This window comes from Micromys minutus (assembly GCF_963924665.1).
Source record: "Micromys minutus genome assembly, chromosome: 17".
NCBI lineage: Eukaryota > Metazoa > Chordata > Mammalia > Rodentia > Muridae > Micromys > Micromys minutus.
Window position 1 is genome coordinate 40720283 of NC_137952.1, and position 144179 is coordinate 40864461.

A 144179-nucleotide genomic window follows, 5' to 3' on the forward strand; every position below is an offset into this window, starting at 1 on the left:
ACCATCTGTTTACTCCCCAAGCCTAACACCCGTTTCCTAAAACACTTCCACCAAAAAAAAATCACTCTGCAGCATGGTATGGTCTGAGACCATAAACAGACATTTGGTGAAATGGAAATTCAAGAAAACATCTTCCTTCTCTCTTAAAAAAAAAAAAAAACCTCCATTGATGTCTGCTTTTCCTGAGTTCCTTTTAATAATTGTTAAGATAAGTCAGGTATCTTATAATAACCATGTAGTTATAAATGAAAAGATAAAGGCCACCACCCCCTTTGTGTTTTATGAGAATGAGGTCACATGTCATTTTGAAGTTCTTCCTCAACTCTGTATCTACTTTTATCTTTCTTATTATATGAAATGCACAAAGTCTTGATTTCCAAGCAATTGTGATCAAGTGTTTCTTACAATAAGTTCTGTATTGGTGAGCAGTTAAACAGTTGCACCTGTAGAAGAGCTCCCTGGATTCACAAATCACACACACACACACACACACACACACCAGCTAATTTTAATATGCCTTAACTAGCTCAATAGTTGGACACTTCTAAACCTCCCCACAAATAACACTTTCCCTTCTAGTATTCCGGAATTAATATCTTTTAAAATCTATATTTCATGTCTGCTACTCAAAACACAATTGGAGGCATTGACCCTAGGACCATTTTCCCAGATTCACACATGTTAATGAGCCTTTAAGTCAGCTCTCTTTTCATCTCTGTCATGGTGATTCTCCTGTTCTCTCCTCCCTGAATCCTTTGCCTGTGCAAACTAAACATCTCACCTCCAGCTCTCCGCCCAGTCATTGGCTGCATTGGCTTTATTAGCAATTGAAGCCAGCCGAAGGCAGGAACCTTCAACCAATCCCCACCATAAGATCATATATAATTGGCATTGCCCATTATATATGTACCACAAATCTACAGGTCATCTGGACAACTGCGCTCATCTGAGCCAAGCTCCTGTTGGGGGTCTGTAAGCATCTGAAAGCCTGGGCTAAAAGCTAATGGAGCAAGGTCCTGACCACCAGTGCTGTCTGTACTGTCTCTCCATCTTCTTCCTATCTCATACAGTCTTGTGCCTGTGGAACAACAGAGATGTTTTAGATAAAGCCTTTCTGCCATCCTTGCCCCATTGTGGGGAAGCGAAAACAAGTCACCAGAGTAGAAGCCAGGCAGAGGGTCAGCATTGCTTCCACACTACGTCATATGGCAGTCCTTTAGCATGAGAGCTTGAAAGCTAAGACTGTGCGGTTATTTGTAAGCCCCATATAGGTGGACTTTCCTACAGTTATTTTTAGGTAAATGTTTGCCGTGCTTAATTTACAGTACTACTGAAAGAGCCCTTTATTTCTGAATCCACTCAACATTAAATGGGAAGGCTTCAGAGATACAGGGAACCAAATGCTTCACCGCAAACTGAATTACTTCTGTTATGATTATGTATTTGGATACACACTCACAGGAGCAAGGTTCTCACCCCTCTGCAGGAACCGTGCAAGGAGACAAGGAAGATAAACAACACAGAGAAGAGCCTCTATTTCTACTTGGTTTGAAAATTGAATAAACACAGTCCTTATCCTTGCTCCCGATCCTAACTGCCTGTTGCCACAGGCAACATGCTGTGCTTCAATGACCAGCTTGGGATCATACTTGCTAGGGCCCAGAAACACAGCCTCCCACCTGACCTGAGCTGCATACTTGTCACTTGTCATTCAGAGGGATTTTTAAGCGAATCACTCTGGTTTTCCTCCTCAGAATGAAAGGGAAAGAGCTTTCCTTCTGAGAAAAGTGGTGATGGGATTTCTTTCAATGAAACATGTTGACCTTGAATAAGTTGGAGGTAGACATCATGTGTCAGATTGTTCTTGAGCATACAATCAAACTACAGCCTACCACTTTCCTTTTACATACATGACAGAGCTGGGTTTTTTGGGGTTTTGCTTTTTTCACTGGAATGTGAATGGAAATGCCTTCACATGGCTTAATGTAGAATTCATCAAACTAATGTCTACAATACATTCTGGACAAATAAAGTTTTATTCAAACACAGCAACCCACTCACACATGTTTTATCTATGAAGTACAGTGCAGGCTAGCTCCAGAGTGAAGTCAATTTAACAGGTGATAAGTGGGCACCCTAGTCTAAACTAGGTATTATCCTTTACACTAAGATATAAGTTGACCTATGGTTTGAGATGTGTTAAAAAGGAATATTTGTTCAGTTCTCTACCTTATCAACCATCTGGAAGAGAACAAATAGTAAAGTTATGATTACAAAGGCTCAAAATTTGTATTGTTAAATGACTGCATAAAATAGGCTCTGCTGTTCCATTTCCCAGTCTCTTGAGACATGTTCTATGGATGAACATTATCACTGTATTGTTCTAAAACACTGAGAGGTGGGGACTGGTCATGTGGCCGCTAACACCAAGAGGCAAAGCAGACTACTTTATATCAATACGACATTCCAAAATTGTGTTAAGTGTAGCACAGAAAACTCAAGGTATGTAAGACTTACAGGAAAAGTTGGAAATGGCAGGAGTGAGGGCTGAGAATACACAGATGGTTCCGAGCCAGCCTTGAAGTCCTCCTCTTGTGATATAAATTGAGGGAGATTGACATTTCAAGCCCGGAAGAGTCACTCCCTGCTATTTGTCACTGCCCTGGCCATTTGTATTATTATTAAAGGCTGCCCTGCTTTTGCTGAACTTTGAACAACCAAGAAAATCTTAGTTACTCTACCTTAGGGGCAGCTTTATCTTATATCATTTCAAAAGGGAATCTAGACAAAGAAATCCAAAACATATTCATCTTCTCTTCACACATCCACTGTCCTCAGATTACAGGAAAGAGTTATGCAAAGACCATGAGAGTGAAATCTTCCAAGAGATACTGAAAGCCTAGTCTCTTCCTTAGACATAGGGGACAAGAGACCTGTGTGTATTCAGGGTCTTCTACCCTCCTGCCCTGTTGCCTCCCCTTGACTGTGAGGCACTTCCCACCAGAGCTCTTCAGAACCGTTCAAGAGCCATCCTTGTTTGTCTTCTCTGCATCAACTGCAAGTAATGAATGCCTAAGTTAAATTGCAGCCCAAGTTCTACTTTACACATCTGTCTCTCCTACCAGGTTCCAGGATGGGACCATTCACTGGCATGCTATCTAGAATACGGAATGTGTTCACTACATATTTTTTAAATTAATATTAAAAAATTGTATTTAAAGGGAATATATCCTAAAAGCTGGTGAGGAGTTACAATCGCTTAAGAAGCATGTAAAAATAATGATTCTTTAGAAAGATGATCACAAACTTGAATCTTTTGCCCATGATGGTTGGAAACTGAATTCTATGTTCCAGAATACATAGGGAACTTTCCAATCCCAGCAACCAATGCAATGGTCCTCTCCTCTGGCAGACCCACCAGGGACTCTGGAACACTACAACCAGCCCAGGAGCACAAGCTGCCTTTTTCGAGTGTCTTGCATATGGCAAGAGTGATGTAGATTTGGGGGCTGAAATAATGACTCAGAATCACCACTGTAGGAGGTTTTTGTCCTAAGAAGTTAAGCAAAAGTACTGCTTTACAAAATAAAAAAGTATATTAATAAGTATAGAAATGAAATATTAATATAAGAAAACTGTGAAGTATTAAAGAGATCATATTTTATTATAATTTATCTCTTTAGTGTATTGGTGAATATGTTTTACTGTGTGTGTGTGTGTGTGTGTGTGTGTGTGTGTGTGTGTGTGTGTGTATGTGTGTGTGTAGACACACACACATGTTTGAGCTCATATCCAAGCCAAGGACAACTTGTAGAAATCAGTCTTCTTCTTTGGCCATATAACATCCAGAGATTGGACTCAGTTCAGCAGGCTTGGGAGCAAGCATCTTTATCCATGGAGCCACTCAGCCAGACCGCCCAGAGGATAAATGTCAAATGCTGCAGCCGGAGAAGGTTATATTGAGAAAGCAGCACTGTATAAAGATCAGGATGAAAGGGTTAGGAAACAGTGGGTAAGGAGATCCTTGGGGGGGGGGGGCTTTTCTTTCAGGTGTAGATACAAGCAGGAGACCAAACAGTCAAGCATCATCAGTAAGTGACATAAACAATAGCTAGAAATGGACATGTCTTTCCTGTAGGGTCTTTCCCACCAGTGTAAGTTTCCTTCTAATGAGATGGAAGCCTGTAGCTAGCATGTTGGAATTAAAACAAACCGAGGACACGATTGGAGCAGAGAAATGTTAGGAGAAAAAAAACAACCTCTTGTTTTAGTGCATGCTTGAGATGATGTCACATAAGGCCAGAGTTAGCCAAAGAATGCAGTGATGAGTGTTTAGATCCCAGTGGCATTTTAAAGTCCGCACCAACCGGCTTGGTTTCTAGATCATGGAAGAGAGAACTCAGAGTTCCAAAGGTTGGGGCTGAACAACCAGAACAGGGAAATGCAATTTGTTGAGATGTATGACAGGAAAGTGAACAGAATGGGGTCAGATGACAACTTCATTTGGGATTTGATTAGGGCGTGGGTAAAGAGCTCTTAATATTTCTTTCACTGTCTTTCTCTGGCGTTGGCTTCCAGTGTCCTATCTTGAGTTTCTGTCTTCTGAAGAAAGGGCTAAGAACTGCACTTTTGAAATTGTTCTGTGAAACCATGAGGCACTGTGGAGGGAGTGTTGTCAGCATTTACATGTGGAAACCCCAGCATGATGCCATCAGCTCCAAGGAGAGCTTTCCCTCTGGCTTTTGGGAACTTGGGAAAGGAAACAAGATTTCACAGCACCCTCGGGGTTCTTGGCCAGAGCAGCACAGGGTAGATTCTTTGCCGGCTAGTCTAGTGCCCTTGCTGGAAACCTTCACAGTCTAAGCTCTTGCAAATGGAACCACCCATCATTAAATCATAACCTAAGGGGACATGGAGTAACAACGGACCGCTCATGCCTATTTCTCTTTGCCCAGAAAGCAAATGCATTAAGAGCAGCCACAGAAACTATGATTTCAACCGAGAGGATCTGAAACCTGTGGATTTCCTCTTTAAGGAAACCAGAGTCCATCCTCCCAACCCATCTCCCATATACAGCTCATCTCCAAACCGCTAGCTCCGTCCTCACCACTCCCTGCCATCAAATCCTGGTAGGAACAGCTGTCACCACAAAAGTCATACTGGGCCAGGACAGCCAGCTGGCTTGGTAATTCACAAACAAACTAACCTTGAATTTTATTTTGAGCAGTAGGGCTAGCTAGCCCCTTGTGTTCTTCAGAACCGTCTCTGTTTTTATTCGTTAATAAACACCAGTGCCGACTCAAATGTCATTTGGGGCTGTATTGTGGGGTTTCCAGGCTACTACTGCATGTTGCCTTCTTTACTGCAGGTCTTTACGTTAGCATACAAAACAACGGGCTTGTTTATGGCATTTTTCTTGGGTATTTTCTTTATTTCCATTTCAAATGTTATCCCCTTTCCCAGTTCCCCTCTGGATACTCCCTATACACCCCCCTTCCCCCTGCTTCTATGATGGTGCTCCCTACCCACACACCCAGTCCTCCTGCCTCCCCACCCTGACATTCCCCTACACTGGGACATCAAGCTTTCACAGGACCAAGGGCCTCTGTTCCCTTTGATGTCCTACAAGTCCATCCTCAGCTACATATGGGACTGGAGCCTTGGGTCCCTCCATGTGTGCTCTTTGGTTGGTGGTTTAGTCCCTGGGAGCTGTGTGGGTTCTGGTTGTTGATAATGTTCTTCCTATGGGGTTGCAGACCCCTTCAGCTCCCTCAGTCCTTTCCCTAACTCCTCCAATGGGGACCCAGTGGACTGTGAGCACCCACCTTTGTATTTGTCAGGCTCTGGCAGAGTCTCTCAGGATGTTCGTCGCATTTTAATACTCACTTTGTTCTTACTTGTGTCCACCTGCACCCCACCCCCACTCCCTGCCCCCATCAGCATAGTCTTCTGAATTCTCCTGTCATAACGAAAAGCCCTTAAATCTTGACAGTGGGGAGACTTAAGCAACCTAAGTCAAGCCTGGATTCTGATGCTCAGAGAAAGAGACTTCCAAACTGTTGTTCTAGTAACAATTTAGTGATCATTTTTCACAGTGTAGACAGAAGTCATAGAACTGGCTGATGACGTAACCCGTAAGATGTAAGACATCAACAAGTGGATGTGTTGCTGCACAGCACCACCTACTGACCAGATATGGAATAGACATGAGTAAGGGAACCTGAGAGAACTCCAGGAGCACTGAGAAATGGGAGGTGGGGGGAAAGAGGGAGATAAGGAGGAATGAATGGAGTTAGACAACTGCTCGTAAAATTCTATATTCTACTGACACAGAATATGAGCTCAGAGCATCTAATAACATTCACAAAGGGGGCAAAGAATGGGCAGATGTCCTTAGAGGGGAACCCACTTTCACATTGTCCACGTTTAACACTAACGACTCTTCTGTACTAGTCAAGAATAGATAGATAGGTATCAGAACAAGGAGGCCAGAAACCCATCATTGCACATCCACTTCACTAGGACAATGTTTCAAAGGCATTTAGACAGAGAAATGTTGGTATTCAAAACACTGCATTTGACAATTAGACAAAATATGTATAATTTAACATCATACTTTAACATCATTTAAAAATACCTTGTTTACAAGTTAAATTCATAGCTTATATCTAAATAAAAAATGTAACTACGAGACTTCTCAAAGAAAAGAGAAAGAGACAAATTCCTTGTGGTCTTTGGCTAGGGCTAAGAAGTCTTCTGTGTAACAGCAAAAGTGCAGTAATTAAAGAGAAAATTGATGGGCAGATAGTATCAACAAAAACATTCAACCAGCCAGTTTTTAATATGGTACAAACATTTTTTTTTTTTTTTCTGCCACATTATAATGGCTAAAATATGTCCTATGCAGTAGAACGGATTTACATCCCCCATCAACCTCATGTGCCCATTCAACACGGATGTTCTTTTCCTCGGGGAATGTTTTCTGGACTGAGTAAAGAGAACCAGTCGAGTGCAGCTGTTACCCGGGTTGCTGCCTTTTCAGACAGCAGTTTACATTCTCACCTGCCTGTGGGATGAAACCTGGCTCTTTAGTCTCAACCTCAAGGAAAAGAGTTCAGATGTCGCCACCTACAGGCAGAACAGGAATTGTTTTGGAGTTACCGCACCAGGAGCGAGGAGGGTCAACTGAGGGCAGAAGGAGGGGAAAATCACTCAAGCCTTTCCTGTGCTGAAGGCATGTGCTACACTCGAATGTGCCGCATCCCTTTTGCTGTTGCTGTTTTTATTGTGGATCCGCTGCTGTGTTTCTTGGACTGCAAATTTTTCACTGATTAATAATTTATTTCCTGTGTGTCTCTTATGTGATAAAATAAGTTAATCCATACTGATGTACAGACCAGAAAGACCAAGGACTCACCTAGAAGAGAAAGGTCGCCAAGGAGAGGATGTACTAACTGTCATGCTGTCCAGTAGACTGACAATCCTGCCTCTGCTTCCCTGGGACAAATTCCTGGGAATCACCGGTTGTGGTAGTTCTGGGGAGAGAAGCTCCTCACTCTTGCTTATGATAGAAACACTTCAGCTACTAAGCCATCTCTCTAGGTCTGTTATAGGGAGTTTCAGTGTCTGAGAATGCAGAGGTTAGTGCTTTCTAGCCCTATAGAGCCTTGCTATTCCAACTTCGCTACTCTAGGTTTAGGAAATAGAAACACCCTGTGAAGATGTTTATAGATTTAAATGATATTTGAGTTTTCCATAAAATTAATCCAGATAGCACCAAGCACAGACCACCAAGAAAGTCTTTGAATTCTTCCATCCTGAAATGGTGTCACTGGTGTCTTCCTAGTTACAGCATCAAAGTGGCCAACAAGTCAGCTCTGTGAAAATGTTCTCAAATGGGCAAAAACACCAAATAGGTTAGGTCTCATTCATCTTCTCTGGCTCAGAAGTTCTATGCACTTTGAGATAGGATCAGACGGCCATGACGTTAGAAAGATGTCATTTTACAGTCATGTACTTCCTAGAAATGTTCTCAGTGAAGTACCTGGAGCATCTGCCCTGTTATTTCTTTGCCTAGAACTTTACTGTTCATAGAAAGGGCCGATGGCTATGACCCAGAATCTTCATCTGGATCATGGACTTCAGTAATTGCTCTCATCAATTGTATAAGCAAAAAAAATGTAGAGAAAATACTTAGTCACTAGCTTAAATTCCTAGGTAAATAAATGTATCCTTGGTCCTCAAACAGATGATGAAATGAGGCTAAAATTTTACACAGCAAACTGTATTTTTGAGCTGTTACATTTTAAAGGTAGAATTTTTACAATTTTGTTTTAGAAGATAAGGCTTGGCTAAGTAGCTAAGTGCTTAATTACATCATCTGCAAATTGGAGATAGAAAGAGAGAACCTGGGTCTGGAGTGTGTGTGTGTGTGTGTGTGTGTGTGTGTGTGTGTGTGTGTTGAGAAGACAAGCTATGGAAGATGGTTTTCTCCTGATACCACTGGGGCTCCAGGGATGAGACTCCAGCCACCACACTTGTTAGCACGCTTTTCTACCCACTGAGCCAACCTCTGGCCCTCAAACTCATGAAGCTTTGCAGTTGTTACCGTTCCTTTCCTTTGTTTGTGCCTGAATTCTTCTTCACTCTTGCATCAAAAACCTTGGCTCCAATATCTCACTCACTGGTGTTCCTTTTCTCTGCAAACTATAGTTTGTATCTCTTCTGCTCTGCTTGCTCTTTTGCATTTGTAGACTTTCTTAAGAGCATTTGCTAGTAACACCATGGCACAGTTAATACTAGACTGTCTTGAAATACCCTCTGTTGATGATATTAGTTCAAAGCTGTCCAATTTAGCCTCAAACAGATTCTTGGGTCAAGGGCTAGAAACAGCCCCACACTGTTTGCAAAACATTACAAGAATGGTCTCTAGCTCACATGAGAATATTGTTCTCCTCTGATGCCCCTTAAGCTGGCCTCCATAGTCTACATTGTTCTCACTTGTCTCTCAAGATCCTACCAGGAAGGCTTTTAAACCTCACTTAGAATGTTCACCCACTTTCCTAACCCAAAACCCCAAACAGCGGAATGGTTAGGCCTGTCACAGCAAAGTCTCATTCCTGGCATGGTCTCAGTTACTTGTCTATTGCTATGAAAAGACACCAGGACTACGACAACTTATAAAGGAAATCATTTAGTTGGAGACTTGTTACAGTTTGAGAGGGTTAATCCATGACTATTATGCCAGGGAGCATGATGCTGGAGACATAGCTAACAGCATATATCCTGTTCTGTAAGTTGGAAGGAGAAAAAGAGCTACTGGACCTGGTGGGGGCCTCATTAAAATTTCAAGTCCCACCTCCACCTCCTAATCCTTCCCAAAACAGTTTCACACAGCAGGGAGCAAATTCAAATATATGAGCCCCTGAAGGCAATTTTCACTAAAGTTACTGTCTCCCCCAAGACATTAAGCAACACCTTTGCCCCTCTTACCTCTAATTGTGACAAACTCTCAGGGAGAACCCTACCCTAGGGGATCTTTACAGCTGTTCCTCAATACCACCTCCCTTGAAAGTGTCTCTTGAAAATGGTTCCTTATTACATTACATGGGCTCCTTCTTCATAAGGTTCAAGCGCTTCTGGGTACCCTATAATGGACACCTGCCTTGCTATGCCGATCAGACAATAGCACTGAAACCAATGTTCAAAAAAAAAATGGCAGTCACATCCTACCTACCCCAGTTGCACTGTGGCAAACTATGTTAACCTTGTCAGCAACATAAGAGGCCATAGAAATGTTGACTGTTCTAATACTTTTCCCATCTTGATGTGTTTCCTTTTCTTGTGTCCTACAGCCTCGGGTTAAGCAGGAGGTGACATCACAACACAAGGGAAAGAGAAGCAAAGGTGACAGCAATGGCCAAATGAAACAGCCAAGGAGAGACGGAGACAAGTGTGCAAGTGAGCACATGTGGTTAGTTCTGCAGCAGGGGGATGAGGAGCCAGGCTCCTAAAATAAAAACTCCACAACATTTTAAGAAAATAATTTGCTGAACCATGATAATTAGTAGACCTACTTCATTGGCTTCATACATGTTAAAACATTTTTTTTCCAAAACTGTCACTCTGTAAAATATTACTCTAGACAGGAACCGCCCCTTTAAAAGATATTTTAAAAGATCTCCTTTGCTTATTCACTCTTTCTTTGAACCATTAAAGTTATTATATAGCAAGAAGCAATTTGCAATAATTTACACGCCCCCCCCCAAAAAAATAATAAGGTAGCTATGTACCCTGTATGTTTGATTTAAGGAAAAGGGTTTCCCTTCCAGGACCTCACAAATACACAAGGTACAATTTCTGCAGAGTGCTAATGACCAGGCTACAGCTCTCCCAAACTGGGCCCCTGCACAGAATGACTTCATTCAGGGCTACTGCTCGCGCATGGAAAGTGTTGGTTAAAAATCCCACAGAATTCAGACGACCTTTTCCTAACTCACCCCCACCCCTGCCCCGCTGCCCCTTATTTGTCTTTCTGGTCTAAGCCAGGCGTAACATAAATATTCATCAGCTGATGTTGGTAGTGAAGTTATGAATGAAACCAGGCGGCTTAGTTCTGACCCCAGCTAGAATATGGCAGCTTCTCCACGCAGCTCCCAGCAAAAGGACATTTACTAAACTCTCTCCTTCGTACTGGAAGGCTTTTTCAGACTCAGCCCCTTTTTAAAGCTCTAAAAAAAAAAAAAAAAAAAAAAACCACTGTCTGCTTAATATTTACTCTGGGTTTACAGCAGTAGAAGAAAGACATCACCACTCAGCCAAGCCTGAAACTTTCACATGCCCTGTCAAGCAGCGGGAGCACATGCCAGTAGCTCAGCACGTCAGTGGGTCTAGGATGGATACTACTGTGGCAGGGTCTTCCCATTGCACTGTGTCAAGGTCTTTTTTATATCAAATTCCAGACAGATACCTGGGGCACTTCTTGTTCAAAGACCAGAGAAAATAGCCACAGCTTTGATCTCTGTCTACTGCTTGGCTAATTATCCAGACAGGTGTTCAAAAAGGATGTTGAAAGTTCCTGAATAATAGCACATCAAACAGGTCCTCTGTGCTGAGACAAAATGGGGGGGAGGGCACGGGGAACTCTGAAGCCTGACAGGCCTATGGTAGAATTAGTCTTTCTTTAATGCCTATTTCCCACAAATTACTGCTTTTTAATATGGACTACTAATTTTTCAGCTCCAAGGAATTTTGGTAGAAAGCTGAGTGTGGAACCAAGAGGCTATGGTGATGTTAGGAACCAGCCATCCAGTTGTGAGTAAACCAGAAGCCAACATGGTTCTATGGCCATGGATAAGTCTGTCAACACACAATATCCAGTTTTCAACTGTGCTTTGCTACAACTCAACGTTTGCTCTTTCCTTGTCTCTGGGGAAACTATACCTGTATTAAATATATTCTCTGATAAATCTGGAACTTGAGGGGAGTTGACAGGAAGTGTCACTACAAGTGGAACACATAGCAAGGCTTCCTGGGACTATTTGGTGCTGCGCTCTATGAGCTTTAAACCATGCATACATATCTGTGTTTCTCAGTGTCAAGGCCCTGTGTTTTTTCTAGGTTCTGCTGCTTGCCATATCTGACAGTGGAAATAATGTGTAGACCACAGAACCAAAGTGATGGAGAACAGGGTCTCAGGTGTTCAAATGAGGACCAGATCCGAAGCTGGCAAGAGACCTGACTGGAACAGCCACTCATAGCCAAGATTCCTGTCTCTGTCTCCATCCTGGAGTCTGTCCTTGCCAAGACCAGAACAGGAGCCAGAGGCAAGTATTCAACTGTATTCTCCATGGCTCCAGCCCTTACCAGAGCAAGGCTGATGGAGAGCCATTGGAGGGAGTCACAGGCAATGACCTGCAGAAAAACTACCCAGGAGACGGCAATGATGGATTGTCGTGCATACCCAGAGACAGCTGCGAAGGCCAGCTGAGTTAGCAAAGGCAAAAAAAAAAAAAAAAAAAAAAAAAAAGAAAAAACTCTTCCTCTCCCTCTATTCCTTGGCCAACACTGAACAACCTAAGAGTAACCCAGAACAGAATTAGTGCTTGATGTGCCTATGAAAGTCTCTTTTTATAGTCCCATATAAAATCACAATGTCAAAAAAAATAATATTCCATTTAAATACTCTTTGCTTTCTTGGTGTCGAGGAAGTGGCTTGGTAGACAGTGAGCTACAAAATCTGCTGACAGATGACTCCACTTCTCTGCCTTCTGTGTAATCAGCAAACTCAATGGAGAGGACTTCAGATCAGCTGAGGCCCACCATAATCACAGTCCACAGCACCAAGGGTGCCATAGGATTTGAAGGCTCCATTGTGCAACTATTTCCAGATCCTCTGTGAGTTCCCTTCACCGTTTTCCTTCCCTCATGTACCTTCCTTGCTTCCTACAGTGCCTTCGGCTGCACTTGTGGAAGCTACAATTGTTCCCTTTTTAAAGTTGGTCACTTTTTAAGTAATACTTACTAGAAATGTACACCTTTACTTAGACTGATTAAGAGAGTCATTATGGAGATTTGAATAAATAGATTTTTCTTTTCATGTATTATAACTCAATCTTGTTTTTATTGTCTTAAAGCTTTTTTTCTGCTACTGTCAGTTGACTGACCCTGGTTAAGTTTCTTAAGCTGCAGTTGTATGGGGTTCTCATAGTGCCCACAGAACCCCAACTTTTCCCTCTCTTGTGTCTATATCCAAAACTTTCATAAGAAATATCTGGGCTAGGGAAAGTAATTAACTTCTAAAATCAACTCAGTAGCAAATGGGTCTCATCAAACACAGGACTCTGTTAAGTTTGTGTGTTAGGATTTACGTACGCCAAGAAGAAAGCAAACAGGACGGTAAATTTGACAGAAAGCAAATTTGCTTTGCCACATTCCCATCATTTCATGGTCTCAGATTGGCGATCTCCTTCTGGGTCACTGGTGGGACACTAAGTGAATGAAGAGAAAGATGATGTGGTGAGACCTCAGGTTAGCTCCTGCACATTGTAATTTCACAGTTGTCACGGGATGATGCATCCACAAGGCACCACAAGATGACCATCAAACAGTAAATGCATCCTCCTTTGGTATCTCTCCATAGGGAATTAATTCTAGACTCTCCACAGGAACTCAATTGCATAGGTGTTGGGTTCCCTTTGATAAAATGGCATAGGGTTTGCACATAAACTATACTTATATATATATCTAATATATCTAAACCCATCTTTATTACTAACAGCATTATAGAATATGAAGGCTTTACAGTCATGATACTGTAGTGTTTAAGGATGAAAGCAAAAAAAAAAAAAATGTGCACACATTCAATGTAGGCACAGGTTTGTTGGGCCTATGGGTGTTTAAATCCATGGGTATGGAGCCCACCAAGCAGATAGTTAATTGTATGTTTCCAAAATTTCTTTTTCAAGATGGAAATATGGCCAGAAAACTAGATTTGGTTTGTAAAATGGTACAAAGAGAGAGTTGCCAGGCTTACCACACACATATACCAGTGCAGAGTGCCAAGTTAAACTTGAATTTCACATAACAAGTGATATTTTGAAGGCATGTCCAAAACATTGTGTGGGATATATTTTCATTACAAATTTCATCGTTCCTATAGAGTATCTACTGTTTTGTTGTGAGTAAAGTGGTCATACACTGGGAACAGCATTAACTCTGCTTTTCCCTATTCACAATACTGAGGGTCCAGAGGGTCCCATATTAATTAGTAGCTCTTCTTTCTGACCACATATGTCAGGTCAAGAAACAAGTAAGTGGTACATATGTATTCTATTTCCTCATTATCTTGAGTGGAAGATGGAAAAAAAATAAGTTTGAAATTTTCTTCGAAACAAACACAGGAGACATGAACCTGGGGGAATAGCAGACAGCTAGTTGAACGTCCCACTAGAGGAGGATGTTGGGTCTATGACTCAAAAGCACCAAGGCAATATTCAAGAGGAACAGGACTGGAAAGTCCAAAATATTACTGCAGCTCTCAAACCATGTTATCTCAAACCCTGCAGCATCAAGCCATTGCTGCGACTGGGGGATTTGCCTATTTTTGTGGCTTTACTAAGGTACTCACCCTTTCTCTTGAATTAATTCAAATTGTGTCTTATTGTCAACAAACACTGTGGTTATAAAATCTCACCTGGGCACTGAAGAGATATTGATTATGCATCTTGTTGTAAGATGACTCCTTCATCACATACATTTGCCCTATTTATCTAGCTAAAGAATTCTTTCTCTGATACATCACTAACATGCTTCAAGGACAAGAAAATTCTGTTACTTAGTTGAATTTCTGCTGCTTATCAAATTCAGTTCAATGTCTAATGAAGAATCAAAGGACTTTTAAATGTCAGAATCTATATTTAAGAATCCCATACTCCTTAATATTATCATATTATCATTTCTATTTCTTACTATAAAGCAAATCATTTCACAATGACACTTTGTGATCATAAAGGCTCATTTTTACTTTCAGAATAATGTACAAAATCAGTATTCCTTCTTCATATGTTCTGGTTTTAAAGTTCTTAAGTTAATGACAATGGAAACTTAAACATCAAATAGTTGAACAGTAAAACAGTAAGACGCAATGCAAAGACTAGTTCATCCTAATGGTGGGACTCTAACAAGAATCCCAAAGCCCAGTGACAGCTCCTGGTCCACTAGTCGTTATTGCATGACCCAGGTGAGACTTCAGAGAGAGATCTTGAGCATGGAAGCAAGCTCTGAAAAATTAAAGAACATGTACACAACACTGCCCCTCCTAGGCTTCCTGGCATCCTCCCAGTGAAACTGTTAGAATGTTCTTATTAACTGAATATTGTTTTAGTAACTGTCACTGTGAGATATCCAATGACCGAGATAATTATTCATTGCACCATACTGGTTCCATGTAGTAACCTGGGCCTGAATATGAACATTTATAAGATTCTAATATCTGTAATTTTGCTTCCCAACTCATAGACCAGGGGGCACTCAACTATGATGAATATAGAACAGGAAACCAGACTGATTCTTACACTGGGGAAAAGTGCTAGAGATCACTGGCCTGTGTTTGATTTGTGATCATAGTCAAACACTTCAAGGGTCACAAGAACATGAGATGTATTGAAATTGAAAAGTAAAGAAAATGTTCTTTGAAATCAAATTAATAAAATTAAATTCTTGAATGATGTGAGTCTTGCTCCCTTCTCATTGTAGCTGGTACGTTTACTGTTTTCCTTCCATTAGACAAGTTAAAAAATCACAGGAAGACATCAAGAAGTTATATGTTTTGGGAAATTAATAGAGGTTGTACATTCAAAACATGTGCCGTTTCCTTCCCTTACCCGAAAGCAGCAGAGAAGAGAATGCAATAATTTCTTGGGAGAGATTAACGACGGACATTCTAAAAGCAAACAACTTCAGTTTATAAAAGGAACTAATTGGATTCTCCCTCACATAATAAGTGGAACTCCAATATCCAGAGCCCCTACATTTTACACTGATGCCAGTGAGTCAGGAAAGACAAGATATAAATCAGAAGGTGTAAGTAAGGTGACTGAGAGTCCCTGGATGTCAGTTCCAAAAATTTTAACTGTGTGCGATACTCAGGGTGTTGTCAAATTTCCCACAGTCTCTTACTATAGTAACTGACTTTCAATATGAAAAAAGGGTTGTTTTACACATAAGACACTGCTGAGCTGATACAGGACGATTCTGAATTGACTTCACTATTTATTCAGCTACAACAAATGATCAGAAATAGGTGTTATCCAATACACACACACACACACACACACACACACACTCAAACACACACACACACACACACACACACACACACACTCAAACACACACACACACACACACACACACACACACTCAAACACACACACACACACACACACACACACACATATATCATACATAAGATCTCATACAGGTCTCACAAGGCTCTGGTGCAAAGAAATAATGAAATCGAACAGCTATTGATAGGAAGTGTACTAGAGGCTTCAGAATTCCATAAAAGAAATAAAAAAAGAAAAAAGAAATGCTATGTTAACAGCAAAGGTTTAAAGAAAAAATTCTCTATAACTTAGCAACAAGCCAAAGAAATTGTGAGGCAGTGTCCTACTTGCTCGTTGTATAACCAAGCTTCATTGCCTACAGGAAGTAACCCTACGGGCACCCAAAGAAATAAAATTTGGCAGATGTATGTCTTCCATTTTTCAGAGTTTGGGAAACTGAACTATGTGCACCATACTATAGACACATCTTCAGGATTTCAATGGGAAACTAACTGCCTTAGCATCAGAAAACGCTGGTTTTGTAACGACATATTTGTTAGAAGTTATGGGCATTATGGAAATATCCAAACAAATTAAAACTGACAATGGTCCAGCATATATCTCTAATAAGATGAAGTATTTTCTTTGAATATTATGATATAAAACATGTTACAGGCATATCTCAGAATTCTACATGACAAACAGTTGTGGAGAGGTCTAATCAAACTCTAAAGGAGATGCTTAACAGGCAAAAAGAGCAACAAAGCCCCCCAAAGATAGATTATATAGTGCTTTATTAACCCTAAATTTTTTAAATGTTAATGAACAAAATAGCACAGCTACTGAAAAACATTTGATTCTAGGAAAAAAAAAAAAACTGAACAAAACTACCCTGTTTAAGGATGTTCTGACATCAGAATGGAAAATGGGGAATGTATTATGCTGGGGGGAGGAGTTAGGGCTATGTTTCCACAGGAAAAGAAAAGCTGAGTTCTTTCCAAGCTGATAAAGATCAGACATGACCAAGGGAAGCCTCCTGAAGACCTTGGTGAGAGGGAAGAAAAGGGAGACTGACACAATCAACAAATAGATGATGTATATGTGGTGATGTTTATGTCTCTGTATATGGAGGCAGTTCTGGAACAGGCTGAGACAAAAATGTCTAGACACAGCCAGTAACATTTATTGGGCACACATTTCTCGTCACTTGTTATTACATGACATTACTTTAAGATGGCATTATAGAAAATTATATTACAGTTTGATTATGTGATACATCTACAGAGAGGTAGCCATCTTTCTTTACTGATCTTCATTAACCAATCTGTGCATTCTGTATAGTCTATGTGTGAATGTCTTTACAGAACTCCATGATGTTTGTAAGCTTTGTGTGCTGCAGGATGAAAGAAGAGAAAGTCAGCCCTGAAAAGATCCACACTTTGGGATGCTGAGATTCTGGGACCTTCCATTCCAGCTCCGTGTTTGATTCTACCTCAACTATATCAAAGCTGCTTCTTTTAAAGACTTGCTTCCAGAACATTTCTAGAACAACTAGCTTCCCTATCCAGTCTTTCAGACTGTCACAGGCAAGATGTCAGTTAAGCAGTAAACTTTCGAAGCGCACTGGAAGGCAAATGATAGCAGCTAGCTCTCCTTTTACAAAACAAATTAATTTTCTATTTTCCCTTTGGGTGCCCTGAAGGGAATTCTTCGACCCAATTTAGCTGGAAGCAGACAAAAGAAAATCATCATCCCAGTTCCTTATGTTTGGGTGGGTGGATGGTTCTGGGTAATTTATGAATTATAGATTTGTTGTCGTTTAAGAGATACTTTACAAATGTAATTTTGGACAGGGAGAGAACTGGGGAGTTTAAACTTGGGGATTGCTGTCTTTTCTTTCTTCTTCTCTATTCCTTCTTCTTAGGTAAAAGGGAAGGGGTGAAAAAGAAAGGGGGGATATAGTAATATTATAGAAGTTAAAAAAATAGACAAATAAGGTTAGCAAATTTACTCTTAAAATATTACATAGCTATATCTTACATTGATATTAATCTTTTTAATTGATACTAAGTTGAAGTTATTCTCTTTACATTGGTAAAGAACTTGTTTGATACAAATTTAAGGTCTTATTGCTATAATTTCTTATTGATTTAAAACTGAGACTAATATTGTTACTTTCATATAGTCATTGTACCTATACATTTGGGAATATAAGGCTTAGACCCAGTCCTATAACTGCTATTATACACTGTTTTTAGTTTTAGTTGACTAAACAATACCTGTTTAGGACCAGATAGCAAACTCATAGTTCTGAGTGAATTAAAAGGGTGTTTTAAGATATTTTATTAGAAATGGCCAAGAGTAATCAAGGCTTAACAGTTCAGAAATGCTTTCTTCAAAGGCAGCAGAAGTCCCTAGAATATGACATTTACGAACATTTCTTTATAAAAGTTCATTTAACTAGAGACCTGTCTGCTCCTGACAGCACCCCTTCTTGGACTCTAAGAAGAAATTGAGCGTCGATGGAGTTGCTCCAATTGTGAAGAGCCAGCCACTAGACAAAAATTGCCTCAATTCATCTACAGATAAATACTGTTCAGAAAGGGACACATTATGCAGAATAAGTGACTGATAATTTTTGCCAAGCCAGAATTATCAGCCCTTCAAAACTCTGCATTACAAAGGTCTGTCAGATATGATCCTGGACCAGAAGGACTAGTACTCCAACATCTTGAGGAATGAGAGACTGTCCAGGTAATCAGCAGTCTCTATAAATTGGCTAAGTTTTGGAAGCTGTGTTTTGTGTTTCTCATATATCAGGTAATAGTCATTCTTAGGTTTCCGACGTCATTGAAGAAAGTCAGTCTCATAGCCCACCCAGCTGTTTAGCATTGAGAAAGATATTATAGATCCAAAAGGGTGGTTTTCAGATGACATACAATCTAAATTATAGTCTTTTAGGATAGGCGACAGAGTGCTTTATTTCATGGACAAAATTGTTGGATTGGGTGTTAAGTGTATCTTATATTTCGTAGTAGAATGAGAACAGTTGTACTCATTTTATGTTTGAGGGAAAAGAGTTTTTTAACTGGAAATAAAGGGGGAAATATTGTGGATTGTCCTGGAGCTGTTTGTATTTTGATGTTAATTCCACTTCCCCAAGAAAGGCAGCCTAGACACAAGTACTGAGGTGACTTCATCAGAACCTTCTTCCAATTTTAATTTGTAAAATAAAGACAAGAGCCAGTGATTGGGCAAGGGAAGGGAAGGTGAAGCTGGAGAGTTGGAGAGAGGATGGAGCGGGGACCTCCAGAGGAGGAGGTGTTGGAAGGAAAATGGAGTTGAAGCATGCCTGGAGAAACCACAAGTTATAAGGCATTTCTTAGCAGGGGAGCAGAGTAGTGTAGTGGTAGATCTGCCCAATCTAGGTATTCATATTAACTGAGTTGTATTTTCCTAGAGTTGGAGAGCTTACTACAACAAAGTACTTCCAAATTAGATATATTAACAGAGTGTTTAGTAGAGGAACAAGATTCTCATTTCTGAGCTCCTGGTGTGGCTGCTTGAAAGCAGAGGCAGTTGAAACACCCAAGCCCCATGCCCTTTAACAGCTGTCTTCCTGAGAAGAGCCACAAATGCTGGGACAAGCCTGGCTTCTCGGGGCCTCTCTTTCCCTGTTTCTCTGTTTACACATGCATCATTTTCTCCATCATTTGCCTGCCTGGTACAGGATGGACAAGGGATGGCCAAAGATCTGAAGGCCAATCAAATAATCCTGAAAAAATTGTTAACAGACCTAGACTAAAATCAGCCAAGAAACATTTATCTAAAATCAGGTTTTAGGGGAAGTCTGTGGGTTTCATTTAAACTGTGTTTACTTGACAACAAAGCCTGTGGTACATTTAGTGGAGAGTGGACAACTAACTTGTTTTTGCAGTTGTGTGGACAAATCCACCAGCTGATCCAATGGCTGCCTTTCAAAGCTTATAATTCTGGCTTTTGTGTACTCTATCCTGATCTAATTGTGACTATTTAAAAGTTGTATGAAATAAATCATTTCATTCCTTTTCCTTGATATATTGGGGCTTTACTTATGGCTGAGTCTTGAGTATTATTGCACTGTGGTTATTACTGTTGTTGTGGGTACGTATTTGGGAATGTTGAAAGCAGTGAATTTTAACCGTGTTCAGTCAAATGACTGAGAGCTTTTTTCAAAAACGGTTTTTCTTGCTTCCTTACTGCTTTAAAAAAAAAAAAAAAAAGTACTTTTTGAAACAGGGGTATTCAAACCATGACACAGATTATATTTACACTTCAAATTTTTCAAAAGACTATTGCATGCTACTCTTTGAGGTTTAAACTACATTGGATGCATTATGGCCTGGATCTTGATCTTCCACAAAGTCATATATGGTAAAAGTCAAGTTATTTTGTGGCACCATCAGTAAATGTAGCATTTAAAAAATGGATCTACCTTGGGGACTTCCAGAGACTAAACCACCAACTAAGTATGGAATTGATCTAGCCCACACACGTATGCTGCAGATGTGCAGCTTACTCCTCATAAAGATCCCCAACAACTGCAGGGGGCTGTCCCTGAATTCATTGCCGGCCTGTGGATCCCATTCCCCTAACTTGTCTATCTTCTCTGGCCTCAGTGAGAGAGGACGTACCTAGTCCTGCAGTAACTGGTGTGCAGGGAAGGGAAACGGGATAATAGCCGGGAGAGGTTCCGTTTTCTCAAAAGAGAAGGGGAAGGGGGAAACATGGAAGGAAGGAGTTGTGAGGGTGGGACTGTGAGGAGTGGTGTTGTGGTAAATATTTATTAGTGGTTTTGTTGTTATCGAGCCGCTCCAGTGCAGAGCTGGGCACCTGGACACGATCACAGGACCCGCAAGCCACCCACTCCACTTAGTTCACTTCCCAGGCAGTTTACTCCACCCACCCCTCTCAGCCATTGTGTACATTCACTGTCCTCCACAGCCCGGTAAGATCATGACTCACAACCATTAACTCATCAAACTGGTTTATGTGTTAAGTTCTTAATCCACCAACGCTCTATATAATAAGTTTACAACCAACAAAGATACAAACTGCCCATCCAGTAAAGATAAATTAGAGCCATAGAAACCCTTAGAAATAATTATAACAATCTCATCAAGCTAGAAATGCACCAAGAGAAACATGCATGTCGGCTTCCATCTTGCCTCCATCAATCTCCTCCACCTCTCCCTCTCTTCTGCCTCTCCAGCCTCTTTCCCTGCCTACCTCTCCACTGTCCAATCATATATTGCCTTAACATAAACCTACAGAGGGGGGCTGATATTGGAATGTACAGTTAATTAATTAATTAGGTAAGGTTGTGAAATCATGAAAGGGGTTGCTGATAATCTACCCTCTTCATTTTGTTTCTCCCAGGACATGCTGCCTGCCCACAGTGCAGAACAATAGGACCAGATAACTGTACAGTGCAGTCTCTGAAACCAAGAGACAATGTGTCTTCCCTTCTCATAAGCTGGTTATTTCAGTATCTTATTGTACCAAAAAACAACTAAACTAACTACACCATAGAGTTAGAATATAAACTGATGTTGGAATAGAAGTTAAATCTTGACTTGAGGAGAGCTATGGTCTATTAATAGGATTTAATCTTTGGTTGAGTTGACATACTCTCTGTTGGGCATTCTTTCTTCTGTCTGACCTACAGTGTCATTCTTAGGCTCCCAAGGTCTGTCACTACAGCACATGCCACATGTTCTTCTTGCTCCTTCTTTGATAACAGCTTACACACACATTGTTTCGTACAGTTTGTCATCATGTCCTGTGTCTCAGTGATTTTACCAGTCACTTAGACAATGAGATCTATCATCCAGGATTGTTTTCTTAAAATGATGCATCCTTTCAATATCTGGACTAAAGATTTTAGACAAAATTCTTGCTTTTTCTTCAATGAATTACATCTAAAAATTTTAATAAGAAAACCAAATCAAGGAAACAAACCAAAAAAAAGATACTTTAGATAAACTGTCCTTCCAAATAATTTTAAAGTATAATTGCATGTATTATTCCAATTGATACCCTTGATGAACAAATAACTTATAAATCATATTTTATTTACTCTTGTAGTTTATATACCTGTGATACGGGAAATAGCTGCTGTGATAAGTCCAAAAGCTACGTTGAAATTATCCTGTGTAATTGCCTGAGGTAGTCATGTAGCAGAATGGATCCATTTTCATTAAACTTAAAAACTGTTTAATTACTTTTCTTCTGTTTCTAACATGGATTTCAGCTTCTAGTTCTCTGCCCTTTATTGATGACCCACTAGCTACATATGCCTACCTAAATTTAAATGAGCTAAAAGCAAACAAAATGAAGTATATAATCATTAATACTTTCCAAGTGTTCAATAAATGCATCTGTTATTCTACCGGGAAGAATAGATATAAAATATTTTCATCACCAAAAACATCTATAGGGCAGCCTGTGATTGGTTTGTTTAGCAAAAGTTTCTAGAAATGTTTGTCATCATGGAACAAGTGCCCAACAGTTTGCAAATAATATTTTTATTGCTGTCGCTATAATGGGTCATAATGTACATTAATAATTAAAATTAGACTTATCCATGTTTCTTCTCATATTTGAACTAAAATTAAAATGGGATAGGCTAAGTTTTGTTATAAACTTAGATTTTGCGACATTTTCAGCATGAAGTCGTAGCTGGAATTTTGAAACCCAAAGCTATAGAAATGGTCTTCTACCTATGAGGCTTTTGAGGTGAGAAGACATTAAGAAGACATTAAGAACACCAGTCTACGTTTCTCTTGATGGAATTAGTCTTTGGAAGAAAAATCTAAATTGTTTGCAAAAAAAAAAAAAATGTGACCCCAGAATCTTACCACTCAAGTGCAGGAGTGTCAAGAAGAATTTTAAACTTGCAGAAGCCCAGAGAATATAGCCATTCTTCTAGTTAACAGTTGTCAGTTGATCCTGGACCTAGGGAAGATGGAAAGTGGCTGGTGCATGCCAGCATTACCAATACAAAGCTATGTGTCCATGCTATAAAAGCATAAAAATTTGCTCACAAAATTGGGAGAAAGGGGAAAAGTGCGTGTGAGATTCTCATTATTTCTTCACAGCAGTAACTCAACCAATGCTGTCTAAAATGTAGTTTTATTTTAGTGTGGTGCCATAAACCAAAGATGACCACTAGCTCCTCAGTTTTCATAATTTAAAGATATCCAGCTCATGTATGTTATCTCCTTTCAAAGAAAAATATTTTCACCTTGAGTCCTTTGTATTTCGTGTCCTCTTCTACTAAACTCAAACTAAAATTAACATTTTACTTTAATATTTGACATGACACCCTGTTGTGGTAAAGACAGCTCTATTTATTTCTACCCATACAGCTGTTATTTTTTAAATATACATAGCAAAATCTGAGATAATACCTCTAACAAAAGTAGGTGATCTTTGTGTATTAAAACAGTTATTTTTATTCTTTACTGTTGCATTGTTTGAATTTTTAAATCATTGTTTTTACCACGAAGTCATCTTCTTCTAAGTAAAGATAAAATGTACATTAGGTCTTTGAAATACTAATAGAGGGTTCCCTGGCACATTGGCCTTGGTCTCCAAGCAGTGAAGGAGATAAGCAAACATAGCATATGATGTAGAGGCCCTTCCTGTATAGGATCCCATTAAGGAGATACCACTGTTAGGAAGAAATACAGACTCCACTTCAAAGTATAACCAATCGGCCCCGGTGATAAATGACAAAACTAAGTAAACCAAGTAGAAAGCTGGGCCACATATAGCCTTTTCCCCAGCCATGTTAAATCAAAGGAAAAGCTGAAATCAGGCATGCTGTTTACAGAGGCTCCACCCCTCATCCCAGCATCTGGGATTCCCCAATTCCTGACTTCTAGAAGGGTCTGGGAAATTTTCAGTTGAACGTTGTCATTATCTAGGTTCAGAAAAGTATCCTTAGAGAAGCGAACAGGAAATTATTTGTTTGAAAAAAAGCATCCTTTTCTTTTCCCTTGGCTGTCTGTGGAGAATCAGACTGAGGAGAGAGGAGCCCTATTGCACAAGTTAGATTTGGAAAGGATGGGAAATTGTATCTTTTAAAAGAGATAAAAGTTTTCCTTCCTACAAACATATAATGATAGGCTGCTGTTACTCGGGTTAACCTATCAGCTAGAATAGTCACCCTGAAGTCTTTCTATAATTACCAAATGACAGTGCAAGCTATAAAAGAGTACAAGGTCAGAGTGTACCCTCCATCTCTATGTAATAGGAAACCTTCATATTCTCATACACAGACTTTGTTTTGTTGCTATGCAACTTACATGCAACACAGTACATGTAAATAAATTATGGATTTTTTTCAGAGAAAGAAAAAAGCCTTTCTTCTTCTCTAAGAACAAGCCACAACTTCCCTTCACGCTATCCCAGTGCACCACAGCCTTTGCAAGCTGTTTCACAAACACCAAGGTTTGGGCCAGATAAACAATCAAATGAATAGCACAGCGAGGGGACAGATGCAGTTTGCAAACCGCACGCTAAGGAGCATCTGTCCCTCTACAGTCAGCCCTACAGGCCTGAGAACTGGGTACCCAAGCCTGGTAGTGAGGAGGAAGTTTATTTCACACCCACACTCTTCCAGAGAGCAGAACATAAGCAAGCTTTAGCAAAGGAGATTCTGGAGATTTCTATTGGAAGTCATCCCAAACTATCCAGGCTCCAGGCATAATTCTGTATCAGGTGGAAGAAGAATTTCAGCCCTGAGAGGAACAATCAGCTATGAGAAGGAGATGTTACAGAGAAGGAGGACTTAGTGATCTTGAACGAGATGGTAGGCTCTATCTACATAGAAAACGACCATCTCTATGTTCAAACTAAATACCCCTTGCTGGAAAAAATATAAACTAATAATGCAAGTTCATTAATGCAAAGGAGAAGCTACTTCCGGGAGTGAAAGAGCAAAAGAGCATGTAAATAACCCAAACACCTACCAATGGAAGAAGAGATCCCTTATACTGTGGCAAAGTCTTACAGTCAATCAGTACATACTACAAATCAATAAATAAAAGTACTGCTGGTAGACTCAGCATGAATGAGTTCCCTATGGAGTGAGCAGAACACCTCAAATCCCCAGGTGTATGCTATACATACAGGTAGCATCACCTAATCTTCAGCTGCTTATACCAGCAGTCCTTGGCCACAAACACCAATGATTTTTACTTCTGAAAGGAAGGGTACTGGGAGGAAGATGAAAACGTTCTACATCAGGATCTACAGGTGACTCTGCGGTTGTATAAAACGTATCCCCACACACATTTGGTTTTTACAGCTTTACACACTCCATGTAGGCATTTGATGCCTCAGTAAAACAGAAGATAAAGGAGGAAGAACCAACTGATAAAGAATGCCTGGAGGAATATGGCCGGTCCCTACAGCTTATACTCAGTGACCTCATGGAACATGAGCACAACAGTCTGCTTTAACACTGTCGAGTTGTTCCGATAGAGGTTGAGGTTTGTAGAACACTGCCCTACTGCACTGGTCTAGGGGAAACAACAGACAGGGAGGCAGCCTAAGGGAACCATCTTTTCTCCCCAAAACCTCAGAGAACAGATGGAGATTAAACAGTATGAATACACGTGTATATACATGTGCCAAAACCTCCAGGGTACAGCATGATTGTGTATGATGTTTGTGTGTTGTATACTTACTTAATAATAAAATTGCTTTTAAAAAATCAGAAACAGAAAAGACAATCAAAATGTAATTGCAGAGCTCCTGGGAAGGGGTGTATAATCTACACATGCCATTCTCTCGCCCCAATCATCCCTGTATCCTGTTTGTTCCCTGATCTGATTCCCCTTTTTAAAAAGAGGGAACAACTATATCTTTTTGGTTTGGGAAAAGTTGGCCAACATGGGGTTTCAGTTATACTCTAAAAACATAAAAGTAAATCTGCATACCATAGTTCTGAGCTTACAAAAATGTATGTGAAATATACACATCTACAGCTATTCACACTGGAATTTGAATAAACCCTCCTTGTGGAGCTTCCCTTCCTGAACTACTATCAACATCCTAGGATGGCATCATCCAACAGCAGAGCCATGATGAATACTATTCACTAATATCAATGGTATTTACTAATCCGTTCGGAATACTTCTTCACTGATTAACTAGCAATGGCATCATGATATGAAATGAATATGCCATTTCCTCCTCACAGGAAAAGATGGAAAGATGAAAGCTAAGTACACCCCCCCCCTATTTTTATCAGAGTAAATGGTTGTGTGTTTTAATCCAACACACTAATTTCAGAAGGGAAATGTCTGTTTACATTGTTATCATTTAGCAATGATCTGAGATTCGGAAGCTGGTGGAGGAGATCACAAGACAATAAATACAGCAATGGAGCAATATAACAACCATCCCTTAGGGTGGCTTAATTCAGCACTCCATGATGTTTGGAAAAAAGTGATTTTGGAAGCCAAGTGTAGCTCCTATTAGGAAAAGCTTTCTTTGGATTGAAACTAACAGCCAGGGTTGTTAACCCCTCAGAGTCCAGAGCTCCACATCCAGAAAGGTTCTCATTGTGTTCAGGGTTTAATGTTCTTTGGCTGCTACTTTTAAAACACTAACAATTTTACCTTTAAAACTGTGTCTCTTTTTCTTGTTTTTATTAATTTATTTAGTTATTCCCTTTACATCCCAATATCAACCTCCCTCTCCTTCAGTCCCCCTCACACAGATCCTCCCCATGTTCCACCCCCACTTCCCCTCTGAGGAGGGGGAGCCCCCATGGCTATCACCCCACCCTGGCACATTAAATCACTGCAGGACTAAGTGCAACCAAGTTAGGGTAAGCCATCACTCCAGTTGTTGGGGGATCTGCACATCTGCTCCATCTGTGCAGGGGACCTCTACGGCAGCATAGGTTCAGCTCTTTGATTGGTGGTTCAGTCTCTGCAAGCCGACAAGGCATTCAGTGAGACAAGTGGAGCATGTAGTGAGTCAAACATGACACACTGTCCCTCCTGATACCCTTCCATGCCTCAGGAATAGGCTCTTGGCTGCTGGCTCAGCCACTCTGCAATTTCCGGGCATAGATACTGTTAAATCCTCAAAGTGAGGAACCCCACGCTCCGTCTTAGGAAAGGCAACACCACAAATCACTTACGAGAAGCGCTCTTGATGCGAACTGCAAGAGGATTTCTATTCCAAGCGCGCTGGGGCCCACGGTCGTACACCATGCAGGGGTAGCAGACTGTGGACCCCGAGTGCAGGATCAGGACAGCTTTTATAGAGTTGACAGGGCCCACGAATCACAAACCAATCATTTTAAATTATCTAAGCCTGCGCTTTCTAGGCCAATCATTGTAAACCTTCTAAGCCCACGCTCTGGGGACCAATCATGTTAAACTATCTAAGCCTGTGCTCCTGGGACCAATCGTGTTAAACTATCTAAGCCCAAGCTCCATGGGCCAATCAGTTCCCTATAGTCTCGGAGGTCTGTATTTGCGTGGTCTCCTGGGTGGGGGGTGACAATGGCACTCAGGATAAGTCATCAGGACAGGGTTTCTATGGTGCAAGCAGTTTGCAGAAGCCAGATAAGCAGTTAAGTCAGCTTATCTCCTGTTAACTTACTAAGCCCTGCTCTAGTATCCAAGGGCCTGTCACACAGTTTCATACAGAAAGCAGGCTCCGGAACAGCAAGGAGTGTGACCTTATATCTACTTACTGGCAGAGAGCAGGGTCTGGAATTTGAGTTATTTAGGGGTTCTTAGGCACAGGGGTTAAGGCTCCTTTAGAGTAAGGTAGCTTGGGGTCCTTGGAGGGGTTAGGCTATATTTTTATCCTTTCAATACAAGAAGAGAAGAGCAAGTTACAGAGAAAAACCACAGTCACTTTATAGAGTCTCCAACGAGTAGAGCCCATGCCCAAGGAAGAATGGTACAGAATAGATGGAATAAAGAAAATAAAGAGAAAACACGAACAGTTAAGATTACTGTGATTTTAAAAAAGGCCTTTCCCCCCTTCCTTTTGAACAAGAATTTCAAAGCTTTATTCACCATAGACCCCACAAAATATATACATGACACTGAATGTGACTATAAATGAAACGTGAGCAAGTCAAAAAAGATTCAATGGGAATGAGGAAGTCAACACTGACTTTCAGATGGGAATGAGGAGACAGAGTTCAAAAATAAAAATAACTCTGCATGGTCCCAGGTAGACTAGACACATCCCTTTCAAATGTGGTGACTACCACAAAACTTTCAGACATATTCAGGCATGTGATATATAGCTAGAAATCTACCTTCAAAGAAATCGGGTGTTAAAAAATGGAAAGTCTCTAGGAAAATCACAAATTACCACCACCCATTTTCATTCTACCGGGTGCTATTTTCTCAACACGGCAAACCCCAACCTCCTGTTTCTCTGGGCATTTCCAGCATTTCAAAGCCCAGCACATGCTGTAAGAGCCACTGTCTTAAGGAAATATAAACAGAAGACAGGTTAATAAACAGTGAGGTCAGTATCTTTCACTTCAGCATGCTACTTCCAATCTCACCAGAGGATATCTTTTGTTCGCCAGCACTTTAGCCTGCCAGGGAATGACGTTGCCCAAACACATTTTCAATGTTTTCTTTTTAACAGTTAATATATTTCCAGGATGCGAGTCCATTTCTTTCTAGAAGGTTCCTAGGACACCCATTGAAAAGTCAAAAGCAATGAAGGAGAAGGGGTGGCTATTTTCTTGGAAAAGAACGACACCCTTTGTATTGAAGTGGGCAGTTACAGTCTGTGGTCACCCTCTGCACAGTGTCTCTTTGTCAAGTAATCCATGTTGGAAAAAAATAATACAGATGGGAAAATATTGTGCACTGTCAGATCTTGGAAACAGCCAAAGGATTTTTCCTCACCAATGTCTTGTCAATGACTTTCACATTCTGGCACCCTGAAAAAAATAATGCGTACATTTAATATGAGATGAATGCAATAATAATCAGGCAGGTAATCGTTTTCCCAAGGAATGTAAAACTTGACAAATGTAAGGTTTATGATTCAAGGTAGGCTTGCCAAATCTTATGTGGCATGAGACCATTTTTATTACCTAAACAGTCCTTAATACAAAATGACTGGCACATATTTTTATTAACACAAAGAGTGTATTCTTTCTGCCACATTTAATAGACAGCCAGAGGCTGAAAGCTCTCGTTTAGGAGATGTCTGCAGCAAATTAAAATGTGTAGTGAGGATTCACAGAATAGCATTCTTCTCCTGAAAGTTCTGACAGGCTGGGGCTCCACAGTAGCAGGGAGACAATCCATCTAGGGAGTTGTAGCTATCAGGGTGATTTGGACTTTGTGGATCATAGAAAACGAATCTCAATTTGCCTTCAATTGGGGAAGCCAGTGATTCGCTCAGAGATTCCCCTCCCCCCAGCATAAGGTCCATTTTTGAGTCAAACTCTAAGAAATCCTCAGTAAACAGAGCACTTACTAATTCTTTTAACAAACATTTACAGTTTGTGTGCCAGGCACCATTTAAACACCGCAAGCCCTACAGTGAGATAAAAGACAGAGAGATCCCTGCCCATGCATTTTATATTTAGAGAGAAAACACAAAATACATAATGTGTGTTGTCTTAAAAATAACTTAAGTAACAGATAACTTATGAAAAGTGATGGATTCTAAAGGAAAGGACTCCAAGAACGCGGACAGAAAGCTGGACTATGGGGAAGGATGAGCAACCACGATGGTCCTTTTGTGAATGCAAAATTTACATGAAAGGTTGGAGGGGTGGAGGAACCTCTTTAGGCAGACATCTGGGGAGCATCAGGGATGAGGGAAGGCCCAGTCAGTACACAGGCTATGATGCAGGAGCTTGTCTGATAGTCAAGGAACTTTAAAGATGCAAAGGAAGCCTCAGTGCTGCAGCAGGGAAGGCAACAATAACAGCCTTGACCGGAAGGGTGATAAGAAATCTTGTGAACTACTCTCAGGACTTTAGCATCTATGCTAAGAAAACCAAGAGTCACTGGTGGGTACTGATCACATGAATAACATGAGCTGAACTGATGTTTTAAATAGTCACCCGCCTTCTGTGATCAAAGGAGACTGAGGGAGGGCAAGTTGACCGAGTTAGAGAGGCAGACCTCCAATGCCCACTGCAAAAGGAATAGACTGATGGTACAGCCAAGTGGTGGTGGAGGATGGCGAAGGGGGTCACACTCAATTGCGTTGTAATGAGCAACCCCTCTGGATGGTAAGATGTGAAAGACAAGACAAGTCAATCAAACTTTTGGCATGAGTGAACTGGGAATGAAAGGCTACAGGTAGAAGACGTGTAATAAGAAAATTGGAGACTTGGTCTTAAAAGGGCTGAGTCTGACTTCACACTTAGTTATATGGCAGAACTGACTGGCTAGTTGGCTCTTCCTACTCACATGTTAAGAAGTGAGTAAAAGAATGGTGATATACTTACCTCTAAAGTGCTCCTCACCAAGGCATCCCTGGTGAGATGGCTGAAGTTGAAGGCTAAGTAACTACCATAAACCTGTGCACACTGTAACATCCCCAGTCTGAGTTCTGTGCCTCCAAGCCATAAGTATAAAACCACCTTCAGATTCAGTGTCCCAAACAATTCTGTTTTCTTCTCCCTCAAATCTCTGCTCTAGGGAACCTGGCTTAAAGCTCCCAGAAAACAAGAAATTGGTAAATAAAAGTCACAATCTGCCATGGTTTGAGTCTGGAGTGTTCGGCACAGGTTCGTATGCTCAATGCCTGTTGTTCAGTGCTGGTGCCATGTTGGAGTCTCTGGAATCTTTTGAAGGAGGAAACTAGTCAGTGGAAGCCGGCACTAAAGCCAGGCTTTCCAAGGGTATAACTTAGCCCCTAATTCAGTTTCTACCATGAGCTTCACAAAGCCTTCACTGTGGTGATGGCCTGAAACTATGAGCTCAGATAATTGCTTCTTCTGGTAAATTTTGTCCATCAGTTATTGTTACTGAGACACAAATGTAAGGAGTGCCAACCCTTACCACTCAGAGCCATGGCCAGCCGGAATTCTTCCTTCAGTATCTCGAGGACATCTTGAACTCCTCTCTCCCCCTAAACAAGTAAAAGGTATTAAAGTATTGAGTAAGTTAGTTGGGTTCTGTGTATTTATTTCACCATTAAACAGCTTTATTTTATTTATTTCTTTTCCTGTCCAATTACCTGGAAAGCCAAGCCCCAGATGATAGGTCTCCCCACAAAAACAGCTTTGGCTCCCAGGGCCAGAGCTTTCAGAACATCGGTGCCTCTCCTTACTCCTCCATCCAGGAAGACTTCTACCTGCCCTCCCACGGCCTCAACAATCTCTGGCAGGGCATCAATCTAGGGGGAGGAGAAGGACAATGTTACTGCGGAAAAACTGCACATTCTCACTTCTAATGACTTCAAACCCGCCCAGTGAAAGCTTGGAGGACAAAAAAGAGAGAGGTTTAAAAGAGGTATGTTTAAAGTTGGTGGTGGACTCATTTCTCCAGGAAGAACACATACAAATGCTAGGAACTACAAACTCGCATGAATTTGGAATCGACTAGCTTCTATGTTTTCAATGTTCAGAGTGAATTTTTCTGTTTCTGAAATTTAAATGCAAATATTGTGTCTAAAAATGATAAACGTAATTCTAAAGCCCTTACATACTTCCTTCTTATAAAAGTAAATGAAGTGTCTTACTGGAATATATTATTCTGAATGTTATCGCCTAGAAAACAATGATTTAAAATGCATATTAGATATTGTATGCAATGCTATATAAAGCCTGAAAGCATAGCTCATCTCTGATTTTCTCTCCTAACACGCTTTCCATCCAGATAAGTATTAGGTAACTGTGAAAGCACGTTAGTCCCTCTTATAGGAATATGACTGTGTGAGCCCTGAAGATCCCTGTCTTAGTTATCACTTGGCAATGGGCTTAGATTATCATAGAAAAATATAAGAACCTCACAAGGCTGTGGCAGTTGCTATATTGTCCTAATACCCCCAGACTTCTCTAAATGCGTTGCCTTTCTAGAAATCAATATAGTTTTCTGCCTTGAAAATAGTGTACTTACTCACTCCTTGACACTGGTTGGCTATATGACCCACTTTGGCCAATCACATGTGTGCAGAGAAGGTAGAGGAGGCCATTTCTGGGCACAGACCCTAAGCTATGCTGGTATTTCTGCTTAGGTTTCTGCCATTTGTCAGGAGATAGTAGTCCCCGAGGACTGGTTTCCATAAAGCTTGGGCCCCAGGGAAGGTACTCTGGAGGCAAAGCTGTATAAGCCTCATTCAGCTGACTTACATCCCAGCCAGCAGCCTAGTCCCAAGCCTGAATCAGAAGACCCAAGTAGCAGAATGATTCAAGGGAACAATTGTCAGATTAAATCACTGGAATTATTTTTTCCCTACAGCCATAGTAGTAGGTGATACAACCAGCTCATTTGATGTAGGTGAAAATTTGTAGAAATTATCCACATTTGTCCCAAAAAACATTTAGGTCCAAAATGAAGTTCGGACTCCATTTACCTATGCTATGAAAGCCACCACACTCTTAAACTGCACTTTTTCCAGAAATAATTGTGCTGAAATCACTCAAAGGCTTTCCTCCTTCTCTCCTAGAAGTTTAGTGGCTCAACTTAAATAGAGTTTTATGTAAAAGGCTGAAAACTAAACACAGCTACAATTTGGAGGAAGTGGAGGCAACCCTTGGCAAGTGGCCCCTAAAAGTTTGGCAGGTAGTGTAATTTTCCCCTTTCCCTTTTGGCTTCCATGCCTTGCCAAACATGCTTCGGATCCATTTACATACATCCCCTTACCTATACATAGTCCTCCCTTTTACATTCGGGCGAGTTACATCAACATATAAATGCTACAATTTCCAAGCCATGATGCAAGCCGTAATTAAGCATATTTCCCCATTTGAAACCAGAACCAAAGAAAAATATTAGCTAGCTTGGGTTCAATACACATTTTCAAAGTTACACAAATCAAGTCTGTTTAGGTTATTTCCAGTGCCTAACCTGGCCTAAAAGAACACTAATAAGGATACTTAAGGTACGAATCCTGGGATATAAAACAGAGCCTGCATTTGTGTCTCTGTGACTATGGACAGCTATGCCTCATCCAACACTGAGCGATTCTAACTTCGCTCTCTTTCCAGAGTGGCGCTTTCGCTGGGCACCTACTACATAAAGTCAAGTGATCCTGGCAGACTGAATAAATAAACTGAGCAGACAAGCCCTCAAAGTACGGCCCTGTTTACGCGTCCTTTGTGCCTTTCCTTTAACATCCTCTCAGCATCCATTGTTACTCTCTTGAAGATGGGCACATAAATGACCCAACCAAAGAAGCTAATGGATCAGTTAGAGCAGAGGTGACCAGGGTTCCCAGCTGCTGTGGTAAACCCTCAGACTCTTTCTGGGACCACACTCCACACCTCACCAGGGGTTCCACCCACCACAGTCAGAGAATCACCACTTCCGAAAGCCCCAAAATGGCTCTGATGAGTTCTGCCCCTCCCTAATTCATAGCAATGCTATGCACCTGAAGCATCCTTAGGAGAAGCATGGTGGGGTTCAGAATTAGGCTTAGCGGTCCCCAATGGAACAAGAGAGATTTTTAACAATGTGTTACTTCCGTATATAGACCGCAAGAACTGGATGACACTTTAGGAACCCTGCCCCTTCACGAAACAAATATAAGACAGTGGGATTATCCTACCCCAGATGATTTACTGTACCATCAACCGACTGTGCACCAAGGACTTAGCCAAGACCAGAACCCAGAACCTCACAATTCTCAGGCCCAAAAGCAAACTTTTAAAACGGGTACATAAACAAATGGGAGTTATTTTAGCCAGTAAGTTCAGATTTATTTATATACCGCAAAAGCCAATTAATATATCAGGTGCCTCTCAAGAACGGCACATAAGAAGCAAGCTTTTATATTTTATTTTGAATTTTTGTGACACTCCATGCTACTGATTCAACTGAGGGGCTCCTTTAGGCTAAGCAAGCATTTTAGCATTGAGCACCATGCCTAGCCCAAGGGACCCCCTTTTAAAAGAAAAAAAAAAAAAAAACACCTCTTGTGTGGTACAGAACATGCCTAAGGACCCAATTTGAGAGTTAGAAATCTAACAGCACAAACACTTATTCAGTGCAAGTGTTTGGCAGATGAGAGATTTACAGTGGAAAAGAACATTATATCTAAGTCTCAAGTACTTTGGGTCTCACTGGCATCAAAATGAAATGCAAATCTGAAAACAAAATTTTACAAAGAAAATGTTCTAAGGACTCAAACAAGCCAGAGAACAATGTGCCAAGATGGCCAGAAGTTAAATTCCTAATCCATAAATTCAAACAACAAGTCTTTCTCCATATGAGGGGATGCTATGGAGTAGAGAAATACAGAGCTGTATGGTCCAGACACATTCTTTATAGAACCAGCGCAATACCAGGAGAAGTTCAGGCGTGAGAGTCTGAATGACTTGCTGCTCTGTCTCTCGTATATGATGGAGACAAGAAAACAACTCAAACCCAAGCTGCCTATTTCAAAAGTCCTTCTGTGATAGCATACTGTGCCTGTGCCCTGGCTTATGATGTAACCAAGTCTCCGGCACAGTAAGACCTTCTATGCAGCTAATGTAGAGGTTTATACCATAGCCTCGTTTTAAGCCTTTGACTGCTCACCTCAAAACCCATACACCCACCAAAGGGTGAAAACACCATTTGCCATAGACAGAGTGTTTTCATACATTTCCTTCATCATCAGGGGTGAAAGTATGAGGCAAAACATAGTCAAGTATATCCTCCCATGCACACAGCCAGCAAAAGGTCTGGTTATTGTTTCCTAAACAGTCTCTGAGACCACAACTCAAAAAGCCCTTTTAGATAAGTTTCCATATGTCCTAATCCAGAAGGAAAGAAAGCATACCATTTAGATATTTTCCCCTTAAAATCAAGTTAGGTTTTATTTCAGAAGATTTACAGTTTACTTTTAGAGAACAAACCTAATTTGGCCCGCACACTAAGTCTATGTCTTTATACTAGTGAGGCATAAACCTGGGCAAACACTTGGAGCTGTGACCAGCTTCTGCACTCTGCTTTAAGGTGGGGGGGATGTCACTTTCACCTATGGGCAACATCTACCATCCCCAAAAACACTATATCTGTGGGACCAAGGGGCTCACAACCTCCAGCTTTATGATCTTAAGTCTTGGGCAGCTAATCCCATTGTGTACAGACATGGATTACCGAACTCTTCAGTGCTTTGGCAATACTGTGTGAGTACCCTATGCGTACCAGTCTTTCCTGTTGGCTTCTGCTCTAACCCAAGTGGTCTGCAGACTTCGACACTTTGTTTTCTCTAGATTCATGTCTGAATCTTCTCTCTCCTTCTTCAGCTCATATACCACCTAAAGGTACCTGTGCTCGAAAGAATAGTTCCTTGCTTAACAATTAACAAGGCCTTCATTCGTAAGTTTATAGATAGACATTTGGCTAGTTAAAAATACATGTATTTGCTAATTTAGGTAATTCTGTACCACTGAAAATCTGAGATCTCTCATAGCATCACAAATGTTATCATAAATGACCACACATACACACACACACACACACACACACACACACACACACACAGTAAATATGCATAGAGCCCTGATTTGAAAAAGAGACATGTGGGTAAATCCCAGTGGAAACTCACAGTAGCTGGCACCCCGTCCAGTTGTCGCGCCCCATGATTCGACACCAAGATCCCATCCACACCATGTTTAACGGCTTCCCTGGCATCATCACCTGAAAAGAACAAAACACCATCCCATGGACACAGCCACTGGACAAAAGGCTTGGACTTTGAATCTCCAGCATTTCGATGAAGAGAGGAGGATCTCACTCCCACCTGCTCTGCTCAGTACGTTCAGCATTAGAACACACCCAATGATTACATGGAGAATCCTAGTAAAGGCTTCTTCATACAAAATTAAGAATTAGAGCAATTTAATTATATGATAAAATTTGTGAGTAGATAGCAAATTATCATTAATAAAGAATTTGTCTTTGGAAAGACATATTCCTGCTAAATTTATTTATTATACAATGTTCTATTAGTTCTTTGAGGCTGCCGCACAATGTGTTTTGGTCTCCTTATTCATCTCCTTCCTCTAACTACTCCCAAATCCTTCCTCACCTCCTTGCCTGCCAACATCTTCACTTCTGTTTCCCTCCCCACCCTCTCTATATATCAGGTCATTTGTATTGGCGGACGAAATTCTGGGCATGAGCCCTGCTCTGGGGTATAGTCAATATATCAAGTATCACATCATTAAATAAAACTTACCTTACCTGTTAGTGATATATTTTAAGATTACTTGTTTGTTTTTGTGTGCGTGCGTGTGTGCATGTGTGTATGTGTGTGTGTGTGTGTGTGTGCACTTGTACCACATCAATAAGGTAGCCCAATGAAGTCAGAAGAGAGTGCTGTTGACTCCCCTGGAAGTAGAGTTACTAGGCTTGTACTCAAGTCCACTCTAAGAACAGTAAGCACTGAGCCATCTCTCCATCCCATAGTGCTATTTTAATTAATAAAATCTTATCAGTTTTTCATTGAGCAGAACTATTACACTACAATAAGGAAAATAAAATAGTATGTGATGAGCAGTATAGAAAAAGCCAGCAGTGAAAAAATCTACTTCAAACAGTATTTCATACACTGATGTTTTAATTTTAGTAACTATTTTAGTATGTTTATTAGATAGATATTTTGCTCAGTGAAATATACTATAAATGGTATTAAAATTATAAGATAATTTATAAGTTATGATTCAAGTATATTTATTTCTTAAGATATAGTTTTTAAATAGGTTAAAATTTTAGACTTTTAAGATGATTGTTAAATTTTCCTTAAACTACTACTTTTAGGATGCTCCTATTTTGTTAGCTCTTAAATATAATATTAGATAAAACCAGTTTGATGTTGTCTTGAAAATCAGACTTTGAAGAGCTCAGCAGGTAGATACAGAAAATGCACCAATCTATCAATCTAGTAATGGAAATCAAAGGAACATTTAATTAAGAACAATTACAAAAGATGCACAACAATTTGTAATTCTGACTGTTTTAATTTTTTGTGCTATACCACTTTTTAGTATATGTCATGGAATATTAAAATTGAACTCTTTTAAAAATGATAGTACTAGTATTCTTTTTAAATTATGGGTATATATTGATGTTTCACCAACATGTTATAGTCTGAGTACCTCTGTCCTCCCCAAATTCTTTTGAAACCTTAGTGTGGTGCTTTGAGTACAGTTGGCCCAGGAAGTGGCACTATTAGGGTATGTAGCCTTATTGGATTAGGTGTAGCTTTGTTGAAGAAAGTTTGTCACTCTAGGGGTGCCTTAAGGATTCTCCCCCAACAGCGTGGGAGCCAGTCTTCTCCTGTCTGCCTTTGGATCAAGATGTAGAACTCTCAGCTCCTCCAGTTCCACATCCTCTGCCTGGATGCTGCCATGCTCCCACCTGGATGATGATGGACTGAACCTCTGAACCTGTAATCCAGCCCCAATTAAATGTTGTCCTTTATAAGAGTTACCTTAGTTATGGTGTTTCCACACAGCAATGGAAACTAAGACTTGTAGTGTCTGGTATGGTAGTATTTCCAGATGGAATCTCTGATAGGTAATTAGGATCGGACATATTCATGAAAGTGAAACACAGTAACAAGATTAGTTTCTCTTACTTCATCTTCTTGAGGGAGGTTTCAAGGAGAGGGCACAGAGAAAGGGATGGGGATATGAGTAAGATTGTGGTGCATAATGTGAAATTCCCAAAAAATCAGCTAAAAGGAAAGAGAGAGAGACAGAGACAGATACAGAGAGACAGAGAGTGTTTTCCCTTATAAGAAAAAAGACTCTGCCTTCTTATCTCTTTGAAGAAAGGGATGAAGTAAGCTTTCACTAGAAACCATCTATGCTGAGCATTGGAACCATAAGAAAATGTCCTATTATATAGTATTTTGTTGAGCCCAAGACTATTATCACTGTGATTAATATTATTACTAGTGGCTATCTGAAACTCCAACTTAAGAATGGCTACAACCAAGAGAATCATCCTTCCCAAAGTCAAAATTAAGAAAAAAAAAAAAAAAAAAAAAAAAAAAACAAAACAAAACAAGCCATGTAACAGTAACAAGGAGTCAACCCTAAAAGAACGTGTATGTGAGGAACATTAAATTGATCCAGCAAATCATATTTATAAAGTGCATCTGTCTGTCTGTGTGTGTGTGTGTGTGTGTGTGTGTGTGTGTGTGTGTGTGTGATATCTGTGTGTTGGCTAGTTTTCTGTCACCGTGAAAAAGCTAGCTTTGTTCAAAAATAAAGAACCTCAATTTAAAAAATCACCTACACCAAACAGGCATGTAGCCAAGCCTCTAAGGAATCTTCCTGATTGATGAATGATATGGGAGGTCCCAGTCCTTTTGTGGGTCATCAACATTGTGCCATTCCGAAGAAACTATGAGTTTGAAAAAAATTATCACAGGATATTTGAAGAGATCAAAATAAGGAAAAAATACGCAAATATGGTGTGTGTGCGCGCGCGTGTGTGTGTGTGTGTGTGTGTGTGTGTGTGTGTGTGTGTGTGTGTAAAATAAAAAAAGAATTAATTTTCTATCCTGTGGCTTCTAAAAGAATAAAATAAAATTAGCAAGTAAAAGTGCTGATTGACAGCCCCAAAGACATTTTATAAAGAAAAATGGTCTGTTTTCTTTTCATATGAGTGACTGGTTAGACTTATTCCTTTGATGAACTTAAGAGTTCTAACCATTTGACATTGCTGGATTAATCCTCTCAACATAACTGGTGTATTATTTACTATGGCAGATTATTGGCACTGATGAAAACTATCAATCTTTTGGATAGAAAAAGGAAAAAACTTCGTCTGTTCATAATTTAATTTCTTTAGCCACATTGTTTTTATTTTTTACAAAGAAGTTTGTTAAATATGTGGAGGAAAGAAGATTTCAAGATATCTTACAACACCATCCATTTCCACTTTGCTTTTTTGTTGTTATTGTTTTGTTTTATTGGTTTTTGTTTTTATTTATTTGTTGTGTTGCTGTTGTTACTGTTTGTTTTGTAGTTGTTTCTCTCTGGCCTTACTGCCTACCTTCATTCTCCTGTTTCCTCTGCCCTAAATCTCTCATAAACAGAAGGATGTAAGCTCTCGTTTGGTTTATGGTTTTGTCTGTCATGTGCTCATGAATAGCTGCCCAAAACAGTTCCGTGAGAAACAAACTGGCAGCCCCTGACTGGTCCCTTTGTTTGCTTCCCTAGATGAGCTCTAACACACTCAAGGTTGGGCAATTGTTGTCCCACAAAACCTTACAAACTTCTCCCTTTGTTTGATAAAAGCCATCATTGGCCAGAAGATCAATGACATTTTTGCCTGTAGTCCTTCATAATAAACTCCTTTCTTGATTTGCCTCACTTTATATTCATTTTATTTTTCTGCCATATCATCTATGATAATGTGTAATCTTTTTCTTAGTCTAATGACTTACATCATCAAAATTCAGACTTGTCTATCTTTAACAATGTCTTCCTGTCCTTTCTTTGTGTCTTTTGTCTAAAAAGTATGTCAGTTAGATATCTGACATTTTAAGCCTGTGTATCTATCATCTACTTAGCTATATCGTTCTACTGGTCTTGTTTTCATTGTTATTTTGTTTATTTTAGGAAATGTCACCGATTTTGTTCAACTACTCAACAATTTCATTTTTTGTTTCAGTTTTAGTGCTTTATACCTCTTTTTTTATGCTCTCCTTTTTCTCTTAAGCAACTAAGAAGCCAGGCTGAGCAAATAGCTCAACATATAAAGCATTTGCCATACAAAACCAAGAACCAGAGTTCAAGTTCCCAGGACCCATGTAAATGCCAGATGGGTATGGTGGCCCACCCTTAATCCCAGGAAGGAGATGGACACAAGGCCTTTCCAGTAAGCTATGTAGACTAGCTGTATCTAAGTGTGTGTGTGTGTGTGTGTGTGTGTGTGTGTGTGTGTGTGTGTGTGTGTGTGTGTGTGTGTTTCTAGTTCAGTATAACTTCCTGTAGGGCAAAAAATGTTCACACAGACAGAGCCCTTTTTCTCTAGAGAAATGACAGCCTATCCAGCAAATGGTACTGGTGACACTGGTTATCCACTGTAGAAAAATTAGATCGATATATTCTACCCTGCATGCAGAAAATAATTCAAAGATAATAAAAGAATAAGTTAAAACCAGAAACACTAAGCTGAAAGAAAAAATTTTAAAAAAACTATTGCAAAATATAGGAACAGATAAAGATTTGGTGAACAAGAGACTTCAGTTGTACAGGAAAAAGCCCAGGGATTAACAAATGGTAGTACATGAAAATTATCAAGGTTCTATATAACACAGTAAACTACCAACCAAGGAAGGAATGGGAGAAAGTATTTGTCAGCTATCCTTCACCAGCATGTCAATATCTGCAATATGTAGTTTTTAACTGAATATTTTAAGTACCATGAGCTTGAAAGATAACCCCAATAGTTGAGTGTATTGGCTGCTCTTCCAGAAGACCTAGGTTGGACTCCCAGTGCCTACTGACAATTGCTTATGACTTCAGTTCCATGAGATCTGACCCCTCTTCTTGCCTTAGCATGAGATACTCTATGTGTATATTCATGAGCATTCATACAGTTAAACACCCATACACATAAAATACAACTTTAACTATAAATAAATAATTTTATTTTTAAAGTTCCTCACAAACAAAACTAACAGTCAGAATAGGCTAATAAAAGGAAGACACCTTTCTCAAAAGAACACAAATGATCAATAAATATTTTTAGACATTCAGACTAAACTGTGTGTTATCTCATTCCAGTCAATCAAACTATCATCTAGGAAACAAAGGACAGCTAATGCTGAGGAGGATGTGAGGGATCAGAAACACTTATCCACTGCTGGGGTAGGGATGGGGTAAAAAGGAACACATGGAGGGTAAGTGTGACTTCCTGAAAAACTAAGAAGGGACAAATGGAACCACCAGATGACCCTGTTGGACCACCAGAGCCCATCCCCAAAGGGCTCTACATACTCACACAGATACTCACACGGCCATGTTCATTGCTACCCTATTCACAGGGTAGCAATGGGATGAACCTACCTGTTCATCAACTCGGGAATGGATAATGAAAACGTGGTACATAAACACAATGGGATTTTATTCAACTGCAGAGAATAATGTAGTTTTTATGAATATGGGTGGGTCCTAAAGTGATTACTAACTAAGGAAAGCAGTGTAGACTCACAAAGGCAGACATGGGTTGTCTCGTAAATACAGATGCTGGCTTCAGTGTTCGTGTGTGTGTGTGTGTGTGTGTGTGTGTGTGTGTGTGTGTGTGTCAATCCATGTGGATTTAGGCCCCAAAAGTAGAAAAAGAGCATGAGACCATAAAAAGGAAAAGTGAGGGTGAGAAGAGGAAAAAGAGGACATATACTGAGTAAACAAAAAGGAGGGTAGTAGGTGTAGAAGGGTAGAAATGGGGAGAAAATGAGAATAGAAGCCTAACCAAACAGGTACAAACGAAGTTCTAAAATCCCATAATAGAACTCAATGCCTTGCATGCTAACAAAAATTAAAATAGAAAAGAAATATAGCCTCCTGACTCAGTAACTGAAGTTTTACTTTAATCGTTATTAACTTATATAACCATCTGTGACTGGCAGATTCCACCATACTTTGTCATTTCAGCTATAAGAAGATATGGTATGCTATGATGCTAAAAATATAGATATAGCCAAAAATACTGTCTGACGTGCTGTAGCTGCCTCTGGTTGTCTAGATATCAAACCATATGTATGAAAAATGTAACTAAGGGTGTTTTAAGTCCAGAGCTGAGCATGTGGACAGTCTTCCATTTGCCTTCAAGTAGCTAACCTGCTATGTGAGCAGAGCCACTTACCTTTTCTGTGCCAATGTCTTAAACCACCCAGTGAAGACAGTCATCCACATTCTATGGGTTTGTGGAGTGAAGAAGTTGTATGTTGAGAAAGTGCCCAACACATGTTGAATACTTAGAAATAAAGGAATTGCTATTGTTATTTTCTTAGGATTAAAAGGAGTAGGTGCTACTCCATTGAGCAGGTAGAGAAAGTTGGACAAGACTAGTTTATTGAATGTTTTGAAACAAGGAAGGCATACTCTAGTCAGGATAAGAGTAGACAGCCGCTTCCATTTGAAGAAATGACACTTTAAAGAATGATGTCATCCAGATCATGGAGAGTCATTCTCCACGTTCTCTGAGCATTGCAGGGCTGTTGGGCAAATGACAGAATGTTTTGCTATGACGGAATTATGAGTGTGTGAGACAGGAAGGAAGACAGGTAAATAAAAGGGTTTCTTATTTGTTAACTGATTATGAAATCTGCCCATGAGTTTGTGTTTTAATTTTTAATTTAATTATTTATTTTATAGCTCAGACCAAAAAGCTACTTAAAGGGTCACAATGTTCTAGCTTGGCAAAATATTTACAAATCATTGACATTTTCACTAATCCTCAGGGAACATCCGTTTTGTTTTTTTTTTTTTTTTTTTTTTTTTTTGTTTTGTTTTTATTTTTTATTTATTTATTTTTTTGTGATCGTTCTTAAGTAAGTCGAGTGTTTAAGAAAGACAATAATCAGAGGGTAATACACTGCATGCTGTTATATCATACATTACTTAATACATTTAAACCACCAAAGACAAGTTTAAATACCATAGAGCTAACCACAAGCACTGGAGATTCAGCAACTTGTATAAGTTTAAAAGCTAAAATATTTTGGACATGTGTCAACACTTTTGAAAATAATCCAGGGATAATGAAGTAGTGTTTGTTAAATATTTTCTAAGTATATGTGAAAAGATCTAATTAGAGAAATGTTTCTTCAAAGCAAAATATCATAATGAACGTGAAAAAGAGCCAGTATTTTAAAACGAAAAGAAATTCTAAGAAGCATTGTGAATTTGCTCATAGATTCTGTTTGTCCTGGTGAAGACAAAATCCTGTCTGAAGCACATAGTTAGAACTTTTGAATGTTCTCCCAAGGCAGTGTTTAACCACAGCAACAGATTACATCTCTCATTCCAATTTGCATTTATTAAAATGCAATTCCCAAGGAGGTAGTAAGGGTGAATGCTTCTCGAACTTCCTAGCTACCCATGGTTTCACATTCCAAAACCATAATCTTTGCACTTATGCTAAAAAGGAAAGGAAGAGACAGGGAGGGGAGGGCAGGGGAGAGGAGGGGAGGGAAGGAAATGATCTCAGTCCACCCACCCACGTGACTTCTAGGTGAAAACGTGTGAATTGAGGAGAACTGGGCTTCTCAGAACTGCCTTTGCTTTTCCTGTAGTTCAGGCTGAGAATATGTGTTACTGGATAGGGTTGTTGTCACGGAGATAATGATTGTTTAATAAATAAGTGAAATAAACAGTTCCAGACCAACAAGACAGTATAAACTTTACATGTATGAATAACTTCCTTTCCAACCCCACTCTCTTCATCCTGCCTTTTGAGCTTTTTCTAATTAGACAGGCTCATTGTTTTTACTGAGCATTTTTACCTAGTAAACATATCTATCTATTACATGCTAAATACTGTGAAAGCCTGAAGAAATGAGTCAGATGGTCCATTTGGATAAGAAGAGAGGTCGATGGTGATTCTAGGGGATGGAGGGGAGACTGTCCTAGGTACAGTGATTGCAGGCTACAGATCTAGATGTGGAGGTGGTTTTCAATGGACCACTTGTTATCACCCTAATTTAGTAGATTTGCACGATTACGTCACAGGATAAAGTTGCATGAAACAACTTGAAAATCCAAAACTGTGATGGAAGTTGAGAGGAAAGACTTCGAAAATGACCTTGTTACCTCATCTGTCCCCTGTTTAATTGAGTCAACCTGGGAGCTAAAGTAAAATTTCATTCCTCCTTGTGTATTCAAACCAGGTCCTCTCGAATTGTGTTCATCTTCTAACCACTTGCATATGTCCATGTCTCGTTAGCAGTAGTCTGAGTTTACACACAATCTGCCCACACAGTAGCTGTGCTCCCTGACTTCATGGTGGTGACTGTACATGGCGTTAGGACCATTGCACAAGACCAGAATGAATTAAAATGCTAATTCTTCCTTAAGTCCACATTCTTTAGTTTGAGTACATGTGGCTTTATTCTACTAGTATTTCAGTCTGGAATAGTCTGGTGATACGATAAGATTGCAAAATATATCCATCAACTTTCACTGGGAAATGGGATTATTTAGCCTCGCTTTAAAATTGCTTGATATCACTTAATATCTACTACAGTCTACTATCTCGCCATCAGCATCTTCTCTATTTTATTATACTCCAAAGTGCTTGTCCATATGTCTGTCACCAAGTTGTTACATTTCAAAAGTTAGCACAGAGCCAGCATAATAAATGCATAATGGCTTGGCTGAAGGAATAGTGCAGAACTTCCAGGCTGAATTTCATTGGTACCCATTGTTGATTATAACTCTAAAAACTAGTAGTAATGGTCATGACTAATCGGGTAAGTGGTGTTAAAGTGGTGTGAGATGCAGGAGGCACACTGAACTGTGGAATCCACGGTAATTCTATTATGACAGTGCTCAAAGGAGAGAAAAGCTTTAGACTAGGGACCCTTGACTTGAATAGGGAACACTGACTGCTCTTGAAGAAGACTTGGGTTTGGTTCCCAGCACCTACAGTGGCTCACAAGTGCCTATAACCCAGTTCCATAAGATCCGATGCCCTTTTCTGACCTCTGAAGACTCTATGTACATGTAGTGCACATATAGGCATGTGGACATACACAAATGTTTTGAGAGAGAAGTGGGAGCTTGTACCTCTTTCCATTTACAGTATCATTTGTTCTATCAAGAGATAGGACATCTGCCATGACTTTATCTATAAATGATTGTAAAATTTGTGTGCAGCAAAGAGAAATGACAAACCTCTCAAAATCCCCTTTACAACAATAGGCAGTGACGTCAATCGTCTGAGCCACTTAATATCATCCCAGCTGAGAGACGGGTCTATGGCTTGTGCCACATATTCAGCAAGCCCACTGTTGTCTCCAAAATTCCCCTTAGGAGAGAATGCCAAATCATTGGTGTCAAAGTTCTTCATCCTAGAATAGATACATAGAACAGGAATTAGAGACAGCTTACATCTGACTTGGTAAAAATAAGGGGTGGGGGAAACAAGTCTCCCTTTCTGAAATATACTCAGTCGCTTATGGGTTGGTTGTCTGTGTGTTTTCTAGTTTAATGTAGAAATATGTTCTAACTGTGACCATCCCTTCATTTCAACTAGCCACCTAAAGTTTACTTTACATAAGTATGTTTTATTCAGACAAATCAGTTTTGATTATGAATATGTGACCATGTTCAAATGTTTCCTATTTCAGCCCATTTACAACTACAGACAATAGACTAGATGTAATTTCAGCCAGCCATGCAAATTCAGCATAATAGAAACCACTTGCTTTATGGTTTACAAAGGCCTTTTATATACTTACATCTACACATTTCTCCTTTTTGAAAATCTCTTAGAAGGTAACAAAATTGAATCACTACAATTCATATTTTATATATAAAAAAAATAGTAGCTCATGTGGAGAACGAGGTGACCAAGAAAGAATAAAACTAGCTCAGGACATTATTGCGGATCTGGCCTGGGTCATTAGACTGCTAACTATATATTCTTGGCTTAGCTGTGTTGGGCTGTAGGCTTTGACGGGAATCAGGAAGTATCTCACAATGCCTTCCTGTACTCTCTGGTTGCCTAGTTGTTGTCTTAAACTTTGATCATCCGGAGAACCTTGACAAGAGCCTGGTTTTCAAGTGATTACCAACCATCATTCTTTCTTTTGTGCATGCGTGGGTATATGCATGCCTTCGTGTTTCTTAGTGCCAGATTTCCATTGCCACTAAACAAACTGGAAGTGTCATCTCCTCCACCTCTAGGGACACTCATTCTGAGATCTAGTACGAATATGAATCCAGAATGTTGTCACTGGATTAGGTGCTTCAGTTGCCCATAGTTTTATCAGTCTTCACAAAATTCTACCTTTTGGTTACCTTCTTCTCCTGCTCATACTTTCCTACATGCTAACAGTCTTGACCTTCTGAAATACCCTGGGCCAGTGGCTGTTTTGTTCCTAGGAAGCCACAGTCTAGACATGCTACGGCTGAGCTGGCAACTTCTCCTAGTCTAACTTGTCGATCTAGTTGACCAAGTGATTCTCTAACTCATGACCAAGACTCTACTACTGGATCCCCTATGCTTGAAATCCTTTCCTTGCTCTAGCATGTCCTTCTTCGATATATTTGGACACTGTCCCAAGCTAAAGACAAAGTTCACTCTACTTGTAGCTCTGATTGGCAATATGGACATGCAAATGGCCCCATCCACGTGGCTTGGCAGTCTGAGATCCACAAGTTTACTTGCAAACTAATCACATGAAAGACTTCTCTTGAATTGCTGTAACTCAACTTGCTCTCCATCCAACACACTTTAACTGAGCTCTTAGCCAGTTGTGTGACAACGCAGCTGTTGGATCCATCCCAGCTCATTTTCCCCTCCACCACCTCTGCCACTGGATGTAGGAAAGAGCCTAGAGTCATGACTACAACTGCATATCTCCGGACGGGAAGTATCTAGGAATTCTCTTTTCCAACCTGTTGTAGACCTTTTCCTACAAAACTGGTTGATACTTAGTTTACACTTTGGGGCATTTCAGCTAAAATGATCCGTGGATTGGTTAGGGAACACAGACCATCCCATGAACATTAACTTTTGGTTCCCAACAACCTTAACGAAGCCATCGTATCATGGTATTTTTCTTGGTAGGGCTGAACATAGTCCTGTAGATTCATGGATATAAAGACATAAAGCTCAGCCAAATACTTGATGCCCATCTAATGATTGGCTTTTGATGAAGTGCCCCAGCTTATCCATTTGTCAAAGCACTTAGGGTTATACAATGTGTCACAGTCCTAGGTCTTCCCTGATCTCCTTGGTGTGAACTGAATTAAGCTTTCTTTTCAATAAGTGTATCCTTGGGAGAGAAACTTACCCCATTATGTCAAAGTTACAAAACTCAAAACATAAATAATATTGTTAAAAGAAAAGAGCACAATCTATCCCATCATCAGACAAGAAGGGGAAAAAAAGAAAACCATCTGCAAGTGTCCCTGCCCCCACTCCAAACAGGAGGCAGTGCTTCGGCAGGGGCGGGTGAAAGGGTGAGACGGATGGGAAAAAACAGAAACATGGGTAAAATTATATAAATAACTGTTGTTGTTCTTGGACCGTGCAATGCAGATCAACACTTGAATGAATGTTGCCTTACAGAAATCTCAGGGCACAATGAAGCCTTGTTGTTACTCTAAACTTTGTTCAAAGCCAGAAGCCAAGAAAACGTTTTCAGATATCTTGACAGTGAACCACGATGGAGTGTTTTACTGATGGCTCTGAAAGAAACTGCCATGAGTGCTATTTTTATCCAGATTGTGACATATATGTGTGCGTATATTCGTATACAATTTAGTATGTATATATGTGTGTATATGTGGGTATATGTGTATATATTACATATTATATGTATATATAATCCTTAAACGTTAAAGTGCCTTCTGGTATTTATTTTGTAAGGAATGAAAAACACAACACCAGAATCTTAACATAACTATATAGAACTTAATTTTCAGAATCCTGAGCTGGTAAATACTGCAAAGAGATCAATTTTTCTTTCTTGTAAAGGAATTGTTATGCTTGGAGTGGTTCTTGATATAGGTTTTAATCTAACCTAGAAATTGGCTTGGATTTTAGTAAGTCAGTATCAAACAACAGTAATAATTACTAAAGTTAATTATGTTTAAAGAAACTAATTGCCTAGCTAGTAAGAATAAACCTTGATAGTGACATATGATTTATAAATATTGATAATATAATACTAAGGATAAAGCCAAATCTCTATACTGAAAACTCTCAAAAATAAAGTAAGATAAAATAAAAATCAGCTAAGTTCACAATTTCATCAGAGTACAGAGAGCAAGAGCAGCTCACAGTTCCCAGGAGATGAGGACAGGCAGTCAGCCTTTCTTCTGTGCCTAGGAAAGCACAATGTTCAGAGCATATCCTGGTCACTTCCTCTTTAGTGTGACCAAGGGGTCTAAAGACAGACCAGAGCCATAACATTGGAGTTCCAGTACTGTTCAACTTTTTCCTAGTTGTCTTATCAATAAATTTCATATGCTGATTAAACAATTAACATAACAGGCACCCACTATTATCTGTGGCTGTTGGAGAGACTTTGTAAATACTGGTGAGTATAGGAACAAAAGATCTCCATACCTCACAGAAACAATCAACATGCAAATTGTCCCACTAGTTGGAGTGTTAAGTACAGTAGGAAATAAAGGCTCAGAAACCCAGGTGAAGTGTGGCAAAAGGGCAGCTCTCACTGTAAAGCCACTGTGAAAATGAATTCAGTAAGGTTACATTTATTTTGTCCTTCCTGCTGTAAGAAATGAGTACAGATGTCGAGATTTACAATGTCACCAATTTGAGGGCTGGCCATATGGTTTAGCTGTGAAGAACACTGGCTGCTTTTCCAAGACCCATGTTCCATTCCCAGCATATCCGTACATGTCTGCTCTCAACCATCTATAACACTAGTCCCAAGGGACCCAATGCCTGCTTCTGACCTCAGTAGGGTACCACCCTACACAGATACACATGCAAGAAAAACACTCATACACATAAAAACAAACTGGAATGTTACAAATGTATTATATTTGCAAGGGTTAGAACAACCAAAATGGCTTTCCACGAGCTCACTTGAGGTGTGTAGGGGTGTCCAGTCCCTTTGTCTGCCTAGACAAGAATAGATTACCTAATTCGTTCTCACCCAAAGGCTTCCCTGGGACACGTCGTTCCAAACTCTGCTTTAGCATCTCTACTCGTCCTCTGTCCAACAAGAATGGCTCTGCCTAGCAAACTCTTCGTTGAGTATAACGTCTAATGTGATGAAACAGGATTATCTCCCAGTTCAAAATCCTTAACTCAATTCCTTCGGCTAACCTCACTTTTCTGGAAGGGATTAGGTTCTGGGGGGTCAGGTGTGGATGGACACCTTTTGCCTTGGTGTATATTCCTAACAGATTTGCTCTTGTCACGTTTCCTGAAACTGTCTGGTACCATGGAGGGAGGGGAAGAGACTCATCTTAACCTAAGTAATGAATCCTGTCTGTGGAGCACGGGCAAGGCAAAAGGCATCTGCCTTACAGGCTCTGAAATCCACCGGTAAACTGGCTTTATTTTTGCTTCTTCCAGAGAGGACGATTTTCCTTTTGTTTCTCACTTGCGGGCTGCTTTGTAAAGAGCACACGCATGCATATGTTTTGCATATAGACCAAGTAGCCATTACCAACCCTCTGAACTCTCTCTGCTCCCCGGTGCCAAGAGTCAGCCCGCCCCCCCCCCCCAGAGGAAGTAGCAAGGGTTGGAAGGAGCCAGGCTTAGAGACTCATTCTCCCCTGGATTTCCTGTCTCCCTCCCTTGCCAAACCTCACTTCTGAAAAGCAGGCTTCACCTTCTTTCTATGAGTCAGGTCAGTGCAAAAAGAAGCTGATTTCATATCGGGCTGGTCACAGATGAACTGGGGGTGGGGGGGGGGCGGGAGTGAATGAAGCCTCAAGCGGAAGGCTTGACCTCCAGTTTGTGTGTTCTGTCTTCTAACAGAGTGTGGATCACTGAGGGGCTGCTGAACAGGAGCTACTGGCTGTCTTGATGCCTTAGGGACAAGCCCTGCCAGTATGAGGCTCAGATGGGGTGTGCCCAGCTTCAGGAGTTTTTTTTTTTTTTTTACATGTTCCTCATAACCTGGATGTGTTGCCCGTGATTTGATCATCTTCAGAACAGAGCTGTGACAAGCTGGGCCGCTCCTGTGAACACTAACAGATGAAAGGGGTCTTTGTTTCATGGCTCTCCACATCATCTGGGCAGAAGTCCAAGGGCAAAGGAAAAGGGGGTGGGGGGGGAGGGCCTGTGGCTCATCATGCAGTCACCCTGCGTTGAGAAGCAAGGGGTCCCAGCCAGGATATACAACAATATTCTCCTGCCCACAAGACTAGATACTTATGTGTTTACTAGCAAGATCAGGAAGCACAAGGCCAACTCCACCATAGTTCTAGCCCCAGCGCTGTTGTTAAGAATGATGTCATTAGGAAAAGAGGAAACAGGCCGTTCCTTCACAAAAGGCCAAAGGGAAATACGAGTGTTTCCTGGAGGAAACTGCAGCAGTGGGAAGCCAATTAGTTTAAAAAGTCTATAAAAAGTAGGCCGTCAACATAAAGTGAGTTGAGATTGCATCGCAGAGAAGTTGGAAGTTCTTTGCTCCCTACCTCATATCCAGGTAGCCTGTTCATCAGACCCATGGCCTAGCTTTACTACCAAGTCTTTCATTAGCTTACTTGAGGTACCACATACAGAAATCCTGTCCTCAAAACCTGTCTGGGAGTGACAAGCATTCCCACTAATTATATCTCCAGTTGACAAATCTTATGGGTAGTACATTAAAGTCTCTTAGGTATGTTGGTGGCGATAGGAAATGACAGTTTTGTGGTCTGTACACAAGACTGGGCTATATCATGTCACATTTCCAGTGATCTGTCTTCCCCTTCTTCTTCTTTTCGTTTTTTTTTTTTTTTTTTTTTTTACATTTTTAATTGGATTTTTAAAATTTACATTTCAAATGTTATCCCCTTTCCCACTTTCCCCTCCAGAAACCCCCATCCCATTCCCCTTTCCCCTGTTTCCATGAGAGTGCTCATCCACCCATCCATCCCCTTCACCCTCCCTGCCCTGACATTCCCCTACACTGAGGGATCAAGCCTCGGCAGGACCAAACGCTTCTCATCCCATTGATGCCCAACAAGGCCATCCTCTGCTACACATGTGGCTGGAGTCATCGGTCCATGTTGTCGATGTGTGCTCTTTGCATGGCAGTTTAGTCCTATGGGGAAACTTTACCTGAACTTTGCTTCTGTTCATTTCAAATTCTTTCAGAAGGCAAAGAGAGGATGCTTACACATGACTTCTTTGTTTTTATTCTTTTATATTTCTTCTGTCTTTAAAGACCTACTTGTTCCAGACACAGACAAAAATGTCAAGAGTGAACAGTGGCCCCTGTGGAATGAACCTAAATGCCCTGGAAGGCATCCACATCATCCAACATCAAATATCATCCACTGATTCAAAGGTCTTGTGTCTATTTAGATACATATAGTCCCAAGGAATGCCACGCATCTATCACAAATGTTATGAAAATTGAAGACGAGGCCCTTAGGGTATAGAATATGGAAGGAGAAAGAAATGGGGAAAGATGCTAGATCTGAAGGGACCTGGAGTTCTTTCTCACTGATCTCCGCTGAGGCTATGGCTTTGACTCAAGTTCCTAAAATGTTACCAGGGAAGGGACAGTTCAAAGTCAATAGAAGGTTGAATATCTTGATGAAGTATCAGTTCAATTTTAGATTATTTGATGCATGGTTTTTGCCAGCATGAGTGAGTGAGTGAATTAATGAATCTTGATCCATAGCAGAATCACATAAAAGAGGAAAAGAATGAAGTACAAGATGAAGGATCAAATGCATGGCTTCTTCTACCTTCATGTCTTTGTCCTCTTATCAGTCTTCCTTGCCCTAGATGTTCCTACTTCAATTAAAATAAAACTATGAATGAGAGTCTTTGATTTCCATGGAGATATAGGATACCAGGATCACAAAAATAAAACTGTGACCTATACAAAACTTATCTGCATGCTGTTTCATATTTCCCAAAATACTTAATGCACTTTGGTAATAACATTTTTATCTTTTAAAAATATACAGTAATTGCCCCTACTGGAATAGCTCAAATGCATAGCAATATGGTAGTATGTTCTCTAAAACACAGAACAAATTATTTCCAGTGAGATCCTTTTAATGATAAGATTAATATCTCTGTGGTTAATGTCTTGATGGAGATATATTGCTCTACTGTATCTATAATAAATAAATAAATTATTAATTAATTAATTAAGCGGCTTGGAGGTGGCTCATGAAAGGAAAGGAGAAACTCCCCTTGAGTTTGTGAGATCATACTTACCTGAGTTGTGGTGGCAGCTTGAACCGGTTCCGCACATCATCAAAGCGATTGCCCAGGTAAGGGGTATCCACAGTCACAAATATGGCCTTGTAGCCCATCTGCTCAGCTCGCTTCACTAGTTGCCTGCTGACCTCACGGTCTTTGTAGATGTAAAGTTGCATCCAGCGAAGCGCCTCTGGGCCAGCCTCTGCCACTTCTTCTATTGAGGAAGTGGCCCAGGAACTCAGCATCATGCCTATTCCCATGGTCTGACAGGCTGTAATAAAAGGGAGATAATCAAGGTAGACTGAACACAGACCCTTCTGCTAAGACTAGTGTTTCATTCAATGGGGAAGACCTCTGTAAATACAACCTGTCAACATGAAATCACATCTTTAAGCATAAACACATAAAACATGCGTTGAATTTCACTCTGTGTTTATTATATCATTTGAAGAAGAATAAGTAAATAGCCAAAGATAGATGAAGGTAGAAGCACTAAGAGCAATCTAAATGCCTATCATAGGGTACTGGCTATAGTATATGTAATTAATATATCAAATACATACAACCATTAAGAATAGCACTGTTGTGAAGGATAATTTTATGTGTCAGCTTGTCTAGGGCATAATCCTCATTTATTTGGTCAAATACATCTGGATGTTACCATGAAGGTATTTTTATTCTCCCATCTGACTGCCTTTGAACTTGACTTTAATATCACCTTTCATCAATTCTCTAGCCTTCTGTTTAATCTGCAGATTTGGAGTTTAGATGCTGCTATGATTATGTAACCCAAGTCCTAGAAATAAATCTCTATCTTAAATAATAGTATAGAGATAGATTGATAGGTAGGTAGGTAGATAGATAGATAGATAGATAGATAGATAGATAGATAGAAAACAGATAGGTGATACAAAGAAGAAAGATTATAGAAAGATATTTATAGGTAGATGATATTGTTATCTATATTGGGAGATAGATCTTATTGACCCCATCTCCCTGAAGAACTATAGTTGCTATCATTATAAAATACTTAGAGGGCTGGGGAGATAGCTTAGCAGTTAAGAGCACGGGCTTCTCTTCCAGTGGTCATGAGTCAATTCCCAGCAAGCACATTCTGTATAACATGAAAACATCAAATCAGCCTCGCCACCACTAAACTCTTACTACCTATTAGAGAGGAAATACTGCTGGGACTAGGATGACTCCTACCCCCAGCGATGGCATCACCCACAGGTAACAGGGATCTGGCACATCCATTGTCATGGAAACAGCCAAGCATTCTCAGGATACACTGGTACAGATGCCCACCCACACCTGGAAGCAAATGAGTTCACTACTCCCTCTAAAAGGACCAACACCCCTCTCCTCCCTCCCTCCCCCTCTCTCTCTCTCTCTCTCTCTCTCTCTCTCTCTCTCTCTCTCTGTCTTTCTCTCTCTTTCTCTTTTTCCTCTTCCTCTTCCTCTTCCTCTTCCTCTTCCTCTTCCTCTTCCTCTTCCTCTTCCTCTTCCTCTTCCTCTTCCTCTTCCTCTTCTTCTTCTTCTTCTTCTTCTTCTTCTTCTTCTTCTTCTTCATGATGAGTTCATGCTTCCCTTCCTTTTTATACTTCTGAATTTCTTTGGTAAGTGTGCACTAGGACATACTCTATGCTTTTGCCCCCTTAAAAAGATGTGTGCACTAGAAACAAATGCAGATTCATCCTTTTGAGCAAGGCAGCAATAAATAAGGAAATTGTCTTGGAAGACTTAGAAGAACATGGGTGATGGTATTTCCTTCCTAATAGGTAGAAAGAGTTTAGTGGAAGAGAGGCTGATTTGATGTTTGGATGCTAAGCAGAAAATTCCAAGAAATGGAGCTTAAACAACCGAAGCCACCTGTGTCAAATGGGGGGGGGATGTACTTGTCCAAGTGATACAAGACTTAAGGGGAATCTAGCAAGACTGTGTTTATGAAGTGACTCTGAGAGATTCAAGAGCTGCCATGCTCACACATTAACCAACAACCAGACTTCCTGAAGAGCTTATAAAAGTTGGCCTCTACAATTTCTTACTCCACCTGTCCCTGTTGTACCCCAAGGCTTTAACTCTTTCAGCTATGCGTCTGCCATCTATGCTTGAGCCTCTAGGACATTAGAATAGGAGCATCAGTTAACAGGGTAGGAAGTCTAAATCTGAGTGCTTTTGAAGTACACTGGGTTTTTGAAACATAGACCTTATTTCTCAGATACCTTTGATGATCTCTTCATCTCAAACAAAATATATGAGCTAAAGTACATCATGTCTTTTTTTTTTTTTTTGACAGTGTTCATCCCAGAGCTTGTTTGAGAATTTCTATAATACGTTCTTAAGACTTGCAAATCACTCTCCATAAGAAACACATTTTGCTAGGTAATAATACATCTGGATCCTTGTCTGATTTTCATTAGATTTAGCAATGTGGAAACACCACCAGAGGGCATTGAGTGCTTGAGTCAGAACTTCTAGCCATCATATTACCACAAAAAATAAATAAATACAATAAAATGTCCTGAAGATGTGACCTAACTAAGGTCATATAGAGTTGGTCAGCTAAGACAGAAAAAATTCATCGTGCTTAATTTGTCTAGGACTGGTACCCATGATTGTCTCTGGTAGCCAAGCACAGATAAAGGTATTTCCTCACAAAGAGATGAGCAAAGGAAATATTCAGATAACTGGGTACCTTCATGAAGTTAGCAGTGCACTCAATCACAGCTCTTCCAGTTGTAACATAAATGTAGTCAAAGATTTCTGTTAGCATATTAGAAATATCTACCGGCATGCCGCAGAGGTTGTAACAATGTTAAAAACAATACACAAATCATACCAACACCAAACCTTCTGACTTTCTTGGGGTGTCAGTATTCTTAAACAACTTTCTACAATCCCTTAAGTAGAGGTGTCCATAGAAAATAGGGCAGTTTGTGCCTCCATTGCTTCCACCTACTTTGGAGCCACCCATCCTCCAATGTTTTCAAAGTTACTCTGCCCTCCAGTGCTGGAGATCAAACCCAGGACTTGCTCATCCTGGATACTGCCACTGAGCAATGGTCCCAAGCAGCAGGTTTACGTTCCAACAACTAGCATCATAGGGGCTGAAATCTGGAGGTGGGGATCATAAAGTCTAAGTTACAATTGTCTCTGGTGGCAAGAATTTAACAAATATTGGTGATTTAATAAGAGTCCACTGGCTACAGTGGGAATAGCAGAATCTGAGTGTGATGAATTATCTCTGTTGAGGTAGAGCTACTACAAGCAGGAGAAAACACCAGAGGCATCTAAGGAGGTTCCCTGCTTCCTGAACAGACATTACTGATTGCTCTGATTCCTATTCACTTGTGAGGACTTGCCCTGCACAAAGAAAATTACTGATGCGCTATAACTTATTAACATATAAACAGATGTTATTTTTCAACATATGTTTACCTTAGAATAAACTAAAAGAATATGAAATTTTGCAAGGCCCATTTAAAGATCGAACTGAAAAATATGGCTGTCCATGTAAGAGCAGATCAGAAAAAGACATTTTGACTCTTCAATGTACTCAAATGGAATCACTCGGGTATTCAGTCCTTGGGAAAGCTGAGGTGTAAAGTTTTCAAGTTGAAGGAGAGCCTGTCTTTCCTGTAGCAACAGAATAGGTTTAGGGCCAGCCTCAGCTACACCTGGGCTCAGAAAAGAAAATTAACGTACTTCCATTCTAATAGGTAAGTATCCACAGCTGTGATGTAATTGTTGCTCTGTCCTTAGTGTCCCAGAAATATCCCAGAGTACTTTGTTATCCCTTCAGTTCCTCCCCTCACTCATGCTTCCATGGAGCTTTTACAGACCAGTGACTTCTATAATACCCAGCATGCCCTGCAGCATTCATGTCTGGCGTAGCAGAAGATGCTGGTACCTAAGCATCACTTTTTATGGGTTAAAGCCCTTTGCTGTAACAAATACTCAGGATTTCCCATAACACTGTCACCCAAAAGATAAAGATAAACCCTTCTAGCTCACTGGGCACTTTTAGAGATAAAGATTACAATTTTTAAGTTTTTTAAAGTACCTTAGCATAGGCAAGCTTTGTCCCAAAGTTCTAGTAAGAAAATTCCTCTGGTGACTTGTGGCCACAGATATGCTCGTCCCGTTATTCCGGGGTGGTTCTAAACCTCCCCGTGAGGCCTGAATCTGTGACCTGCCGCTCTCCCAGGTAGACTTAATCATACAAAGATGGGCTTCAGATGGCGGCTGTCCATCACTTGACTGCAAATCGATTTTGAATTTTCACGATGCTGCTGCCTACTGACCCGAGCTCTCAGATGAGGCACCTTTGCTACAAAACCACAGCCTGGCTCATTGCAGGGGTGAAGATTTCTAATCCTGCTCCAAGGCTGATGATTCATAATAGTCAGACCATCCTAAAGATAACATATCCAGAGCTAAGGAAATGGCTTAGTGGGTAAAACACTTGCAAGCAAGCCTCACGACCTGAGTTCAATCCCCAAAACCCACACAAAGGTAAAGGGAGAAAACCAACTCTACAAAGTTACTTACCGATCTACCAATGCAAGAGTGTACACCCATACACACACACACACACACACACACACACACACACACATACACATATATGCACACACAGGTGCTTGCATGCACAGAGTGATAATAATCATAACTTTGATATAATATATCCAGAAAAATGATCTGCCAAGTAAACAGGAATCCCATGTGACATGTGACAATCTTGAAACTTTGTTTTTTATTTTATTTTATTTTACTGCCTCTTTTTATCATCCTGCAGGTATAACTTCAAGAATGGAACCCTCAAGTATCAAGGGAAAGCTCTTTATTTCCTTGGTCTTCTGCATCCCAGTCTGACATGGAACTTGATATACATTTTAGGTTGGCCTTAAACAAGAGACTCTCTTGTCACTATGTCACTACCGCCTATGTGGTGGGATTTCAGATGCATGGCACCATGTGCAGCTAAACGTTTTGATGTGGAAACACTGAGCTCTAATGAACACGGACGAAAGGCTAAAGCAGACTCCTGAAGGAACGTTTTGTTGAAGCAGACACAGGTGAAAGACTGTTTCGCTAAAGAAATGCAAATATTGGTCCACCTTACTTTGTGTAGTTGAGCTCCATTCGTTGGGACACCAAAGAGAGAAACATACCAAAAAACCTTCTGATGGTGTGCTGCGGCTTGCTGTGGTTCTTGGGCACAGACTTGGGCTGATTAGCAGGATGATGTCCGCTGAGACAGACTTAGGTGCAGGAGGGCATGTGATGTTTGGAGAAGAGGCACAGCTGAGAACTTCTCCTGCCATTCCTGCTGGTCCCTCCTGTTGACTTGTGTTGAGGCTGAGGCATGGCTATTTCTGCTCGGTAGTACCACCTCTGCTGATTCCTGTTTGCTATTTCAACCCTACAGAATTAGACTGCTAATATATCCGGGGAGTTTGTCCATGGATCGAGCTGTCACAGCCGACATCTGTGAACTGAACTACCTATTTCCAGACAACACAGGCGGGAGTTGCTCCAAAGAACCTTTCTAAATAGGTCCATTTCCCCCATGTCCTTTCTTTTCCACTACCTCTGGTGGGTGGTGGGCTAAACAAGAGGTTAAGAACCCTCATTAAAAGTAAGGTGTTAAAAAATAAGTTACAACTTTTATTTTAAAGATTTACTTATTTGTAGTTTATGTTCATGAGCTGGAGATACACACACACACACACACACACAAATGCATAAATGTGTGTGTGTGTGTGTGTGTGTGTGTGTGTGTGTGTGTGTGTGTTGTGATAATTGCAGATAGTTGGAAGTTGCCATATTGTTGCTTGAGAATTTAATCTAAGTCCTCTGCAAGAGCAACAGTGCTTTGAACCACTAAGAATCTCTCTAGCTTCCAGCTAAACTTTTGAAGTCTGTGCTCCTTCCTTCTCTTTATTGGGCAGTAGTATGTTGTATCATTGCTCTGAGAAAAAATCAGGTACTCATACATCAGTAAATGAGACAACAATATAGTCACATACACATAGGTATTGAAAAAATATATATACATATATACATGTTTGTGTGTGTGTGTGTGTGTATACAGAGAAAGAGAGAGAGAGAGAGGGAGGGAGAGGGAGAGAGAGAGGGAGAGAGGGAGAGAGAGAGAGAGAGAGAGAGAGAGAGAGAGAGAGAGAGAGAGAGAGAGAGAGATGCTTACTTGCTTGCTTGCTTGGAGAAAATGCTGATGCCTTAGAGTAGCAATAGGTGATCACAGATTGAACGAGCATCCAAGACTTGGCAATAACCCTAGTTTTCATCCAAGAGGCACATTCCTCATGCAAAGTAACTAACTCTAAGCCAGTTGTCCTGCCTTCTTTAGAGCATCACTAGACAGTTATTTAAATTAAGACAGGTCTGTGAATACTACCTTTGTGAATGCTGAGGACAATTATCTGAGCTGTAGTAATTTCTTATGCAATATGGAAAAAGGAAATCCAAGAACATTGTCAAATTCCTTATCTTTTATCAGAGACACACTTTTTAATATCATCTTAAGGTAAAATGCCACATAGTCAGCATTGTTTCTTTCTTTCATACACATATGTGTTAATTGACAAGTGGTAATTGTGTGTATAATGGTGGGACCATGTGATCCTTTGACTTATATGCTCATAGTAACCTATGCAACCAATTTTGTGACAAAAACATCAAAACTCTGTTCTTCAAGGCTGGGTATATAGGTCAGTAGAGCACTTGAATCATATGTGTAAGGCTTTGAGTTCAACCCATACCACTAATACTACCAAAACAGTTTTCAAATCCTATTTTCTTCTGCAAAATTTTAGATATACATCAGTGTTCAGAGTGGTTTCATGCAGCACAATGGCATCCCAGAAGTTTCCCCCAGTCTATGCTAGACTTTGATTAACTCCTTCCTTTCCCCATTCCTGAACTCTGGCTTCTCACTTCTACCACATCACACTAGACTCTGATATTCTTCTTTCTCCACCCTCATGCCCCAACCATGGCTTCTAGTTTCTCTCACTTTACAGGTCTATAATGTTTCCTTGTGCGTGCATCCACACCACGTTTTCTTTATTTGTGCTTCCATTAGTGGGATCTTAGGTTCTTTCATATTTTGAATAATGCCCAACTGAACATGAGATTACAGATGTTTATTGAGCATACTAATTTCGATTCCCTTGCATATTTCAAAAGCGGGATGACTGGGACACAATGTTATTTATTATGTATTTATGTATTTATGTATGTATGTATGTATGTATTTATTTATTTATTTATTTATTTGAAGGGATTTCCCTGACTCACAATGTCTCAGCACAGCAAAGAAAATTGTCAACAAGAGAAAAGACTACCAGTGGACTGGAAGAAAACATGAGCAACCATATGCCTGACAAGGGGCCAGTATCAGACGGGTATGACTAGCCACTTCCTTCTGATCCAGCTAATGTGAGTTGTGAACGAGTGGAGAAGGAACACCTTTGTTTTGTGGGGATAATAAAAACTTGGGTTCCAAGGCCACCCACACAGGGTCTGCAATCAAAAGGGACTCTGAATGTGTCTCTCTCGTGTACTAGAGTTGCTATGTCATTTTCATGTTCATCCTCAGATAAGCAGGCTCTTGGAAGACCTGAACAGTCTTCTAAAGAGAATGTTTCTCCATCCTGTATCTTAATGCCCTTGGGGACTGTATGGAGCTTTCATCCCTGGTTTTGTTTTACTTGATCACCCAATATCTTATTTGTAAGAACCCTGGTCTTGACATTATACATTTGAAAGCTATTTTATAATGGGTAAATTATAACTTACCTTCTAAGGTTTGTATTTAAGGAGCTATACAGATGTTGATGAGCTTCAGATTCTGACTAGCTGAGCTGGAGTGAGTCCTGAGATGCAAATTGTTCCAAAGCAGATGAGTATCAAGGATGGTGACCATTGACCATTCCCTGAGAACAATGTAGTATGTATTTTCTTTCTGAAGTTTTATCCACAGAGTGGACATTAACTCTCACATGACTTGAGAGTTGCTGATGTCACCCTGGTAACATTTTTCTGTTTTCTGTTGGTCCTTACTTGGGAGGGGCACAGGTCATATGCTATATTTCTTTCCACATTCATCTCTTACTTGGGAGGGGCACAGGTCGTATGCTATATTTCTTTCCACATTTGCATCAAGAAGTTAAACTGCATAAAAGTGACTGGCGTCAGTTCATTTGGCCATCACTAGATGGGTTTTGTTAGCTGGTTTATCCAACATTTCCTCAGCTTCCTAGATTTTAGATTAGAAGGATACAATAAGAACTGAATCCAAATGAAAATGTCCAAATATGGAAAGGGAGAAAGAGTGGTTACCCAAAGCTGGGAAATTATAATTTACCAATTATAAAATAGCTTTCAAATGTATAATGTCAAGTCCAAGAGTCTTGGGAATAGAATATCGATGATCAAATAAAACAAAAGCTCGTCTTGCTTCTGCTTGACATGGAAAACAAAAACAAAAACAAGACAACCCTGATTGACCTGAGGATTTCCATCAACAGTCACACCAGTGAAGTTATGACTATTATTCAAAACATGAACTCATTAGAAACCCTCCCAATACTCTGACTGGGGCCCACATATTGAGCAATTTGAAATACCCTGATTTCAAAAGCTTTGTTTGATCATTATCTCTCTTTTATGGAAAAAGAGACTTGAGTTCCCACAGTTACCGTTTTTAAAGGAAAAGACAGAGAAGCAAGGAGAAAGGTCTAAAACATTGTAAGATGTATTTGATTAAAATGCTCCTACAAAACTTAGTCACCACAACATCTGCTGCGCTGAAAACGGATTTTGTCATCTGCACAGGAAGTCCTTGTGTAATGGGGAAAATATGCAATGACAGAGTACCAAGCCACTGTGTGCTCTAAATTCAAGGTCTGACATGCTGAAGCACTTGCAAAAACATACACCTTAATGTCCGTTCGCGTGCGTCAGCCTTTCATCTAGCAAGGGACTAAGGGCATGACCAACGTGGCAAGAGTGTCTCAAAGTCTTATTAGGCTTCTCTGGAAAAATCAGAGTTCTGAGGAAATTAACTAAGTGGACTGCAAATTATGCTCAAGCCATTTAGAGATGGAAAAACAAACCGTAACATTTAAGGACTTTAATCAATTTAAGTACTTTCAACAAAGGTGAGGAAAACAGGCTTAATCTTATAATTCCTTTAACAGGAGTTGTTCTCTGAGTTGGAGCAGTCCATCTTCCAGGATCACACTAGCCTGCCACTTTACTTTGAGTTTGTTGTTGTGGTTGTTAACATACAGAAGTGCTTGTGAAGACCATTAGACCTGCCTCTCTCGTTCCAGCCCATCGCTAGGGCACAAAACTATTCCAGCAAATCATCAGTTCACCTCCTCTGTCATTCTCCTGTGCTGAGTGGTCCGGTCCTGATATAACTGGCAGATAATGAGAAAGAAAGTACCCTGCGGTCAGATGCATCCTGATGATGAATGACTTTGAAGGTCACTTCAGCCAGCCTGGGTGACACCAATTATCTCCCAAAAGTTAACTCCCTCACTGTTGGGACACACTACACTCCAGTTGATCACTGTCACAATCCAGCATCCACTAAGGAGTCGCAAATGCAGTCACATGCTCTTCCCAAAACTGTTCAACTGCTTACTTTTTTTTTTGGGGGGGGGGAGTTGTGACCAATCTTTAATATCATACCATTTGATTGATGATGGTTCTCATTACATAATACAGCTAGATTTTAATTTTTAATTGCCATTTTTGATGGACAAATTTTATTTTCTGAAATGTGATCTTGATACTGAACTTTCAGGGGGAAAAAATGGAGTTTTAGCTTTTACAAATGTTTAGATATGAACTTGTTTGTTTAATTACAGATTCTCTCCTTAACTTATATCAGGTCAGCTCATGGCAAAAAGAAAATAATATATATGCATTCAGTAGGACCCATACCTCAAACTTTGAACCTTAATATTTTCCCAGCCCAGCAATAATCCAAATGCTTCTCTCTCAGTTGCCATGTTGAATGTGAGCTGTGAGCTACAACTTCCAGTCACCAAGAGAAAGACAGGGCAGAACCAGTGTGAACTGCTACGCTGTGGCGCTCAGCAAACTCAGTGTATTCTGTGCATTTTATCTGAACAACATTTTCAACTTAAAATGCGTTCATCAGGATACCATCTATTTTTAGGTCAGAAACATTTACAAGCAGTAAAATACAGTATTCTTTCATATAGTATTGATATGTGAATCATGTGTGTGTGTGTGTGTGTGTGTGTGTGTGTGTGTATGTGTGAATTGTGTTCCACCCGTTACTTTTGATTGCTAGAAAAGCAGATTAAATCTATAAAACTGAGCTAAAATTGCTTGAAGTACGGATTTTTTTAAAGGTCTGGACTAGTTATTTTTTGTATTTTTCATTTATTTGTTGGCATGCTTGTTTGTTTGTTTGTTTGTTTGTTTGCTTTTTACCAAGATAAGATATTCCCTTCCAAAGGGTTGGCTAACATAATGTGAAGAAAGTATGAACTATTCCCCCTTTTTCCTAATTTTGTTTCTTCTTAGCAAAAATGAACAAAATATTAGGCAGAGTTGAGAGAGAGAGACATACCTAGATTAAAGCCTTCTGGTCACCCCGCCTGTTCCTTTTCCATGCATCCCCTTCCCCTTCACTGATATCATTCTGCCTCAAATGACAATGATGACAGTCCTGCAGGCCCACTTTGAGAAGCAGTGGCAGAGATGTAAAACCAAACAAACCCACTGCTTTGCCTGGATTCAGTAAAACTGAGAACAATGAGATCCTTTTCCTGGTAGAAATGTTGAAATGTATATATCTCCCTGGTCACCTAGAATACATAACATATAAATATATAAATCAATAAAACTTTCAAAACTGCATTGTTTTGAGTTGGAAGCAAAGGAAATGACAAGGTTTTTCCTGCCGAGTGCTCTTTCCGTCCGTGTTAAGGCTGACCACTTAATCTTGGGAAATCTAGAAAAGTCAACAGCTAGAACACTCTCCTCCACAGCGATCTGTTCTCTGGAGTGTATATAGCTCTTTATGTCTGTCCCTTCCACCTGCACCTTAATAGGTGGCCAATCACCCCTGAATCCCAAATTTCACTCTGGAATGTTTTAGGCTCAAACAGAAAGTGTTCTGATTTAATAGTTTTATGGCCCATCAAATCCTGTGAGGCAGCCTCTAATTGCATCCAGAGGAGGGGATTTCTTTTAAAACTTTTTTTTTTTTTTTTGGTGACAGTTTAATAAGAATTTGCTAATATGCTGAGCATTCCTGGAACACATTAAACAGTGGTGACTTGATGTAAGGTCCCAGAACTCCCTCCTGTGGTCTTTGTCTACATAACAAGCTTGAAATATAAAAATCAATATTTTTTTATTAATATTATTCCCCATATTTAAACCAATAAATAAACAGGCTTATGAAACTCCATGGAAGACAGTAAAGTTTGATTTATGGTCACCGTGCATGCAGTGAGAGAGCTTCCCTGGTAACACCTGGAGCATAGCAGTAAGCGTTGTAGAAATCAGACTTGGGGCTGAAGAGATGGCTCAGTTATTTACAGCTATGCTGATCATGAAAAAGGACAAGAGAGATCAGAGTGGTCCTCCCATCTTGCAACACAGACACAGAATTTAAATATAGCACCTATGTTATCAGCTACTAAGATTGATGATTACTGTTTGCTAGTTCCTTTAATATGTGAAAAAATGAAGTGGTTTCTTCCTTGAAGAATAAAGATAAAAAAAACGAAAAAGAAAAAAGAAGGAGGAATGGGGGGAAGCTAAAGTCTCTTGTTTATAGACATTTACCATTCACTAAATATTAGAACAGTTTCCAGTTGTTAAGGTGGAGTAATAAAGTTAAATAATGTTCTGTAGCAAATCATTTAGTCACAGCATAATTCCTTAAAACAAAATTTATGGTGTTCACTGCCATACCCCTCTGCTTCATAAGAGTTTTAGAAACTCTAGTTTCTATGCATAATTCAAGACTACCAAGTATTTCCTAATGGCTTTCATTTTCTTTGGTTTATTTCTTCTTCTCAAAAACCAAAAGGGCAAAACTGCTATGGTTTTGATTAATATTCCTAGACTGGCACATAGGACTGACCTTGGGATATTGGGAGATATTGGTGGTTGGCCAGGATAGCACAGTTAGTATCGACTAATGGAATAATACATTTGAACAAAATGTTTAATGTTATCCAGCCTCAGTTTCCACATTAATGGACTTAAAGATCAGACCTTCGGGGTTTGGGTTAATGTGTTTTAGGATCATGTTAAGCAATAGATGAGATAAATTTAAAAATCTGAGACACAGCAATGGTTCAATAAATCTCAGTTATCTTCCCAAGGGCTTTGAAGTATCACTTTCTGAATTTCTGAGATATTTACCAAATATTTATCTGGGTCTTTGCCAAGATTCAGAGATAAATATGCTTCCAAGTACATTCTACATCTCAGGGGTGCGGTGTGAAAAAAAAAACACCCGCAAGTGCACACAGGTGCTTAACCCCATCCAAGCTCTCCAAACGCTGCATTAAAACACACCTTAAAAAAAGATGGAACCCCAGAAAATGCCTGATGGCAGCTACATCCTTTGGACTGTCTTTGGTAGTTGTGAGATTTTAAACGTAATTTAACCAGAACCAGATTTTTAAGCTTAAAGATCATTTGCTCTTATGGATTTTTTTGTGCTCTGACTTCACTGGTTTATTTCTCTGGTTTTGTTTCTTGGGTCCTGTGGTGCTGTGGTTATTTTGTTTTGCCAAGTAGCCCACCCTACCTGGTACTGACCTTGCATTCTAGTTGGTTGCCAACTCACTGCAAAGCCCACAACTACACCCCCACCCCAGTCTCCTGGTGCTGAGGTTGCAGGCGTGAGCCACCATGCCGAGCTGGTTTTGTTTTGCAGTTTTCTTACTGACAGGTTTTCAGTCACATACAGTTTAGCAAGGGAAAGCTTTTCCTAAAGAACTTTGTTTTTAATACTAAATTCAGAACAGCAGGCATGCTTAGTGACGACTTAGGCTCCTGAGGTCCTTCAGAACAGCCCCAACCGCCTGGGGACTTGAAACGCAAAACGCTGGGGCTTCCTTAAGCAGATCGCTTTATCAGTGAGGGAACAGTAACCCTAGAAAGTGAAAAGGAGCTGCCCTAAGATGCAAAAACCACTTAGTGGTGAATTTGCACATAAATCGGTTGTCCTGGCTGAACAGCCTGGGGACAGTTCTAACCCACAAAAGTATTTGCTTTGGCCCATTCGCTGTTGCCCCAAATAGTGTTTTTAAAGAATTTTGATTTATTTGCCAACATATAAAAGCAAGAAATTGTACATAAAAATTGAGATGTCTGGCTTCTTTTGAGATATTTGAAGAGCCGGCAGCCTCTCCTCACTCCCTCAGGAACAGTCACTAAAGAAAGGACACAGCTGCCCCCTTGGGGATACAGCAGGCAATCACTGCCTTCAGCGCTGCGCATGGATTGTTTGTTTCCTCGCCTCCTCTACTCTATGGACATTAAACATCCCAAGCTTAGCCTTTAACGGTAATTTTTGAGGACCCTGCATTATGTGTAAGACAAAAGTATCAGTCCAAAAGAGTGGGTTTTTTTTATGATAAGATATGAATAGAGTGTGCTTGCCCGAGAGACGTTATATGCAAAGAGGAAGAATTTGGGAACCTGGGGGTCTGGGGAGGAAGGAAGCACGTGGCATGCTCTGCCGCTGCCAGCTTGCCTAGCGACTACTTCATGACTCCACACTAGAATGCCTGGAATCTAGAACTCTCGCTTACATCAAGCGACTCACTGTTCACTGAAATGTAGAGGGTCCCCTGAGTTTTACCTGGTATCCTTATATGCATCGTCATTGCATCTCAAAAATTAAAAAGAACATGTGTAGGGCATTCATTCTACGGCCGTCAGACAAGGGGGAAACATGGAATCCCATTTGTGGGTCTAGGTCATGCCTGTTTGTGCCCACAGTGGCGACAGGACCATGTAAAGGGCCTTTGCGTTAGAGTTTTGGGAAGAAATCTGAAAATCCCACGGGGAACGCGAGACTATGGTGCCGTGGCCATATCTAGAACTGTCCAGAGAACATGCTGATTTCACAGGTCAGACCTTCCCTGGGATGTGAATGACCCTCATTTATTCTTATTTGCGCTGCTGATGGGAACTCTGTCCTGAGATTACAAACTAACCTCTGTCCTTTGTACTTTACCCAAACTTCCTTTCTTTACACATAAACTGTTTCCCTGGAAATACAAAATTGAGGAGCCAGATAATTAGGAGGTTGACAAAGCTCTTCCATAGTAACTTGAACAGATTTCACAAGATTTTCAAGGATCAGACTTAGATTGCCTAAGTCTTCCTGGGAAGAATGGAATAAATCAATGAAGAGATTCTCGATTCTGTGATAACTTCCCGAATTTCAGAGAGTAAACATGAAGGTCACTACATTCTTGCTTAAACTTTCTTGTGGTTCACTATATTCTTTACCAAGACCAAGCTATTATTTGGCTCCACACTCCTGCGGAAGCCAACAGTAGCAGGAAGAAGTAATTGAATTCAAATACCCGAGTCCCCCGCAGTATCAGCCCAAGGGCGCCTTCTTTTCCTGCCAAAGAAACTCATTCTTCCACACCTAAATGCACAGACCCTGGCCAAATTCACAGACCACGCCCACATGCACGAACCAAGCAAGAGCCTTTGCTCCGAGCTGATTAATTCCAGTATTAAAGAGGACAACACATCGTAGATGAACGTGAGAACACGGAAGGAAACCATAAGAATGCCGAGGTCCTCGAGGGAGCCCCCCTGGTGTACATCTGTATTATAACCTGAGATGCTGTGACCCAGATGTTTGGGAGCCCTTGCACACATCGTTCACGGGTAGACTGTATGCTTCACTGTCTCAGAGTCCTGCTTTGTATATACCTAAAGCTACAGACTCACGGCTTCCATGCGATGCTGTCACTCCTTCAGAGCCTTTCCAAAGCAGCACACGGTAGTTAGGAGTCACTAGAGAAAGACTGCTGGCATCTGGACACTTCCGGTCACTATGTAGCCCTGGGCAAGTGACTCATCTTATGTGTGCCTCAGTTTCTCATGTGTAAAATCGCTTTAGTAATGTAGCCGCTTCTCTGGGCTTTCTGAGAATAAGGAACTTGACAGCTGTGATGAACTTAGGCGGTGTGCCTAGAAGGTGGTAATTTTGTGCTAAATAAATCTAAAAGGGTAAGAACTAATGGGCACTTAATATCAGCTCATGCTGAATGCCAGAGGACATAACACTCGGTGAACAGCCTCCATCAACAGTTTCTAAGCATTTTCATTTCATTCTAGCCCTTCCTCACCAGAATCACGGGCTTTAGAACCATAGGGAGGAAGTTGGAGTACAGCATGTCATTACTGGTTACGAACGAAATTCTCTGAAACTAGCAATTTGTCCACAAAACTGGACAGTAATGCCAAGTCCCAGCCCCACAGTGACTTATCAGGAGAGCTCTGCCCACTGAGCCACTTGCTCCATCCTCTTCTGTCCTCAGAGTTGTTTTCTGGTTTTGTCTTCTCTCTCAAATCTATTTCCCATTGTTTCCCTTACTGAACAATAATTCAAATATAGTTTATAAGGACGGGCCAAAACCCAGACCATAAAAATAACCTCTCACTCACCACTTTGAAAAACTACTTAATCACAAAAAGCATCTCCATCTTCCAACACAGTTTCCCTAACATGGTTTCTGCCCACTAACAAAAACATGAAACCGTGTGCCCTGCTACCAATTGTAACTGCTAATGGAAATAATTCAAGTATGGGAGCTGGTGTGTCTGTAATACAGGCACACGGGAGGTTGAGGCAATAGGATCAGGCTGAGATACGCAACAGATTCTTATTTAAAAATGAGAAAATGAGAAAAAAGAGAAGAAGCAAAATGAATTTTAAAAGAGACAAAAGACAGATATATTCAATTTCGGTACCATTTAAAATGTTTTGTTCCTTTTGACACACTTCCCATTCTTCCCATAGTGTCTCTAATTAGAAGTCAGCTTGTCTAACGTTTATCAAACGAAACTAAAATTGTGAAGATTCTTGTACAAGCCTTTTTCCAGAAAGAAGGGAAAGAAAGTGACAGCACCTCTGGACTCCACATCTGAAGTCTTTGACACAAGACACCACGCTATTTCTTTCCTATTTCCCCTGTTTCCCATTCTTCCTATCTGTGCTGGAAACTGAGTAAGTATTTCTCCAAAATCACACCAGACATCACAACCTTAAAATAATAATCTCATATCCAGAAAGACATGCGACAATGGCTCACACCCCTTCGAATATCAGCAAACACTGTATCTCCGTTTGCTGACTCTTGCCTCTATTTCTGAATTTCTTATTTCCCTATATTTGTCTTTGCATCATTTTCTTCTTCTAGGGCCGCTGGCATTGAATGAACATTCTCTCTTGGCAGTCTCCTATTTTCTCAACTACTTTTCAGTTCCTCAAAAAAACTTGCAATATCCGATGGAATATTTCCTTTTGATATTTATGGAAATTCTGATGCACTCAAGTTTAACACACCCATCTCTCTACTTATGTTGCCCAGAGCTTCTTTAAATAGCCCTCCCTCTCTATTCATGTAGTCCAGTCTTCCATCTCCCACCACCTCCGTCGCAGGGGGTGTGTGTTTCTGAATTACCAAAACTAAGTCCCTGGAGCTTTGAGTGCACTCAGCAGCATGTGCCTCTCCAGCAAGAAGGATTCTGCCAACCTATGCTTATGTGGGAAAAGATTTATTTATTTTATTTATATATAAGTACACTGTAGCTGTCATCAGACTCACCAGAAGAGGGCATCAGATCTCACTGCAGTTGGTTGTGAGCCACCATTTGGTTGCCTGGAATTGAACTCAGGACCTCTGGAAGAGCAGTCAGTGCTCTTAACCACTGAGCCAATTTTCTAGCCCACTGACAATTCATTCTTTTTTATTTTTAAAGATGTACTTATTTGTTTTCTTTATGAGTACATTGCAGCTGTCTTCAGACACACCAGAAGAGGGCATCAGATCCCATTACAGGTGGTTGCTGGGAATTTTGATGTTCTTGGCAGGGTTCTATGGGAGTCATTTCAGTGAAGAAGGTAGCATCATATGGTTCTTAACTCTCAGCATTAAAAAGCTAAGATAGCATTGAGTTCATTCTCTTTGGCCCTTCATTTCTTGCCCACTTGGCATCGAAAGATGCCAAATAGGTTTTCTTAGCCACACTTCCTAGTGTGTGAAGCAGGATGTGCAGATATTTATGCATAGCCTTTCACATACTCAGTGCTACTGGGGAACTGGGTAGTTAATCTATTGGCCATAGAGAGAAAATCCTTTGTAGTCTTTTTCCTTTCTTATTCGCTTCTTTCTAGGCAATAGGAAATGCTCTACTGGGAAAAGAATCCACCCACAAAACAGAGTCAAGTTCCAATACCATCGAAGAAAACAGAACCAACTATGGCTTTGTGTTTGTTCTTTCAGCATGCAAATCATTCCAGTTTAGAATAACCCCAGCTCTGCCACGCAAGACCTATGACCTTGGGCAAGCTTGTTCTCAGATCTCCATTTTTAGAGACCTTGATATTACTACTCATAAAATAACAAACATTAACTGAGCACCACTCTGTCTCAGGTGTTTATATGTATATTTCTGCGACTCTCCCCCACAGCAACTGATTACAACAATTTCGAGTTTGATCCCTGATTCACAGAGGAAAACCAAGCACATAGAGAGGATCTTGCCCTGAACCACAGGCTAGAAAGTTGATGGTAGAACCAAGGAATTTAATTTTTTTTTTTAATAAAAGCACCCTGGGTAGGGTGTTAGAGGAGGGAGCCTTTATTTGTCTCTCTTCCTACCTCGGACAGTGGCCAGCTCCCCATCCACATGAGCCATGCACTGCATGGCAGTAGCCCCAACACATATTGGCATGCTGACTCTCTGGCCTAAAACGGAGGTCGACAGGTCGATATCAGCAACGTTGCGAAGCATCCGTGGATAGAGCTTCCATCTGGAATGCAAAATCAATATTAATATCAATGGATATATAATTTTAGAATGTCAAAGGTGTAACCAAAACTTTAACATGTCTTACTTTAAAATAAAAAAATATTTTTTTTTGCATTAAGACATTTTTTTTTTCTAAAGCTAAAGAAAAAAAAAATGGAGCATTTGAGTCTTTTGAGTCATGGAACGTCAAGACAATAAGGGTCACATTATATTCCATCATATTGCTGCTCGCACTTTTTGTGAGTTCGTTACAATTTTGAAGTATAAAAATGGAGATGACAGTGGGATCCCATATAATTTTTAGTAAAGTAAGACTGACCCAGAAGAACACATCTAAGTCTGCACATAGATCTGAGAGCCAGGACAAAACCAGGCAGGCAGCCATGGAGTGGCGAAGAGAGCCACATCTAAGCCAGACAGTCACCCTTTAGCTTTTCTTACACAGTGACATTTTCTCCCCACCTCAGCCTCTGTTTGTCAAACATCTGACAAACATTGGTCTGTATTTTTCACACTCATACTTCTGCTTTTAAAGCATACCATATATGCTTTATTCATACAGTAGACAGTAGAGAGAAGACAGTAGACAGTAGACAGTCTTTTAACCTAACATGGTGTCCTTGTGCTGGCGCATGTATCACCAGTTTGTACCACTGGGCTGATCTATTCCACCTCCTGGAGGGAAGGAACCTCAGTTGCTTATTTGCTCCTAGGGGATACTTCGGATATTCCCATTTTGTATCAATGATAAACAAAGTCACTTTGACCATCCACGTATAGACTTTGGGGTGAATATAGATTTTATTTTCCTTTCCCCACATCTAGATGATGATATACAAAGCCCTAGAGGTTACATTTAGGTTGGAGAAGGTATAGATCTTCCTTCTGTAAGAGAGAATAAATCAAGGCAAGTGCTTTTAAAATTATAAATATTTTCTTCAAAGTTATTAACTAAATGCTGTGTCTACTGACAGATGAACCCAAGGGGAGAATTAAACATTTAGTTCCTTGTTTTGTTAGTCAAAACTGTTAATCAGAATAGTTAATAGAAACTAAAATTTTTAATTCTTGAAAATTATTGTAAATTAATTTTTCTGTGATTCCTCAAAGTCAGAACCGAAGTTATTAAGCCGATGATCAAAAATTGTATTCATAAATCTTACCAAAGACTAACTTATCTTTCCTAGCAACTGAATGTATATTTCATACTTGCTAATGTCATTTAATCGCCTCACTGCAGGCAAACCAAGATTTGGTATTATTAATATAAATATCTTTTATTTTAATACACATACAAGCCTAACCAACAGTACTGTATGTTGATTTGCTAGATTTAACTCTACTTCCAATGAGGTTGAGATTGTTCTTGCAAATATAGTGAACAATGATTTCATATTGGGGAAATGAGGGGAAATTTCTTAATTGAATAAAACCTGTTTTCTCTGGGGGAGTGGAGGAAGAAGAGGAGGAAAAGGAGGAGGAGAAGGAGGAAAAGGAAGAAGAGGAAGAGGAAGTGGATGAGGAGGAGGAGAAAAAGCAGGAGGAGGAGGAAGAGGAGGAAGAGCAGGGGGAGGAGGAGGAGGATGAGCAGGAGCAGCCCCAGCAATTCTACCTTGAGGACCTGCTAGAAGTCTGCAATCTAACATTTCTCACACTGTAAACAAAACAACATTCCTGAATGAGGTGATAAAGGAGTTTAGCATGTGATTCCTAAGCTTTGTTTGTTTGTTTGTTTCTTTCTTTCTTTCTTTCTTTCTTCCTGAGCTGTTCTTTGAACATCATAACTGTCATTATTTTCCATTACACCACATGTTCAGTTTCTGGAAATCTGTTCCTCAGCATGAAAACTTACAGCACAATCCTTTGAACTCCAATATGAAGGGAGAGAGGCAGAAGCCCTGGAGGGAGTTTTTAATTATCAATCATCTCTAAGAGAGTTGTTAGAGTGAGAGGAAGAGATTTTAATAGTGGGGACAGACACATCAGCTTTGAAAGACATTAGTATTTACATATGACTAAAGGAACAATGGAAGACTTTATGAGGACACAATACTGTGAGACATTAATTCTCTCTCTCTCTCTCTCTCTCTCTCTCTCTCTCTCTCTCTCTCTCTCTCTCTCTCTCTCTCTTACCTCCCCCACACTGTGCTCCTGCACATGTGTATGTGTATATGTAAAAGTATATAAAAGGTACCTTTATAAATGTCACCCATTTTACAAACCAAGGCTCATTCTGTCCTTAAACAACACCCTTACACTCATCCACTTGGTGGCGCAGTCACCTTAATAATCGCTCACACTGTCCATAAATACATTTTCTGTTTCAGATGTTAGACTTCAACTGCTACATTTCTGGGCAAGATTAAATAAAAGGAGTGAATCAGGGAAGTGTACATCTTCTGAAGCATCCTCCATGTTCTGGTGTTTTTCAAATAACAAGACCTTTACCAGATAGTTTCAAAGGATTTTTTGACCCCACCCACCTGAAAGTACCCCAACTTTAAATGGGTATTGCCACAATTATACAACTAACAACTCTTCACCAAACCTGTGCTGCAATCACTTGGTGCCTACTGCAGGAAGAGCCTATGAAGACGGAGAGAACAGCTGGACCATTGAATCACAAGCCTTTTTTAAAGACCAAAATGAACAAGAGAAGTTCCAACAGAACTTTCAGTCTACCTGTCACATAGAACAAAGGCCTAGGTTCTAACTAATCAAAAACTCAAGAGAGACAAATGCTCCCTCAAACATAACCACTCCCCTGAAAGAATTCACAAGTTCCACAGTATTGAAGCCTTATATGCCCAGTTGTCACATAGCAGACCATCCGGAATGCACTTCTCCGTTGTCCTAAAACACCAGCACACAGCATTCCGGTTTCTTCTTAACATTTTCCTCCACAAATTTAAAGCAAATGACAGGAAACACTCCTTCCTCATTTATTTCATGGATCAGCAAGAAATGTTCTGCCACTTCTGCTTGTGCAACACTGAGCACGCCAATAAAAAGTTTGTAGTGTTTCCCAGATCTGGCACAGCGTTTATCTACCAGAGAGTTGGCCTTAAACCTCCCATCTGTCGGTGTCCATCAAAAGGCATCAGGAAGAGGGCAGCCGGTATCATGATCCTGCCAAATAAGTAAATGGTGGAGAATGTCTCCATCAGGAACACCTTCAGGAAAAGCCACAGAGTGTGCAACAAAGCTGAGTGAGGAGGCTTTTCTATGTCACTGCGTAAAAGAAATGGCGCAGTACACTTTTCCAAACTAGCCCCAGGCCTGTCAGGCCTTTCGAAATGAAGCAGCCTGGCATTCTGAACTTTGCCTTGTCCTTACATATTTGCAACAGGGAATTTTATTTTTCTGGGTGGTTCAATTTATTCATCCTTTCATGATATTATTTCAGGCTGTGATAATGCTAGTTCCGAATCAGACCGAGAAACATCTCCAGCTAGCTGCTGGGTCACACACGTGGTCCAAGTTTCCAGAACTCTAAAATGTGGCTGTCAGATCTGAGTGCTGATTGGACGGTGCTGGAGAGGATGTTGTGCTGGTGGGAGGAAAAGTGGATGAACTTCACACATGCCTTTGAAACAACCTGACCTTTGGTTATGTCTCAGATGATTGTTGTGCAGCCTTTATTAGCAACAGATTGAGAAGCCTCAGAGTAACATCCTGCTATTAAGCCAATACTACCAAATTCTCTTGTTTCCAAGTGACCAGCTCAACAGAACAAATCAGGGGATTATCAGTCATGCAGAGGACCTCAAGGCAAGGGAGGAATGGGAATGGAGATTTCAGAAAGGTGATCACACCTGACATTTGTTGGAGTTCAAACACTAAGAACCAGCTGTCTGTTGAAGAACTTTGCTCGATGGCTTTCTATTTCTTTAAAGAAACAAAATAATCACCAAGTTCCATGAAAGACATGGTACTTGCCATCTTCCCCACTTCCATTATCTGTGTCATTGGGATAAATTAGTCCACACTTGGGATGGTATTCTCCTGGGACTGCTATAGTATTCACAGAAGCCATGAGCTTCCTCTGGTTGGTTAAAACTTGGAGGTCACTGAGTCTTCTATATCTCAGAAAATTTCTAGAATTTCTAGTGTCAACGAGGCAGTCTGTCCTACTGCCCTTTGTTCCTTCTCTTGTAGCAGCTGTTTGGGCAGGGGGGGTATTTTATACCATCTCAACTCCTTAGATTCTGGGAGCTAAGTCATGTAGTTGCTGAAATACAAGTTTTTACAGTAGGAATTTCCTGTCTGTATCATTGTTGCAACCATAGCTTGTAGCAATCTTGTCTGTGAAACAGTTCAAAGTGTAAGTCAATCAATTACTGTTCATGTTGGCACATTCCCGTAGCTCTCAGGAAGCAGAGTTGGGAGGACGATTGCAAGTCCCAGGCTACCCTGCTGTGAATGGCCAGTTTGACATCACACAGAGTTATTTAATGGGACTATAAATATGTTAAGAAGTTGGACCTTATGAGTTGAGGTGTCTAAAGGGGTAGAGAAGACTGCATAAAACTGGAATTGGTAGGCACCAGCAACAGTGCTCAGATACCAGCCCCATACATCAGTCAGGGCATGGAATATCTTTGGCTCTTAAAGCCCAGTAGAGCTAAGGTGTTAAGGAGAGCACTCAGGAATATTTACCAGGGGAACATAGTTGCATGACCCAAGGAGGAACATTTACAAGAACAGGAAATGTTGAAGAAGTCAATTAATAATAATAATAATAATAATAATAATAATAATAATAATAATAATAATAATAATATGGTAAATTTCAGAACACTAAGCCCCTGCGTCATTAACCAGCTCCCATCTACAACTTCCCCAGCATTTGTGTGCTCAGGAAGGATTCAGAGGAAGCCTGATCCAGGACTTCTGAGGTTGGAAAGACATCCCACCCTTCACACTGTGCTCACCCATCCCCCACTACCAACCTGTGTAGAACATGGCTACTGCCAGAGACTGCCTCGATCAAAATGACCTAATTTCTCCTAACCAGAAACATAAAGGCTATTCTGAGAGGTTTCATTCCAGATCAAAGAAGAAATAGCAAAGAAGGCAGATTTTCTACCCCTGGATATTTTCTGTCCCTCTCCTGCTAAAGAATCATCGTAAATGGGGAGCCCTGATGTCGACTGCCATCACTCAGGATGACAGTGGAAGAGGGATGGCATGGAAAGAGAGGAGTGGGAAGACCCTCATCTACTTGGCTAAAAAAAAAAAAAAAAGAAGAGAGAGAGAGGCACGCACTGTTTTGTGTCTGCAATATGAAAGCCTGGGGAAAAGAATGTGGGAAGAGAGATTGAGCAGGTACAGGAGGTATGAGACTGCAAAGATGAAAAGGGGATGCTGCCCAGACATACTACAACCTGGAGGGGAATGTAGGCAACCCATAATCAAAATGAAGGATACGGGAGGAAGCCAATGGCGTGGGAACATGAGAAACCATAATCTCATCGGGTTCAACTGGACAGGGTGGCTATGTGGCATTCAAAGCTGCCCTAGTTTACCCACACAATCATTCTCTATCACACTCTAATTTAAAGTAAATGGAGCTGTCAGCATTTATGACGATTTGTATGTATAGTTAAAGAAATTACCAGCACAATTCAAGAAAAGATATGGCTCACGTTTGCCACCAATCCACTAGGTAAAAATCTAGGCAACCATTTTTACATCACATAAAACTACATTTCACTCTCATGCACTGTCTTTGCGTGATAGATAAAAGACCACAAGTTTAAATAACCAAGTTTCTTACCTAGAAAATGCTCTGATATTATCAGCCAAAGTCTCCTGATCATTTGCCCCCGACCTATAATAATCATACACTGACTTCTGAAGCACCGACCGGGCATGCTGTTCATAATCACTGATGCAGACCAACCGAGGCAACATGGTGGTGGGGTACGGTAACCTTGGGTACTCTGTGGGGTTTGCATGGATCGCTTTCTATGCCCGGACAATTCCATTATTTATCAATTATTAACAGACTTTTTACCAAAGTTCGTATTTAATCCTCTCTTGCTCACATCAAATGAACAAACATTGTAAGCCTAGACTTTGACATCTCATCGGCAGGCTAGCCACCAAATATAACAAGGGCATGCAGAGTAAGAGCTGGGGAGGCAGCAAAAATGGGTAGGGTTGGTCACATGGACAAAACAGGAGAATGAATCAGAAGCTAAGGGGTTGACCTGAAGCCACTGTTGGCTCACTACCCCATCAGGCTGGGGCTTCCAATAGTCCATCCCTTTGCACTTTGCTTTGGCACACACAAGGGTCTTCCTCCTCATTTTCCTTCCACGCTTCAATAATGCACACATCATATAGAAACAACACAAAAGGTTGTAGGGTAAATTTATTATCCAGTGACTGCAGAACTTCTGGATAATGTAAATTGACCCAATCATAAGCATTTGGCTTTAGTATAGAGAGCTATCTATCTATCTAATCTATCTATCTATCTATCTATCTATCTATCTATCTATCTATCTATCTATGTATCTATATGCAGTGACATTCTAAAAGACTTTGTAGTCTCAATATAAAAATTCCTCCCTGTTGCATGACTAGAAAAGCAATAGAGTTGATCTGGATTTCAACCCAGCAGACCACACTGCTCAACAGTTGTGTTCCAAATACATAAGCCTGAAAGAACTTCCTGTCTTGAACTTGAGGCCTTGAATCAGTAGGTGCACTATGAAGGACCTCAGCAAAGAAGTCAAAGGGAGCGAAGCATAAACCACAGTAATTTCTCTCTCCGGTGAGATCACTCTTCAGTCTGTGTCTTGTATTCCAGGCTCCAGGCGTGTGGAACATGAGCTGACTGACACTTGTCAGGCAGTGCTCTTTTGACAAAACGCAAACTAAGACTTATTAATACCAATCGATGGCGAGATGTAAAACACAGCACACAGAGGAGTGGGTTTTGAATATGAGATAACCACCATAGATTCACATATTAAATCCTTGATTCTCAGACGATTGTATGGGAGGTTGTGGAAAGTTTAGGAGGTGGTTGGCTTAACAAGTTAACCATGAAGGAAATGTCCTTGGTACTATCTTGTAGTATCTGTCCTCTCCTCTCCACTTACTCCCTGCCCGAAATGGCTAGCTTTCTTGTTACCTGTCATTGTTATGTATTGTCCAAATGCATGGGGCAAAGAAACCATAGAGCAGAATAAACAACTTTTCCTTTTGAGGTGTTAGTATCAGCAATTCCTTTTACAGCAAGGATAAAGCAATGCAGCAGATGGTAAGCAAACATACCCTCTACCTATCTTCTACTTTATGAACTGATATTTTTAACCAAAATAAGTAAATAAATAAATAGATAAATGTTTTTTAATACCAATTACATCATCATGAATCTTGAAAGTACAAGAAAGTGCATGAGATTCCTTGGCTTCTAGAAGGCAGTTGTTGTTCTGCATGCATGCCAAGCTGTTCGAATAGTTATTTGCTTTGTTCAAGCTATTGCCATCCAACAATGATGGTCATGTAGGCAGGCTTTCTGGAGAACTGTCTTAGCTCCTGCTTTACAAAGCTCCATTGAGTGAAAGGGATACAGGTAGAAATGATATATTCTGCACTGGTTAAAAAAAAATCTGAATGTACTCTTTGGATAATGGTTTTAGTCCTTAGGAGCTCTGGTTGGTTGGTATTGTTCTTCTTATGGAGTTCAAGACCCTTTCAGCTCCTTCAATTCTGCCTCTATCTCCTCCACTGGGGACCCCATTCTCAGTTCAATGGTTGGGTAAGGGCATCTGCCTCTGTATTTGTCATGATCTGGCAGAGCCTCTCAGGAGACAGCTATATCAGGCTCCTATCAGCAAGCACTTCTTGGCATCAGCAATAATGTCTGAGTTTGGTAGACACATGGCTCCAGCTGCATATGTAGCACAGGATGGCCTTGTTGGGCATCAATGGAAGGAGAACTCCTTGGTCCTGCCAAAGCCCGATGCCCCATTGTAGGGGAATGTTAGGGCAAGGTGGGAGAGGTAGGTGGGGGCCACCCTCATAGAAGCAGGGGGAGGGGGATGGAATAAAGGGTTTCTGGAGGGGAAACTGGGAAAGGGGATAGCATTTGAAATGTAAATAAATAAGATAGATCCAATTGAAAGAATTTTTTTTAAATCTGAATATATTTTGTAGATGTGACAGCATCCAAGGAGAAAAAAAAAATGTACCAAAACTTCACTGTGTGATCTGGAAGCTTAGCTTGGACCTGAAAGCACAGAAGGCACACGGAGCCTAGTCAAGTGTCATGCAAAATGCCCATAATGATGGTTGCTGAGAGCAGCCGGAAACAAGCTACCAGCTTCTGGTCCCAGCAAAAGAACTAGTAGTCGAGGGCAATGGGTCCATGGTGATGAGCTGAGAAAAACAGAAAAGAGCCAGTAATGAGCAGAAGCTTGAAACTGCTCTAGAAAAGGGGTTTTGATTGCATCAAAGCAGATTTGTTTGGCTTCTCGATGATTTACCGTTTGGATTGATACTGAATTATACACAGGCCTACTGCCCTTATTTCCTAGTGGTTCAGGCAACAGTATAAATAACACGTAAAAACAGCAATTTCAGGGGTCACTCTCCAACAACCCTCAGCAAAGAATAAAAACAGCGTGAGGGGGCATCTTTAAATTGTTCAGTTTAAAACTACTATGAGACTGTACCAACTGTGTTGCTTTGATGAGCAAGAATCCCCAGCTGGCAGTTAGCAGGCTTGTAATGAAAGCTGATCAAAGGCGTCTTAACTGCCCTGGTTTGACAATTAGCAGGATCGTTAAGAAAGCTGATCAAAGTCTTGGCTGCTGCTCAGAACAGATTCAAAACTTGCAAATTAAACCACATTTTCTATACACAGCCCGCCCTGCGCAACAACTGCTAAAAATTATTATTTGTAGCTTTCTACTTACATGGCAAGGTGGCTTAGTCTTGTTTAATAAACGTTAAGCAGGTCAAATTCTAGTGATACCAAAGAAGGGAAATTGGGGCCAGAGATTTTTCAAAGTATGATTCTGGACCAAGAGCTGGGCATCCTCTGAAACCAGATGCCAGATGAGCACTTGTATCTTGAGGCTCAGCTTCTGGCTGTACCAAGCCATGCCTGTGACTGTGACTCATGATACTATTTGAGAGCTAGGGTTTGGGCAAGAAAAAAGAATAAAGGAGGAGACCTGAATTTTAAAACCAGCTGACCAACCAATTTTCCAGCCTCCTTCAGTACTGTTGGAAGCCAGTGGTAACTTTGGAGTGATGTCTTAGAAAGTAAACTGTGGAATGCATAGTCCTCAAAAAATTTTATTAATCTCTTGGTGACTAGAAGTAAAAGGGGTTTATGTTTAAAGCAGAATATGCTAATTCATGACAGCCACAGTCTAAATATCAGACTTTTCCCCCCAGAGATAGTCTGTAAAACTTCCATGGAAGACCTGCACAACAGGATGCTTAAGAGACTGGCCAAACAAGTTTAGTTTTTACTCACATGGCTAGTGAAGACATATGTGTGCAGCTACAACAACCCTGATCTAAAATGTGAGAATCAGGATAATGCCCATGCACACGTTCAAGTCCTCTTTCTCACAGTGGCCAAAACACTGTGAGCTTTGAGTTTTTGTTTTTTCAATACTGGACCTAATAAAATTAATTTACTTCTCATCCTCCTTTATGGAACAATAAAACCTTCAATAATACTGTTCCACCATCTCCCAACCCCTTTGATTGTTCCCAAGCCACAAGACTGTCTTAGGAACACTTATCTGCAACTATGTCTCCAGTAAAATACAAGCCTGAGACCTAAGGAACCAATGGGAATGCTTCATTCTCTTGGTGTTTTTATCCAATACCCAGTTTAGACCCTTGTTGAAACAGTATCTGATTTTCTGTTTTTACCCTTTGAAGAAACATTTGATTGAGATGACAGGTGGGATTTGAGGGACACATCAGCCATTGCTGTCATCTTTTTCATCTAAAGACATGGAGTATTCCAACTCTCTAGCTCTAAAGGTAAGCAAGAACTCCAGGCTCCCTTGATGACAGAAGACAGCCCGCTCCAGGTCCAAAGCATGTGTCCATGACTACTCATGACTACTTTGGCATTTCTTTTTACATGTTTGTGACCTTTCGTTCTCTTTGGCCATTTTTTCATAATAGATGTTCTTATACTTGACTGGCAGGCTTTTAAAATGCATTCTGAATATAGAGCATTTTCTGTTATGTATGTTTAAGTATATTTTCATTAAACTCTTTATAATAATGAATTTTTTATTTTTAATTGTGTGTGTGTGTGTGTGTGTGTGTGTGTGTATGTTCGTGCATGTGGTGACAGTATCCACAGAGGCAAGAAGAGGCAAGTTCCATCTTCTAGAACTGGAGGTACAGTGAGCAGCCACTTTACATGGATGCTGGGAACTAATTGTGAACCTTGTACAGGAATCCCCAGCCCTTTGTGAAATTCTGGACTTGCTTTCCCACCAAAATTATGTTTCAGTCAGGTTCAAATATTCATAATAGAGAACATCTAATACCCAGTCTCCATGTTTTCCCAGTTTTCACGACTCTCTTTCTCTCTATCCCCTCCCTTACTCCTCTGTCTTTTCTTTACTTCTGTCCATGTCTTGGAATTCCACTATCCCTTCATATGTACTCTTATTCCTTAACTCTCCCCCTCTCTTCTAATTTTCTTCTTTTAATTTTCTCTCCCTTCTGCCCCCATCTTTTGTCACACCCAAGTCTTAGGCAGTATGTCTCTCTCTATGTAGTACTCTGCACCTTTTGTAAGGGACATGGAGTAAAATTTTAACAAGAGGGCATTGCTTTCCTACGAGGTGCTTTCATTTGAGGCTAAAGGGTGTGTAAATGTTGACAAGCATGTGTAGAAAGTTTTCTCTCTTGTCCTCTGAACAGCAGAACTTGGCAGACAGTTTCCTAGGGAGGGTGTGGAGGTTCAGCTGACTTGAGCTTGCTCTACATTGAGCTGATAAACACTGAGTACTTTTATTGTTGTTGTAGATAGTGGTGTGATTTTTTCCCCTGCTGTTTTTCCTCCTTTCTTATTTGATAATACGTTTTCACAGAATCATGATATATTTATAAATATACAGGTAAGAGTTTTCTGGTCAAAATTCTAACAATGAACAAGTCGCCAAAATTTTATTTACAAAAGGCACTGACGTACACAGGGAGTCGGTCTGAAAAACCTTGATGGCCATGTGCAGGTTTGCACGGAGCTTGTAGCTCAACTTCTGACTTCTGAGTTGTGATTGCTCTCGTAGAGCATTTTTTAATGTGTTTAGATTATTCATTTTATTTTTGAGATTAATAATTAGACAATTTATCCCTTCCTTTTTTCCCTCCAACTCCTCTCATCAATTCCTTCTTGCTCTCTCAAATTCATGACTCCTCTTTTCACTGAACGTTATCATGTACATATATGTACATGTGGATACATATAGATTCCTAAACACAGAAGTATGCCCTGCTCACTCTGAATGATGTTACTTGCATGTGTGTTTTCAGGGCCAACTATTTGGCATTGGATAACCACTTGGTGTGCTCTTCTCTTGGGAAGACTTTCTCGTGCTCTCAGCACTCCTTAGATGCCTAAGAAGATGAGTTTGTCTGTGTGCCACCAGACCTTATTGGTTTGTTTGTTTGTTGTTTTTCTTTTCTCACTGTCTATCATCCAATGTGTGTGATGGGCAATTGTCCACCGTGCACATTCCTTTCACCATGGATATTGTCCTTCTGGTCTCCAATTTTCAAATGGGGTTTTCTGTGCTGCCCCCTCACCAGTATAGCTGCAAACACCAACATGCTTACTTACTGCTTGGGGCTCGGCAGATACATGTGAGAATATTCAGCCTTTTACCTGTCTGACAGGTTTGCCGTGATCTTTGAAGTTTGGAGTTTCTGCTTTGACTTACAAGAATGTCTAGTTTTTTTTTCCACTTCAAAAAAATTGTAAATAAAATATGCTTAAAATTTGTATTTGTATAGCTCTTCAGTTTATATATATATATGTATATATATGTGTGTGTGTGTATATATATATATATGTATATAGAGAGAGGGGGGGTTGAAAATCAACATTCTCTCGAAGATGAGAATAACAGGCATCTATTCTCTCTACTCTTACTTAAAGTTGTGCTGGAAGGCTTAGATTCGTAAAGCATAGGAGAAAATAAAAGGTATACAGACTGGAAAGGGAGAAGTCAAAGCATTATCATTGGCAGATGATAAGGTTTTGTTCACAGGAAACCATAACACAACACCAAAACACTTAAAGCTGAAAAATATTTTCAGCAAAGTGGCAGAAGTAAGTACCCTTATTATACAACAATGACAAGTATTCTAGAAAAAGAAATAGGGGAAACAATCTCCAACTCACAGTAGCCACAATAATTAATAAATGCCCAGGAGAAAACATAACCAAATATATGAAAGACCTCTATAAATATAAGGTTTTAAAAAAAAAAAAAAACTTGAGAAGATACCAGAAGATGGAAGGACTTCCCACATTCATGGATTAGCAGGATTGATATTGTGAAAATGGCCGTGCTACCAAAAGATGACCCCATAAAGAGCAGCAGAGTTATCAAAAGAGGAAACACACATAATTAAGAAACTCTAAAGAACATTTCCATATCCTTAGTCATATGGGAAATGTAAGCTAAAACTACTTTCAGATTTCATCTTATAACAGCACATGCAAGTGAGGGTATAGACCAAGGAGCATGCTCATTCATTATTTGTGAGAGTGCAAATTTGGACAGTCACTAAAAAATTAGTGTGTTGGTTCCTCAGGGAACTAGAAATCAATTTATCTCAAGATCCAGCTGTGCCACTCTTGGGCACATAACCAAAGAACTTTACATAGTACTACAGAGACACTCACTCATCCATGTTCATTGCTACCCTACTCATAATAGACAGAAATTGAAAACAACCTAGATGCCCATCAACTGATGAATGGATAATAAATATATTGTGCATTTACACAATGGAATATCATTCGGCTCTTAAAGAAGATGAGATTATGTAGTTTGGAGGTAAATGATTGGATCTAGGGAAAACAATCATCCTGACCATGGAGAATCTAGAATAGGAGAATTAAGTAGGAAGAAAATGGAAGAGAGTGTGTAAGAGGGGATACGGAAAGAACAACTAACACTAAAGACCACTTGAAACAATCATATGGAAACTATTATAGAAGCTTCCTAAAATATGTAAACATATGAAAGGAATCTAAATGGGTCTCTAAATAATAGACATGATGCCATAGCAGACATGTAATATCACCAAGCAAAGCCTCCAGCAATAGAAATTGATTACATGTCATTGAGTAATTGGTTAAGGGCATCTTCTAAGGACCCCAAACAGCACAAACTATTGCCATGGCTATTGAATGTTCTGGAAAATTTGATGATAAAACCTATTGCTGAAGACACCACTTACATAACTCATCAAAAATGGGGAGGTTAAGTTGATACCTAACTAGAAGTCATCCCGATCGACTAGCATTCATAATAGTACTGGATGGAACTATGATGGCTATCAGTAAAGAATGTCATCATCTGTATCTCCTACCTATGAATCCTATGACTTATAACAGTGACCTGCTTTTAAGATAAATTGGTGCAATAGTATCACAATAGTATCATTGAGATTATAATGGCAGTAACTAACTACTTCTTGATTGGACTTAAGGCCTAGATGATATGAGCTCATAATTAACACTATTAAAGTGGTCAAGGGCCTGAAACTAGATAGGTAATGGTCCTAGAGGAAAATGTAATCCTATTTTTCTGCTAAAGGAACATAGCAATAAAGTGACTCCTAAGGATATTTTGATAGACGCATAAAGTGGGTAAGGGGTGCCTCATTTACCCCTCATCAAAAATGGCTTCTTCTTGAAATGGATGAGAGTTAACCCACATAACCTCAACTGGACAACGTGCAGAGAGTAAGAGACTATGGAGTACTTAATTCTAGGTGGGGTGTCTTCGTAATGCCCTTAAGGCTTAGGGATCTATATGGAAGAGGAGGCAAAAGATTGTAAGAGCCACAAATGAGAGATGACTCCAGGGAAACAGTGCATTCCAGGCACAACTGGACTGATGTGCATATAGGCTGTGTGGTAGTGTATGCACGGCTAGACAGGATGCCAGCCCTGAGAAGGGTAAGTGAATACAGCTCTTCCCTCCAACTGAAGCCAGAGAATGGCAATCACTGGAAGTACAAATGAAAGGGGAACCTTTACACGTTGTTGCTGGAACTATAAAGTAGTGCAGACCCTCTGAAAATCAGTGGGGGGGGGGTTTATCAAAAGACTAGAAGTAGATTTACTACTATATAACCAGCTATTCCACTATGGACATGCACCCAAAGGACTTTAAATCTTACTAAAGAAACACTTGAATATTTATTCTGATTACCACCTACTCATAACAACTAAGAAATAGAGTCATAATAGATATCAATTAACTGACAAGTGGATAATGTATATATATATATATATAATGCTACTGAAGTGTAGAAAAAGGAACTTATGGAATTTGTGGTAAATAAATAGAATTGGAAAAAATATAGAGTGAATTCATCCAATCCCAAAAGACAAATGCCAGAAGTTCTTTCATATGACTGTCCTAGCTTCAAGCTCCTTGTTTTGTGTTTTAATATGGAATACAGACAGATGTGTGGAATCTAGGAAACTAGAAGGAGGCCATTGATGGGGAGGATACAGATTGTAGAACACAGATAAAATGAAAGTAGAGAGGAAACTACTGGTGGCAGAAAGGCTCAGGCAGGCAGTGGAGTGGTGTAAGGCTGGGGAGATCAGGGCCCAGGTGAAAACTTAAGCAAAACGAAATATACATGAAGTGTGCATTCTTTGGAACCTATGGTCTTGCAATATACATGAGATAATTTTAACATATACTATATATGCTATAAGAAGGGAGGATAGGAAGTGGTATATGATATGAAAAGAACAAGGGGGAGAATATTGGGAGCTGAAGGGTTAAGCAGGGATGACAGGGAGGTTATAGAAAGGAAGTCATGCTTAGAATTGCTGTGGTAAAGCACCATGACAAAAACACAATGAACAGCAAGCTGGAAAGGAAAGGCTTATTGGGCTAACATTGCCACATGGTGGCCTGTCATCAAGGCTATCAGGATAGGAACTCAAACAGGGCAGGAACTTGAGGCATGGAGCTGATTCAGAGGCCATACAGGGGTGCTGCTTACTGGCTTAATACTTGTTCATCTTGTTTTCTTATAGGACCCAGGACCATTATCCTAGGGATGCACCATCCACAATTGGCTGAGCACCCACATACATACCAGCACCAATAACTACTGAAGAAAAATCCGCCACTCGCTTACAACCTTATGGAAGCATTTTCTCAACTGAGACCCCCTTTCTATGATGATGTTACATATGTCAGGGTGACATAAAACTAGCCATGATAGAGGGGTACTGGATGCATAACCAAAACTAAAAGTTATGAGGAAGTCTTATAAATATTCTCCTTGTTTGCAAGCAATTAATATATAATTTTTGAAAGCATTTGAACACGAGTACTCTACATTAGTAAACAGTGCAGGTCTCAGAAGACATGCCATTAAATAAAAACATCAGTGCTGGACGTTGATTACCTCCCTAAAAGTTACATGGATCAGTGAATCCCCAGAGGAGTATATAAAACGATACAGGCTACTGCCATTCTCTGTTGGTAGCTGTTTGTGCTGCACCCAAAGATGGCGCCGGCTTCCTGCCAATGATTCAGCAAACAGAGCTGTTGTCCAGCCCGAGGGACGTAGTGCGCATGTACCACGCACGTCACAGCCCGCTCTCGGGGCATGTGAATGAGATACTGGAGGGCGCACCAATCAGGTAGCAACACAAGTCTCCTGGGCATATATAAGCAGTGCACTTTTCTTCCACATGGTCCCCTGCTCAAGAGTACTGTACAATAAAGGTTGTTCGCAGAAGAATCCTGTTGCCGCGCATCGTTCTTGCTGGCAAGACATTAGGCGCAAGACAAGTGGTGCCGAAAATCCCGGGAAGCCTTAACATCGCTGGCGCTGAGGGGAACCTTCAGTCCACTGAAGTGGATTCAGAACTGTGAAAAGGTAAATTGAATAGGTAAGTTCCGAGCGGCATGTCCCTCTTTGGATTCTCTCCGGCAGCAGAAGGGTTATTGCTTCTATTCGTGGTGACTGTTGTGACAATATCGCTGTGGAAGTTAGTTAGATCATGTTTGTGGGATCAGAAATGCAAGGCCATGATAAAGGCAGGACAGAAAGTTATCACGGAGTTTCAAGAGAGCATGTCAGAAACAGAGCGAAGTGAAATTGGGAGCACACAAGAAACAAAAATTAAAACAGGTAAGCTCTGAGAGACATGTCCAGAGCATGTCAGAAACGGAGTGGAGTACAAAATAAAAGTGAAAGAAAACCGAAAGGCAGAGGGCCGTCGAGAGAGCCCCCCCCCCCCCCCCCCCGAAAGATTGCCGGGAGAGGAAACAATTGTGCCCCGGGAAACGAAGTACAAGTTCCCCGGAGAGGATACTCTGTATCCACTAAAAGAGCTAAAAGCTTTAGAGCTGGCAGACAAGGAGTTAGAGGATGAGTTGTTAGAGTCTGAAGAGGAAGATTTAGAGGAGGAGGCAGCAGAATATGAGGCGGAGCGATATCATCCGGGGTGGAGGACTCCTGTGGCGAAACCGAAAGCTCTTAAAGCAGCCCCCGCGGTGGCCTCTGCTCCTCCGCTTTATCCAGAGAGAAAGTGCAAGTTCTCCTTCTGTTCACCAGAGACACGCCATGCCATCAGGCAAATTTTTCCTGTGCTTGAGGATGATAATGGTGCCTGTGGTCATCACCCCCTTGAGCATAAGCAACTTAAAGAGTTGGCAGAGTCAGTCCGAACTTATGGAGTCACTGCTAATTATATGAAAAACCTGGGGAGGCTAATGCCACCTGGATTGCCAGTCGCTGGCCTATTTCCCAGCCAAAGGGTAATTTGTCTATTCCAGCCCAACCTAAGTGGTCACCCTTCTGTACAGGAAGAAGAGATTCAGCCCTGCCTCCTTGGACTGGCTGTCAATCTCGGGGAGTATGTTGGGCAGTTAAGGGCCTCTTTACATTTTCTCCTAATATAGGAACTGTTTATAATAATACCTTAGAGAATTAATCTGGTTCAAGAACAGATAGATATATTGTGGCAGGTTGCCCAGCTGGGCTGCCAATGGAAGTTCTCAGGATTATGTGTGACCAGTATTCAGTATGAAAATTTTACTAAAGCTGCAAATTATTCTAAACAATTATCTCAGTATCTTTTACATGTGTCCATTGATACCTATTCAGGAGTCATTTTTGCTTCTCCTTTATCAGGAGAAAAGGCTTCTCATGTTATTACTCATTGTCTTGAAGCATGGAGTGCATGGGGCATACCTAAATAGTTAAAAACAGATAATGGTCCTGCCTATACTTCGGCAAAATTCAAGCAATTTTGCCATCACATGGGAGTTTCACATCTCACAGGATTGCCTTATAATCCTCAGGGTCAAGGCATCATTGAACGCGCTCATCGCACCCTAAAGGTTTATTTAAACAAACAAAAAGGGGGAATTGAAGAGGTGACCCCTACACCCAAAATGGCCATTTTTACTATACTTCTTACCTTAATTTTTTAAAATTTGGATGCTCATGGCCATTCAGCTGCCGAGCGCCATGGACAATGGCCCGTTCCACCTAAAGAGTTAGTAAAATGAAAAGATGTCCTCACTGGTGATTGGAAAGGCCCGGATCCTATTTTAATATGATCCAGGGGAGCTATTTGTGTGTTTCCACAGGGAGAAGAAAGCCTGATTTGGATCCCAGAACAACTAACACTTCGAGTGCTACCAGAACAAGATGCTGTTCCACCTGCTTCTGATGAGCCTGTCCTGCATGACGATTCAAGTGGAACTGTGATGGGGGACTCTGTCGGTGTTTCCAAAACCAATGCCCATTCGCCTTAATGCAAAACTATTTCCTCATTTGCTTGGCACCAATAAAACCTTTGATGTACCATACTTGCCCTTAGACACTGAGATAGCAGGGTTAGGGGAAAATAGAACTTTTGCCTTATCAGGTAGTTTTTGGCATGCTTTTGTGCGGAGGGACTGTGTTTCTGCTCTGGATGGTGTGCAAACTCCATATCCAATAACAACGTGACAAAGTGGTCATAGCGCAAGCTCTTGCCGCATTCAAAATGGGCACCTCTCCCTCTGTTTGGCTTAGTATGCTTAAGGAAAAGTGATGGGTCTGTGTCTGGATAGCCCTTGCACCCTGAGCCTTTGAGGCATTGTACCAGAAATGGGTGTCCTACACATAGGTAGCTTTTGCACCCTGCAGGGCTCGTTCCCATTGTACACAGGAAGGTGCCTTACCAAAAATTATTGCTGATCATGGTCTCGAACCCTAAAGGTCTAACAAGAGCCTGATGGTTGATCGGCCATGTTTTATTTAAGAAAAAAGGGGGAGATGTTGGTAGCCATTTGTGCTGTACCCAAAGATGGCGCTGGCTTCCTTCCAATGATTCAGCAAACAGAGCTGTTGTCCAGCTCGAGGGACATAGTGCGCATGTACCACGCACATCACAGCCCGCTCTCGGGGCATGCGAATGAGACACTGGAGGGCGCATCAATCAGGTAGCAATATGAGTCTCCTGGGCATATATAAGCAGTGCACTTTTCTTCTACGTGGTCCCCTGCTCAAGAGTACTGTACAATACAGGTTGTTCGCAGAAGAATCCTGTTGCTGTGCATCGTTCTTGCTGGCGAGAGGTTAGGCGCGCGACAATTCTCTTTGTTGCCCATCAGACCCTATTGCTGAGACAGCAAAACACTTTTCTTTAGGAATGGCCACTGATAGGTTTCATGTCCACGAGGGTGATCCATGTTACTGAGCATAGGAACAGCACTAATTGGATCCAGAGAGCTAAAGAACAAATTAATAGAGAAATTGTTCATTATAAAAGGAGAACATTAAGTTGCAAGGGAGATGAAATTAGGGTTTCTTGAGATAGGGTGTGGTAGATATTATCATATACTGTACACCAACTGCTTTCCAAATCAATTTGGCAGTCTTTTTAGAAAACTGGGAATGGTTCTACCTCAAGAACCAGCTATACTACTCCTGAGCATATACCCAAAAGATGTCCTGCTATATCACTGGGACACTTGCTCAACTATGCTCACAGAAGCTTTATCCGTAATAGCCAGAAACCGGAAATAACCTAGATGACCCTCAACTGAAGAATGGATAAAGAAAACGTGGTACATCTACATAAGAGCATACTATTCAGCCATTAAAAACATAGGCATCAGGAATTTTTTAGGCCAATGGAGGTAACTTGAGAATATCATCCTGAGTGAGGTAATGCAGACCCAAAAGGATAGGCAAGGTATGTACTCACTTATAAGTGGATATTATCCACAAAGTATAGGATGCCCACACTGCACTTCATAGACCCAAAGAAGCTAAACAAGAAGGAAGGCCCAAGGGAGGATGCTTGGATCTCACTTAGAAGAAGAAATGAAATAGTCACAGGAAGCAGATAGAAGGAAGAAACTGGGTGAAGAATGGATATGAAGGAGGAGGATTTCAGGTCTGAGGAGATACAGGAGAGAGAGGCAGAGGGCCAGGAGAATGAATGGAAATCTGCAGCTGACAGAGGTGCAAGTCCCAGAGACTTGGGAGGAAGGAGGCTGTCAGGAGCAATGAGGGTGACCTTAGCTGAGACTTACAGCCATGGGGATGTGGAACCTAAAGAGGCCACTTCTTGTAGCTAGGCAGGACACCCACTAAAGACAGAGGTACACCAACCTCACAAAACTTTCAACCCAAAATATGTATCATGTCTACAGGAAATGCAGGGACAGGAGATGGAGCAGAGATGGAGGGAATGGCTAACAATAACTGGCCCAGCTAGAGACCCAACCCATGGACAAGCACCAATCCCTGACGCTATTAATGATACTCTGAATGTTTGTAGACTGGAGTGGAGCATAACTGTCCTCTGAGAGGATGCACCCCGCAGCTGACTAAAACAGATGAAGAGATCCACAAACAAACATTGGATGGAGTTCAGGGACTCTTACTGAAGAATGGAGATGAGGACTGCAGGCCCAAAGAGGATAGGAACTCCACAGGAAGACCAACAGAATCAACTAAGCTAGACCCTTGGGAGCTCTCAGAGACTGAATCACCAACCAAAGAGCATACATGGGCTCGACATAAGCCCTCCCTCGCACATATGTAGCAGATGTGCAGCTGGGTCTTCATGTGAGTTTCCAACAACTGGAGCAGGGGCTGTCCCTAAAGCTGTCACCTGTCTGTAGAATATGGCCCCTAACTGAGCTGCTTTATCTGTACTCAGAGGGATAGGATGTGCCTAACCCTGCAGAGACTTGATGTGCCAGGGTTGGGGAATACTGCATGTGTGTTGGGGTGCCGCACCCTCAGAGAAGAGGAAGGAAAATGGGGGAAAGACTGTACATAAAGTGAATAAATTTAAAAAATACTGTATATATGTACATATATATGTGAAAAATTTAAAGATTAAATGAAAACTAACAAAAATTTAATATATTTAAAAACAAGAAAATTGTTGACACTAACATCTTGGTTATTTCTAAGGGATACTTTAATATAAAGAGTGTGTCATAATTAGGCAAATTTACAAAAAGCAAATAGACTCAGGAAAGGGATCAAGGTGAAAAATGTCCAATCTACTCATTTATATTAGTCTCCTTTATTGTCATATGTGAACACACATGACATAGTCTTATGTTATTTATGTGAAATTTTATGTACTTTTAAAAAACCTTAATAAAGTTCATTTGTGCATCACCTAGTGTTGTACACATTACCTAGTGTTGGATAAATGTGCAAATGGTTCATAACTATAATAATGACACTTTGTTTCCCATTATAATTAAATGCATATAAATAAATATGTATTGTACATATCCCATACCAGGCATCATTATATATAATTTGGTATCACTGTGAAACAGAAAATCAGTATATAAGCTCAACAAACAAAAACCATACAGACCTTAGCCTAAGGATAGATAAAAAGCATTATTGCACTGAATTGTGAGTTTCTGTGTCGGTCACTGGAGACACTGTTTCCAAATGGCAGGAAATGTGGTAGAAACAGGAAATGAGGGTGTCCTCCCATCTGCATACTGCCATGCTGCTCTAGTCAGTGTGACACTGCAGTTACCCTGCAAGGAGATGATCTGTGCCTCCTGGCTCACCAGGTGTTCAGTGCAGAAATGACCAAGCACCTATAGCATCAGACACAGGAGTGAGCGTCCAGGAGCTAGACGGCTCGAGAGAGGGGACATTGATCAACAACACCGATAGCAAACCTTTGGGTTTCACCCTTGTCCTGCTGACCTGGAGAGATTTTATTTTCTCCTGAGAGCAGAGCCTCCCTTCCTGCTGACTGGCTCAGCCTAGTTAGATATGCTCAAGGATAGGCCTGAACATGTTGAGCTGAAGTTGTAGAGCTCCCCTTTATGTGTCTAATCTGACCAATCAGAAATAATAGACAGGAGACTATCCCAGGCCACCAAAAGCATTTGCATTTAGCCTCTTCCTTAGGGCTCTGGGGGCAAATGGATTTCAGTCATTCCTCAGCTCTGCAAGGAATTTTTCTTCCGTGTGGTTTGTGTTCTCTCTCTCTCTCTCTCTCTCTCTCTCTCTCTCTCTCTCTCTCTCTCTCTCTCTCTCTCTGTTTCATAAACTGAAATAAAATTTGTTCCTCATTGCTGAGATGATTTCCTGCCTTTGAACTCATTACTTAGCAGAGAAAATAAAACCTATCTAAACTCCTACATGGTAATGGGATTTCTCAATAAGTAAAATTCCAAGAACCTCTTAAAATGGTGACTTTGGTTTTATACTCTTTCCCCAAAACATATTGGGACGAGTAATGGTGTGTGTGCATGTGAGTATGTGTGTGTGTATGTTTGTATAATTATATGTGCATATGTATAAATGTGTATGTGGAAGTTATGTATGTGTGTTTATTCTGTGACTGTGACACTCAATATAAAATTTAAAAGAAAAACTGAGGATGATGTGCTAATTTTGGGCAATGGAAAATTTGTAACATAAGCAGAGACAAACAGATGAGAACACATAAGCTCTTAACCAAAGTTAACACTGTCATGAAAGTAGAACACGCAATTCCTTTCAAGTTGTCTCATAATATTCTATTTCCAAATTGCATGCCAAAAACTGCAAGGCATCACTAGCTCATACACAAGGCCCCTTTTTAAAAACCTGGGTACCACACACAAAACTAATGTAAAACACAATCACTTAGAAGGGAAGATGTCACTCTCAGAGTTTCTTTCAGTGGAAACAGAACACATAGCCAACACTACTCAAGGTCACTTGGCAATTTTAAATTCCCAGCAGAAGAAAGTTTTTGTTCTGTTCAAGTATCTGGATACAAGATAAACTTTCCCACTGGGCATTAAACCCCAAGCTGTGGCAGGGTAGTGCTGATGTGATTTAATCCAGCATCTGTCAAGTGCTAAGAATGGCTATTTTAGTCCAGTAAACTAGATCATCACTATTCAGCATGCTCTCCTGAAAAAGAAGAAAAAGAGGAACAGAACCTTTCCAAGGTTCTGCTGGTCATTATACAATTCTCGCAAATCAATAGCCTTGGTGTAATCAGAGCAAAGTAGGCTTCATTTCCACAAGGAAGTTCTGTTGGCTCACTGTGAACTACAAAAATGTGTTCAGTTGTTTGCTGAAGTTTGGTTTGGTTTGGGTTTTTATGTCTCTAAAGCTTCAGAGATGGGCAAGCCTTTTTGTGAACAGACAAATGAGAGACGTGAAGTAGCTGGCTTTCCAGGTTAATATGAGATGGTCGTCCAATAACATGTTCTCTTTTCCCAGCAGGACTTCTCCCCAAGGAATAATTCCTAAACTTGAGACCCACAGGAGCTTAAGAATCCTGTTCTATTCCCAGTCCACAAAAAAAAAAAAAAAAAAAAAAAAAAAAGGGAATAACATCCAAAAAATGATAAGGTTAGAGTGTTAAGAGAAAATGATAAATTTCCACAGAAAATTGGTTTAAAAATATTTTAACATTATCAACACCAGGAGACCCTGAAGTTATGGTGCATGGTGCTTGTCCCTTTTGTCTCTTTATGTCACTTCTGTAAATAGTAACAACACATTGCCTTTTGTTCCCTGTGAGTTCTCAGCATGACCACATCTACCTTCTGCAGCCCTGCTCGACACTACATTCATCTGCTCAGACAGCAATAGATAGACACTGGGAGCCTGGCCAGCTCACAACTCTCAGCACTGTTATCTTAATAGAATTTTCCAGAAGCCATGTGGATAAGGATCATTCAAATTAGCCTGGTCTTCTGCCTCTTAGCAACAGGAAAGTGTCTGTTAATGTGATTTTGGTATTGACAGATACCATTTTCCAGAAAGAAGATGGCATCATTTTCCATGTGCTGGAAGCAATTTCACAATGGAGAGACAGGTTCAAAGGTGCAAGAAATGTAAAACGGTGAAGTTAGAAAAGATGGTCCTTTGGTGGGATATTGCTAAGTGAAAAAGAAGTCATTTTATGATTCTTCCAGGCAGGAGTCAGCATTACTGGTAGAAAATATTCCAACATTTACCAATACACAGTAACTCCTCTTGAGGAATCTGCTTTCTCGAAATGTTTGTAATTGTGAGTAGAACAGGACCTGGAATGCAAGTTCTACCGATGAGATGCTTAATCTCTGTCGTCTTTCCCCTTTTGCCTTCATTGACACTCTAACAGGAAGGCAGCCTCTTCCAAATATGCTTCCTATAGGCTGCAGAGATCCCTAATGCATGTTCCCTCACTGAAAGTACCTATGTGTATGATTAAACACACTTGTCATCAAGTCTGCCGAAATGAATTCAATCCCTGGAACCCACGTGGTAAAAAGAGAAAATGGACCCCTTCCTGCAAACTGTCCTCTGGTCCCCATACGTTATCAGTTCCATACCTGCCAGAAATAAAAGGTATAAATAAATAAATAACACTTGCAGAATCCAGATTGAGCTGTGAGGACTTGCTTCTGCAGTAAAGTCCTTATCACATAGGCGTGAGTACCTGATTTCAGAAGAAAAAAATAAGCCAGGAAAGGTTCAGTAGGGAAATGGAGGCAGAAAGCTACCAGAGGCTCATTGGCCACCTAGTATAGAGGAACTGGTGGAACCCAAGTTCAATGAGAGACTCTGTCTCAAGCAATAAGGTGGAGAGCAATACAGGAAGATACTATCCATGTGTGTGTACACACAGAAACACACGCACGCGCGTGCGCGCACACACACACACACACACACACACACACACACACACACACACTGGGTGAGGGGAGACAGAATCAGAGAAAGTTTCTTTGATTATTTCATGGTGGTTGATGGAAATAGAAATATTTACTGGACTGGGCTGTATGCATCCTTTCTGTCCAATGGTGCTTTCATGTATGCCTTGGGCTTTTAAAAGTAAGGAATCCACACTACTGTTCTCACTGAGTCATATCATGAATCTGTGTGCGATTTTAGCTAAACTAGAAAAGTTATAGTTTGTTTTTTTGTTGTTTTTATCAGCATAGTTTTTATAAACTTCCACACAGTAAGACTAACTTTTCTCCAAGTCCCACTGAGTTAGTCTGTTCTTCTGAAGGAAAGCTAATTATTATTGCTTTCTCTGGTAGAGATGGTTTCTTTAATTCAGAGAACAGCAGGACTGGAGTGGGGTAATGCATTAAAATGCATAGAGAGAAAAGTCACAAGAACCACTGTGTCCTCTCTTTGAGGTACGGGTGGAGAGGACAGGGAGGGATGAAGAGGAGAGTTCTTTTCCACGGTGGAGAAATCCGCTCACGACTTCCGAGCTGACACTGATGAAACCTGGTGGAGTTAGTCATTCCACCCGGGATTTCCTTGGAACATGCTTTACTCAAACATACATGCTTCAGAGCTGGAAAAACGGCTCGGTGAATGGGGTGATCCCCGGAACTCACATAAAAGACACACCTGTAACAATAACACCAAGTAAGCTAACATAAAAGATTCTGGGAAACTCTGATTTACTAACTAGAGTGAAGAGCTGAGGAAGACACCTCTGAATTAGCCTCTGTCCTCCACGCTCATGTGCACATCACGCAGGAACACATGGTAAAAATACATTGAATATCGTGGGAAATAAAGAAAAAAGTGATTGTTTCCGGTTTTAGATTAAAGTCTTAAAGCGTCAAAATTACAATGAACAAAGAAGGAAGGATGGATGGAAAGAAGGAGGGAGGAACAGAAGAAGAAAGAAAAAGGAAGAATGAAGAAAGAAAGTAAAGAAAAAGGAAGAAGGAATGAATTTGGCAGTTGTAGGCAAAAAACCCAGTGCAGCAGCAGCAGGAGCAGGAAGTTGGAAATCTATTCCTCCTCCACTGCAGTGACAGGAAGGACACGGAGTGACCTGATACCTGCCGGTTCTCCTCCCCACTATAAAATGCTTATTACTTCCTTCCTGCATGTTTCCCCCTTCCTATCTTCCCGACCTTATTGTTCATCTTTAGGGCAGTTGGGCTAAGAAATAAAAGAAGGAGAAAAGAAAATGAAAGATGAAAAGACACCCAACAGAAAAGACTGAGATGTGGAGAGACAGAAAAACTGACATGGGGAAGAAAGGGGAAGAAAAGAGAAAAGATCCAGGACTCGAGCAGAAAGCAGTCACGGAAAGGCTGGAGAAGAGAATGAGGGAGGAGAGAGGAACTGAAGTGTAGCACCTTGTATGTAAGTGGAAACAAATGCATGGGGATCTTAAGAAACAGATCTGGTTGATGAATTAGGCTGTGCTCAGTATTCAACCCAGAGATAAAGTTAATTATATCTCTGAATCTGGCTGGCTAGAGGGGTTGGTCCACGTAGTCAGTAGTGTGGATGAGGCTATAGCCAAGCAATAAATCTGCCTTGAGACTTGAGTTGGTACCCACTGTCCCTCATATTTAAATGGTTCCTAAGCCCATAGTGCATATTTGGTGTGAAAGGCAGACCTGTGAAACAACGAGGAAGTCTCAAGTGCAATGTGTTCCAATTTGAAAAATCATACTTATAGAATGAGTATAATACATTTGGAAATCGCCTTGAAAACAAGAACTTCCCCCATGAAGTTGTAAATTGAATATTCACGTGATGAGGGATTTGGAAGACACAAGCACACCTGAGTTCCTACGGGGAAATCATCTGGCCAACCTTAAAAGGCTGGTCGAAAACATCTAATGTGGACTGTGGTTCTGCTGGGGAGGAAACTCTTGAAGAAACTCGAGGAGAAGTGTGAGTTGTGGGAAGCAGGAAGAAGCAAGAGAGCTTGGCCTTCTGGGAGCTTTCCCATTCTCTGCCTGTAGGATGATGCCATTATGCAAGAAGGCGGGTCCAGCCTATCATTGGATGAGAAGGAAGGGTAGGTGGGGTGGCGTGTGGGGAAGATCTAGAAAGGAGAGAGGAGGAGAGGAGGTGGGGAGAATCAAGATGGTGCTGGTGAAAAAGGGTTTAGATTCAGGTGGTCTTAATTGGCGTTAGGTAGATAAGAATATTTTCAAGGGTTTCTATAGGTCAATTTGTCTTATCTAGGTTGGCGGTTTATATCTTTGTCAACTGGTTGCAAGCTTATTGTGTGGATGGACTGTGGATTGAGAATTTACCATATAAATCTGATTGGTAAATTATTATCGAGTCATGATTTTACCGGGCTGTGGGGGAATGTGAGCAAAGATCCCCGCTGGTAGAGAAGCAGGTGGGGATGAGTGGTTCAGGCGAAGTGGCCTGTGGCTCCGTGCAGACACATGAGGAGTGACTCTTGGGAACTGGTAGCAGCAGATCCATTGTTTTTATTTTTACTGCAACATCTGCCTCCACTGTTTGTGAAGAAACCAATGAGACTGGATGACATTGGCTAAGTCTAGTGGTTGTTGGCTCCACTGAACTAAAGTCTGGCTGGCAGAAAATGGAAAATGTAGTCACAGACATGCAGTTTCTATAGACTCTGATATGCACAGCCTCCCATCCATCTTCTCTCCCCATCAAGAACTCTGGTTGGCTTGGTTGCTGCTTTCTACCTGCCTAAAGATAAAAAGCTCCAGTGTACAGCGAAAACCCTAGAAACAGGAAGAAAATCTTTCCAAAAGGAGTAAAGATGACATAAAAGGTGTGGGAAAGGGAACGATGACCTTGTCCTTCAGAGACACCTGAAGAGGATTCCTAGGGATGGTGTAAAAGATGAACAAGGGCTCATACAGGCTTTTGGAAGTGATAGCTTTGGAGACTAAGAGAGAATGGAAGTGATATAAAAATGAATGATTGCTAGACCCTAGACCTTTGAAAGCCATAGTAAGTCAAACTTAGATATGACAACAGGGTTTTCAAGAATTAAACAAGCCATGGCAAACTATCCCACAGCAGAATTTTAGAATCAACCAACATTCCACCTAGAAGCCTAAGTGTGGCCAGTTAACTTCCTCCAGCATCTGCACCTGCTTCTAGCACCATTGTGGATTTTAGGTGGTGGATAAATGTTGATTTCTATCTCAGCATCTGCTTAGTTGAGGTGCATCCTCATTCCTAAAGTGAGATGTTTCCAAGACAGGCTTGGATTTCCCAAGCCCTTCCACCCTTAGCCAACCTGACTCCACTGAGGTAGGTTCTCAAAGGCATTGCTGTTTCATAATATGCTGTCTTCCTCAGGATCACTCTTAGATCATGAAGTGCTGCTTTATAAACTCTAATACTATTACCTGTGTGCTACATTTGAGAGCAGCCCCTTGAGTTGTACTCTCTGGATTGGTTAAAATTTTCACCTGCTATCCCCATAGTGAAGATGAGATACAGGAAATGTGGGTCACTTGCTGGAGTTTGCACCTCTGGGATAAGGTGACAGTGGGACCCAGCAGCAGGAGGCTGCTCAGTTGCTGCTGTCAAGCATCTACTCTGTATCAGTGTAATAGAGGTTGCTTTCCAGTGTTTCAGGAACAGCCCTTAAAAAGTCCTAAGCTGTAGTATATTGATACCTTTCTGGTGTTTCCCAAATATTATTGTCCAGAGACTATCTCACAATCAAAATGATGAAAGGGCCATCGAAGTTGAAACCCTTTGCATTGTCCCACCAAAGTAAAGTGGATCATGTGGACAGCAATTATATAATGATCTTCTTCATAAAGGTGAATTTTAAATACTGTATTCTGTTGCTTTAAACCTACTCCTTTTGTTCTAAAAGTTTTTCAACTTTGTTTTAATAATTTCATTATCTCAAAAGATTTAGGCAATCTAACCCCACTATAGAGAACAGAAAACTCTTGGGGCAATTAGGATTTGGACAACATGGTGCTAATATAGGTATCTGGCTTGAGTCAGTTAAAACATGGCTGACAGCAGACATTTGGGGGTTATTACCTAATTGACATTAGACATTCAGGTACCTATAGTTAACAGTGATGTACTATGTTATATTCCTGGAAGAATGCCACTTTTGTGTTCTGCAGAGATATGCCCTTGAGAGCAGAGGTGAATTCTCTCACCTTTTGTCTTGTCGGATAGATTGTTGAGGGCTGTGAAACTGCTCACAGATTGTGTGAGGGACTACACATGTGCCAAGGGTGAAGCTCACATGTACAAGTGTGTGTCTGGTGCTTGCCAGCATCTGCCTGCCTAGTAACCTGTGTGTCCATGAATAAGGTTATGACTTGTCTGTCTATATCTCCCATCTTCTTCAACCTCTCACCCTCTGATGACGCTCACGCTTTCCTGGCTTCAGAATATGAACTTCATATCTGTTGTCAGTTGAATAGCTTCCTTACGTTATTTCAGACTGAATTAAACAAACAAGAAGTGCCTAAGGCATGGTTGCGGAGCACCATTTTTAATTTGCTTCTGCCAGCATGTCCTCACTCCCCTGTTCACGTTAGCCTTCACATTAGAAATGTTTCGTTTACCTTTTTGGTGTTGAATATAAGATGCTAGTGTGCATTCAAACTTATTTAAATCCAGGTGCACTCTTATATTTTTAGAAAACTCTTTGTCTGCACAGAGACCAGGCCAAAAGAGTTTTTTCTTGGTCTTCATGGGCTGATGAATTTTTTGGTTTGCCAAGGGTGGATAGGAGAATTTTCAGTTATTCCAGCTTATTCCCCACGTTGTAACAGCCAAGCCTTGTATACCCAGTATCTGGAAAACCAATGAAGCATGTAGTCAGTGGCTTCCAAAGAGGTGGGCTTTTCATCACGACCACCAAGACAGACCTAACAGCTCCTTTACCCTTACTTCTCATGTTTTTAGTCTGTCAATCTTTTGTACATTCTTTTGAGCTAAACTGTACCCTTAAAAATAGTAGCCAAGGTATCTAATTTTTGCATTGTCTTCCAATTTTCTGGTTCTACCACAGTGCTTAGTCATATTAAAATTATTATCAAAATCCCATTTTAATACACACAGAGCTCCCTGATTTGTATCGAACCCTGAATTACTGTTCTCATTTTATAAATGGGGTCATTTCCCAGCTCTCATAGTTGTCGATATTTTCTTATGCCTATTATTTGATTAGGACTGCTTATGTCATCTGGCAAGGGACTTATCTTCCTAACTTGTAAGAACAGATCTATAGTTTTAAAATAGAGGCTAGTAGTCAAGAGAAACTTGCTTTTTAATCATTCTACTTTGTGCTACTTGAAAATACAATGCTAGTTAGAGAGGTGCATGCCATGCATCACAGCACACTTAGCAAGTTGGGAAGGATTGTAAGTCTGCAGAGCTGGGAATCTTGAGGTTAGCTGGGGCAGGTATTGAGTTCTAGACAGCCAGCACAACCATGCTACAAAAAACCAAAAACTCCAAATACAAAGGAAATAAGAGACAAGTGACAACTAGTTTTCCAGTAAGTAGAAAAGTCTGCAGATCTGTTGGCTTGGTACCTCATTTGACACAGCTGTGAAGGATACGAGAAACAAAATACACTGTGTAATATTGCTATTAGTCAAAATAACCAAGTGCCTAGCCTGTAATCTATTATGGGCCTGAGACCTGTGCAGAGGGTATGGGTTAAAAGGACAGTCGTTGCTTTAATCACTCATAACTTCCTGAACCTGACAGTTTGTCCTCTTGTAGCACTTAAATCGCCTGCATCCATCGTATGGTCTCCACCCATGTAACTGCAATTCCAGGAAAGGCCCAGTGACGATAGACACTCCACATTCTGATGGCAAAAGACTTTCCAAAGAGCAGCTGATGTTAAATTTCCAGAATTAAGCAGGATCCCACTTACTATACTTAAAGATTATACTAATCTATGTGAGAGGTCGATTAGTGAAGAATTTTCACTAAGAGTCATCCACACAGACAGAATTTTGACCTCTACTTTGGTAAAGAGGCTGGAAAAATGTGAACATAACAGCATCTTTTCTTTACCAGACAGCTCACTACTATCAAAAGGGATAAATCAAATCTCCATCACATCAGTGTGTGTGTTCACAGGAGTCACCTTGCCTTTCTGCTTTTCTTATTGCTCCAGTAGTGGGAACAGATAAGCTGAGACAGTCTTCTGGAAGTCCAGCAGTGTTGGAGGAGTAGCAGAGTCATTCAGTAAATGCAGCAGCCTGGCAGGTGTAAAGAGCTCCTACAGATAGTTCAGTGAGCTAATGAGCTGTGGGTGTTTGGAAGCTGGTAGATCTTTAGCATTAACCTTGGGCACACAGCATGGATTTCACCAAGTTTAGGGACGAAAGGTGGAGAATAAACACTCAGAGAATAAACACAGGAAAAATTATTTTTTAACAAAGTAATATTTTCAACTGCTTTCACAAATGATTTTATGTGAAAATACTCATATGAAAAAGCAATACACCACTGTTTCATTAGGTCATCACTGCCTTTAAGTTTGACACAAACGTAACTTGACGATCAAATGGCAGTACATAGGCTCAAGGTTATGTACAAGTCTGTGATCAGAGACTTTGTAATGCAGGCAACGTAGTACTTGAAATGATGCACTGACTTCTCATTTCAATTGCTACACATCTATTAAGAGCACAGAATACATAGATAGACGAAAATAAATACACTGGGCTAAACAATCAAAACTATTACAAAAAATAAACACACCATTTTATATCACATTGACTTACAAATGAACAGTGTCTTTAGTATAAAAATTGCATTTCTACAAAGCTGTGCATAAACAAATAAAATTAAACCACATTAGAAATTAGTCAAAGCCACAGGTGAACATCACAGTCTACACAAAACTAGAGACTATGCCTCTGAGGTCCACATGCTAGGCTGAAGCTGTCCAAGGTTTCTCCCTTGAACCTCCTGCCCTGGGCAGCTGCTCAAAGAACTAACCCAGCAGGTTTCATCAGACTCCACCTTGGCTTTTGTCTGACAAGCTACAATCTCACAAGGACCAAATCAATGAAAGGCATGAGGTAAAGACACACAACACTGGAAGCGTTCTTGTTGGCACAAAGATTTGTACGAATACTTTTCAAACAGTTGAAAGAGTTGACAAGCTAGTTAATCACACATGTACAATACTGGCAGGAATAAAAGAGGGGCACTAAGAAGAACACGGAAAACCTGTATACACCAGAAAAAGCAGTGATCTCTCCTTCTTTCTCTCACTTCATGTTTAGGATTTTCATGCTGAAATATCTTTCACCCTTTTCATTCTTTTAAAACTTCCCTTTGAACTCCATTGTTTCCCATCTTACAAAGAGCCACATGGTAGATATTCCCTTAACTAGCATTTTAATCTCCTCCCCAAAAGATTTTATAAGGTGCACATAATCAAGCTCACATATACTCAAACTACATGGCAGCATCTTAATTATCAGCCAGGGTTGGCCCTAAAAAGTGAGAGTGTAGCTTTGCAGCTGTCCAGAGCTGACCTGTGTGGGGCTTGTTCACCTTCCATCCCACTGGTTACTACGGGTAGAAAACAAGCACAGATCCCATGGACAGGATGGGACCACAGTGACTGCCACACAGCGCAATGGCCTGTGCCTTGAATGAGCCATCTCTTCCATGTTCCATGATTAGCCTTCAAAACGAAGCAATAACAAAAACGAAAAAGTAAAATTGCCTGTGCATTGCTTTCATGAGATTCTAAGCAAGCTGGTGTGGTTCAGCATGGTTAAAGAGGAGAAGTGTTAAGAAAAAAAAAATTAAAAAGAGGTAATGGAATTTTCAGATATTCCAGTGAAGAACAAGGCACCTTTCTCTAACTACCTGTCGGTAAAGCACTATACACCTTGCCTCATTCCACAACTGCTGTCTCATCCACCCGCTTTAACACAGGAAATACCAGTCTATGGTTAAATAGCAGGTATGGCAATGGAGGGAGGCATGGTTAGATTTTGTTTTATAAAATCATGTTTCCATGCACTTAAATTCTGGATTAAATTTATTATATACACAAAAATAAAGTAGTATTAGATGTTGATCTCATCTTAAATTGATATTTTCCTTTAATTTTATATTAACAAAGTACTGAAAATTAACCTAAAAGCTTCAAATGGGAAAAAATTAAGTTAGATAAATACTTCCTGGACTATTTACTAGAAACCCAATTTTTGCCAGGATGTTAAAATGATTACTACAAATAAATATACTTTTAGTGGATTGGACCCTCTTCACCATGACCTTTCCCCCAGCTCCCAATATCTTTTAAGTATTATTTAGGAAGAAAATATATTATCTTATTAGATGGTATTGTGGTCCAAGTGGAACCAAGTTTTAAAATATTCATCAAAGCCAAGGCTGAGCATCCCATTAAAACCCAGAATGTCAATTTGGAGGAGGGTACTTCAAAGAACAGAGATGTAAGCCTTCCTTTTCCTACCGCTCTGAACTTGATTTACTATTCCTTATACACTCCATGCATCTGATTACAAGGGAAGGAAACACACTGGCAGACGAGAGAGTGCACTTCAGCTTTAGCAGAAAGATGAAAAGGTACCACACGACCATGGCACTTTTGAGTAAGGAGGTATCAGAAGGGCAGAAACATGGAAGGGCAGTAAGGTCTCCAGTTCTGTGAGAGCCTCAGCCTTGAACTGATTACAGAGATGAATGTTAACTAAGTTACAGAGATGAAATAAAAACATTTATAAAGAATGGATTGTCACAATAAAATCTTCCTTTGTGCAAGGTTTGTAGCAGCCTTGTGCAGTACAGGAGGGCAGATTCTGAACCTCTACTACCAACAACTCTCCTGTTGACAACCAATGCAAAAAAAGGGCTGTCTAAGCAGCCAGAGAAATACACTGAATATCTGTTTTTAAAATGATAAAGCGTTTTGAATTTCACAATTGTACTCATTATTTTGACTCAACCCAAGGAGAAATAAGATTGACTTTAGTCATCTTTTATATAGCTAGAATCTAATTTTATGGATTTAGTTGAAGACATGAGAGGGTAAGACAGGAGATGGAAATATTTTTTAAAGAAGCTGGGTTCCTTGATACTAATATTGGATTGAGCAGGGAGCGATTTATAATCATATGGTTCTCTAGAGGATCAAGAGAGATAGAAACAAATGAAATCTTTCACCTCTTGATATTGACTTTCATCACTAAAGAAAAGCAGACATGCCTTTTCAGTTGTTATTAAAGTGGTTCCAGAGAGCTTTCTTGAAATGGAAACTAAACACCACAGGCCTAAAGTCAGCTTTAGAAAACTACCCTGTAGTGACAAGATGTAGAGTACTTTGAGTTCAGAAAACAAAGTGTGGTTGAAGAAACTCTTGAAGACGTTATCCTGTAACTATAGGGACCCAAGCAAGCTGTTCATACCTGTCCGATGAATGCACCACTCCCCTTTGCACTGTCAGAGTACAGCGTGTCGTTGAGACACGTGGCAGTCTTAGAGTCGTGAGCTGTGGCTACTGATCACCTCAAGCTTTACTTCAAATAAGGGTGATCCATGCAGACGATGCTGCTCTTCCCACCACAGAGCAGCTCTGAAATGTGGGCGTCTGCAAGTGCAAAACGGAAAGCCCTAGAGATTAAAGGTAAAAAGCAGAAGACGGGAGACCACAAAAGCGTAGACGCCTCCCCAGCTCCATTTTCAAGTTGTATCTATATCCAGGTCTCCACAATTGCTAGTTCCAAGAAAAGGTTGGGAGCTATGGTACCTGATGTCTCAGACATGACTAAACCCATGCTTAACGATGAAGGCAATGCCTTCCTGTACTTCAAGGATGCTCCAGAGTGCTGTGGTTTTGCTCTCGTTATTAAGCAGCAGCCTCATTTCTAAAGGTGCTAATGCGAACTGCAGAGAAGTCCTCTGATTTACTCTTTGGCTCCCACGCACATCAACTTGTTCTCCACAAGTGCCCACAAAGATCCTAACACCAGAGTGGCTAAGTGCTACACCTGACTCTCACTACCATGTAACCACAGGGTCAGAGATCATCTTTAAATGTGAACATTGCTCATTCAGAAAAACAAAACAAAACAAACAACTAAGGATTTGGCTTAAACTGCAGACCAGAGGGAAACAGACTTCATTTTTGGCCTATATTGTTGGAAATGGCACAATTTAACCTATGGTCCCTTGTTGGCATGCTGACTCTTGCGCTGCCTCAAGGAGTCTTCCACCACCTCCTGTGTGTCCGCTGAATGAGCTTCCTCACCCTTTGGGGACACACTACCCTCCTTCACAACTCCTCGCTCAGTGCTGTCACTTCTTTCCTCATCTATGACGCCTGCCAAGTTGTCCTCTTCCTCATCTTCTTCTGCTTCATCCTCATCTCCAAGGTCCTCTTTCTCTTCCTCATCATCCACAAGACTGTCTTTGTTTTCTTCTTCATTTGAGTCATCTTTTTCTTCCTCTGCATCCTGTAGCTGCTCAGCTCCTTGAGCCTCCTCTGGTCTTTGCTCCTGCTCTATGGAGAGAAGAGGAAAAAAACCCTCTGGATAAACACCAGCAACTTAGTAATTAAGTCACTGTTTAACCATGAGATGAACAAACAGAGATTTTCTGCTCATGAAGTGCTGGTATCACATGGGCAGGTTTTCTGGCTGCTACTTAGCTTCATCTAAAAATTTCTTATCCCTACAGGAACACCACTGACTGTATGGTATGGCAGATGGGAATGGAGTACAAAGTTTTATTTTATGTATGTATTTACTTCATGTATCGCATACTGTATAAAATACTCAATGACTCACTGATCATAGCAACTATTTCAGACAAGTTAAGCCAACCAAAGTCTTACTCCCCAGGAGTTTGAGACCAAAGTCAGGAAGAAAAGGTCTCCTCTTACCACAAAGTTAAGTTGATAAAATATGAGTTGGGAATACTAATAGCTACTGAACGAACTTCAGAAACGTAGTATCACCAGGGCTTGAAACCAGAGAACTCCTGGAGCAGTTCACACTGGCTACCTTTTGCACTCCATAATGCTGAAGGTCATACAACTTTCCAAGCTATCTATGATGTCTTAAAATCTTCAAGAACTAAAGACATAACCTTATTTAAACTCCTGAGAAATTCAACACTACAAATAAAGGCCATCAGAGCCAGTTAGGCCTAGAAGTAGAGTTGGGCAAACTGCTCTTAAAGAACTTGAGATAATGAAAACTATCATAGAGACTCAACCAATGTCAGTTCCTCTAGGAATCTTTCATTCCAATTGAAGAGTAAACATTGTTCACTGAAAAATACAGGTGATAAGCCCAAGGAGAATATGCAGTCTTCAAAATAAAATACTTTATAATTTTAAGAGGAAAGTAAATTTTATTCAAAGTTACATGGAGAACACATCTTCAGAGAACTCAGTGACGGTAACTGGACGGTCAGTGAGAAGTGGAAAGCTCTAGCCAAAATGCTGAGCCACAGAACACATGGTACTTAATGAAACTCTAAAAATTCTACCCATGAGAACTTCTCAAACTTACCACAGCGTTCAGAGGAAGCTCTTGGAAGAGGCACATAGAAGCATTCTGAGATCACCACCAGGATCTGGAGGAAACAAAGTGACTTCACACAAATGAGAAGAAAACTACCAAGCCTCCTCAACATCAGGTGTGTATCCCTTAACCAGACACTTAGCAACTAGTCAAAGCTTTCAGAAAGATACACTGACTGGAAGGTAACTCCAGGACACAGAATTCTTGAGTACTTCAAAAAATTAAAAATTAATAACTGGCCATATATAAGAAAATTCTGTAATGCTGAGAACTAAATTCTATTGTAAGTGGAAACCAGCTGGTTTCACTTCTGACCTTGATGTATGAGGAGTAGATGGGAGTGTGGGGGTAAGGACTGGAAAAAGAGGTGGGAGGGGAAGCTGTGGTCGGGGTATAATATATGATAGAATAAATTAATAAAAAAATCTAAAAAGAATCTAGTCAAGTTTAAATATTCAACTGGAGGATAGGAACAAGAAAATGGTCTGTCATCTACCTTCTTGGTATATTCTCTGTCTTTACGACAGTGGACAAAGTAAGGAGCTTTATCTGAAGTCATAGCCAACTTGGTTGCTTTGGAAAATGATTACAATTCAACTACAGTATTTAATTTCTTCTTTGAACACTGTATATTCTTAGCAGAACATTTAAGAAATAAGACTAGAGTGTGATAATGAATGAATTTCCCATTGTGTTATACATTATCATGGAAACCAAAGAGCAAATTACCCGCTTAAATGACAGAAAGGCTATTGATGTGCTTTTCCTTTTATGGCCACCTTTTAATATTACATGAAATCCTCTGTTTAAAGGGCAAGAAAAAAGACTGGCAGTGTCTTACCAGACCCATGAACAGGCCAAACACCAAAGTGGCAATGACAAAAAAAACGTAAGAACACCATGCAGGAATTCCGAGAGTCACCGTGAAATAGTTGTGAAGGTGCTGCAGTCAAAAGAGAAATGGAAGGTTTACTGAAAATGCAGGTTCTCTAGCTGCAGCTCCAAAATCTACACTCAAGTGATTCTAATGAACAAGTCAAATTCCGTAGCACCAAAGAGTAATTATCAAAATCATATCTACTAAGAATTATTCTTCAGAGTTCAGGTTCTTGATATAGGTCTGTTCAAATTACTTTGCCAGCTCTTGTTTCCATTGCAAAAGATTTTCTAACACCCTTCCTGAAATCATACCTCTTCCTCAGTATTTGATACAAATATGACATTTATTAAAAAATAAAACCCTCTGGTTCCTTATCAATTGTTATGTACAGCAGAGTGATGCCTTAAGACTATGAAATATTTAAAAATTTCCATACTTACTTTTTCTAATGTTAAACAATATGTGAATTACACATATAAACTCTTCATTTCAAATCAAAATGTATTTAAAGGTAGACTTCCCAGGCACATACTTTTTCATGTTAAGCCATATTGTTTTAGACCAAAAACTACAACCCAATCAATTAGTAGGCACAGAATTTAAATTTCAGCAGCCCATAAAAACAATTACTGAATACTCTTCCTAGAACTCACAAAATTGATAAAAATAAGTCCTACATTAATCTCATATTTCTCAAAATCTAAGTCATTCCTATTATTTTTTAGTTTATGCTAACAAATTAAATATGTTTTCCGGCCTGTTTTTAAGGAGAAACATGTAAACAAGACAAAAATTTGTTAAATGACAAGAACAACCTGACGGTCCAGAGACTCTGCGTTTAGGAACATCTGGAGCTGATACCGCATGGCAGCAGGGTCCGCACAGTGCTGGTTTGATGAGCACGTACTAGGCAACATCACCAAAGAATCATGGACACCAAAGTCTCAGAGAACTATTGAGGCCAGATAATATGGATTCTCTGCAAAGGAGGCCCTAACAGTTTATTATTATATAAAAACATAAAGGTGAAAGCCAAGTGGCCAGGGAGATCCTGGAGTTTTAAAGAGGGAAAAAAAAAAAAAAAAAAAAAAAGGTGGGGCATTAGCCAAGAAAGTTAAGAAAGTTGTGGACACCCCTAAAGAGAGACTAAGTGTACTCTAGGTTTACAGTATTAGAGCCCTTTGGAGCCCAGTGTTTTCAGTGGCTATACAAGTTTAAGGAAAGAGGCCTACTTGGTGAAAGTAGGTCACTAAAGTTAGAGCTTGGCCTCAGTTCTGACCTATTCCTGTAGAGTAATTTTAATCCAGCAGCACAGCTACTCTGGCTGACATACAGACACATCCTTAGCACACACCATTAATCCCAACAATGATGTCTAATTGAGTGACAAATCAGAGAAAGATTGGACAGAAGCGACAGCAACTCTGGTGAGAGCTGCTGAGGAAGAGGGGGTATGTGAGAGTGCAGGGGAGGTGCTTCAGTCAGTCCAGTCAGCACAAGAGGCACTGCAGGGGAGGCAGTCCAGTTCTACTCAACTCTGCAGCACAGACAGTTGAAGACAGAGAACAAGAAGGAGCCAGAAGATTAGACATTAGAATGAATTGCTAGTTAGTTTCAGACCAAGCAGAGCAATTCGGTAAGAACTGAGAAATCAGATTGAATCAATCAGCTTGGAGAGGAGTTTGAGCCAAAACTGCGGAGTTGAACCAGCTGCTAAAGTTCAGAAAGAACTAGAAAGGATAAGAATATTCAGCAGGAAGCCTGTGAGATGACAATTACTTTCTGTGAATAGTTACATTTACAGTTTCCTCCCGCTCTCCTCTTGCCCCCATAACCCCTCTCCTCTCTAATGTTTTATTGATAGTTTGAGAATTTCATATATCTTGAGCATATTCAATACCTTTCTCTCAACACCCCTCAGGACCACCCTCACTGACCTACCCACCCAACCTATTTTCTTTTACCATTATTTCTTTAAAATAAAATAAACACAAAACAAAAATGAAAATTTGTTACCCAAATACCCCGGGGTGTGGGACCTGGCCTCTCCCACCGGACACTAAGGTTTTGTCTGGCTTGAGCTTGCCCACGTGCTATGCTTGTAGTCACAGCCACTGTCTGCTTATATGTGCGACTGCTCTGTAGTGTCTGGAAAACTCTTTCCTTGTAGTCATACACCGCCTCTAGCTCTTTTATCTTTCAGACCCCTTCTCAGTGACCTTCGAGAAGCACATTAGACATACCACATTTAGGGCTGAGTACTCTGTAGCCTTCTGTTCTATGTACACTGACCAGCTGTGGGTCTCACTACAAAAAACCTTCTCTGATAAGGGTTGAGAAATGTACTAATATCATTTATAGCAATAAAATATTACAGGCCATTTTAATACTCTGTTCATTTAGCAGAAGCACAGTAATAGGGAAACCCTAGGACCAATGACCTACCTACCCACAGGTTCCTTGCCCCCATAATGCTGCCAGGTAGGGATTCCAGTTCAAGGATTAGGCCTGAAAGCCAATCAGGAAGTGGCTGGTTATTCCTATAGCACTGGTGCTACTACCAAGGCAGTCACTGTTGCAGCTCACAAAGTATACAACTGACTAAGACTGGTAATGCATTTTCTCCTCCGGTGGCATGCATACCACCTTCCAGTACTATGAAAGCCAGTGAACCTAATGTAGCTCTAGGTTAGTATCCACTTGAATTCTCCATGTTTCGTGACTCAAGTCTGTGGTATCTTCAGAAGCAGGGTATTATCACTAAGATCTGGAGAATAACAGAGAATGGCACTAGCCTACATGCTGTAGGTCTATGGGATCCCACGGTCCAACAGCTCAAAGGGAGGTAACCGAGGGTTTTCTTTATTTGCATATGGCTCTTCTATTGTATGCATCTTCTAGGGTAACTCCAACTCCATTTTAACTTTTGTCATATGTATGTGCATGTATTTTAGGACCCTTCTACACTAAGTTTTCAGAATGCTTTTTTTCATAGGCCTTTAGTGTTAGTCCCTCTTCCCCACAGCCCCTCTTCTACCCTGACCTACTATGTCCCACCCCATTAAATCAATGTCTGTCTTCACTCTGCAATGTCACTAGCTGAAAAGCCTCTACAACTATGGCAGGAGTCCTAGCCACCATGCCTACCCTTCAGTGGAACTGTGAACTAAAGTATATTCTTCATTTAAAGTTGTTTTAAAAAGTAGTTTCCAATCCTAATGCTTTAAGAGATATTCAGCTCTGGCTTTAGGTTAAAAAAAATGTATATGGAACAGTTTATGCTTGGCCTTCAAGTATGGCTAAAACACTGAGGACATCAAAGGCCACTCTGTCTCAGGCCTGACTCATGGATATATTTTTCAACTTGCTTTATGAATACCTGCTGTTTTACCTCACTCATGAAGCTATAATAATGTGTCATATACCTTTTCTCCAAAACAAGTGACTAATACATTTGAGAAGTGTATTAAGTAAATTTTAAACTATAAAAAAGTTATTTGCCTCTGAATCATTCCACTCTGGATCCTACTCAGCTTAGTGTTTGACAGTAGTCTCTTACTTTAATGTTTTAATGCAAGTTCCTTGTATCAATGTATCCTTCAAGGGATCTATTCAAACTGCTAAAAAAACATTCTGCCATACTGTGGTTTTCTTAGGTAATTACTACTAAAGACTAATAACTAAATAATTATTGCTAAGTACTAAAATTAGTGAAGTTGTTTTTATAGCTACAGACATAAAATTCCATCTGTTTACTTTGAGTTCAAATAGCTTTAGAATCCCTTATAAAGATTGGAGATGTGTTATGAAGATATATATATATATATATATATATATATATATATATACATACATACATATATATACATATATATATGATTATAAGAGATCCAGCTTATCTTTAGATTTATGTTTCTGTTTCTTTAATTATGTTTCCTTAGGTCAACATACTAATATTTGCTCAATGTTATATTTTTGTTGCATAAAGATCCTACTCTATTTTACTGAAAATATTTTAAAATGTCAGCTGATTATCCTGAAACTTTATTTAATATATAAATATATATTATGAGATATATATTTAATATATAAATATAACACATAATACATAACTATAAAATTAAATATATTTTCTATAATCATATAAATAGTTAATATATAATAATATATATGTAGAATACATTATATGTAATATATATGGTATGAAGTATTTTGCCAGATGTCTAAGTTAGAGCTAATTTTTGGAATATATACTTACATGAAGGGACTAAATGAATTAATCATTAAATAAAAGATCTAAAGTCATTTCTATCAGTAGTCAGATCAAGGCCCTCCATGAACAAGTAAATTCTTCTCTGCCTAGGAAGGCCATCCCTTACTCTTGGCATCTGGACAGTTTTAGCCAGCTCTGCAGAGTCTGATTTAAGGCTGCTGTGTCTGAGAAGGATAGAATCTTAGGTCTGGAGATCACCTGTGTCACAGGATATATACTCTGGGGAATTTAGGACCAAGCTCATGATCCCTCTCACACATATTTTAGAGGCCTCTTAATATTATTCTTGTATGGAAGCAATCAGTAAGGCCTCACTAGGCCAAGGTTTCTTATCTCTGTTTATAGTCTATCTTTAAGTATCTACAGACCTAATCTAACAGTCTTCTTCAGGCTTCAAGAAAGGGACCTTGTGGATTACAGCATCTCAATAGAACTTGCTAAGAAAATGTAGGGACACTGTGGTAATGGCGGAAAAAGATGTCCCCATCAAAATCAAAAGAAACGCACATGCACCCACACATGAACAGATTTTTTTCTTAAGTCTGCTATTATTAGCCTTAGATCAAAAAATAAATATATTTAAAGTATTATGTTGTTTACAACAAGGAAGTAAGCAATTCAAACAAAATATACAATAAATTTCTATCAGTAAGTTCTCTCTACAGCGAAAAAAAGAAATGGTCAAAGTATATACTAAAAACCAAGATATAATTCAATATTTGGCCTAATTGTTGTAACTCTGAAGTGACTACATGTCATTATACAAGCACATACAATAGACAGTATTTTATACTAGTGGACCACAATTCTTTTGGTGTTTGTAACTACAATACAATTCTGTTACTGCAGTTCAACAGTAGTCAAGATACATTAGATACTATAATAATAATAATGGCTGCTCAAAGAAAGCGTTGCTTCAAAAGCCTGAAAGCCCTTCTCAGGCTACAGTTTGCTGCTTTTAGATACACAGAATGACCTTCATGCCTGCCTAGACAATCTGATCTATAAAGAGATTTTGCAAGAGAAAAAAATAAGATAAAATAGAACCACATCACATAAGCCTTTTTGCTTTTATAAGGACTCATCACCACTAATAAATTATGAGTCTGACACAGCTTCCATGAGTCCCTCTTCAAATTATTTCTTCCTATAAATGTGTATGTCTATGATGAACCAAATATGAAATAGCTTTATGGATTAAGAATTGTAAAAGTACTGATGATTTTTTCACATTGTTTATAAGCTATATTTCTACACACATATATATATATATATATATATATATATATATATATATATATTCAAATATAATTGTTTAAAAGTACTCACCCAAATCTTGCCAGAGATGCTAAAAAGGCCAGCCATTCCAGACATCCTAAGAAAGAAAGGGAAGAATCCTGGTCAGATACAAAGACAAAACCATGCAAAGCTCAGACCAGGGACCATACCTTCGCTGAGCCTTCCTTGGTCTCTCCCACCATTCACTTCGATTCTCAGAAAGCTTAGATTTCCAGGTCATTATCTAGGCCACTCTGCTGTAAATACATTCTAACTCTCTGACCTCTTATCCTTTCATCATACAAAACCCAACAATGGTTAATAAACTATATGTGAAGAAGGACAACATATCCTTGTGACAAAAGTAAAAGCTCAACACGGCCTAGTACAGTATCTTTCAGAATAGCTACCACAAAGGCTCATTTGCTTTTTCTTCTTTTTCATCCCACACACATCCTCGCTCCACAAACACTGTGAGCCATCAAGCACTCCTTGCATGTCACTGTGATATCAGAAGGCATTACTGACCACTTTCATCTTCTTATCACCAAATTTGAACCTGGTGTATAACATATCCCCTTTGTATCAACAGCAAAGTCTACGAGGCCTACCACAGGGCAGTTTATCAACCTGTAATTTGGATCTGAAGCTGTTTTGTTGGTGACATGACCCATCTTCCTTCTTCCTGCATTATTGCTTATTCTCTTTCTCCAGCATCAGTCTCTTCAGCATGAATTCATGCCACACTCACCTCCTTTCAACTCTTCCCCTCACAATGTCCTCAAGCTTCACAACAAAATTATCTAAAAAGCAGTTCTCTCTTGCAATTCCTTCAGTGGTATGCGTCTTGAAGCCATTTAAATCTGGCTACATTCTAACCACCATTTGCAAGGCCATAACAATGTCCCCCTGCTGCATTCTATGCCCGTGTTTATCTTTGCCACCTGTTGTCACGGGACACAAGTAACTACTATTTCGTTCTTTAGTATCTTTTATATAGTTTCTAGAAAGTGTTTTACTCATTTTTCTTCTGCCTCACTGGCACACTATTTTTTCAGTTTCCTTTCTTAATTTTAATTACACACACTTATTGTATATACATGTTAATATACAATTGGGCTACATGTGGTGGCCATAGGATAATTTGCTTCTCTTTTTACCATGTGGGGCCCAGGAATCAAAGTCAGTCCATTAGGCTTGGTGGCCAGTATCTTTATCTCCTGTGCTCTCTCACTTGTCTGCTTGCTTTTGATAACACAGTGCTTAGCAGTTGACTTTGAGGAGGGTCATAGATTTATCCCCCAAACACGACTCTTTTACTTCCTAGATGTTCCCTTTCATTCTAAGGATTTAAACACTATCAAAGCCTTCTCTACTCATGTTCATTAATTCTCCACAGGGAACTGTCTACACATACTCAACAGCTTTACACAGTCTATACCACTTCCAAGCTTAACAATTCTTTTCTTCTTCCTTTTTAAAAAGGTGTTATTAAGTCTTTGGGAATCTCACACGATAAGTTTTGATCATATTTACCACAACCCTACTCAGACTTATCCCACCTCCCTTCTGCTCCCTTGCTTCATGTTGTTACTGTCATCTTCCTCCTCCTCCTCTTTTCTGACCTACTAACTCCAACTAGTCTTGGCCATAAACTCATGGGTGTGGAGCCATTTTGTGGAGGTGGTTAACATACTAGAAGCCACCCTTAAGAAAATTGACTCCCTCTTTCAAAACAGAAATCAGTACCATGAATAGTTTAATTTAGAGGTGGGGGCTCATGAATTCTATACAATCAAAGCCATAGTCTTGATTTTATATATCCCAAAGCTATCCAGCAGAGTTTTTATCAATATTTTCATTTTAAAATATAATTGTATCACTTCCCCCTTCCTTTTCCTTCCTCCACCTCCAACCCAAAACAATGCCCCCTCTCAAACTTATGGCCTCTCTCTTTCCCTCCAGCATCTAGTAGAATCTTGGTGGTGGGAAATAACAAGATTTACCAAGTATTAAACAGGAATCTCAAAGATTTTTTGTTCTTATAAATGTTCCTCTTCATGTTGGCCAACTCCACCATCAAAATCAACTTTAAATCTACTAATTTTCTCCATCTCCACCATTGATGATACTCTGGCACACACTGCCTTTCTTTTGGCTGGATACTGTAAAAACTTTCTAGCTGCTTTCTTTTCACCTTTTTTTCTACTTATTTATTAACTTTATATCCCCTCTCCTCCCAGTCACCTCCTCATATATTTCCCCCACCCCCGACCTCTCCTTCTTCTCTGAGAAAGGGGAGGTTCCCTGGGTCAAACTACCCTGGCCCATCACATCACTGCAGGAGTAGGCACCTGCTCTCTCACTGAGGCCAGACAAGGTGGCCCAGTTAGAGAAACAGGATCCACAAGCAAACAGTCACGGACAGCCTCTGCTCCACTTGTTAGGGTCCTGCATGAAGACCAAACTGCACAGGAGCCTAGCATAACTTCCCTCTGAGAGGTTCTACCCAGCAGCTGACTAAAACAGATGCAAAGACCAAACATTAGACAGAGCTCTAAGAACCTTGTGGAAGAGTTGGGGGACACAGGGGATTAGGAACTCCAGAGGAAGATCAATGGGGTCAACTGACCTGGACCCTTTGGGGTTCCCAGAGGCTGAACGACCAACAAAGATCTTACATGGCCTTGGCCTAGCCGTCTGCAGATAAGTAGATGTGCAGCTTGCTCTTCACTTATTCTTCTCCTCTCCAATGTTGCATCCTAAGAGTCAATTTCTTTTTATATGTACTTGTACAAAATAAATATATAAATAAACCCCTTCCTGACTGTGATCACAGGCCCTGCACAATCTGTCTACAGCCACCATGCTGCTCCCAAGAACTCCACAAAGCTTGTACTCAACTTGAGGCTTCTATGGTAGGCTGCAGTCATCCTGTGACTATGCCAGCCTCACACTTATCTGAGCCACACAGCTCCTCCTGTCCAGGCAATCATACCCCATTTCTCCCTTCAAATCAACATCTCTTATCACCTCAAGTAGGTCCATGACCCTTCTTTTTTCAGAATATGTTGTTGTTTTCAATAGCTCTATCCAAATGATCATATCTCTCCAGTGTGTTTTGCAATCTTTCTTACTAACTTTAAGTTGTCTAATAAAAGGAGTGGAGAAATCAAGCCTATGTATTGAAGTCATAAATACTTGCGTCTTAGAACAACATCTAACATAAAAATCAGTGTCCAGTTATTTGTAGAATGAAATGTCAGAGGTGAGTTAATCTTAGATTAGGCTCCATATCTCTGAAGCACTAACACATGTACCGTGTGTGAGATGAAATATTACACTATATTGCTTCCATGGTATTATATTGCATATACACCTGCATATGCAAACTAAAACTACTTTCTAATATGACCACTAAAGATTAATGCCAAATAAGGAATGAGTTAGGCCTTATCTACCTTACTAGATATTGTCAAAAGCTATTCCCAGGAAATTGTGCCAGACTGCCAAAAACACCAGTTCTATGCTCAAAATAAGTCCCAAGAACCCCTGAGTACTATAATTCAAGAAACATTTATCCTTCTAGATAATGGCAACCAGTACTCAATACCACATCTGTGAAGAGGAGACAACCAGCAAACTTTGTGCAAGAGTTGGAGGAGAGGTTCTCTGTAACACCTCCCTTCAATCTGCCCATTCAATTCCTACAACACTAAAACCACTTGAAGTACATGTGGGTTACAAAACAAGAAATGCTATACCGACTAATCACAGGCACATACAGTCTTAGATAAGAAGGACTACGAAGAAAAGTCTAGACTTGTAATGTCTACACAGGAACATGGGACCTATTGGTAACTTACGTTAGAGAGGCTGGGGACTTCCAGCCAGTGAGAGGCTCAACTGATTGCCATTTCTTCTCCAATATGTAATTCTGTAAATCTTCATAGATTCCTGGACCACGGTAACGGCGGAATATCCCATCTTTTGCACTATAATTATAAAAGTAAGCAGAAATTATATAAATCAAAATAAGCACTGAATAATAATAAATGATTGATCATACATGTGAACTTTAAATTAGCTCAAATGAAGAAATTGTACTCAGCTATTAACCCAGAAGGCATGTGTTATTTATTCTAATCTAATACATATGAGAAATTCTAAAACTTAAAGCATTACATTTTATATTTCATCACTGTATAATCTGCAACTATAAGTTACATTTCCAACAATATTTAATCAGTCAACTTATTTACTAAAATGCTTGCAACCAATTATTTTTATTTTTTCTAGCAAAATAGCTACTGTTATCACATTAACAAAAGTTGTATTCACATTTTCAAACCCAAGTCCCTAGCTCATGATCAAGAGCACAGCATACATCTAACCCTTCCCTCCCCTACCTACTCAGCCCAGATAGGATTCACAGGAATAGTCTACACATCCCCTTTCCTTTCTTCTTTCCTAATGTACTGCTGAGGAAAATGGACTCCATTGGACCTGCTTGGCCAGTATCTGGAAGGACCCATGTGCTGTATCATGGAACAGTTCTTGCTGTTTTCCCTTCACCTCTCATTGGCATGGCTCACTATTACCCACATCCCCCTGCAGTGCTGAATTTTAATCTTTGCAAAATAATAAAATTAATAAAACTTACTGAAAAAATGCTGGGAGAGTGGTGACAAAGAAGCGGCCACTCAAACCTAAAAAAACATGAACAATCATGGTTAGAGTTAAACTCCAAGTGACTCAGTCCTCAGTGCTGGGAAGTAGTATTCTCAGGACTGCTATTTATGACCACACGAACAACACACTTATTCATTATCTTTTGACTTAAAGAAAAGGGAAAAAATAGTAATTAAAATTTCCTAATACTCTCCGGTCCTTCATACAGAGATATTTATGTTTCACCTGCTGCCCTAGAATTTTCTGGTTTATGTTTTACTTGAGATTGTATGCAAGCTAAAAGAATATATAACAACAGATCCAAGTTTAATACTAATTTTCCCTACTAGTTTTTGTGGATTTAGATAACTTTTTAACATTTTTAAGTTTTAGCTGTTTCATCTGTAAAATGGCTATATTAACATTTATCTAATTATTCTACAGTTAATATGTAAAGAATATAACAGTCCCTAAAATAGTGAAGATTCAACAAATTATAGGTAATGACGACCTCAACTGTCAACCTATAAAGAACAGGGTCTTATTCACAGGGAAGCAGGCTCTTTTGGATTCTCCTTTGTATAATAAAAAGAATTCCAATTTCTGGAGTCCCTACATTTTACACTATGCAAATGAATCAGAAAAGGCGGGGTATAAGCCAGAAGCTATAAGGTGTTGGAGAGTCTTTATAAATCAGCTCAAAAGTCAGAAATATATTCAAACCTTGTTGTGTTATTAGATTTTTAAGAATCTCTTAATGTAGTAACTGACTCTCAATATGCAGAAAAGGTTGTTTGACTATAGAGCTGCTGACTTATTCAGGGTGAATCTGAGTTGACTTGACTGTTTATTCAACTACAAGTGTTCATAACTAGGAATCATCCGTTGTATATAACACACAGTAGATCCCACAGCCTGCCAGGTCCTCTGACACAAGGTAATAGTAAGATTGATCAGCTATTAATAGGAAGTGTACTAGAGGTTTCAGAATTTCAATTTAAAAGAAGAATGCTAACAGCAAAGGTTTAAAGAATTTTCTATCACCTGGCAACAAGCCAAGGAGATGGTAAGCAAATGTCTACTTGTTCATATATCATATATCCAGTGCCTACAGGAAGTCACCCTAAAGGTAACCAAAGACATGAAATTTGGGAAATGGATATGTTTCATTTTACAGAGTTTGGTACACTGAAATATGTGTACCATACTATAGACACATATTAAAGATTTCAATGAGCAATTAGCTTCTGAAAAGGCTGATGCTGTAACTACTATGTGTTATCTTGTTAGAAGTCAGGATGATTGTGGGAATACTTATACAAATCAAGACTGGCAATGTTCCAGCATGTGCCTCTAGTAAGACACACTTTCTACATATTATGATATAAAACATGTTATAGGAATACCACACACCTGCAAGTCAAGAATATTCTAGAGAGATCTAATCATACTTTAAAAGATATACTTAACAAACAAAAAGGGGTAACAAAGACCCCCAGAGATAAATTACATGGTGCTTTATTATTAACTTTATGTTTTCAATTCTTTTTTTTAAATGACTTTATTTTGCAAAACAAAGATAAATATACAGATTTTAAACATTTTTTGCTTAAAATTATACATTTTTGTCAGTACTGTTTTTTCAGACATTAAAATAAATTTTACATAAAACCATGTGAATATGTTTTTTAGTCAGTACTTGATTTTTTTCAAGGGCTTGACAGTATGCATTGAAAACCTACTAGTTGCAATAAGCGTAAAGTACATGCAAAACAAAACGCAACATGGAAATAGTCAAAGTTTTCTTGTTTTGTGAATATATGTATATTTTTTGTTTTCTTTATTTCTTGGACTTCATACAGTCTGTGAGTTGTTTCTGGGGGAGTGCAAGCCTCTGGGGTTAGCATCCCACTATCAGTGACTGCATATTATGTCTGTTCTTTTGTGACTGGGTTATCTCACTCAGGATGATCTTCTCTAGACGCAGCCATTTTCTTAAGAATTTAGTTAAGTCATTGTTTCTGGTGGCTGAGTAGTATTCCATTGTGTATATGTACCACAATTTTTGTATCCATTCGTCTTCTGAAGAACATCTAGGTTCCTTCCAGCTTCTGGCTATTATAAATAGAGCTGCTATGAACATTGTGGTGCATATATCTTTGTTGTGTATTAAAGTGTCTCTGGGGTATATGCCCAGAAGTGGAATAGCTGGGTCTTCAGGTAGTACTATATCCAATTTTCTGAGGTATCGCCAGACAGATTTCCAGAGTGGTTGTATTAGCTTGCAACCCCACCAACAGTGGAGAAGTGTTCCTCTTTCTCCGCAGCCTCGCCAGCATCTGCTGTCATCTGAGTTTTGGATCTTGGCCAATCTGACTGGTGTGAGGTGGAATCTTAGGGTTGTTTTGATTTGCATTTCCCTGATGGCTAAGGATGTCGAGCACTTCCTCAGATGTTTTTCGGCCATTCGGTGTTCCTCAACTGAAAATGATTTGTTTAGCTCTGTACCCCATTTTTTAATAGGGTTATTTGATTCTCTGGTGTCTAGCTTTTTGAGTTCCTTGTACACCTTGGATATTAGGCCTCTATCTGATGTGGTGTTGGTAAAGATCTTTTCCCATTCTGTTGGTTGCCGTTTTGTTTTCTTGACGATATCCTTAGCCTTACAGAAACTTTGCAATCTCATTAAGTCCCATTTGTTAATCTTTGACCTTAGAGCTTGAGCCATTGGTGTTTTGTTCAGGAAATTTTCTCCTGTGCCTATGTGTTCTAAGGTTTTCCCTACTTTCTCATCTAATAGTTTCAGTGTATCTGGTTTAATGTGGAGATCTTTAATCCACTTACACTTGAGCTTTGTACAAGGAGATAAGAACGGGTCTATTTTCATTCTTTTGCATGTTGAGTGCCAGTTGGACCAGCACCATTTGTTGAATAGGCTGTCCTTTTTCCATTGAATGTTTACTGCTCCTTTGTCAAAAATCAGGTGACCATATACATGAGGGCTCATTTCTGGATCTTCTATTCTATTCCATTGATCCACTTGCCTATTTCTGTACCAGTACCATGCAGTTTTCAGCACAATTGCCTTGTAATATAGCTTGAGGTCAGGGATAGTGATTCCCGCAGATGTTTTTTTGTTGTTGAGGATGGATTTCGCTATTCTAGGTCTTTTGTTATTCCATATGAAATTGCACATTGATCTTTCCAATTCCATGAAGAACTGGGTTGGAATTTTGATGGGGATTGCATTGAATCTGTAGATTGCTTTTGGTAGGATGGCCATTTTTAAGATGTTGATCTTTCCAATCCATGAGCATGGGAGATCTTTCCATTTTCTGAGATCCTCCTCAATTTCTTTCTTTAGAGGTTTGAAGTTCTTGTCATACAGGTCCTTCACTTCCTTAGTTAGAGTCACACCAAGGTATTTCATAGTTTTTGTAACGATTGTGAAGGGTACCTTTTCCCTAATTTCTTTCTCCACATGTTTGTCCTTTGAGTATAGGAAGGCTACTGATTTGTTTGAGTTAATTTTGTATCCGGCCACTTTGCTGAACTTGTTTATCAGCTGTAGGAGTTCTCTGGTGGAATTTTTGGGGTCACTCAAGTACACTATCATGTCATCGGCAAAGAGTGATGTTTTTATCTCTTCCTTTCCGATTTGTATCCCCTTGATCTCCTTTTGCTGTCTAATTGCTCCAGCCAGGACTTCCAGTACTATGTTGAATAGGTAGGGAGAGAGTGGGCAGCCTTGTCGAGTCCCTGATTTTAGTGGGATTGCTTCAAGTTTCTTGCCATTAAGTTTGATGTTGGCTGTTGGTTTGCTGTATATTGCTTTTATTATGTTTAAATATGGGCCTTGGATTCCTGTTCTTTCCAGGACTTTTAACATGAAGGGGTGTTGGATTTTGTCGAATGCTTTCTCAGCATCTAGTGAGATGACCATGTGATTTTGGTCTTTAAGTTTGTTTATATGGTGGATTACATTGATGGATTTCCTTATGTTAAACCATCCCTGCATCCCAGGGATGAAGCCTACTTGGTCATGATGAATGATGATTTTGATGTGTTCTTGGATTCGGTTTGCAAGGATTTTGTTGAGTATTTTTGCATCAGTGTTCATAAGTGAGATTGGTCTGAAGTTCTCTTTCCTTGTAGGGTCTTTGTGTGGCTTAGGTACGAGGGTTATTGTAGCCTCAAAAAATGAGTTGGGTAATATTCCATCTGATTCTATCTTTTGGAATAGTTTGGCGAATATTGGTGTTATATCCCCAATAAATGTCTGATAAAATTCTGCACTGAACCCGTCTGGACCTGGGCTTTTTTTTGTTGGAAGGCTTTTGATGACTTCTTCTATTTCTTTAGGTGTTATAGGGTTATTTAGATGGTTTACTTGGTCCTGGTTAAACTTTGGGACCTTGTATCTGTCTAGGAATTCGTCCATTTCCTCCAGATTTTCCAATTTTGTGGAGTATAAGTTTTTGTAGTAAGATCTGATGATTTCTTGAATTTCCTTAGTTTCAGTTGTTATGTCACCACTTTCCTTTCTGATTCTGTTAATTTGGATACTGTCTCTTTGCCCTTTAGTTAGTCTGGCTAGGGGTTTATCAATCTTGTTGATTTTCTCAAAGAACCAACTCTTTGTTTTGTTGATTTTTCCAATGGTTCTTTTTGTTTCTATTTGGTCTATTTCTGCCCTAATTTTGATTATTTCTTGCCGTCTACTCTTTTTGGGTATATCTGCTTCCTTTTGTTCTAGGGCTTTTAGCTGTGCTGTCAGGTTGCTGATGTGAGCTCTCTCCAGTTTCTTTTTGGAAGCACTTAGGGCTATGAGTTTTCCTCTCAATACTGCTTTCATTGCATCCCATAGGTTTGGGTATATTGTGTTATCCTTTTCGTTGAATTCTAGAAAGTCCTTAATTTCTTTCTTTATTTCTTCTTTGACCCTGCTATCCTTTAACAGAGCGTTGTTTTGTTTCCATGTGTATGTGGGCATTTTGTTGTCTTTGTTGTTGTTAAAGACCAGCCGTAGACCATGGTGATCTGAGAGGATGCATGGGAGTATTTCAATCTTCTTATATCGATGAAGGCTCGTTCTGTGTCCAATTATGTGGTCAATTTTCGAGAAGGTGCCATGGGGTGGTGAGAAGAAGTTGTATTCTTTTACTTTAGGATAGTATGTTCTGTATATATCTATTAATTCTAGTTGGTTCAAAGTCTCTGCTAGTTTTGCAGTGTCCTTGTTCAGTTTCTTATGTTTTCAATTCTAATGAACACAAAATTAAAGCTGCTGAAAGACACTGGATTATGGAAAACATGCTTGTTTATTTTAAAGATGCCCTAACCTCAGAATGGAAAACAGAGAACAGGTTAAACTAGGGAAGATGTTATGCCTATGTTTCCACAGGAAAAGAAAAGCTATGGGTGGGTTCCTTCCAAATTGATAAAAATGATACTTGTCAGAAGGAGACCTCCCTAAAGACCTTGCCTATAGCCAAGAAAAGGAGATTTTCAAAATCAACAAACTAGGTAATGTATATGCTAACCCCTCTACATGGGGACAGCTCTGGGAAAACTCATACATCTATATACAGCCAATTAATCTTATTGGCTATAAAATTCTCATATTACATGCCATCCTTTCAGATGCCATAAATGGAGATTTACACTGCAGTTTGATTATATGATCAAACTAACTTCTGAAGATAGTTGTCTTTTACCTGCTCAAAGAGCAGGTCATCATCCTTAATTGATCCCTGCACCCTGCGCATCCCATACAAATGTCGTTATAGGACTATGGACTGCTTGTAAAGTTTTCTACACTGAAGAATGGAAGATCAGGAGGGCATCCCAGAGAGTATTCACCCTCAAGGATGCTGAGATGCTAAGACCTGCTGTTCCAGTTTCCTCAACAGTATCAAAGCTTTTCCTCTAAAGACTTGCTTCCTGAGTATTTGCAGGACAGCTAACTCATTCAGTCCAGCCTTTCAGACTGTTCAAGGAGCAACTTCATTTAAGCCTGTTCTTTCTCAACCTACAGACTGAACAACAAATGCTACAGCTAGCTTTCTTCCAAGTAACCATTTTCTAATTTTATTGGGCCCCTAAAGAGAAATTCTTTACCTCATTCAGCAGGAAGCAATTATAAAAAGACCATCGTCCAAGTCCCTTAAGTTCGGGTGGAGGGTTTTGGTTATTTCATGAGTTATAAATATGTGGTCATTTTAGGGATGATTCCAAATAATTATGCTTGAATAGGAAGTAAACGAAATAGGTTAGATTCAGTGATTTCATTTATCTTTCCCTTCCTTTTCTCTATCTTTCTTTCTTCCTTCCTTAAGGAAAAAGGTTGGAAAGGTAAGGAAGAGGGTTGAAAAGAAAAGGGGAATATAGAAATACCATAAGAAATTAGACAAATAGGGGTAGATTGTTGAATCTGCATGTAGAAATATTATAAAAAATTAGATTCATAAGGATAGATTACTGAATCTATTCATTTAAATTATTTTATTGGATATTCTCTGTATTTAAATTTCAAATGTTATCCCTTTAACCCCCACTTCCATCCACCCTCCTCCTCCACTTGTTTCCATGAATTGGCTCTACTCTTAAGCCAAAACAAAAAACAAACAAAAAAACCCCAGAAAAAAACAGAAACAAGAGAAAAAAACATTTTATGGTCATAATCTTACATTGGAAGAGATCTTTGTACTTTGATGTAAAATTGAGGTTATACTCTGCCTGCTTGAATGTGGACTTTGGGAAGTAGAGTCATAACTGAGTTACCAACCATGCAGAAGGACAGATCTTCCAGTGTGGGTGCTTAAACTGCAATCATTTTAAAAGAGGGGATCTCAATTGAAAATCACTCCTGCAAAACTGACCTGGGGACAAACCTATGGTGCCTTTTTTAAATTGATAATTGATTTGGAAATTGAACAAATGTCACTGGGATTGTCCCTGGGTTGACAGTCCAGGGTGCTTTAAGAAAGTAGGCTGAGCAAGCTATGAAGCGAGTCTGTAAGCAGCTCCCATCTATCCCCGTGGCTTCTGCTCTAGATCTTGCCCTAGCTTCCATGAGTAATGAACTTATAAGCTATCAGATGAAATAAGCCCTTTCCTCCCCAGGTCACTTTTGCCTTGATGGTTTAACACAGCAATAGAAACTCTTAACTAATACACCTATGATCTTTAAGAAAGCCTATAAACCCACTAGTTCCCTAGGATAAATTCTGGTGAAATCAAACTTAGGAAGAGGAAGAGGTTGTCTAATCTCTCCCTAGAGCAAAACTTCTCTGCTTTCTCGGAATTAAAATGTAAAATTTAAAAGGAGAGATGGAGATACAGCTCATGCAGGAGTTATCTACCACATGTGAGGCTCTGGGTCCAATCCCCAATGCCACTCTCCTCTGACACCATCCCCTCAGAAACAGAAAGAAAAGGAAAAAAAATAAAGTAGAAAAGGAGGTATACTCCTAAACCAGTAAAGAGAAAATGAAATTTGAGCATAGTCTTTCAAAATGTCTCCATGCCTTTTCTACTGTAACTTCCTTTAAAATACTACTGTGGCACAGCATTAGAAAGACAGACATCTTTCTGTGTGAGGCCATTTCAAGTTATTAGTTTTCAAGATTCTATCTAATGGAAATAACCAAAACTCCATCGCAGAATCTTGAGATTCATTAAAATTAAAAAAAAAAAAAACATGGAGCATTAATTCAGAATATATAAGATTTTAATTTTGTAATATAAAATTTATCTAAAACTTATTTTAAAGAATTAAGTTTGGAGGAAGGAGGAGCTCATGTCAGGAGCTGGAATATGCAAAGGCAAGAGAGTAATCAACTCCTGAGGGTAAGACATCCTAGATTAAAGAGTAAACAAATGGAGATTTGAAACAAATACACACACACACACACACACATATAAAATCTAGTAACATTCTTATGAGTGGTATTATTTTAATTGCTCAGTCAGAATACTGATTTTGTAAAAAGTATGTATTATGGAAGACTTCAGGTAAGATATCCTCTCTAAATCAATTGACAGACACTGGGCTTTTACAAGTTCCTGACTACAGTAACTAGAACAGCAATGAACATGAATAAGCACGTATCTCAGAGGAGGACATAGGAGTCATCTGGTTATATGCCCAAGTGGTACAGCTGGACTGTGTGTTAGATCTATTGCTGGCTCTTCAGAATCCATATTGACAGTAGGTGCACCAGTTTGCATTTCAGAGGCAGTGAATAAGTTACCGCCTTTTCTCCACATTTGTTGTTGTGATCTCAGGCAGGAAGAGTAATTAAGATGAAATTTTAGTTGCATTTCTCTGATGACTAAAGATGTTGAATATGTTTTAAAAACTGCTTCTCAGCCATCTGTATTTCTTTTTTTGAGAACTATTTAGTTCCATACCCCAACTCACATACACTCACACACTCTCAGTAGCTTTCTCCCTTCCTCCCCACACCCTATGTGGGGGGGGGGAGATGATGTTTAGTTGTGGATTTTTTGGGTTACTATTTTGCTTTTTGAGTTCGTTGTATACTTTAGATATTAACTCTCTGACAGATGAATAAAAATATCTGGTAAAGACTTTTTTCTCTGTCCCAAACCTGATCCTTCACTCTATCTTCTCAAGACACCTTACAACTCATCTATCAGGAAATCTATTCTCAAATCCAAACCTTTAATCATTATGGCTTCTAATCTTGGCTCTAGTTTACTAAACTAAGCTCTCAACAATACTACCTGTTTCCATTTCTGAACCCTGTTTTCTTTTCCACATGGAATTCTTTTAAAATATATGCTCTAGCACCACCTTCCAACTATACTTTGTAAACGCACATTTGATGCCATGGCCAACAAGACTACTTTGGTTTCTGGCTATCCTCAGCCCACTGGCCATACTATTTTCCAAATAAGCCAGGTAGTCCAACTGGCATACTATTTGCTCTGCCTGGAATACTCTTCCCTCAAAAACTGCTGAAATCTTCTGTCTCAGTTTGTCAGGATCTCTTCCTGTAATCACACCTTCCTTGTCCTTTATATCTTAGAAAGAAAGAAACAAAGGAAGGACTGAGTTCTGGCTGGTTTTGTGTCAACTTGACACAAGCTGGAGTTATCACAGAGAAAGGAGCCTCAGTTGAGGAAATACCTCCATGAGATCCAGCTGTAAGGCATTTTCTCAATTAGTGATCAAGGGGGAGGGCCCAGCCCATTGTGGGTGGAGCCATCCCTGGGCTGGTAGACCTGGGTTCTATAAGGAAACAAGTTGAGCAAGCCAAGGGAAGCAAGCCAGTAAGTGACATCCCTCCATGGCCTCTGCATCAGCTCCTGCTTCCTGACCTGCTTGAGTTCCAGTCCTGACTTCCTTTGGTGATAAACAGCATGTGGAAGTATAAGCTGAACAGACCCTTTCCTCCCCAACTTGCTTCTTGGTGCAGGATTAGAAGCCCTGACTAGGACAGACAGACAGAGGTGGCTAGATAGTTATACTACTGAATAATCTAATTTTTTTTTAAGGAATCTTGAAGAGTTTTTTTCTTAAAATTTGTCCTAAAACATCAAACAATTGTTTCTTCACTATTATAGATGTCACATAGAAGTTATATTTCCTTCTTTAATAAGTATTCTAAGTATCTACATTTATAGAAAACAATGTGGCAGAAATAAGTATTTTAAAATATTTCATAACCCATTTTTCTTTATCCTTGATCTACATGCAAGGGAAAAATAGCACAAATTCTGTTTTAGATATAAACCTATTGAACACTAGAATGATGAATTATTACTAAGCTGTTCATTTAACTTAATCACACTGAGTTCACAAGGAAACTCTAAGAACTGAAATGTCAACAGGATAGCTGCATTGTGAAGAAACCCATCATAAATTCTGTCCAATGGGTCTTACACAAGTTTACATTGAACTTCATCTGAAAAGGTTTACTAAAAAAATGAAAACAAATTGTGATGGTTGTTTCTTTTATAAATAGATGCTGTAGTTCAAAAGAGCATTCTAATAGCAAAAACCACTACTAAAAATTGAAAGCATCCATAATTTAAATTATTCTAACATAAAACCCAACTCGTGTTTTTATGTCCAATAGTTATTTTTAAGCTAAAAATTGTAACTTATTGTGTTTATCTTTTCAGAATTTAAAATGGCCTCCTATCTCACACTGACAGAAAAGGGGATTCTATTTATAAATTATAGCTAACATAGTCACATGGAATGACTAAGGAGGCTAACATTCTAAAATCCAAATGATGTATCTGATTAAAGCAAAGGCATCACGAAGCGAAAGGAGGGTTATTACTGTATATTTAACATATTTAGTGTTGTTAGATTAGCTATGTGCTCACACTTAATTTCACAAATGGTTACTCAGAACCTTCTGATGAAATGCAACATGAATTCTCAGCACTACATGGGCTCTCTTTCCATAACTGGAACAGAGTCACATCTCTATAGCAAGCTTCCAGTTTGTACAAAACAGGAGAATAAGTTATTACCTAAGAAAATGTCTGGGTGTTGGTTCTTTCCTGTCTTGCAATATGGCAGGTAAAAAGGCAGAGAAGCCTGACACAGAGAAGAAACCTATGGCCAAGAAGGCTGGCAGGGACGCTGCTGCCTCCGGTCACCCAGCTACTGGTTCCCTGGATCACTGGTGTAGCCAAAAAGGGTAACCCTAAGGTTAAAGAGCCCAGGAAGGAGAAGCCCCTTTGTAGCCAAAAACCCTGTCCTAGCAAGAGGAATTGGCAGGTACTCAGATCTGCTATGTATTCCAGAAATGCCTTGTACAAAAGGAAATACAAAGAAGAAAAAAAGATGAGGTCCTTGCTAATGTCACAGAAACGGGTGGTGGGGAAAAGAATGGTGGCACCTGGGTAGATACACTTCAAAAAATGCCTAGGTATTATGCTACCGAAGATGTGCCTTAGAAGCTGCTTGAGCCATGGCAAAATGCCCTTCATTCAGCATTTGAGAAGGCTGCGCTCTAGCATCACTCCTGGGACTGTCCTGACCATCCTCTGAGGGCACTACAGGGGCAGGAGAGTGATTTTCCTGAAGTATCTGACCAGTGGCTTGCTACTTGTGACTGGACTTCATGCCCTCAACAGAGTTCCTATGCACAAGAACACAACAGAAGTTTGTCATTGCCACCTCTACAAAAGTTGGTATCAGCGAGGTTAAAATCCCCAAACACCTGCGTCAGCCCAGGCACCAGGAGGGCAAGATCTTCCACATGAAGAAGGAGAAATTCGAGATTACAGAACAGCAAAAAGGCAGATCAGAAAACTGTGGACTCACAGATTTTGCCAAAGAGTAAAGCTGTTCCTTAGCTCTAGGACTACCTTCAATCTTAATTCTCCCTAACAAACAGAATGTATCCTCACAAACGGGTGTTCTAAATCGCTAACAACCTAATTAAACAGCTTCATATGTTTACCAAAAAAGAAAAGAAAAAGAAAATGTCTGTATATTGAAGGAAGTTGCAGTGGGAAATTCTCTACCCTCTACACATTCCTTAAATTCTCCTTCTCCCCACCCTGCCTCTGCCTAAGGGACTTAAGTAAATAATTCTCAGGAGAATAGTAAAATGTGCTGACTGATAGCCATCTGACACTCTGGAAAGTCCCAGTTAGGGTCCTGACACATATGCTCACTAACCAACAGGTTTACAGGTCAATATGCTTAGCCAATGAATTTAAATTATCACCTTGCTGATGTAACCTGTACCCCTAAAAAGTATAAAAACTGCTGTAACTGCCTTTCAGGGTCACCTCTCCTCTGGATGTAGGCCGCCCCAGAGCACTGGACTAATAAACCTCTTGCTTTTGCATCGGTTGCTGCCTCCTTGTCTCTTTGGAAGCAGGGGTGGGGGTGGAGGCGGTGGGAGGGTCTCCTGGATACAAAGGCTCTGCCGAGTCTTTCAACATGTTCTATTCTCTTAAGTATATTAATGCCATTAAAAAAAGAGAATAATTCCAGATTGAGAGAATCTAAAAACATGTAACAAAATTCAAGTTATGAAACTTGATTAAATCACAATTTAAAAAAAAAAAAAAAAACTGTACAAAAAGCCATGGGAAACTAGATTTAGCATACTAAAAAATGATGGGTGAACTTTTGTGATATATACAACTTACTGTTAATGTATCAATAAAGAGTAATAATAATATAAATATATGTATGTGTGTATGTATGTATACATGTATAAGTAGGTAAACACCCACATTAGGCACAAATATGCCTAAATGTGGTCTGTTACTTCTAGTTGGTATGTTCAATATCCTACTCTGCAAATTTTCTACATATATGAAAATTTCTGAGAAAGTAGTTACTAAATGCTCCCATCACATTTACAGTACCTGGCTCTTGAATGACGTCCACCTTTCCCACACTGATCTGAAGTGTTTCTCCATTCTTTGCAAAAGTCTCCCATTCAGAATCAGTCTGCTGGCAGGACGGACACCATGGAGCATAACTGTAAGACCAGAAGTATTATTCAACACAAAATATGTAGAGTAAAATCTATAAACAAAATTAATAGAATATTCAAAGATAAATTCTTAGCTAAAGGAGAAATAAAAGCAAGCTTTCCAAAGTTATTTGATATAGAAAAACAAGAGTGTATTTTCCCCATTTATAATTTTATATACAAATGTTAATTCTATTAAAAATTTGAGAATATTTTCAAAATAATATTAACATACAAAATATTTCTTCCATATAATTTAAAAAAAAATAAATGAAGCAAGCTTTATCCCCTTGCTTTGGTCTCTGAGGCAAATAGGTTCTAAGCACCTAAAGTAAAATAACCTTCAAGGATGTCCCAATACTAGCCAAGCTAATTTTTGATCTCTCAAGTTTAGAGAAATGACAGTCAAGAGTCTTGTCACTACTGGGTCCCCTGGTGTGTTGCCAAATGTATAAATATGTGAGAAAGTTCTTAATTTAAAAAAAAAAAAAAGCTACCCTATACTGAAAACATTAAGAACCTGTGCCTTAAATTTATGACACTGCTTTTTACATGAACAGTTCAGCTAGAAACAGATAATGACATCTCATAATAGCCCACAGAGTAAAAAATATCTCTGCTAAGACCTAAGGAGAACAGTCAGCCAAGAAAGGGTTAACAAATGTTTCAATCTAAGCAGGAAAATGGTATACATGAAGAATCTAGCACTGAATAAGAGAAGGTGAAGATATTTTTCTCAGCTTCCAAGAAAATCAAGGACCAGAGAGATATGGCTTACTAGGTAAGAGCATTGTTGTACAAGCATGCAGACATGAGGTTCAAATCCCTAGACCATGTGAAAAACAAAAACACTGAATTTTCCACACTGAGTGAATGTTGTAGCATATAAATTACAACACCAGGGGATAGAGAGCAGCAAAGAACATGTCAATTTCATGGCATTGAAGACATATGATATCAGGCACAGACCTATCTCCAGAAAAATATTAATTCCCCCATTTTTTTGGAAAAATGTATATATATATATATATATATATAGTGTGTGTGTGTGTGTGTGTGTGTGTGTGTGTGTATTGTGTTTATGCCTTTATCTTTGTACATGCCATATGTATGAGAAACCAAGGAGAAAAAGCAATAAAACTAGCCAAATTCTCAAGCTTTGCTTTTGCTTTTTTGTTGGTTTGTTTTAGGTCCTAACAATCAAATGTGTGCTTATGGCCACATTCATAGACTCCCATTTATACTCTCTTAGATTTTGAGACAGACTCTTGCTATATATAGCCCAAGAGAGCCCACAATGGCCTTGTACGTACTTGTCATCTGGGTGGTTTGGAATTAGAACCATCCTGCTTCAAAGACGGCAGAATACTAGAGTCACAGGCATGTCCATGTCCAGCTATATAGGTCCTTTTCAAATCTTATTATACAGACATTAATTGCTACTTTAAAACACAAGGAATGCACTAATTAAGTTTGTTGAATAGCAGAAAAATTAAAGTAATGATACTGAAAACCATCTTGGATACTCACCGTATTTAAGGAATGGGCAAGAATGTTAGCCACAAGTAGGTAGAAGTACTTATTTTAGGAAAAATACTTGCCATTAGGTAAAATTCAGAGAAGAAATTTTACTAAAAACTGTTTTTATTTACACACACAAAAAAAGCAGTTTTTTTTTCTTGGTGTTAAATCCCCCAGTGTTTCTTAGAGCACTTTCTCTTTTGAGTTTTTCTTGACATCACAGAAATTAGGTGAATGACAGATATAGGCAAGTTATTTAGAATTTATTTTAACAAACACTCAGCAAGACATGTGATGGTAAAGACAAAAGAAACACTAGGCTCACGGTTCTACAACTAAACAAGTTAAATTACAATGTCAACAAATGACACCTTAACTGCACCAACAAGTGTGGCTGGCTTCCCCACTATAAGACAGAATCTCACAGCAGATGCCCTGTTCCTTCTGTCTCCTCTTCTGTTATGACTCCTCAACTTTAGGTATAGGGTTATGTTATAGATGTATTAACTGAGGTGAGGCAAACCACAGTCAGTTGTTCTCTCCGTTCAGACCAGTTGTAGATTTCTGTAATGGTCTCTACCTGCTGCTAAAAGAAGTTTCTGGTAGCTACACTCATCTATAGACATAAGAATATTTGAATGCAGTTAAAAATGATACTGTCTTAGGAAAAGGCAGTTACAGACTTTCCTCCAGAATCTGTAATCTCTCCAATCCAGGGTAATTGGCTAAGTTGACAATACTAGGCATAAATCCCCTCCTACTTCAGTGGACCTTAAGTCTAATTAGTGTTACTCTCAAGGTATTGGTGCTACTACTGGACCCTTGGGGTTAACCCTCGAAGGTTAGTGATTGTTGTAGTCTTGTGTTTTTATAGCTGGTAGGACTATTGATTGCTTTTCTCTGGAAGCTAGCATGGCACCTTCAGTCAGACTCTAGGAGGGCTCAGAGAAATGTGGAAAGCTTTTTAGGGGGGAATTTTGACAACACTGGGACAATAGTTACCTCTGTTCCAGCTCTAGGCAGGATTCTGACTCTGGCTGGCTCAGGAAACTGGCCTGGATTAAGAACATTTACACTGGAAGCTCAGGGCCGACTATGCAGGTGTAGGTGTGGCAGTCCCTTTGTCTCCCCACCTAGCCCCGCCCCCCAAAGACACAGGATTCCAGATTATTGGCTTGCTTGTCCTTGACTCAGAATAATTTTATCTTTCTACATGTAATTAAAGTGCTTTAAAAGTGGACTGAATAATAAGAATTTCGCTTCAGCTTCAGAACTGCTTGTACCTAGAACAGAGACTAGCAGGACTGAGCCACGGAAAAAATAAAACCATTTATAACATCAATAAACAAATGGCAAATGGGAGATGACACATAGATGCTATTTGAATGGTATTTTTTAAAAGACTCAGTAAAGAAATAAGTTATATTATTTATTCATTCATTTAGTCAAAAAACATTGAGCACTTGCTGTTTAATAGGAAGGCTCTGGAGTTAAACAGGGAAGAAGAAAAATCTTATCCTTCTATATAAAGTTTGTAGTGTACTGGAAAAATAAGACATACTATCTAGTACAAATGCATTTAGCCAGTTTTATACTTACCATATGTGGTTAGAGCCATGCTAGAAACACAAGGTATTATCAAAAAAGGGTTTCCTATAGCGAAGGTAGGGCGCTTATTCAAATGGTAAGAAGTATCAAAAATGAGCTTGCAACGTCATCTGCAGAAACTAGAGATGATGAAAACATGGATAGGTCCCTTCTTCCCGAGGAATAGAGCCTTTCTTTATGTGATGCTGATCAGTAGAGATGCTGATTCTAGACCAGAACCAACCAATCAAGCATTCCCATATACCAAAGAGCTGTCCATCCCAAAATGATGTGTCCCGTTAAAGACCACTGATAAATGCCTTTAAAAGAGCAGTATCAGTAAGCAGATCCTAAAGAGTTGAACGCTGCTCATACTACCTTCAGAGCACAACAGACCATCAGCTGAAATCAAGGCTGTACCTCATTCACCTTCACTTTTCAAATCCACACCCCCAGACTTGACACACAACAAGCAACCATTTAGCCACACTCTCTTAAACATGCAAACAATAAAACACAACAAGCTGATAAACTAGAGGAAATTTAACTGTTTGACATGAGCAAGTCAACATTTTTTCATACAGGTATAAGAAAAACACTGGAAAATACTAAAACTTTGAGGTTCTGCAGAAATGAAAGGCATAAAGTCACATAACCACATGTCTAATCTCACCTTTCATACATGAGGAGCCCAAGAACAAAGTCAGAAGTCATACTTTATAAAAATTAACTTCCTTTATAAAAGTAAATCAAATTCACTTAAAAATATATTTTATCCAGGAGATAATATAGATAATCAGGTCAAAATTATGCTATATAGATGTTAAGACAGCTTAGACATTTCTTTAGATTGGGAGGGGGAGGCACCAAAACAGAAAACAAATAGCATTGCATATTTTGGGTTTCAAATGAACAAAAATGTCAACAGAACTGACACAGTTCTCAGGGAGGAGGAGGAGGACGAGAGAGCAGAGTAAAGGATAAAATATGGGGAAGAACAAAGAACACTAAAGGCCTTTTGAAAAGCCATATGGAAAACTACTACTATAGAATATATATGAAAAGAATTTAAATTAAGTAACCATATAGTGAGAAAGACAATGTCCCAACTAAACATTTTTTACCTAAAGTAAAACCTCCAATAGCAGAAATGGGCTACATTCTGTTGAATCACAGGCGGCAGGGGCCACAGACCCTCCAAACATCACAGACTATTGCTGTAATCAAGGCTATTGCTTACCCTCTGTAACTTGCTGCTGAGACACCACTTACTTATAACATCAAGAATGAAGAATTCAAGTTGGAGTGTCCAATTAGAAGCCCCACCCCTACTGCCCTATGTTCACGGTGTCACAGTACTTTGTATACTACTGGAGAACAGCCATCATCAACTCCCAGCCACACACCCCAAGACTTACAACAGCCACGTGCCTACGAGATATACTGGTGCAACAGTGGGACAAGTATTACACAAATAACTAACCACCTTGTAAGTGGATGTAAGGCCCATTCCATGAAATAGAACCCATTCCTCACATTTCAAAAGTGGCCAAGAATCTGAGACTTTATAAGTCATAGGCTCTATGGGAAACCTACTATTATTACTGTGCTAAAGGATCAGAGCCGTAAGATGACTAATGACTTGCTGCTGTAACTGTGAATCAGTGCACTACGCATAACTCATCACAAACGCTTCTTGCAATAGGTGCTAATTATCAGACCTACAACTACATGACTTTCAGTGAGAGAGTTAGAAACAGCCCTAAAACTGCAACAGCCAAGGTGACAACTCCAAGGAAACAGTCTGCAGGAAACAAACTGATACACATATGAACTCTCAAAGACTGTGAAGAGTATGTGTAACCTGGACAGGTTCAAACTCAACAAAACCCTAGCTTACAGAAGGAGAAGTGTACACAAACCTCACCTCTAACCAGAGAGAAACTGAATGTAACAGCATAAGTTCCTTTTTTTCCATCCTCACTTCCTGCCTACCAATTCTGAGGTACTTTTATAAGACAGTTTCTCAATTAAAAAAAAAAGAGAGAGAGAGAAAAGTAACAACTTTACATATGGTTTGTGTATTTGTGTGGATATGTATGTATATATGTATGTATGTATGTATGTATGTATGTATGTATGTATGTATGTATAAAATGTAGATAGACACATGGCAAGTCCCAGGAATGGATAACTATCTAGGCTGGGGCATTTTAAAATAATAAAATAGGAGCCATCCAAGAGTTGTTAGCCAGCACTAAATTAGAAGCTTACTGGGACTTATAATCATCTATTTTATTGTTCTATCTCTTTTCCTTAAGCAGGAAAATTCACAAAGGAGTTAACAACATCAGATCTGAGGAGAACTTTCTACTATGACTGTTTGCACACTGCACATAAAAACACTCAGTCTAACTAAAAACTATCTAGAAAACCCGCTGAGTAAGGACCTGTGAAATGATAGTAATTATCTATAGAACTAGTTGACAAAAGCTGTTTCTCAAATCTCTGAAATACCACACACTGGCAGTCGTAACATAAACCTTGCTGTCTTTAACTATAGCACTCAAGAGGCAGTGGCAGGCTGATTTCTGTGATTCGGAGGGCCACTCAGGTCAAATTCAGCTCCATCTAGCCAGAAATACAGTGATGCCCTATCTAAAAATGAACATTTCTCTCAAATAGGATATGACTCATTTCCATCAAATAGGTTATTCATATCCATATCCTTATAGTTTCACTGATTTGATGGTTTAATAGGAGTATTGCATTCTGAGGTCTAGATATCTCCATAATTTTGTGGATAAATACCCATCCTGTTCTTTAATTTACAATTTTTTTTTTACTCTGATCTCAGGCACCTACTTGCAATCTGAATCGAAGAAATCAAACTGTGGCCTTGGATAAATTTTTAAAACAATACAATTTTGAGAATATCTAGATCCTTATATAACTACCAAACGGTAGTGATAAATCTGTATTACTGAAGACCACGAGCTATGGTAATGTGGTCTTATAAATTATGTCCCCAGAGATTTTTCATTTTCCCTGGATGCTCATAAGTCTGAGGCCTTTTCAGATGACTGTCCCTTTCGCTGATATTAATTTTATATTACAATCAACACAAATCCCTTTCCTTTGTCCTGACAGCTTTCCATAGCTTCGAGCATGGCGTTGTGCACCAGCCACCACTTATGGATTCCTGTTGTTCAAAGGGGACTATTATTCCCCTTTATGCCATTGGCGCAATCCAACTATGCTGACTCAAAAGTCCTACGTCTAAAAATTATGGCATCGGAAATTTAAATCATTTTTTTCTTTAATTTAGCCACCCGAGTTTATGGTTCTGCTCCACAATGACATCTCAAGGTCTTCAAAAGGAAAAGGGGTATGTCACACAAACTGGTCTTCCTTCCCTGATCCAATGGCTTATTTCAACACACTTTACCTAGGTGTATGCATCCCTGAATAGCTCCTCCTTTTCTAATATGGCTGGCTATACCTCTAAAGATTTATGGTTTTTCCTCCCGCCCCCGTTCCCTACTCCTCCCCCTCGTGAACTGCCTCCTCCATTTCTAAAACATTTTGGGCCTACAGCAATGGTGAAAGCGGCTAAGGATGTAGGCAGTGCTTCTTCATCCGCAGTCTGACAGCTAAGGGTAGGCAATGTGCGCATGCTCACTGAGAAGGCCGCAGCCCGCCACCGCAAGTGCTGGCAGGCAGGGGCGTCACGGCCCGGGGTCTAGCCGGGGTAGGACGGCGGGCACCGCGAGGACGAAGCGACGTGCGGGGCGGGTGGGGACACTCACAATTTCAGCATCCACTCGCCCTCCATCACCAGCGTCCAGTTGGAGGCGGTCATGGGCTGCACACGGCTCTCCTCGGCCGGCAGCACGGCCTGCTCCAGGCCCTCGGCAGCTGCGGCCGCGAGCCAGGCAGCCAGGAGTACCGGGACGCAGAAGCCGCCGGTCATGGTGGCGCCTGTGAGACAGCTCGGCTCTCTGAGGGCGGGGAGCAGCGGCTGGGCTTCTCACCCCAAGCAACAGCCTTCACTGAGGTCTGAGGCCAGGCCAACCCGCCTCAGCGCCGCACTCCCAGCCACGCCCGCCGCGCCTCCGGCATCCTCTTATCTGCTTGCCCGGCAAAGCCACGCCCACCCACCCTTGCCACGCCCCCAAACGCACTGCGGGAAGGCTGTTGCCAAAGCAACCGCCTGCAGTTTCCCAAGGCAACAGCCTGCTCTTCCTGCTGACAGTCTGGCTGAAAATATACAGATGACCCAAAGCTGTTTAAGGGAGACTCTTGCTGTTTCTCTAAAGGGAAACGTGGCCATTGGCTAAACAACCCCACCCCCCATTTCATGTTAACACAAATAAACAAGAATTGTGGAGTGGACCATGGTTCCTGGAGGGAGGGACAATTTAAAAGCTCTCTGTATGCACATAACTACTGGAACTGCATTGCCCAAAGAGATAAAAAACTAAATTAATGATAAAGCCAGATAATTCAGTCTTTTAAAAAATAAACGTTTAAAAAATTTTGTAGGCTTTTAAAATGCGTGTATTAACAAAATGAGTCTGTTCGTGACTATTGCTACTTTCAGTGAAATGGACACCATTTTTCTCCCAGCTACAATTTTGGTAGACCTAGAATCAGAGTCGTACAGGAATTTTGAATTTTCACAGATACACATTAGGCGAATCTGCATCCTGGAACTAGCACACCTTAACGTAAGACTCGTTACAATTAGAGGGCCCCTGAGCTTATTTAGGTGTGTAAATTGTAAAATTCGGTGGTGTGGTTAATGTAGCATACAAAGTGTCGTTTGTGCTCGCAGCATAAAACACAGCTAGGCAAGTCAGAGTACCCGAGAGTACTTAAGGCCAGCCTCTAGTCGATAATATAGGAAAGATCAATTTTGCATGCAGAGGTGGTGTCTTGTTGTCTGGATAAGATGTTATAGTGTGCACATTGAGCCTACAAGGTCAGTAGAAAACATTTTACTGGGCTTATAAAAGATTCATAAGCAGGAAGTCTATCGTTTTCAATGTAGCATTTTTTTTAGCACATGCAGAGAGAGAGACAGGGAGGGGGAAATGAATGTAGTGCTTATGCTTAGGATTAACTGGCTTTAGAGTATGTGGAGGGGGGGGCTGAAGGTGCAAAGAGCAAGAGCAATGCAAGTTCAGTCAACGTTGAAGCTAATTGCACCTTTTTTCTGTTATTTGCTTTTGTGTAAATTAGTCAGAAATGAAAAAAAAAAAATCAGAGAGAGAAGCACAGGGGGCACAAAAGAAAACATTGCCAACACGTTTCTCATTCCTAGCAGAGACTGTTTCCAAAACAGTGCCATCTTCTCGGAGGTTCAGATGAAAGGAGGATGCTCAGAGGACTCAGGATTGTGGGAGGGGCTTTGCCTCTAGGAAGTGGAGGTCAAGATGGGGGCATAGCTGTCTGCACCCCATGGCATCTAGGTCCCCGTGCTTCCTAGCCACAAAATTTAGGAGGAAACAAAAAGACTAGCTCTGTTTAAAAACAGCTGATGGGAAAACGTGCTCCGAAAGGTGCAGATGATGGAAATACCATTTACATGGCACAGCTCAGGAGAGCAGGTTGCTCTTTGTAGACAACAGCATACTATAGCACTGATAAAGCTCCACATTTTCCCCAAAGTCACAATCATTTAGATGCCACATAGCTTCATGATGCAGCTTTGCTTTTGCCAAACATTCCCATAAGTCCCTGGGCCCCAGTTTATAAAAAAGCCATGTTCCATTGCTGACACACACTATACTGTTTCCTTACCTCTTCATTCTCTTTACTATTACTCTTCAGCCTCCATCACAAAGCTCACACTGTACCTCTAACAGCCCTGGCAGAAGAGAGTTGATAATCTAAAACCAATAGCTCTTCCGTTTATCTACACAGTTCCTCTGTCCTAGGCAACAAAGATACTTTCTTATCACGCCACTGTCTCCTCTCTTCTCCAAAAGCAGCTAAGAACTGTGCAAGATTATGGAGTTACTTTGTATCTCCTGTACTGTGGATTCCAGTCTTTCAGCAGTGCTTTGCAGAGACAGTTTCTGGCATAACTCTGAAGGCCACTCAATTCCTGATATTCAGAAGCATGTGTCTTTCTCTCCTCTTGAGTGTGAGTTGGGCTAGTGACTGGCTCCTAACTCATAAAATGTAACAGAAGTTATGGGTTAGATCTTCCCCAGTAAGATCACAAAAGCCCAGGGACTTCCATCCTGCTGGCACCCCCTGCTCTTGCTTACTCATGTTGGTACCAGGTTTAGGGGCCACAAAGGGAGGCCTCAAACCAACATCCCACAAGGAATGGAGGCCACTGTACAATAACCTATTGTGAACTAAATGGCTGAGCACTTACAAATTTCCCTGCAGCCAGAAAATACACCCTTCCAGCATTCCTGGCTTAACACCTCCCAAATTCATATTTTATCTTTGCTTCAATAGCTCCTTCTGGGCAGACCCCTATCTTTGCTTCCCAAGAAGATTCCTCGAAGACCTTGAGAGGGGTAGGGGCACTTTTCTTCTTGTACCTACATTTTGGCCATGACTCCCTCCTGTTTCTCCAGTGTAGTCTGTCTTACCACTTCTCCTGGCTGCCCTCTCTCCTCCCTGCAGTGTTTCCCAAGAACCTAGAAGTCCCGCCTCTTTCATCCTGCCCAGTCATGGTCTGTTGGCTTTTTATTGATCAATCAAAAACCAATTGGAGACAGGGACCTTCAGTGTTTGAACACTCTGATTCCCCATTTTGGGGGCCAAATTAAGACAAAGCATTAGAACCAGTTCCTAATAAGTGCCTCCTTTGCCTGCTATAAGAAAATTTAGAGGAAAGCTCCTGGGAGTCTATAAGGGAAGGGTAGTTTGAATGGATGAGCTCCCTTCTGGAGAACAGCTGCCCACCTGGTTTCCTGGAATCTCCATGCATTTCACATACACAGAATACAATACATATTTTAATAATGACAGCTATTAGCATTTCTTTTAGGCTCCATCCAACAGTTACCTAGCAACAGCCAGGTCGGAGCCTGCCTTGCTATAAAAAGACTATTTGGCCTCTTGCATGCTTTCTCTCCCTCTCCCTCTCCCTTTCCCTCTTCTTCTCCCTCTCCCTTTTCCCTTCTCCCTTTTCTCCAGGTGTTTCTACCATTCTTCTTTATCTCTTCTCCGCCCACCCCCTCTGTGTGTGTCCCCTTCTCTATCACCCTTCTCTCTTTCTTTGCCTCTACTCCCTTCTCACCCCCCCCTTCCCACACCCCTAAATAAACTTCACTTTATACTAGACCCATTGTATGATTGGTACCTCAGGGGATACCTCAGCATGGGCCTGCTAAGGCACCCCCTCCTGCTGCATCATACCACATTTTACAAAACATATCAATAGTCTATATAAATAAGCTATTGCTCTCTAACTGACCATCCTGGAACTCAGGTTTCATGTTTCTGGAGGTGGTAGATTGAACTGAGTTGGGGTATTAACCTGTGTTCTTTTACATGAAGTCACAGGATTGGAAGCTGAGATTACAACTGGTCAAAGTAAGCTTCATTTACACTAACTACTGGCATCTGATAGGAATGGTTAGAAGACCTGAAACCTGATCCTGGATTTCCTTTCTGTCATAGGGACTTGACTTGGCTAACTGATGCTTCACAGCACTGCACTTTCAAGGCTTCCCTGCTTATGTTCTCTACAGCAAGAATTCTCAAAGACAGGCTGAAGATACACTGCTCCTTAAACCCCTGACCCAGAAGTCTGAGAATATTGCTTCTACCACATTCTAGTGGGGCAAGGGGCACTGAATGCCAACCTATGTCCAAGACAAGATCCCTTAGTAAAAAGCAGCAAAAGAAATTGCATCCATCAAAAAGACCCTGAAGGACAAGATAAGTCAGCTGGTAAAGAAGGAAACTTGTGTGTGTGTGTGTGTGTGTGTGTGTGTGTGTGTGTGTGTGTGTGTGTGTGTAGATTGTCCTGAAGCTGTTAGTATTTCAATTGTAATTCCACTGCCCCAAGAAGGGCTGCCTAGTCATATGACTCCAACTGAACCTTCCCATTTTAATTAGTAAAATAAAGGAAAGCCAATGACTGGGTGGGACGAGGTTGGAGGAGGTCAGAGAAGGTGAAATGACAGAGGGGGAAGATCGTGGCAACATGGAGCTTCCCAAGGACCAGCTAGACCCAGGTGGGATTGATTGGTGTTAAAAAGCTATGAACATTAAGGATTTTACAGGTCTAGTATCTCATATACAAAGGTAGTTTGTATCAGGTCTAGTATCTCATATACAAAGGTAGTTTGTATCTTTGTCTATTTGATGCAATCTTGTATAGAGGGTTTGTGGATTGAAAGTTGGATATATAAAACTGTATGGAAAGCTATTGGGCTGTAGAGTTGTGTTTGTAGGATTTTGGGGGTACAGAAACACCCCGGACAGAGGTGGAGAACAGAAGGCAGAAAACCACCAAGGGAAGGGAGTTGTGTGGACAAAAGGCCATGGTGGAGGCTCAGAGGTGCACAGCTCTGTATTAGGGTCGGGCTTAAGGAGTTAAGACCTCAGGGCCGAAAAAGAGATAAGCATTTTTATTTTTTAATATTTACTGCAACATGTGTGTGTGTGTGTGTATGTTTTAAATGAACATCACCCCAATTTCATCACCCCAGTTCAGCAGGAAGGAGTTGTGGATAGCCGTCATCCCCATTTCTTGGGTTTGGGTGTCTGGTTATGGTTACTTCATAAATTAGAGTTAGGTTGTCATTTTAAGGAATAATTTTGAAATGGTCATAATTTTGAAGAAGGAGGAAATAGAATGGGATGGATTATTAAATTTATTATTGAGCAAGCAGTCAAAGGATTCAGACATGTTTCTTCATTATATGTATAAGATTGAAACACCTCTAACTCTCTGACATAGGTGTACTAGTTTATACTTCTATCAGCTGCGTATGGAAACTGAAAGACCCTCGTCCAGAGGACCTTTATCTGAGGAGACCCCAGGACCCAAGAATCAGCCGAGACCACTGGCTGCAATCAGCATGAGGGTTTATTTGATCAAAGTACACAGGTACCTGTGGGCATACAGTCTCTCAGAGGACTTGCGCGCCGGACAAAGGGGCAGTCCCCTTTTTATAGGGCTTGGGGGGGCAGAAGCAAGGTACAGAAGCAGAAGCATAGAAACAGGGTTCTAATTGGTTAGTTTAAATGTGGCCAGGGAGTGAGCCCAAGGACATGGCTCCAAGGAAACAGCTCCTGATACCAGCTGGGGCTGCAGCTCCTGAGAATAGTTGCCTTGGGCTTATCTAAGTGTGGGAACTATGGCAGAAATATGGCTTTAAAGGAGGCAACTCCTGGTACTAGTTGGGCTGCAGCTTCCGAGGATAATTGCTTTGGGCTCATCTAAGTGTGGGGACGGTGGCAGAGATATGGCTCCAAGGACACAACTCCTGGTTCCAGTCGGGGGCTGCAGCTTATCTGAAAGCTGGGCTTGTCTGAATGTCTTTTTTTCTTTGTCTATTGCTAGCTGGCCGCCCACCGGTATCTTGCTTGGCCACCTGGGACCCTGACCTAGCCTGCCCCGTGTGTGCACAGCCTTACAGAAATGGCATTTACTGTTGCTAAGCGGGGGTCTTTCAGAAACCCTTGTCAAATAATGTCTTCAGTACATCAGATCATTAGACATTCAGTTCTACTAATCTGGTGATTTTATTACTGTTAAATTATTGATATTTTATTTTTTATTTATCTCAAAGAAGATTAAAAGCCTCTACAAATAATTATTTGCCAATATCTCTTCTCTAATGAGAACTATTTTTTTTTTTGCTCATGCTTTTCCTACTCGATTGTCAAATGTCTTAGTGTTCTGTTGCAGTTAAGAGACATGAGGACTTTCCTCTCAAAAAGGAAGGCATTTAAATAAAAGCTGGTTTATAATTTCAGAAGTGTAGTCCATTTTCATCATGATAGGGAGGGAGCGTGGTTCTGGAGAAATAGCTGAGAGCTTTGCATCCTGCTATTCTGGGGCTGAAACTTGGTCCCCTCATTCAATGACATTTGGATCAGCTTTCTGTGGTTAATCATCTCCTTCAACTGCTTATGGTTTTCTTCACTCCTTTTCACAAGTCAGAAACTGAGCTGAGAGGGTCTTGCCCTGAGGTTACCTCTTCTTTTCTTCCTCTTTGAAGCAGGCCTTTTGTTAAATGTTTTACACTTCCTGGCGCTCCCGTTTTTTCCCTCAAACTGTGCATTTTGTATTTATTTTTGACCTGTTTGCTCCCTTTCATTATTGATTTGCATAAGATTGATCACCAATAGCCATATGACACAGTCAATAATAAACTCTCTTGAATTTCTTTGCCAGCATGATTAACCAAGCCTCTTAAGTTAAGCCTCCAGCAAAATTTTAGGACAACAGCCAAAAGCAGCCACATTCTTTGCCAAAATAACACAAGAATGGTCCACTACTATTCTCACCCATGAAGCCCCTTGATCTGGACCCCATAATTCACATCCCCCTCATCACCACTGTCCACATTGCTGCTAGTATAACCATTATGCCCCACTTAAAGCATCCATTCAGATACTTTTCTAGTTTAAAGTCTCAAAGTCTACATCCTATCAACAAATACCATGGTCAGGCCTGTTACGGCAGTACCCCCAAAGCCTGGTACCAACTTCTGTCTCAGTTAGTGCTCTATTGTTATGAAGAGATATATGACTAAAGCAATTCGTATAAAGAGTTTATATTTTTAACTGGAGGCTTGCTTACAGTTTTAGAGTCTTAGTCGTTCAATATGAAGATCATGGTGGGGAGCAAGCAAGGTGCTGGAGGAGGAGCTGACAGCATTGCATCCTGATCATTAAGTACTAGGGAGAGAGAGAGAGAGAGAGAGAGAGAGAGAGAGAGAGAGAGAGAGACGCACACACAGAGACAGACAGACAGACCAACAGGCAGATAGACTGACAGACAGAGATTGGGCCTGGTTTGGACTTTTGAAATCTCAAAGGCAACACCTTCTCCAAGAAGGCCACACCTCCTAATCCTTCCCAATGGTCCACCAACAGGGAAACAGGCTTTCTAAGTTATGAGCCTATGGAGCCATTCTCATTCAAACCACCACATCAAATATTTCCTTTATATATTCTTAAACTCATTCTTTGAGTTACATATAAGTTATTCACTTTCATGGCATCGCTGTGATTAGTAAAGGTTTGCGAAGTCGTA

General features: G+C 40.2%; 2 protein-coding genes and 1 pseudogene across 3 annotated transcripts; 1 reads left to right on the forward strand and 2 right to left on the reverse strand.

Annotated features, from left to right (window-relative positions):
• Positions 1 to 28738: 28738 nt before the first annotated feature.
• Positions 28739 to 76111, reverse strand: HAO1 (hydroxyacid oxidase 1; the record flags this gene model as incomplete). Its single annotated transcript, XM_080931323.1, has 8 exons — positions 28739 to 28809; positions 30896 to 30965; positions 31074 to 31232; positions 35592 to 35683; positions 44905 to 45080; positions 52106 to 52361; positions 70045 to 70196; positions 75975 to 76111. 8 exons carry the CDS (start codon positions 76109 to 76111, stop codon positions 28739 to 28741), a joined length of 1113 nt encoding a protein of 370 aa, XP_080787449.1.
• Positions 76112 to 101089: 24978 nt separating this feature from the next.
• TMX4 (thioredoxin related transmembrane protein 4) lies at positions 101090 to 136996 on the reverse strand. The gene is made up of 8 exons (XM_080931035.1): positions 136744 to 136996; positions 129717 to 129832; positions 117334 to 117379; positions 116537 to 116665; positions 112722 to 112767; positions 107081 to 107182; positions 106228 to 106291; positions 101090 to 105212 (listed from the first exon to the last, which is right to left on the reverse strand). The coding sequence occupies exons 1-8, from the start codon at positions 136905 to 136907 to the stop codon at positions 104872 to 104874; spliced, it is 1008 nt and encodes a 335-aa protein (XP_080787161.1). The 5' UTR covers positions 136908 to 136996; the 3' UTR covers positions 101090 to 104871.
• LOC308431497 (large ribosomal subunit protein eL6-like) lies at positions 127899 to 128756 on the forward strand (annotated as a pseudogene). The gene has a single exon. The product of its transcript is annotated as a large ribosomal subunit protein eL6-like (transcript).
• Positions 136997 to 144179: the final 7183 nt, after the last annotated feature.

What these genes read in the sequence shown, in the direction of transcription:
- TMX4 (XM_080931035.1), bottom strand. Translation starts at nt 136,907, where the DNA reads ATGACCGGCGGCTTCTGCGTCCCGGTACTCCTGGCTGCCTGGCTCGCG. An exon ending in GCATCTCTGGCAAGATTTGG is followed by an intron (nt 107,183 to 112,721) that starts GTGAGTACTTTT and finishes TTTTGACTGCAG; the next exon opens with CACCTTCACAACTATTTCAC. An exon ending in AGCTTCCTCTGAACGCTGTG is followed by an intron (nt 105,213 to 106,227) that starts GTAAGTTTGAGA and finishes TTCTCTCCATAG; the next exon opens with AGCAGGAGCAAAGACCAGAG.